Source organism: Choloepus didactylus, chromosome 1 (assembly GCF_015220235.1).
Source record: "Choloepus didactylus isolate mChoDid1 chromosome 1, mChoDid1.pri, whole genome shotgun sequence".
Lineage (NCBI taxonomy): Eukaryota > Metazoa > Chordata > Mammalia > Pilosa > Megalonychidae > Choloepus > Choloepus didactylus.
In genome coordinates, this window is record NC_051307.1 from 166,569,463 (window position 1) to 166,691,358 (window position 121,896).

General features: G+C 40.1%; 1 protein-coding gene and 1 long non-coding RNA gene across 2 annotated transcripts; one reads left to right on the top strand and one right to left on the bottom strand.

The window, feature by feature from the left end:
* Positions 1-4,017: 4,017 nt before the first annotated feature.
* Positions 4,018-121,196, bottom strand: LOC119541310 (collagen alpha-4(VI) chain-like). Its single transcript, XM_037845109.1, has 38 exons — positions 121,137-121,196; positions 109,799-109,887; positions 105,860-106,462; positions 94,973-95,560; positions 91,749-92,354; positions 88,337-88,966; positions 84,411-84,956; positions 83,492-84,046; positions 79,130-79,464; positions 74,625-74,703; positions 72,607-72,752; positions 72,366-72,458; positions 69,543-69,596; positions 63,812-63,883; positions 62,737-62,763; positions 61,290-61,334; positions 59,502-59,555; positions 55,871-55,933; positions 55,450-55,515; positions 49,354-49,407; positions 49,196-49,231; positions 45,864-45,926; positions 43,989-44,051; positions 42,877-42,939; positions 42,256-42,318; positions 39,213-39,263; positions 34,150-34,185; positions 33,984-34,046; positions 32,597-32,659; positions 31,404-31,439; positions 30,396-30,432; positions 27,532-27,543; positions 26,948-27,441; positions 19,100-19,190; positions 16,258-16,941; positions 14,354-14,450; positions 10,087-10,319; positions 4,018-5,440 (listed from the first exon to the last, which is right to left on the bottom strand). Exons 2-38 carry the CDS (start codon positions 109,872-109,874, stop codon positions 5,268-5,270), a joined length of 7,050 nt encoding a protein of 2,349 aa, XP_037701037.1. The 5' UTR covers positions 109,875-109,887; positions 121,137-121,196; the 3' UTR covers positions 4,018-5,267.
* On the top strand, positions 16,883-29,819 carry LOC119541316. The gene is made up of 3 exons (XR_005218227.1): positions 16,883-16,945; positions 18,338-18,417; positions 29,703-29,819. It is a non-coding gene; the product is annotated as an uncharacterized LOC119541316 (long non-coding RNA).
* Positions 121,197-121,896: the final 700 nt, after the last annotated feature.

The following is a 121,896-nucleotide window of genomic DNA, read 5'->3' on the forward strand; positions in this document are numbered from 1 at the left end:
TACTAGTAATTGGTTTGTTAAGATCTTCTATTTCTTCTTGAGTCAACATAAGCAGTTTGTGTGTTTCTAAGAATTTGTCCACTGCTTTTCTCTTGTAGCCTTCTCGTCTTTTGCATTTGATAGCGTAATTAATATACTACAGGGTGTTTTTTCCTTCATGTTTATCCCGTTTGGTGTTCTCTGAGCTTCTTGGATGTGCACATTCATGTTTTTTTCTAAGTTTGGGAAGTTCTCTGTCATTATTTCTATGAATATTCCTTCTGCCCTTTTCTGTCTTTTCCTTCTAGGACATCAATAAAGCATATATTGGTGCACTTGATGGTGTCCCATAGCTGTCTTAGGCTATTTTCACTTTTACTATTTCTTTTTTCTCTCTGAAACTCAGCCTGCCTCATTTCAAGTGTCTTTTGTTCAAGTGCACTGATTCTTTCTTCTGCCAGCTCCAATCTGCTCCTGAAACCCTCCTGGGCATTTTTTCATTTCAGTTATTGTGGTCTGCAACTCCATTGGTTCTTGGTTCCTTTTTAAAATTTCTATCTCTTTACTTAGAATTGCATGTTGTTGATTCATTGTTTAAAAAGATCATTTTTTAAAGGCTTTGGTATGTTCACATTCTTGTCTTCTTCATTGGGTTTTTTTTTTTTTTTTTTGTATTTTTCTCCTCTTCCTTTGGATAGGCCATCATTTCATGTATCTTTGTTTGTCTTGTACTCTTGTTGCACACTGTACATTTTAATATTTTAAAATGTTAACTCTGGGATTTACTCCCTGGGATGTGTTTCTTTGTTGTGTAACCAGCTGGTGATAAGACAGAGATTTTCTTGAGCTTCAGCCCTCCTGTCAGGAAAGTCCGCCCAAGGTGCACAGGGTTTTCACTGTCTTTCTGGGCCTCTGTCTTGTCCTGGGCTTTTGTTTGCTGGTTGTTTTGGAGTCCCCTTATTTGCAGGAGTTTGGTTGTCCCATCTGTTTCCCAGGAGACACAACTCCCTGTCCCAGGTATTTGATGCTGGCAGGCCTTTGACCCAGATATCCACCTCTATAGTTCTTTACACTTCTTTTGTTGTCTCATGCTGCTTTGCCTGGAGAGCAAATTCTGGGAGTAGGTTCACCCCAGAGAAGACTTCCCAAGTCAATCTTTCCCAGCCAAAACAGGGCCAGGGACCCATAAAGGGGGCACAGTTTGGCTCCAATGTGCCCTGGGACAGGATCAGGAAGGGCTCAAAAGCTTCTCCAATGGCTCTCCAGAGCTGAGCTTTCCTGGCCTGCCCAGCAAATGTAGCTGCTCAGCTAATCATCCTCCACAGCCCTAAGGAAGCACTGCATCTTTAAATCTTCACTGCCTCCACCCCTGTCCGGGGAGGGTTGAAACAATAGCTACCCTTAGAGCTGGGAACCAGCAATCCAAATTCACTAATTGAAAGTCATGATCAGTCATTCCCAGGCCTGTTCTCAGGGAAGAGGATTTTTATATCCCTTTCTGTCAGCAGCAGCTAACCAGGGACTGGACCCTGTGGCAGCCTGCCATGAGAGTGGGGGATTGGCACCAGTAACGAAAGCATGGAGAAAGTTATTTATTGTTCTTTGCTGTAATTTATCTGCCTCTTCCTCTGCTCTTCCCTGGATACTGTACAGTGTTCTTCTGGCCTCTGGAGTTTCAAAATTGTTGTTTCAGATGGTTCCTGACTGTTTAATATTTGTTTTGGTGGGAGGCTTGAATCCTGGAGCTCCCTAATCTGCCATCTTCCCCAGAACTCGGTAGTGATTATTTTTAAATAGAAAATATTATCCAAAAAAAATGTTTTAAACTTTTTATCTCCTTTCAATTGACCAGGGAAAGAGGTATAAGCAATATTTAAAGGCCATATACTATGATAAGAAATGCATTAAGGGTCAGGAGACCACCTTGATTCTATTTCCAGTTAGTCTGACATTAACTAGCTTTGCACAAGTCATCTAACCCCCTCTACCCACCTCCCCACCCTCCGGTGTCATTTCTTCTTCTATAAAGAGGGTCTGATGTTAACATTGTAATATTCTTTCATTAATTGTAACAAAGGCATTATACTACAGCTAAATGTCAATAATAAGGGGATATAAGGGAGGGATATGGGATTTTTTTTCTTTATTTTTGTCAGAAATGGGAATGTTCTCATCTAGATTGTGTTGGCAAATTATACCAGGAACCACTGCTTGTATACTTAGGATGGATTGTATGGTGTGTGAATAAAACTGTTTAAAAAAAAAAAAGCAATAAGTTAAAAAAATAAAAAAAGGAGACTGAGTTGTAAGTGGGACAAGAGCAGTGATTTCTAAACTATGCTCAGTGGCACACTAGGTCCTGAGCAGGGGCCTCAAGGGCCACCAAGAGAATAGTAAGGGGCAGGCAAACTGGGAATCTTCATTTAATGGATTCTGATGTTCAAACAGGTTTAGGAGCTACTGGGCAAAATGTCCTCTAAACAGTGAATATCTGTTGATTTTTCCTCCACAGCATCTACTCCCCAATTTGATAACAACTTCTTCATTTCCCACTCCAATCCCAGCCTCAATCTCCATGGTTTGAGTGAGACTGGCCCCACCTACACTGCAGAGTGGACACTTGCCCCAAGTTTGGCCCATCTGAGCTCTTCCATCATGTGGAAAAAGTCTGTGGAAGAATGTACCACTCTAGAGGAAATCAAAGCTAAAAATAAAGAGCAGATTTCAGAGGACATTGATCAGCTGGTTCCAGCCTGAATCTGGAGCTATCCCTGGATTTTTCAGTTGTTGAACCAATAAATTCCCTTCTGAATTGAATTTCTCTCAAGACCAACTAAAGGAACTTAGATATTAAATGTCGCTTGGGGCCACCAAAATTCCTTTTACAGTCCAAATCCTTGAATCCAGAGCAGGAATGTGGAGCTGAGCTTGCTTGGCTAAGCCACCAACAGGTTCTAACACAACCCTTGGCAGGGCAGAAGGAGACACTTATTGGCCCATTCTGGGCATGCCAGGCAGGGTCAGTGATCCTCTCCATAGGGCAAATGAGGAGAGAGTGTTTACAGTCAAATAGATTCCTAGGATAGCCCCAAAATCTAGCCTCAGACCCTTGAGCCAAACCAGATGTTTCAGGATCCTCTTTAAAGTACCCAAACCTAGAGCCAGGCCTGAACCACAGGGTGCATCTGAGGCAGACAGCAAGGTCAGGATCCTTTATGTCAAGCAGGAAGTTTCTTTCTTCTGCCTCAGTCCATTCTCCTTCCCCTGTATCTCTGACCTTCAGTATTCTCTGACAGCAGCTAAACAAAGTATAGAACGAATGGAGTAGAGCAAAAGCAGCTCTGTCTTGGGGCCTGAGGACCTGAGTTCAAGGGCCAGTTTCTGGTTTGTCTGAGTCAAGCCTCTTCACTACTCTGAGACAGTTTTCTCAGACCCCAAATAGGAAAAACAAAGTCAACATCCCAGATATAGTGGCGGGAGTGGGAAAAGATAATGTGGGAAAGCACTTTATAACTGTGAATACACAAGTGGGGATTAACATTAACTAAAACAATCTTTCTGCTCCATGGTTACATAGTCTCTGTACCTTGGTGTTTAAGTAAACTTGCTGGCAGAGGTTTGAGTTGCTCCATGGAAGGGAAATACTGCCGCCTTACAAATGAGAGAAGAACTGCAGTTGGACCTCATAAGCTTTCCAAGGATGGGAACAAACAACACACACGAATGGCCCTCCCCTTGCCCCGCCCCAGTCCTCTCATTATTGAATCTTGCCTTTGTGTTCCCATTCCTAGACACAGGAGGGGTAAGGTAAGGATAAGAAGTGGAAAACAGATAGATCACAATTCAAATGACACACCTTTCTCAGGACAGATAAGTTTGGCACCTTTATGCCCAGGAAGCTGCGGTTATACCCAAAAGAGAGAAATGCATACAAGCTCCCCCACTGATCAGCTTTGCCAAGCTAGAAGGAACATCTGCCCTTTCATTGCAATAATGAAAATGCTTTATTCAAAATCCATTACAATGTAGTGTGTTAAGGAGGAAAAACAAAAAAGAAGCATGCCTAGGCATAGGAAAATCTTAGGTACACTAAAGTCGTTACCTTTGGAAGAATGGATTGTGGGAGATCTTTATTTCTACATGTGTGTATCTAAATTTTGCACATTGTCTACAATGAAGAGAGGCATCCTTTTTGCAACTAGATAAAAATACTTGTCACAAAAATAGAATAAAAAAATTAATGTTTCTATGAACATTTTGTATCAAGTGGTTCCCATCCCATTGGCAGTCACTGGGATTTTAGAATCAGAGCTTTTGTTACGGAACCAGGAACTTGTGAGAGAGCAAGCTACACTCTGTGTCCCTGGGAGCAACCAGTGGCAGCTTTGTGCTCTTAGAGAGCCCCCATCCTGGTAGTCTCAATACCCAGAAGCTCCCCCTCCATGCAAGGCCCAATTCTCCCCCAAAGGTGGGCCCAACTCCAGAGGCCTGGAGAATCGAGCAGTGAGGCAGAGGAAGATCTCGGGGAAAAAAAAAAAACCACAATTCTCCTCCCTGTATTTGCAAAAATTTTCATTTAGGTTGAACCTAGACCCTTTGTCTCATATGTGTATCATCAACATTAGTCTTAATTGTTGCATCCCCAAGTTTCAAAGAACAGGAGTCACTATACTTGATTACAAACGATTGGTTTCATGGAAAAGTCATGGTTGTTTCCTCTCCATCAACTGCTATGCCACAAACTATAACACTGATCCAGTGAAGAGATATCACATATGGTCTTTCACCAAAGGATGTTATAAAGAATGTCTTTATTTTTACACCAGATAGTAAGGATAAAGTTTCATATTCGATGTCTGTTTTTCCAAACCCTCTCTTTGACTATTTCCCCGCACTCTAGTGGTAAAAAACAGACCAACTCTCCAATTTATTTCCATATCAGGTTTGTTCTCTGAATGCATTGATTTCTCTTTTGCTACATAGTTCAAAAAACTTTTAAAGTAATGTTATAGGTCAAGTTCAAGTTTCTTTTCCACTCGCTACTTATCCGCTTAAATAACTTTCAGAAAGGTTTCAGTTACTTTTTTTAACTATTAGAATTCAGTCAAGTCACAAATCATCTGGCCCAAGCCCTCACATACAGGAAAAAATTCAAGGGTTAGCAGTCGACATCTGAGGTTGTGGAGGTTTTGTCACTTATGAGCAATGTGACCCTGCCCCGGTATGGGTAATCTCAGTTTCATCAGCTATATGGCAAGGCTACAGGAATAAGCCTCTGCCTAACTCTATCAGGGTGTGAGCACACACCGAGCCTCACATTCTTCCTTGGTTTCAAACCGGTTGGCATTGCCCCCACAGCTGCCATACCAGAACTGTTGGCAAGCCCGCTCCACCTTGTTATAGTACCATTTCAGGATGTAATCCTGGCACTCGCCTTCCACTGGCTCCATGGAACAAGGACCTGCAACAAAACAAATGCAGAGAGCTGAATTCCCTGCATGAGCATGCGAGGCAGGGTGGCATGGAGGAAAACAGTGATGGTTTAGGATTGCAGACCTAGTTTTGAATCCCAGTCTCAGCACCAACTGGCTGTGTGATCATGGGCAAGTAATTTAACCTCTCTGAGCCTCAATTTCTTCAGACAGATAAACAATATGTTTTTTTAAAAAAGCCCACATCACAAGTTTGTTGTAAGGCATCCTACAACAAAAGTAAAAAATGATATGCAATTATGAATACTATTTTGTACAGTGTGTAGCATATCATAGATATACCATAGACATTGTATGAATGAATGAATGAAGCTTTCTGATGTGAAGAACTTGCTTATTATGCTTCTTTCTCTTTCTTCAAAACATTTCAATTCCTAGCCTAATACAAAACCTGTCCAGCCTTCAATGACCTAAGCAAATCCAGTTTATTTGTTATTAACTAAGAAATTAAGACATCTATTAAAAGAAATAGATGTTTCTATTTAAGGAAATAGATGTCTGGCTCATGCCCAAGAAGTTAAGGCATCTATTAAAAGATAATCCATTATCATAATCAGCACAGACTAGTTTTCTAGGAGGAATGACCAATGTGCTAAACTCAAGGAGACAAAAAAATACACTATTAGTGGGGCAAGGAATTGATAATGGGAATTGTCCTAGGTTTTGAGCAGACATATTTGAATTATTTGTTTCCTGCATAATCCTGACCCTCGAGGGCCTAAGACTGCAAGCAGCAAAAGCCCAGGAGAAGGAATCTGAGCAAAGGCATTTCCAAAATCCTGTCAAAATCAACAGAAAAGCATTCTGAACTCCCTAGACTTGACAAATACACCCATGGGGGCTCAGCAATCAGCAGGCACCAACCTCTGTCATAACTAATGGATTCCAAACTGACAAGAAAAGGGCTTGTTTAAACAGATCAACTGTTTTTCCCAGTGACACTGCGGCTTTTGCCTTTAGAGCCCCATCCTTGCCTTTTGGTCTGGGAGGCAGTCAAATGGGCTGCTTTTCCTAGATAACACTTCTAGAATAGCACTGTCCAGCAAAACTCTCTGCAGTGATGTAAATGCTTTATATCTGTACTGTCCAATACAGTAGCCACTATCTCACCTGGCTATTGATATTTGGAATGTGGCTAGAACAACCTAGAAAATGAAATTTTAATTTTATTCCATTTCAAATTATTTCATTTCAATTTAGCCTCATTTGGCTAGCAGTTATCCTTATTGTGCAGCACAGCTAAAGTGAGTTAAATCCTCAATGCTGTAAATGAATTATGTCTAAGTTATTCTTTGCAGCTTAACACTCAGTATGCCTCAGAGTCTTAACTTTCGTTTTCTCAGTATGGTATAAAACAGGGCATTAGGGACCAACAATTTTTCACCCAAGCAATTATTGCCAGCCTTCGACTTTGCATTTGGCGTTATTTTTACCATGAGTATTAACTTTTGCCTTCTTGACAAAATCCTGCAGCAGCAGCCACACTTTTACTCAAACGAGTCCATGGAATCCAGGGACACAGGATGGAAAGGGGGTAGGGAAAGCAGAGAGTTGGTCAGGTTAAGAAGAGCAGCTAGGATGAAATTACAGTTTTGCCTCAGCTGGTTCTGTATCACGGTATGTGTGTTTTATAATGTCCCTCTACTTGGAGGAGAAAACCAAAAAATAGATGTATGTGCTCTGGAGACACAACACTGAAATTTTAAAATATACTGAGACCAGCGTGGATTCTGTGAAGAGAGCTGGCACTCATTTAATTCTTCACAAGTAGGTGTAACAGAAGATTGCAGGTGCTATGGCAGAACTCAGCTTAAGATGTAGGGGAAGGAAGGAAGCCAGGAAAATGTAATTCTACCTGGAGGCCCAGAAAAGACTCAGGAGAGATGGAGCTTGAGCTGAGCAGTAAAAGATGAGTAGCTGTGGACCAAGTGGACCCTGTGGAGGGAATGTAGGTGGGTAGGTGAGGGGAAGCCATGCATTGAGCCCGGGAACAGCAGGCCAGAGGGGCAACTGCAAATAGTGCAATGTGTCTGTGGTAAAAGGGGTATGTAGGGAAGTGGCAGCCAGTAAGGCCACAGAGGCCTAATGCAGGGGTCTAACCACAGGGTTTATGTGTCTCACCCAGGCACCTGAACTTTACCTTATGAACAAAAAGGACATGAACAGATTTGCATTTTAGAAAAATTAATCTGGCATCAAGAGCAAATTGGAGAAAGGACAAAATTGGAAGAAATGAGACCAGGTGGCAATCACATCAGTTACACTCTGGATGAAACTTCCGGCATTAAGAATGAAGATGTGGGATTTCAGAATTGCTAACGAGGAAGCCACGCCAAGATTTGGTCACCAATTAGAAGTGGGATGTGAGGGAGAGGAGGGCAGTGCAGTGATGTCTGGTTCTGGCTCCCCATTCCAGGCCAATGGTGGGTCATTCCATTAAAGATGGTTGAGAAAGGAAGAGGAAAAGGTTTGAATGAGAAAGACAATGAGTTGTTTGTTTAATTGAGTCTGTTTGAGATGACTGTGGCCAGTTGGAGGGCAGTTGGATTTACTGGTCTGAAACTCAGGAGAGTTCAAGGTGGGAAACCCGGATTTGGGATTCATTAGTACAGAGGGGATAGTTGAAGTCATAGTTGAAAAGCTTGCCAAAGGAGGGTGTGTGGCGTGCTTAAAGGACTAAACAAAGGACCTTGGGGAAGGATGTGGCAGATTTTCCATGAAATTAATGAAGCCTAAGTTTCAGGGCCCCTCATTTGCACAAGCACCTTCTAAATAAATATCACCTTCAGTACTTCATTTCAATAGTTTCATATTTTTTTTTAAAGAGGGCCTCCCAGAATGCATAAACTTCAGGTCCCATAAAACCTGGATCCACCAGTGAGGGCGGACCCAGGAAGAGGAGCCCACAGAGATGGACAGGTCAGAAGTAGAAGGACAAGATGAGAATGTTGTCTCTGGAGCCAAGAGAGGAGAGAGTTTGAAGAGGAAGGTAGTAGTCACCTGTGGCCAGGTCCCAAGGAGTTCAGGTCAGTGAGGTCTGAAAGAACCCTTTGGTCTTCCTTGACAGTTCAGAACAAGCTTGCAGACAAGGGTCAGCTCTTTTCTCCAACTGGAGAACAGGAAGCGAGGGTGTGCAGACATGCAGAAGGTTGCATCTTAGCTATCTTTACTTCTTTGGGGAAGAAAAAAAAAAAGCATCCAACAGAGGAAGAGGAGTGGAGGAATGGAGGAAGCATGCAGTGGGAAAGGGAACTGGCCCCAGCCAAATAGTAATAGTGCAGCTGGGCAGTAGGGGGCTCAGTTCCTTGAGCCCTTCAAGCCTCAATTTTTGTCTGAAAATGGGATTGGATGAGATGACCTATAAACTCTCCTCTATCTCCTTCACCTAGAGTTTGTGGGAAAGGATGCCTTAGGGCAGTGGTTCTCACTTGTGGTTGCTCAGGTGGAATCACTGCGTCAATCCCACATCTAGAGATTCTGAGTGAATTGGTTTGGTATGAGGCCTGGGCATTGGCAATTTTTAGATCCCTGGGTGATTCTGATGTACAGCCAAGACTGAAAAATCACTGCCTGAGTAAGATTACCCAAGGATATTCTATACCAAAAAAGTAATAATCAACAAGGTAAACTATTCTATGCTTAATTTTTAACCCAAAGAGGTGAAATATTACTGTCCCTACTAGAAGGGCCTACTCCTTTATCTACTGGTTTTGTTATTTCCTTTGCATATGTTTTGCTTTGGAATCTAAGAGGCAACAATGTCATCAGCATCTTAACAGTTAACTTGTATCATATGTGTATATGTGGCAAACATGAATTATCAGGTGTTATTCTGAAAATAAGCCTATGAGGTAGGTACTCATATAATTCTCATTTTACAGATCAGCAAACTGAGCCACAGAGACATTGAATAATCTTCCCATGGTCAACTAGCTACCAACCCAAGATGGAGAACCATTTGGGCACCTTCAAAACCTCTGGACAATTATCTCAAACTGATTCTAAGTAGGAATGACCACACCACTTACTAGAAACTCACAGCTACCTTTCCCCTGACTTTAAAAAACTTGAGTCAAGTTCTCACATCTCTCTCTTTCTAACTAATTCACTGTTTTGCTTAATTTGTTGATCACATGTAAGGAGTAACTCAGCAGTTGAATTACTACATGCCAGAATCGGAGCTTACTGCCACAGTTATTCTAACAGATCCCAAATGTTCCTTAAGCTTGGTCAGAATGCACGTAGCACTCACAGATGAAGGAGCCTGTCTACAAGCCTGTGCATTTCCCTCAAGGTCAGTAATACATTCACCGCTTCTGCAGGAGACTGTTGCCTCTCCACAATGAAGTACAGACACTCCAAAGGGCCTGTCTCCATAACACTCCCTGAAATAGCTTCCCTTAGTTCCAATTTGACAGCCAGATAGAAGTTAGCCTTTGTATTTTTTCTTAAACTAATTTATTTAGCTGCATACATGAATTTGTACATTTGGAAGGAAGGTGTAAAAAAAAAAAGCCAAAATTTGCTAACACTCCATGCATGGGAATTTTTTTAAAAGATAAAGATGAAAAAGGTGAATCTAACTTAAGGAGCAAGGGATAGTTTGGGTTTTTACCATAGGCAGAGCCTGAGTTTGTTTCTTTTCTAGTTTCTTCTTGTTTTGCCTGTGTTTCTTCTTCATTTTCTCCAGTGTCATATTCATTGTTTTCATGATGATTTTTAAGTGTTTCTTGCTGAGTTACAGATGTCATCATGGCTGTGCTTTCTTCCTCTAGGAAAAAATCTGTTGCTTCAAGTGCTTCCAAATCATCACCAAAGCCAGACATGCTATGCTGGGGTTTGGGCAACCTGTATAGAAACAATCCATGTCCAATAGAATAACCAAACCACAAGAGCTAAGACTTATATATATAACAACTGATATTTCTGTGTCATGGGTGCAATGAGCTTTAGGTTTGGGAATATCTTGATGACTTACTGCATTAGCCATTTCCTTAGGTTTTCAGAGGTTTTCAGACAAATATCAGAAGAATATGTTTAACATTACCAAATTTTGTTTAAAAAAAGAAAGCTATGTATTTGTGTGTATATGTGTGTCTACATATTTGTGTTTGCATATATTTATATACATATAAATTATATATATTATACACAAAATTTAAAGTTTGAAAGGGTGAAATAATGTCCCCAGTGGTTACCACTGGGACATGGTATTAGAGGACAGAGTGATGCTGTGAAATAGAAATATTTCATTTTATCCTTTTATATGCTTATGTATTCTTTGAAATGTTTATAATGGTCCTGAATTACTTTTTTTTGAAATAAATTCAAACTTACAGGAACAGTTGCAAAAACAATACAAAACCCATACACAGAACTCCAGCATACCCCAACCCCCCTCCCCCAATACCCCGATCCACCTTTAACATCCTGCCACACCACCATTTCTTTCCCTCCCTCCCTCCCTAGTATCCATCATCTATTGCTCTGTCTTCTGAACATATGAGAGCAAGCTGCACTCACATGTTGAACAAACACTATAATTCACATATACAATTCCCATGAACAAGAACATTCTTTTATGCAATCCCATTAAGCAAAGCTAAGAAGTTCAAGAAATTCAGCATTGATACAAAGCTTACATTCTATATTTCCTTTTTTTTTTTTTCTTATGTCCCCACTGTGTCCCTTTGAGCCTCCTCTCCTCCATCCTCAGATCCCATCCAGGATCATCCTTGGCATTTACCTGTCATTGCCTATTTAGACTTTTTCTTTTTTTTTTTTTTTTTCAATTGTGGAAACATATATACAGCCTAAATCTTCCCATTTCAACCCCTCCCTAGCATTCCATTAGTGGGATTAATCACATTTAGAATGTTGTAATGCTATCACCTTCCCATAATCCATTACTAGAAATTTCCCTTCACCCCAAACAGCAACCCTACACTCATTTCTTAACTCCCCATTGCCCCTTCCCCCACTTCTCGTATCCCATACTCTACTTTTCATCTCTATGGTCATAGTCTCTGATAATTTCTTTGTGTTTACTGTGGGGCTTAAATTTAACCTCTTAAATCTATAACAATCTTGTTTTTCTTTGATACCAACTTAGCTTCAATAGGACACGTAAACTATGTTCCTATACTCCTCCATTCCCCCACCTTTATGTAGTTCTTGTCAAAAATTACATATTTTACATTGAGTCCAAAACCACTGATTTGTCATTAGAGTTTATGTATTTTATATCCTGTAGGAAATAAATAGTGGAGTTACAAATCAAAAATTATTGACTTCTATTTGTATTCCATTGTGGTCAGAGAATGTGCTTTGAATATATTCAATTGTTTGTTTGTTTTTTTTTAATTTATTGAGGCTTGTTTTATGTCCCAGCATATGGTCTATTCTGAATAAAAGACCCGTGATCACTAGAGAAAAATGTGTGTCCTGGTGATCTGGGATGTAATGTTCTATATATATCTGTTAAATTTTTCTATATCTCTCCCTCCTTTCTTTGTTTCTCTGTCGGTAGGGTTTCCTTTAGTATCTGAAGTAGTGCAGGTCTTTTATTAGCAAAATCTCTCAGCATTTGTTTGTCTGTGAAAAATTTAAGCTCTCCCTCAAATTTGAAGGAGAGTTTTGCTGGATGAAGTATTCTTGGTTGGAAAGTTTTCTCTCTCAGAATTTTAAATATGTCATGCCACTGCCTTCTCACCTCCATGGTGGCCGCTTAGTCACTACTTAGTCTTATGTTGTTTCCTTTGTATGTGGTGAATTGCTGTTCTCTTCCTGCTTTCAGAACTTGCTCCTTCTCTTCAGTATTTGACAGTCTGATCAGAATATGTCTTGGAGTGGGTTTATTTGGATTTATTCTATTTGGAGTTCTCTGGGCATTTATGCTTTGTGTGTTTATATTGTGTAGAAGGTTTGGGAAGTTTTCCCCAACAATTTCCTTGAATACTCTTTCTAGACCTTTATCCTTCTCTTCCCCTTCTGGGACACCAATGAGTCTTAAATTTGGATGTTTTATTTTATCTATTGTATCCCTGAGATCCATTTCGATTTTTTCGATTTTTTCCCCATTCTTACTTTTGTTCTTTCATTTTTTGTTCTGCGGTCCTCGAGGATGCTGAGTCATTGTTCAACTTCCTCTAATCTTGTATCATGAGTATCCAGAGTCTTTTTAATTTGGCCAACAGTTCCTTTTATTTCCATAAGATCTTCTATTTTTTTATTTACTCTTGCAATTTCTTCTTTATGCTCTTCGAGGGTCTTCTTTATGTCCTTTATATCCTGTGCCATGCTCTTCTTCATGTCCTTTATGTCCTGTGCCATCCTCTTGTTGCTTGCCTGTAGTTCTTTGATTAATTGCCTGTAGTTCTTTGATTAATTGCACCAAGTACTGTGTCTCTTCTGATCTTTTGATTTGGTGTTTGGGTTTGGGTTCTCCATATTGTCTGGTTTTATCATATGTTTTAAGATTTTCTGTTGTTTTTGGCCTCTAGGCATTTGCTTTACTTGATAGGGTTCTTTCTGGATATAAAAAATACCTATCTCTAATTTGTCAGATCTACAACTTGGTGGTGTACATTTTCTCTAACTAGCCAGCAGATGGCATCCGCAAGTCACGTATTCCCCTCAAGCCAGTTCTCCCCAACTTTGTCTTTGTGGTGTGTGGGGATCTGATTCTTGTGGGGTTCAATTGGTGCACTAAGTTTGGGTGTGTTGTTGGTGCTGTCCGCCCTGAATGTGGGGCATGTGTCTGGGTGGTTAGGGAGGCAGGGCAGCTTTAATAATCAAACCTCCCAGGTGTTCCCAGAGATTTAAGACTGTTACAAGAGTCTAAGCCTTCATTTCAGTCTTGCCACAGAATGTTTCTGCCGCTGACCCACAAGTCCTTGGTATTGGCGTAGGGTCCCTAGGATTTCCGAGCAGGACCCCCTTCCCAGCTGTGCTCTTCCAGAACCTCTGCTGAGGGAAGGCTGTGCCACAACACAAGTGCGTGCCGGCCCTCCAGGGAAGCCCTGGGCCGCTGGGCCGTGCAGAAGCGTTCCTAGCCTGCTTTAAAGATAGTTGAATGGGGCGTGTTAATTTCCCCCTTTTCACACAGCTCCACCTTCCCAGCTCCAGGACAATTAGCTGTGGGTGCACAAAGCTCTGGGCTATGGCTCTATCCCCAGGCAGGAGTGTCTCCAGCCCACCGGGGAGATGTCTGTAAGGGGCGCTGTTTCTTTCTCCTTTTGGCTCCCCTCTGTCCCTCTGGCCCCAAGACAATCAGCAGCAGGTGTGGGAGGACTATCCTCCACACCAGACACCGAGGCGTTGGCTACAGCCCGCTCCTGCAGTGCTTCACTGCGCGGTTCTCACTGCCGTATCTGCAGCTGCTCCCGGGGTTTTTTTTGTTTGTTTGTTTCTTTGTTTTTAAAAAGAACTAGTCCATCTCCAAACACCAACCCCTGGTTTCCCTGCACCGCAGCACGGCCGCAGGACTTTCAGCTGGCTCACTCACTCGTTTCAGAATGCAGATTCCCGGTTTCACCAAATGCAAGGTCCCTGTGGCTTTAGCAGACCTTGTCCGGCTGGTGCATCACTGGAACTGGTGTTCTGGGTCACTTTCTGGCTTTTATCTAGTATTTTTCACGGAGGTGTTTTTTTTGCCCCGTCTCACCTAGCCGCCATCTTAGGTTCTTCTGCACTACTTTTATAATAAATAATTTCGAAAAGAAAAACCAGACCATATTAGAGTTGGCAAACCTGTGAGTGTCCTAGTCTCAATGATTTGGGTCAAGTCAAGGACTGACATGGCCCTTACCCCTTCATTAGGGAGACAATCTCCTGTCCGGGGACAAAACAGTGGGACAACCCCCACTCCCTCTTGAACCTACCTCTTGAAAGGCATGACTGAGTGCAGGAGAGTATCCCCATGGTTTGGGCCCCCACATTCTTCAGTGAGCTCTGGGGGTGGATACTGGTTTATATCACCTAAAGAGTAAATAAAATAAGAAATCAAATCAAATATAAAATAATATAAAACTTTAAAATAAAACCAAATAAGCATAAAATAAAATAAAACAAAAACAATCTTATCCATTAAGACATAAAATTTAAAAGACATAAAATGAAATCAAATAAAGCATAGAAATAAAATATTAAATAAAGAAAAACAAACCAAAATAAAAGTTAAATTAAAAATTCATTAAGGTATAAACTCAAAAAGATATAAAATAAAATCAAATAAAGCATAAAAGTAAAATATAAAATAAAAAACAGGTAAGACAACAGAAAAAAAATAAAATAAAAACATAAAATGCATATCTTACATATAGAATATAAGATAAAAATCACAACATAATAGAATATAAAACATAAAATAAAATATAACATAATTTAATAAAACATAAAATATTTTTAAAAAAATTAAAACAGACTAGAAAAGCAATTTCTGCTCTTCCCTCAAAGAATCACTAAGGCATCAGTCATCTGTTTCAATTCTTTCCACCACCCCCCCCCCCCCCCCCCCCGCAAAGATAAGGAAACTAAGGTTCAGAGAGGTTCACTCATTTCCTTCAGATCACACAGCGTGCTAGTGGCAGAGCTGGGTCTAGGATCAATTCACTCTTCTTTCTAACTCTCAAGTTGGAGAGCACAAATGCTATGTCAGCATTTTTCTTCTAAGATGTGCACCAGCCTCCCTTCATTCTTTCAAAGATGAAAGAGCATATGACTCTCAAGGTCCACTATGGGAAGTTGTACCCACTTATAAACTGAGAAATTAACGTCTCCCAGTGAGGAGGGGAAGGAGCCTCGCATGCTACAATGAGGCAGACGGCTTGTGAGACGTTCTGGATTATGCACTGTGGATGCAGCCCTGGAAACATGACCAGGACAATACCCCACTCTCACTCCAAGTCTAACAATCTCCATCATCAAGCTAGGGATACAGACTTGGTACTGCCTCCCTGTGAATTGGGTTTGACTAGCTCTGATAGAAGTGAGGGTGCTGGGTCAGAGAGGCGAGGAAGTATACTGGCCACGACTTAGGGTCACAGCCCTTGCCCCTTAATTTTGACTGTTGGCTTCAACCCCCCAACCTGAGGTGGGAGACCCTAGATGCCTGATCTCACTCCCTTACTTCCTGGCAAAGCCCTAAAGATCTCTGACCTCCATCAGGCCATGGAAACCTCTACTTTAAAATAAATATGCCACATGCCCTTGTTATTCAAAGTGTGGTCAAAGGACTGGTAGGACTGGTAGTATCACTATCACTTGAGAGCTTGTGAAAAATGCAGAATTTCAAGCCCCAGCCCAGACCTACTGAATCAGAATCTGCATTTTAACATAATCCCCATGAGATTAGTGTGCACATTAAAGTCTGAGAAGCACTGTCATATACTACTGGAAAGTAATAGTAATAAATACTGATATCAATAACTATGCCATATGTTTATACAGCATTGGTGTTTTCAAAGCCCCTCCATGCACGTATCTGAATGTACGTTTCACAGATAGGGAGGTGGCTGTAATTCTCACTCGGGTAAGTGAGAAAATGGAGAAATTACATGGAAGCCCAGGGCCTCCCAACCACCAGATGGGAGGTTCAAGCCCGGAAACCAGGTTTAAACCTGGCACCGTGTCAGGGTAATGGCAGGACAAGGTTAACAGGAAACGCGGGTGCACCCTGGGGCTCCCTAGAGCTTGTGGGGTTTGTGCACCACCGCAGCAAGGATGAAGGTGTAATGGGGACCTGCCCAAATGCCCGCCCCTCCCAGGGCACCCCGAGACTGCTCACTTTTTAGGAGATTCAGGAAGGCCCGCATGAACCCCCGGGCATAAGCCACCTCCAGGTCTGAGATCCCCGCTAGGCGCAGTAGATGCTGCTCCGAGGGGGTGCTGGCCACGCGCGCCAGCTCGCCCAGCTCGTGGACCCCCACGCCCGTACCCAACGCCAGCACAAACAGGGTGACGCCCCTGCACTTAGCCTCCAGGGCTAGAGTCTTCAACTTATCCCGGTCCCAGCTACTGGTCTCGCTGGCCACGACGGCGAAGAGGACCCGCGCCCTCCGCGGCAGCGGGGCTGCCAGGAGCACGTTCTCCAGCGTCCACTCCAGGGCGTGGCCTAAAGCGGGGACTCCCTGCGGCGGGAGGCCCGCGACCTCGCGGACGTGTCTCTGCATCTCCGTCCGGCGGCCGTAGGAGGTCAGGCGGAAGCCCTCGAGCACCGGTGGTCGCCCCCCACCCGGCCAGAAACCGGGCGTCGTGTGAATCACCAGAGCCACGCGCGCCCCGTGGTGAGATGCACCGGGCTGCGCTGCCACTTCCAAGTCGTCCAGCGCTGCGCCCACTAGGGTCAAGGCCGCGCGGTACACGTCTGCGCCGACGCTGTAGGAACCGTCCACCACGAACGCCAGGTCCACGTCCACCGCCAGGGGCCCGGGAGCGCCCCTCCCGCACTCAGGGGCTGGTCTGCACTCGTCTAGGTAGGAAGCGCAGGGAGAGGGGGGTTAACCCATGCATCCTTTCTATGCAAAACGCATTTCCACACCCTCACTCAATAAGGGATGCTGCTGCGAAACGCCAACTGTCTGTCAAGCATTGTGCTGGCACTGCAAACCAATGGGCACTGTAAGTAAATGTGTCCATTTTTCAGAACGAAAGAAATGAGACTGATTCCACGTTTAATGTTATTAACCACTAGGCCATATGCCTACCTAATCTCTGGGTCCACAGACATCAACTCTCCCCCCACCCCACCCCCAAAAGAAAAGACTTAGGGAATGTTTGGGAAAGCATGTAACTGACTGCTAGAACTGGAAGTGATCTTAAAGAACCATATGAAATTGTCATTTTTGTAGATCAAAAAATGAGAAATATTGGCCATTTTTAAACAGCCTAATAATATGGTCTGAGAGTTCTGCATCAGAATGGTAGGTGGAACTTTTTATTTTTTTAAGCAGATTCCCAGGCTCTAACCGCACCAAGACTTTGCTATACCACAGGTATTCGGATGAACAATCTTGTTAAGGCCAAACCCGTAGATTTAGAATGGGTGGGCAGGAGTTCTTAAGCTGGGGCTACAGCCCCCAAAGGATCTATGGATATAATTCCACGGGTCTGTAAAGTTGGATGGGAGAACATTACACCTTTATTTTCACTAACTTCTATCGAAATGAAATTTAGCATTTCCATTCATTTTGCATATGGGCAACAAATCACTATAGCTTTAGCAGTATTTGTGACTCAGTCACCAATAGAAATCACTGATATTTCCATACAACAGTTGTTACAGATAGCTCAATACTATGTATGGTCCTCACTGTTTCAAAATAATAGTTATTAGACTCTTCTAGATCTTGTTATTTAATATGTTAATGAAGAAGTCAGTTTATTATTATATCAAAGACTTAAATATTTTGATAATGTATTTTCAGTGTAATTTTCCTTTGTAATCCTCTATTTTCTTTTATGCATTTAAAAACATTATTCTGAGCAGGCTGTAGTTCTAAGCAGATGCCAAAGGGGTCTATGGTTCAAAAAAATGTTAAAAACTCCTAATTTATATCAATAGCACAACAAAGAGCTTGAAGTCAAGAGTTCTGCAGCCAGACTGCCTGGTTCAAATCCGGACTCTGCTCTTACTCAGAGTAGTATACTTAATTGGCAAAGAAGAGGAGGAAAATGCCTTTTGCAAATTACTTAGCCTCCCTAGGGCCTAGTTTCCTCATCTGTCAGGTGGAGATGATGATAACCTCCCTTATGAGGTTGTTTGTGAAGTTTAAATGAAAAATGAGTTAATGCATGCAGGTGCTTAGTAAAATGCCTGGTTCCTAGTAAGAGCTCAGTAAACATTAGCTAATGTTTTCCTTCTATAGGAGAGGAAACCAAGGCCTAAAGAGGTGGTGTCATGAGATGATGGATGTGAAAACAGATCATGATACTCTACAAATCGCAGGTACTGTATTTGACTTGACCAAGTTCTCAGAGCCGAATCTCCCACAGCAATGTTAGGGCTTAGTGTGGTTCAAGTAAAGGGAGCAATTCAATCCTCTCTGTTCACTTGCAGGCCTCACTCTGGTCCTGGGTGAAGTGGGTATGCATAGGAGCTCTTCACTCATGGGCATGCATGGGTTTTGGCAGCAAGCTCTCACTGGCATAGGATAGTGTAAGCATGTGGGACTAAGAGACATTGAGTGATTTGTCAATATCCTACTGCCAATCAGTGGTCGTTCCAGGCCTAGAACCCAGGACTCTTAGTTTAGTGCTTGGGCATCACACTAAGGTGCCACTAATGCAGGAACAAGAACCTCCGCCATCTACAGGAGCCTGGCAGGAAAGGTAAATGAGCAGAGCAGGGCAGGAGTAAGACGATAGGGAGAGGTACGGACTGTGGGGCACTAGTGGACACTTGCCCCATCAAAAGGGGTCAGCCACAACTCAGCTCTGGCTGACTGTGGCCACATGGGAATGCAGTGTCTGTGATTTCAAGGCAATTCTGACTCGATTTAAATTCCAAGATTTTAAAACCTCGCGTATATCAAGTAAATTCATACCTGTAGATCAGATTTGGCCTGCGGCAGCCAGTTTATTCACTCTGTTCTAATAGCAGCAATCTGATCAGAAATGCTCAGGCTTACCATAGCAGAGAGTACATCGGGCCATGTGCTGCACATCCTGCTGCTGCTCAGTCTCCCAGACAAATAAGTGAGATCTGAAGGTTCCATCCATCTAATTGAAACACACACATAAAAGTTTCTGATTAGGTGGATTACATTTTTCAATCATATTTTTTATGGTTTTTTTTTCCAATTCAGATGAGAAAAATATAAATATGGTGATTAAAAAAGAATGTGTATGAGAGTGTATAAAGTTTGGCATTAGATAATACAGTTACCTGGAGGTTGGACTATCATTGGTGTGGATCCATGAGCTGTGGGTCCTTAAGACTCCCAGTGTGTGTAAAACTCAGCCAGTGACATGTCATGTGGGGATGGGGCCACGGGGGAGAAGGCAGGGTTCGTTTAATTATAAATTCCATATATGCTTATTTATTTTCCACAGTATGAAATGTGCATATAAAATGGGAATTATAAACACGAACAGGCAGACCCTTCAAGGAGGTAGTCAAATAGGCCATGTACTATTAGAGTAGAAAGAGGTAGAAACCATAAAGGAGGCCCCTCTAGAGCATCCCTGGTGATAAGAACTGGGACATACCATCCCTGGTGTTCAGAGCTGGGACATACCACAACCAGAAGGCAAGAGGGAGAAAGAATCAGGGAAAGCACTGTAGAGATGGCAAATCTGTTTATCTCCTTCCCTTAAATTGTCCATTTGTAATTAATTTAATAGTGAACATCAAGGCTTAAAAAGAAAACACTGAGTAATAATACATCCATCAGGGACCATGTGACATACTGGTTAGATGATCAACAAACCCATTCCCTCATCTTCCTAGGGATGCAGCTGGACCACATTTCCCAGCCTCCCTTGCAGTTAGGTGGGACATGACTGGGGTCTAGCCAGTGGCATGTAGGTGGAAGTGATGTATGCCATTTCCAGTGCATGCATTGTACCCCATTGCTCCTTCTGCTTTCACCTGTCTGCCACATGGAGAGGATCCAGAAAAAGGTTTTGAAGCCCTAGGGCACAATGGAGCCAATGATAGAAGGAGCCTGGAACCTGAAATGGCTGCATGTAGCAAAACATTCTATTCCCTACACACATATACGAGGACTCACATTCACTGTGACAGATGGCAGAAATCATCTGTTATTGTGTTAAGCCACTGAGATTTGAGGATGAATGATTTCAAATTAGCTTTCCCTAACACAGACTATTTGCAGGATTTCCACCTCATGCTGAACTAGAAATGCTTTCAGATGGTTTCTCCCATGATTGGAGGTGCAGTTTGCAAAGGGGTGGCTGTTTAAGCTTAGTTGTGTCCATCTATTTTTCTACTGTCTGTCAAAGCACATAGGACAGGGCCCACTGAGGGTAAGCTCCTCTTCTTTTATTATCTGTGTAGCAGAAACAAACAGACTCTGGAGGTCCTGGGGATATGAAGATATCAAGCTAGCTCTAATGGAGCTAAATAGTCAAGGGTTAATTTGAAAAAGATTCTCTATAACATATACTCCTTACAGAGCTAGCACTCTTACTATTTGGGGCTGAAGCTTATCCCAAACTTGAAGGAAAAACCCTTGTGGGGCAATAAATATAAAGAGTGGAATGTTTGCTTATTTTTATATAATATTAAAAAAAAAAAAAAAAAAACATGAAAACATTCCTAAGTCTCCCGAGAAGAAAACCAAAATGCATCCTCTTTTGTTCTTCTTATGCCAAAAGCAGCCTTAAATTATGCTCCTTCTTTACTTAGAAATTCAAATCAACAAAGATTAAGTAGCTATCATAGAAAAGTCATAGCAAGCCCCGTGGAGATAAAACAATGATGTGGCCACACTTTCAAAGAGTTTAAAACCTAAGTGGAAGGATAGACAGACAATGTTCAAGTAAGAAAGTGCTCTTAAAACACAGAGTAGATTCATTTCAGGGGAAGAGATAGAGGGAACCTGACGAAGACAATAGCATCTGATCAGGCACTTTTGAGAGAATGACTAGGATACTTGGCTGGCAAAGAAGAAGGGAAAAGGCATTCCAAGGTGCAGGAACGAACATGTACAAAGGCCCAGAAGTACAATGATTATCTTTAGAATTCTGCTCAATCCCTCAGCTCCCTGCAGATCAGAGAACACCCACTTCCAACGTGCAGCCTCGCAGCACATCTGAAATCCTGGAACTCCTTGCCAGATGGAGGATGCTAACAGTGAGGGCAGAGTTGCCAACATTCTGCATCTAAATCTACTCCACATGATCATCAGATCTGGGTATTGGCCAAACCAAATGGACTGAATTAATCACTGAGGATTAGAGAAAACAGCGTAGGTTGGGATGTGACACTTCACTATTTTTACTGGAAATCACACACAGCAATTTGGAAGCTTCTGAAGTCAGGATCTGCAGTAGTGTGCCAGGAGATATAAGGCAACTGGGATAAGCCTAGAAGCATCAATTTTACCGCAAGAGTTGTGAAGAACTGCTAAGTAATATACATTATTTTTAAATCACAAGGAAAAGGGCAGAGTATGTTATAAAATGCAGAGTTTGCATGAATGTTTAAGGTAATAAAAGACTTCAAACAAATTCAAATATCTGCCCAAAGTTTGTACAAATTTATACTCCTCTGTCTGAGGGATGGTTCAAGGAGAAAGTTCCATGCAGCACTGACTGATTAGGCATCAGGCACCCTGGTTCTGGTCCTTGGTCTCCCATAATGGACCGTGTGACCTTGGGCAAGTCACTTACCCTCTCCAGGGCTCAGTTTCCTCAGCGATGGAGTCTTAGGGTAGGCAGCAATGCTTCCTATTCCAACACAGCCTGATCCTCATTATTGTTTTCTGTATTTACCTCTTGTTCATGACATTGTGTTACCTTTTCTACTCTGAGCAGCTCAGAGCATATAACTCTTCTATCTATTATTCTGCCTGTTGAAAACTTACCAAATTCAACTGACTTTGAAGATATACAAAACTTGCTCCTTTTTTAAAACTTTTCTTAGGACCAATAATTTTATGATCATGATTAAGACTTTCTACTCTTGCAAAAAATAGTGGGAACAAGTACACAAAAACACAAAGGAAGTCCACATGGAAACTGTTCAGTATAGATTCGTCTGTATTGAGTTGTTATTAATTAACATAAACTTTTTTTGGCTTTGGACTTGCCAGTATGGTCCTTGTCACTGATAAGGCTGACAAGATGATTCCTGAGAAAGCTCAGGGAGATAAGGCAGCAGGGAGTTCCAGTGTGATGAGAGGAGAAATCTGACTCTAGGATTCCTACTGCAAGCTCCTGTCAGCACAAGCGAAGAAGAAAATCTCAAAAAAAAAAAAGAGTACCTTAAACACTAACCAAGTGATGCACCTGAAGCTAAAAGCATTAAAATTGTTTTAATCAGTACTTTTGGCGATTCCCCTAACCAACTTTGTTCTTGAATATCCAGTTGTATTTTATTTGGACTTGTGTACGGAAGACAGGAATGTGTTTGGGGAAAGGGGCACAGGGCTGGGGTTTGCATGACATTCTCTTTTGTTTACTAGACAAAAAGATTTTCTCAAGAGGTACAGGGACAACCCTCAAACTTCAGCCTCCAATATTAAACAACTCCCCAAGAGAGACCCACAGGGTTAAATTAAATGCTTCGCTGGCCGGACTAAGCTGCCAGGGGCTGTGGAGCTGCTTTGGTGCCTGGGTCTGAGTTGGGGGAAGTTCTTGGCTTGGACAGAGGGGAGTAGAGGGGAAGCAAGCAAGTGCTAAGGAAGGAAGCCTGGTCTTGGAGGGAGGAAGAGCTAACTGGACCCAGAGGAGAGAGACTTAGAAATGGCCTGGTATCTAAATGAGGTTAAGTGCTTGGGGAACAAGGAATGAAAACTGGAAAAAGCAGGGGAAAGGAGACCGAGTAGTGATGTAACCTGTGACTGACCCCAGAAACCTAAATTCGGTTTCAGCTCCTACAAGTTGGCACGGGCCCAATGAAGACTGTCATAAAGCAGTCATCTCTTCCTGAACTCCCCAGTGAACATTAGGAGCCAGCACTGGGTTGAGAGAAGCAATTGGCACAGTGAGTCTTAGGAATCAGCAATATCAGAATGCAAATTCCAGGGCCATGTAGCTTAGAACAAGTCACTTCACGTCTAACCTTCAGGACAAAGTGTAGATTATCATTATTCATTTGCAGGATAATTATGAGGATCAGGGTAACACTTCTCAGACTTTAAGGTATGGGCACATCATCTGGGGATCTCGTTTAGAATGCAGATTCTGATTAATGAGATGTGGGGCACAGCTTGAGATTCAGCATTTCTCACAAACTCCTAAGTGATACTGAGGCTGCTGGTTTCTGGACCACATTTCAAGTAGTGTGGAGTTAAAATATTAAGGCATGAAAAGTATATAGCATGATAGCTAGAACTTCATAAGTGCTCCTAATGGAAGCTATTTGATTTAATAAATAGTTAATGGACAAAAGGTACTCTTAAGGACTTCAAGAAGATGTGAATGATACTGGCCAACATTAACTATGCACACAGAAAGTGTCAGATGTTCCTGCAGGCACTATCTCTTATAATTCTCACAAACCTGTGAGTTGAACTCCAATTTATAGGTGGAAAAATTGAAGCCCAGACACCAAATAACATGCCCAGATTAAGTAAAGGACGAAGCCAGGGTTTGAAGCCTCATCTGCCTATTTCCTTCACCCATTGCTGGCCTGACTTTAGGGAATTAACAAGCTGAGGGAGAAAAGAGCAGCCCACAGGCCTCAGCAGTGGGTCATCACAGCTTTTGAAAGGGACTCTCTGGATAACCCAACACTTCTTTTTTCCAAAAACAAATGTCCTCTTGCAACCTTTCTGAATTATGAAATTTTACCAAAATTAAAAGTTACCACAAAAAAATGTCCTTGGCCTTCCTCCTAATGTTTTCATCTTCTAAAAGTTTGACTGTCAAGATAGCTAGCGTTCCATTCTTAGATTTTTTTTTTTTTTTTTTTTTTTTTTTTTTTTGAGAAATACACAGGAGTAGAAATTGGGCCAGCTCACAGACCTGTCTCATAGTGTTGTTGTAAAGATTAAGTGCTATAATACATGGAAAGTGCTTAGAACTTCTGAAATTTCTTTTATTTCTGCTTTTGACTTTTGAATTCCAATTCCCACTGCTAATAGGAGTTCCAGACCTGGGGTAAAGTAACATAACTTTCCTGTGTCTTGGTTTCATCATTTGTAAAATGGGGCTTTTTGAGTTGTTGTGAAGATTAAATGAATCAGTAAGTGGGAAGGTCTTAGAACAGTGCCTGGATTAATAAACATGAGCTATTTTCCAAGGTACCATTTCAAGGGAACATATGTTAGATTTTTTATTAAGAAATGGCATACAAATTGCATACTCCTTCTAAACCTCTGCTTCATTACTTTAAAAAATGGGGCTAATGAAGGCTTACTTTTTAAGACAGAAGGTAGTTAGACAGTTCTTAACAATGGGTTTTGGCACAGATAATACAAATACTGTAAAACAGTTTTATTTAGGGCTGAGATGACTCAATAGATGGCTTATAAAATCTTTTCAACATCCATCAGAGCCTCCATGCCTGTTTAAATGGACTGAGAAGTTAAAGCATCTGTTTATATAATCAATTCAAATTGAACAATCATCATTTTCCCAGAAGAAGCATGTAGGCATTGTTCTGAAAAATAAAATTACAATAACATAGAGATGAAAGATAAAAGCACCACAGATAGTCAAAGGGAGCCTTCAGGCAGAGAATTCAGAATAAAAATCTCAGGCTTTCCCACTCTCCTAAGAGGATTCCCCTGAGGATAAATCTCAGAGAAAGGTTGGTTAAGGGTGATAATATGCCCAGCTGTGAGGAAAGGATTTTCTGAAAGGCCCTGAGATTGGGTTTGTCATTTTATGATTTTTCTCCTTAGCAATGAGAAATGAGGTCATTCATTATTTTTGAGCTGGCAAGTGCCGTTTAACATCCTTTCTAAACTGTTAAATTTAAAGAACACAGAGTAGTCTGTTAGCATCCTGGGGTGAGAATATGTCCCAGAAATGGAAAGAAGAGCAGTAAGAATGACAGGACTAAGGTCCGAGTATAATCAAGCTGACAAGCTCTTTTCACATACCATTACATCCTTTTATGTGGAACCTAAAGCAACATAAAGAGGGTTAGAACATTGTGACATCTCTATGTTAAATCTAAGCACTTGCCCAGGATCCCCTGTCAGAGTCTGGCACTAAGGAGCAAATGGGGAGAGTTTAATTGTAACTGGATATCACTCTCCAAATGTTAGGAAAATGAGTTCCTCAGAAATAGATGCCTTCATAATTACACCTGGGGTGGGGGCAGGGGGGGGGGCTGGATAACATCTAGTTGCAACCCTCACTCCATTTTAGAACTGAGCAAAATGGGATCCATAAAGGTAAAGAGACTTTTTCAAAGGCGACATGTTTTGATGAAAGAGCCAATGTCCAAAGCCACATTGCTAGTGTAAATTATTGTTTGTTCATACCCTGCCTTGATCAATCCATTCAAGAAGTTGTTGAGAGTTGTTCCCGTCCCAGTCCCTGTCCAGACATCTTACTAGGCAAGGGAAATATAACGGTGAAGAAGGAATCACCCTCTGCATTTTAACTTTGTTTCTCAAAACCCAAGATATTTTGTTCAGCCTTCCCAAAAGCTTGCAAGCTGTCATGATTCTACCTATTGATTCTTAGGAGCATATTCACAGCTGTGTCAACAAAATCTCTCATCTATCACTTCTGCACACTCAGCTTTCAGAGAAAATTAAATGGTATGGCACAGCTGAATTCATTAGCTATTAGGTTGAACCATATGACATTTCCATTTTTGCAGGCTGAAAGTGATTGACTATTGGCAATGCCGCATGATTCCACTTAACATTAATAAGCAGTCTGGAATGTCTTAAGAAAGTTGCCCTTCATTTTGATAAATTATTCCAGATGTTCCACGGATTTCAATTATAAAAGTAAAGTCTAGAGGATATATAAATTGTGTTGTATACATACAATGGAATACTGCACAATAATTAAAGAACTGCTGATACAGATGTATGAACATGTGCACAACATGATAAAAAATGTATGAACAAGGAAAGCAGACATCATGTTGGGTGAAAGAAGCCAGATGCAAAAAGAGTACATGTTGTGTGTTTCCTTTTATATGAAGATCCACAACAGGCAAAACTACTGATTGTGACAGAAGTCAGAAGATTGGTTACCCTGCAGAGTGTATGGTTTGGGTAGGGACAAGAGAAAAACTTACGGGATGCTAGAAGTGTTCTATATCTTGAACCATGTCCTGGTCACAAGGGGTTATACCTACATAAAAATCCATCCAGCTCTACACATAAGACCAGTGTACTTTACCCACTTTGTTAGGTGGGTATGTATGTTGTACTCTGATACAAAAAAGAAAGAAAATGACAGTCTCTGGACCTCAGTGAAACAGTTTAGTAGAAGTTAAGCACAGAGTCCGAAGACAGTCTGGGTACAGTATCAGTCTGCCACTAACTAGATATTTGACGTTCAGCGGTATACTTAACCTTTGTAAGCTTCAGTTTCCTTATCCCTAAAACAGAGATAAACAATACCACCTACTTTATAGGGTTGTTGTGAGAATTAAATAAGACAATGTTTAGAAGACACATAGCACGGAATAAAATGCTCAAGCACTGCCTGTCAGTAGCAATAGTAGTAGCAGGAGCCACACAGAGGGCCCTGAACATACATATCAATTTCTGGGGCATTCTTCCTCTGAACAGCTATCACTCCTTATGTGCTCCTTGAGGGGTAGAAACCAGGTACTAACCTCCCGTCCCTTATCCACCAGCTCCCCAGCTTACCAGTAGGGCACCTGGGAGGTTGTGCTCTTCCGAGAAGGTGACTACCACAGGGATGATGCCCAGCGCGGTGAGCTCCAGTATGGCTGTGCTGATGGAAGTCACATCCTGGGTCCTGCCTGCCCCAAAGAATACAGCCACCTTCCTCATGAGAAGGCCTGAGCGCACACGTTTGAATACATGTCTCGCCACAAACCTCATAGCGGCCCCAAGGTTCCGCAGCTCAGATGACCGTCCCAGGGGGATTTTCCTGACAGCCTGCAGGAGTGCAGGCTTCCCCTTGTAGTCTGAGAAGCGAACCAGGTAATCCGTGTTGGCATTGTATGAAACGATGGCCACTCGGGCACCCGTTGGGCAGTTACTCTCATTTATTTCCATCTCCATCAACAGAGATAATAAAATCTCTCTCATCCTTTCAAAATCCAACTGGGAGACGCCATTTGACATGTCCAAGGCAAAGACCACTTCAGTTGGGAATACTGGGCATTTGGAAATACCTTGACAGAATGGATACATGAGATTTAAGATTTTCTGTAATGCCTCTAAACAGGTGAGGATTTAAGTGAATAAAAAGGAATATTATTTACCTTTTGAGCAAACTGGAGGAGAAATTATTTTGGAGAGAAAAAAAAGAGGTATTGTTAGTTTATTTAGGTAGTGGCATCTTTTCCACGTAGAGTACTTTGTTAAGTAAAATAAAAGGGCCTCCTGCATTGGGCATTGCCAGGAGGGACTCCTTTCAGAGAAAGGATTTTTCATTAGACAAAAACAATTGACCTGCAGGGGCTTTCTGAGAAAATCGAATAATGGGATGCACCTACAGAACTGCAGATAAACAACACCTGGTGATAAACCAGTTTTGGTCCAGTAGAGACAGTTTATCGGAATGGACAAGCATACTATACTAACCATTGTATAGCTGCTTCCCCCTTTGTAAGAACCCCTATGTAAAATGGAAACTTGACACCAACCAATCAGAATATTTTCTCACTTCTGCTTTTGACCTATATAAGCTCCCGTTTCCACCCCTTGGGTGGAGCTCCTTTCCATGTGCAGTTTGGATGCTGCCTGATCATGAATTGTAAACTGCTCAAGTAAACTCCCATAAATGACACCTTGACAATATTTTTTAACACTTTCAATATGAAAAACTATCTCCTCTGAGAAATTCAAGCAGTGGCCTTCTCAGACTCCCGCCTGAGTATAGCAGAGACCTCTAGTTTTCTCCAATATCCATTGTCCCTTTTATCTTTAGTAACAGAATCCCCAATTTCTTCCTGGGCATATGGCTGCCTGGAATAAAGACTACATTTCCCAGGGAAAGGGAAGGGAGTCATTTTACTTAGTTCTGCCCAATGGAATAAGGAAAAATGGTAGGTGCAACTTCCAAAAAGTGCCCTTCTCCTTTCCTTCCCTTTTCCTGCTGATGAAATGTAGACATGATGAGCAGCCATCTTGGACCATCTTGGACCATCTTGGACCATCTTGAGGTGATCTGGGGAATGGAGCATGCCCCCCCCTCCATGGTAGAGCAAGAAAATATAAGGGGTATATACTTATATAAATAATATATTATAAATAATTTGATTATATTTACATAATATATTTATATAACTAAATAGAAAGTGTCCCTGAACAATGGAGCTCCAGAGCCACCCTGGATAGCTACCAGGCTTTGATTTGAAAAATACATTTGCATCATTGTTATTCGGAGGTTACAGCACTTTCAACTGAACTTGAATTGAGCTAATACACTGAGCTATTCTGAAAATATATATACACACACACATATTGTAAATACATGTCTGAAACTATATATATTAACTATAAACCATATATATACATTGTATATTATATATGTGTGTTTATATACAAATAATACATTTTCATGGAAAATATTAGAGAAACAAAAAAATTTTGAATTGGTCTTAATTCCATATCCACAAATATATACATACATATATGTGTATTTGCATTGTTTTACAAAGTTGGAAGCTTAGGATACGTTCTATTCCAAAATGTTTTCCACTAAGTACATGATAAACATCTATTTTTTCTTATCAATAAATTTAAAGCAGTATCATCTCTCACAATGTCTACTTATTATTCTACTATAAAGCTGTTCCATGATTTTTTTAGCCAATATCCCATTGTCATGAGCATTCTTGCACATGTATCTATGCATACATGTCCAATTATATCCCTAAGATAAATCTCTATAATTATACATTTGATACACATTATTCAATTGCTCATCAGAAAGACTGTACCAATTCACATTCTCACCAGCAATATGTACTTCTATATATTTATCAAATGTGGGTAGGGATTTTTTTTTTTTTTTTGCCATTTCAAAAATAATTCCAATTTGAGAAACAAGAAAGTATCTCATTATTTTAATTTGTATTCTTTGACTTCTTGAGAGGTTGAACATTTTCATAGGTTTATTGTTTACTTGTATTTTTTCTGAGTCATCTAAAGAGATTTTTATATTTCTATTGAACTATTAAGAAATATCTGTGTTTGTATAAGAAAATGATTGAATAGCATCTATTTTTTTATAGTTCAAAATGATATAGTAAGCAAATTAGGCCCTTTGCTTGGTTCATTTCTCATATTGCATTTATTTTCCCATTTTTCTATTTACTTTTGACTTCATGGTGCTCCTCAGCAAAAAGGGGTTTTAACTTTTTATATGGTCGATTCTGACACTCTTCCTTTATGGTCACCTGATGGTATTATTCTTCATTATTTCTAGGAAAACGAGTCCAGAATTTCCCTGTGCAACAACTGGAAGGGAAGGGAGAGAGCATGGGAGGGTTCGAGTAGGAAGAGCAAGATGACTATGAAGAAAATCCAAGCTTCCAAACCATGCTCTAATGTCCTCTCCCTATTGCCAGGAGGTGAAGAAATGTATGGATTGTAGGATGCAAATATCCCATCATACACTGAAGATAGTAAATACATTACAATCTGGAAATGTGACAAAACATTACTTAAGATTTGATGACTCATATTCCATCTTTAAAACATAAAATGTAAATATGACACATTTCTTATTGAAGGGCCACCACTGATCTCTCTTGTTTAATTGGATGAGACAAAAAGAATACTGCCTCTCTTTGCCTATCTTGTGATAAGAAGCACCAAGATGCAGACATGGAGGTTGTGCAACTGTCACTGCTTTTCACAGGGCACAATATCAGAGAGTGGAATTTTTCTTCATTGTTGATTTGGTTCACTTCCCAAACCCTTCACTTCTGAGACCACTTTGGGAAAGATCATTTCCCCAGGGAGGGGGAAAAAGCCCAACACATTAATTCATAAGGACCTTTCACAATGGACAACAGCACCCCTCAAACCTAACAGTCAAATTCACAGGAGACTTACGCCCCAATACATGATTCATCCCCACCTCACACTCCTTTTGAGCCTTTCCCAAACAACTTACGGCAGTTTTCTCGTGTGAAACTGACAATTTCGCAAGGCTGTCATAAAGATGGAGAAATACAGGGAAAAGGGGAAGGAAAAAGTATTTAATTTGAAGCACATTAAATTTCTCTTCGCCCTCATGACTTAGAAATGTCATATGGATCTTATCAGTGCCTAGCTGAAGCTTTTTAATCTAAAACAGATAACACACACTTGTTAAAGCAGACAAAACTATCCAACAGTTATATTTCTAGATCCAATGAATACTGTAAAACACTTTAAAGATTTTATGTACAATTTAGTGCCCATGTTATTGGAGACAGGTGGCTAGGCACACTTCCTTTTGGGGGTGGGGGGTGGTCCTGCCTCGCAAAACAACCATTTGCACAGATCTCCGCACAGAAGGCAGGGAAATGCCTTCAATCATTGGATCTCTATATTAGCAAACTCCTGTCACATTTCTTCAGAGTGACTGCCAAGGCAGGTATCCCTAACACCTCCCCTAGTAATTCTGCTTCTTTCCTTTGAGCCCTTCTTCTCTGCTCTGTTCTTCCCTCAGCCCTACCACTTCCTGCTCCTTGGTTGCCCCACCATCCACGAAGCCCATCCTGCAGTATCTTTGGACTTGGAAGATAGAATATCATCATAACTTATGAGGTTATCTTCAGGATGTGCCATGAGACACAAAAGCCTGTACTATACCATGTCTTGGTTTATAAATATTTTACAGGCAATTTTTGAGCTTTACAAAAAGGTATATTGCAAAAAGGTAGCCTCCAAGTCTTTCATTTCATGCCAATTAATATTTCTCTACAGCATACAGATTCCCTGCTGGATTTAAAACATTCTACTTATTTTTATTTGATTATTATAATATTTCAGAGGAAAGTCTATGAACTTATAGTAACTAAGAATTTATAAGAGGAGAAGCTAAAGAATCTTTTGAAATTAACAGATTTCTATTTTTTGAAAGTGAAAACCTCTGTGTTCTGAAAGAATAAAGTTTAGGATTAAAATCTGCACTTACCGTCATATCTACCAAACCTTTGAGGCCCTTGATGCCCTGGAAAGAACAGAATCACAGGTTTAAAAAATGTAAGATTCTGAGACCCTGCAAAGAGGTGGCAAGAGATTCTGAGAAAGGTCACCACAGTATATAGGCCACCTTTTGCCTTCACTTCCAGCCCTGGAGTTCTGTCGGACCCCTTAACGAAGGAGGCCAGTGTACCTAGGAGATTATGTCCCAGGCTTTGGAGTCCAGGAGACCCAGGTTACACATAAGGCTCTGAGAAGACCAGGTCACTTTGAGACCAAGCCACAACTCAGGAAAGGACCTCTCAAGATGCCAGGACCATTCTTAGGCAGTTTTAAAGTAGACCTGGATCCCTCCTCCAAACCTTCTCCCTAGGCTGCCCACTAACACCCCACTCCCTGTCTCTGCCTTAGCACTGAACAAGGCTTCTATAGAATCCTTCAGATTAGGGAGTCTGATTTCATCCCCTGTGAATCTGGAGGCCTTTGTTCTTACTTAGAGCCTGCCAGGTAGCAGTCTGTGACTTTGGGCAGGTCACTATAATCTTCTCAGCCTTTGTTTCTGCATCTATAAAATGGGCACAAGTGGTCCTTCTACCTCTAACATTTTTTGTTTCTATGACTTTTTTTGAGCCTCCCTAGTAAACCCCAGAATGCAGTGAAACCACCAGACACAACCCATGGCTGATCTATCATGTCATCCCTCAGGGAATGATAGTCTAGCCTACTAGGACCAGCATGGACAGAACAACAGTAGCCTCAAAGTCTTTCCCATCATACCAAATGACCTCCCAGGACATTTAAAAATTATCTGTGGGCTCACAACATTGTTGTTTCAGTCAAGATTTTATATATGTCATATTTTCTTAGGATTTCCTTCTGGTTTTTGCAAAAATGTCATTGCTTATCTTGTATACACTGATAAACCTATTCTTCAGTAATTTTTATGTATTGTTTTATGTATCCAGAAAGATTCATAAATCTCCAGCCACTCCTTCCCCCATGTTCAAGTAAAACAATACATACTAAATAACTATCCTGGGTAAGGACTTGAGGTAAATTTCCTCAAAAGTCAATTTAGCCCATTCCCTATACAGATCCTCTTGCATGTCAGAGATATCTCTTATCGAATCCTTATTCATTTTTGCACAAAGGTTGAAAATAAAAGAATGGAGAAGGTACATTTACCCTTGGTCCTGGTGAGCCTTGGTCGCCTGGAGTACCAGCAAATCCAGGAAATCCAGAATTACCCTAAATATGACCAAACCAAAGACATGAGCTTCCTGCTTGATTACAACTTGATTTCAGAACACCTGCCCAAGATAAGGAAACTATCAGACCCATTGTGAGATACCAAATTGTCATTGTATCTAAGGTCTAGTGAGCCTGCTGGTGAATCATGGTTCAGTTAATGGAACATGCATCAGTGGAGTGAGACATGGAGAACAGAAAGAGAGGGTGCCTTTTTATGGGACACATCCAAATTCCCCTCTACATACCTAACCCCAGCCATGCATACACATGCACATACACACAAAGCCACACTTTCAAGCAGAGCCTTGAAAGATGATTCAATACCTAGGTGAGCCTCAAGATTATATAATAAAAAGAATACAGGAAGTCTACACTGAGTGTCTGGCATCAGAAGACAGATGAGGACCACCATCTTTTGGTCTTAAGAGTCTCATAAAAGTCATATGCAAGCTATGAATTCGCTGATCATCTTACCAGTATTTGTAATGGCACAACATTATCTCGGTATAATTGATGCTTTATCTTTTTATAATTCAAAACCAGAGAGAGAAGATTAGCTGAGCAGGGTTATATTAGCCATCAGCAAGCCAAGTTTGGAAGTAGATCAAATTTTCTTTATGTCCTTGCCAATGTATGAAAATGCCAATTTTTGAGTGTCTGGAAAATATATATTCTCTTACCTTTCCTCTTTTTTTCACTTAACACTAGTTCATATTCTTTTCTATCTACTAAACAACACCAAGGAGTTAGAAACCCACAGGGTAACTCTTCCAAAACCAGCTGCCAGTGATTGTGGCTCTTCAAGACTGAGCACTCAGGACCTGAAGCTATGGGTGTTCAATGGTGGATTCTGTAAAGCACGGTGAAGGCATGACTCAAAATCCACCAAGATGCAGCCACATTCTTGAGGGTCCAGTCCTAAAATAGCTAAGAGGAAGTTAAGGCTTGGAAGAAATTCAAAGAAACAGCAATGTTTGCTCTGCAGTTAAAACAATACCCTTCCAAATGAGATCTAGACTTACTAAAGACAGGTGGCCCCTCAAACTTGCTTTTAAAAGGTTGATATTCCATAACTGAATTTCCAACTTGGGTTTCTGTTGTTATGGTTTAGTGAGCTGTATTTGTATTCAAAAGATAAAGAAAAGTGGGGTTAAGGGGACAAGAGGCATTAGTGGATAGGGCGGGGAATTTGCACTGACTAAGGAGCACATGGGCTTCCTGCTAAGAAGTCCATTAACTCAGTGGAAATATGCTGCTGTGAGTAAAGGGACAGGATGTCACAAAACATCCACAGATCTTGGGAAATTCCTTTGGACCTTACCCTTTTCCCTCTGATTCCCTTTGCCCCCTTGTTTCCTTGGTGTCCCGGGTCACCATCTTCTCCCTTAATAGAACGAAAAGCAGAACTTGAATATAAAGAAAAACAAGTACGAACAAATAACAAATACTGCATACCGGTTTGCGGGCCCCAAATGATATCTTCTTACTTGTGCACCAGGATATCCAGGAAATCCAGATTCACCCTAATGTCAGAAATGAGATAAGGTCTGATTTAATGTCATATGAGTAAAGTCTTTCTTGGCATTTCTCAGGGAAAAGAAAGAAGCTGTAATTTTGAGGAAATAGACTCAAAACAGGTGCCAGGAAAAATAACTACAAAAACAATTGTTATCTTGAGCTGCTCCCCAAGGGCCACATTTCATTTCTCTAATACAACATGAAACAATTTGCAAATTATTTTTATAAACTATCTCTTCTCCCTGATATGTTATCTAATGAAACATCCTTCCTACTTAGGCATTTTTATCTATCAGTTTAAATAACCCAAGGTCTGATCCAATAGGTCACCAAATTGACTGTTAGGAAGTAGATGCTCATTGTCAGAACTAAAACAATTATTCATTCAACAGTATTCACTGAGCTCCTATCATGGGGCAGGCACTTGAAATTCAGCAGTGAACAGAGCAGACAAAGCCTCTGCTATTATGGAACTTACATGCTAGTGAGGAAGTTTGATAGGGAACAAAGAAATATATATATCATGTCAGGGAGAATTCAATGTTATTTCAGAAAAGGGTTAAAGGATTAGAAAATGACACAAGGGGGAGGAAGTATTTATATAAAGTGATTAGGTAAGGCATTTTTAAAAAGATGACATTTGGACAAAAAGCAGCATTGAGGAAGCAAGTCAAGCAGATAACTGGGAAAACAGTGTTCCAGGCAAAGGAAAGAGTATGTGCAAAAACCCTGCAGTAAGAGAATGAATGAGTGTCACATCTGAAAAACACTGAAGCAGAATGGGGGTAAGAGGGGGACAGAAGGCGATGAAGACAGAGGGTAAACAGAGAGGTCAGATTTTATTGGGTCTTGTAGGCCAGGTGAACTGTGGGTTTTATTTGGAGTGACATGGGAGCCACAGCAGGGCTTTGAGTAAAGGACTGACATCATCTGACTATGCTTATAAAAGATGACGCTGGCTGCTGCATGGAAAATTAACCACATGGGGCAAGAGCAGAAGCAGGGAGACCAGTTAGGTGACTAGTGCAGTAATCCCAGGAAAAACTCATGTTGGCTTGGCCCAGAGGGCAGCAGTGGCAGTGGTGAGAAGTGATGAAATGCTGGATATATTCTGAACCTATAATCATCAGCATTTGCTGATGGAATAAATGTGGGGGATGAGAGAAAGAGAGGAACCAAAGAGGGCTGTAGGTGTTTATCCTGAACCACCAGAAAGATGAAGTCTCCAGTGCCTGGGATGAGGAAGGCTGGAGAAGGGGCAGGTTGTCAGAGATATTTGATGATATTAAGGCATTATTGTGGTTATATTTTTAAAGAGCCTCCTTTGACATACAATCTGAAATATTTATGGAGGAGATGATATATCTGGGATTTGTTTCAAAATAAACTGTGTGTGTGTGTGCGTGTGTGTGTGTGTGTCTCTGTGTGTCTGTGTGTGGGTGGGTGGGTGAATGAGAGCATAAATGAAGCAAAATTGGCCAAGGGTTTTTCATTGTTGGAGCTAGGTGATCAGTAGATGGAGGCATTCATTATACTTTGTCTTTCCACTTTTATATACATTTGAATTTTTCCATAATAAAATATTAACAAACAAAAGAAGAAGAAAGTTGGTTTGGGACATGCTAATTTTAAGATGCCTAGTAGATAACCAAGCGGAAACATATTTGGATTTTTAGGGGATGGGTCTAAGCTGGAGAAATGCACTGGAGATCACAGAGTGGATGTTGTTGGATGCAATGGGACTGGATGAGGTCACCTAACAAGTGAGTAAAGAGAGAGAGAAGTATGAGGATAGAACCCTGAAGTCTTCCAATATTTAGAAGATCCAGCAAAGGAGACTGAGAAAAAACAGCCAGTAAAAACCAGGAAAGCAGGGTATGCTGGAAGTTGAGTAAGGAAAAGTTTCAAAATGAAGGCCATGCTCATCTTTGTAAAATACTATTAAGAGATGGAACAAAATGAGCTTACAAAACTGACCACTGGATTTAGCAACAGGGGGTCATCAGGAACCTCGACTAAAGCAGATATACTTCAGTGGGGCAGGGGGCAGGGGGTGGAGCGGAAATGGGGATGAAGGCTCAATTGATAAAGAGAGAAACAAAGGGAAAAGAGTGGAGTTTCTCAACCTCAGCACTATTGACATTTTGGACTTGGTAGTTCTCTTTTGTGGGGTCTGGCCTGTGCATTGTAGAATGTTAAGTAGCATGTGTGGTCTCTATCCACTAGATGTCAGTAGCAATCCCACCTCTAGCAGTGACAATCAAAAGATCCCCTGGGGTGGGGGAGATGGACAAGCTCACCCCTGGTTGAGAACCACTGGTATAGACTACTCCTCCAAGGAGTTTTGCCAGAGATATGTCGATAAATGGGGCAATGTCTAGAGGGAAGTAAGTAGACAAGTGAGGGTGTGGTGTTTTTATAAAATGATAAATATCTCCCCACTTCAGTGTATGGTGATGGGAATGATCTATGGAGAGGGAAGAAAATGTGTTAATGCAGAAGAGAAAGATGATACCTTCAGGAGCCAGTGTTGAAGAAACAAAAGGAAACAGAATCCAGTGCATGAGAGGACATTGGTCTTAGATAGGAACATAATACTTATCTACAGTGGTAGAAGGGAAAGAAAAGCACATGGGTACCAAGGCAAGTAGGCTAGCCTGCTTGGTGGTGGATATCTGTAAAGGTTCTCTTCTCATTTCTTCTATTTTCTTAATGAACTACAAAGCATGGTCATCTGCTGACAGCATGGAAGAGAAACCTCGGAGGTTTAAGGAGAGAGGAAAGGGTATGAAATGGTCAACTCAGAGAGTGGGAGAGTGAACCCATGAGGAAAATGTAGTCAGCAGGCCAAACAGCAATAAGAAGCCATTTGAAGTGAGACCCTTATGTCTTGCCAGGAAAAAATCACACAAATATGGACTGAATCTATGTGTTTCACAATGTTAATTGTATCACAGTAAACACAGACTAGTCTTGTGCTTAGTTCAGAGCTATTAGGTGGCTCAAAACTTGCACTTTTGAATTCTACCCAGAATTCTCCTGTTATGCTAACTGTTCTAAAGAGTCAGTCAGAGAAAAGTTACTTTGTTTGCCAGGATGGTGCTCCAGCAGGTTAGCGTCTACACTTGGCTCGGACTCTAACTAGCTGTGTGACCTGGGCAAGTTACTTCACTTGTCTGAGCTTCAATTTTCTCATCTGTAAATTGACAAGGCTGGACTAGCGTGGGAAAATAGCCTGAGCTGGGAATGCGTCCTTGACTTTCCTAGCACCCGCATTGTTAATATAAGAAGCATGCAAGTCTTGGATGGTCTGTCCTTGACTTCCCTGTTTTGCTAACTTCCCTATCTTGCTTTCTCTAGCCTGTTAGTAACTCCCCTATTTTCTGTGAGAAAGTGAAGCTAATAAATATGCTGTGGAGCAAGCAGAGGTGCTCTTTGCTTTCAAGGCTCCGAGTCCCCTGCTCCCAGAACTTTATATTTTGTGTCAGTGTTTCATTCCTTCACCGCCCTGTCAGCAATAGACTAGATGATCACTAAGGGCCCCCATAGCTCCATCTTTCCACAGATATTTACTAAGACCTTACTATGTTTCAGGCATTTTCCTGCTTGACAAAATGGCAGTGGTGACGTCTTGTAACCACAAGGGAAAAGATAAGAGAATTGCAGAGAATCCAGTCCCGAGTCCTGACATCGTTAAGTGGCTGAAGTAAACATCCCACTGATTTATTTTGTGAAGCAATAAATGTAACACATGGACTGAAACATCCAGAATAATGGTGACTAATGATATTTGATTTGTACAAGTTTCCTGACTTCAATGCTTCAAAACCTCCATCAGTGAACCATTAACTACATGTTAAAATACTAATTTCCTTGAAATAAGCTTCAGTGGCAGAGAGATTCCAAAAGGAGCCGAGAGGTCACTCTGGTGGGCACTCTTATGCACACTTTAGACAACCCTTTTTAGGTTCTAAAGAATTGGGGTAGCTGGTGGTGGATACCTGAAACTATCAAACTACAACCCAGAACCCATGAATCTCGAAGACAGTTGTATAAAAATGTAGCTTATGAGGGGTGACAATGGGATTGGGAAAGCCATAAGGACCAAACACCACTTTGTCTAGTTTATGGATGGATGTGTAGAAAAGTAGGGGAAGGAAACAAACAGACAAAGGTACCCAGTGTTCTTTTTTACTTCAATTGCTCTTTTTCACTCTAATTATTATTCTTGTTATTTTTGTGTGTGTGCTAATGAAGGTGTCAGGGATTGATTTAGGTGATGAATGTACAACTATGTAATGGTACTGTAAACAATCGAAAGTACAATTTGTTTTGTATGTCTGCGTGGTATGTGAATATATCTCAATAAAATGATGATTTAAAAAAAAAAAAAAAAAAAAAAATACTAATTTCCTATGGGAGTGGCAGTCATTCATTCAAATACACTTACTGAACACATACTACATGTCGTACTCTGTTACAGCGATATAAAATGGATAAGATGCAATCCTGCTGTCAAGAGGTTCACAGACTGTGGGGTAGACATATATACAGGGATTAATTACAGCACAACCTAGCAGGAAAGGGCTGTTGTAGAAATATGAACAATATACTTTAGGAACACAGAGTATGAGACAACCAATTCTATCTGGGAAAGTTCACAAGGGAGTCTTCAAGGAAAAGATGAGTGTGAGTTGGTCTCAGAAAATGATTAAAAATTGCCTAAGGAAGAGATGGAGAAGGGCATTCCAGATAGAAACAAGAGTGTTTGCAAAGGCAAGGAGTTGGGAAATGGCCTGGCATGGCCAGAGCTGGGGTGGGAATATCTAATGTAATAGAAGATGAGGAAAGGAGTTTGATTTTAAATAAGGGAGTGACAAGAGAAGATTTGTCTTTTAGGGAGAGAGCTCTGGCTACACATCATAAACAGCATGTAGGAACCATTCATTGGGTAATAACTATGTTGTAGTAAATGAAAATAAAAACTATAGCCCTTGGTTAAAACTGCCCTTGAGGGACCATTTGGCCTCACCTTTGTTCCTTTTCTTCCTGGATGTCCATATCCATCTGGACCAAGACGACCCTAAGGAAATGACACAAAGTGAATTGTAGAGTCACCCAGGTCAACACTTGGGTTGACACTGTATCTAAGCCCTTGGATAAATCAGTCATGCTAGGAGGTGGGGAAGGCAGAAGGGGTTTGGGAGAGATTTGGAGACTGCCTTCATAGGAAATATGCTTGGATTAGAAAGGGAAAAGGGTTTAAAAGTTTAAGAGACCATGATAGAAGTAAGTAATTTCTTTTTGGATTTTTATTATTTTATTCCCTCTGCAGTGAGGTTCTGTATATCAGCAAGATGATGCCACAGCCATAGAAGATGCACCAGTGTATAAAGTTCCCCTTGGGCTAAATTTCTTTAGCCTGTAGGACAAAGTAATAATGAAAGAAACTCTAGAAATGTAATATCTCCAGGAATTAAGACAGACTTTGGAGAAAGGATTGAGATAGAGGCAATGAAGTACCATGGTTAAGTGCACCAGATAGAAGCCCAGACAGTCCTGAGTTTTTATCCCAGTTCCAAAACTGGTTGTATGAGTGACTTAGGGCAAGTTAATCAACCCCTTTAAGCTTCAGTGTCCTCACCCGTAAAATGGGGATAATAATAGCATCTATATGGTAAGATTGTCGGGAATATTCAGTGAGATTGTGCATGGAAAGTGCTAAGCACAACGTGGGCACAGAGTACTTAATAAATGATAATGTATTAATTACCACTATTAATTACTCAGCTGCTGCTGATGGTGGCAGTAGTAGTGATGTTGGTGGTGGAGGGGAGGAGGGATCGTGACAGTGGTGGGGGGGTGATGTGATCCTGGTGGAGGTGGTAGAGGTGGTGGCGGAACAGTGGTGCTGGTGGTGGTGGTGGTGGTGGTGATGATGCTGGTGGTGGTGATGCCGGTGGCAGTGGAGGTGATGATGGGGTGGGTAGTGGCAGTGGAGGTGATGATGATGATGATAATTATGAAAACGTTGGTAATACTACTGGGAACCTTAGCAATTGAACATTCAGAAATGAGCTTCCTGTCATAAAGAGTAAATTCAGAATATTCTAACTGCTTTTTGCTGGACGGACCAAGACTGTACCTAAATCAAATGGATCAACTGAGAAGAATTATTAGAAATTTAAGCCACAAAGAACATTTCCATAGCCTGAGAAGGAAAGCCTGAAAGACTGAAAAGAAAAATAAAATAAAGAAAAGAGGATTGGCTAATCTAGGACAACTCTGTTTTGCTTTTGGCTAAAAGAGCCAAAAATGAGTTCTTTGGAAAACGGATGTAGATGTGATTCATCTGCTGTTACTCAGTCTTCACCCTGCTGAAGGATGTGCAGAGCCTCCAGCACCTCAGAGACTCAAACTGTGTATTTTGGAGAGGTCTCCCTCTGACACTCCTGTAGTGACAGCTGCTTAAGAAAGGCATCCCCAGCCCCAACTCCAGCGTCCTCTGACCCAGGGAGAGGGCAGTAAGAACAAGCTTTGCATTGTTTTAAATAAGAAAATTTTAATAATTTCAAAACAATTAACTACACCACCTGAATTTTCAGAATGTAGATGCAAAACATTGACACATATTCCATTTGATAATAATGTCATTCTGCTCATTCCCTTTCCATGGTAAGTTTTAAGCTTCTCAGGCCTGCTTTTGTTTTCCATCCTTGCTAATAAATGCAATTTCAGAGCTGATTGCAAAAAACAATAAGCCTCTCCTTGGTGAAAGAACTCTCTGAACTATGAGCTACAGGAAAGACAACATTATTTAGTATCATAAAGCTAATTCCACTCAAGTGGTGAATTGAAAATATTCATAAAATAAGTAACTTGCTCTCATGTTCAAAGTGAAGACTCTTATAAAAATGCATGGCCTTGTCTTTGGAAGTGTTATTTATTAAAGTGAATCTTTTATGATCCTTGATCTTCAGAAATTATTTCTATGTTCTGGGTAATGAAGCCCATACCCTTAAAAGTCTAAACTGATTGGCTGCTTATTTGTTGCCCTGAAAAAAAATATTTCACTGAACATCTCCAAATTCCTAAAAGACACAAGGGCTTATAAAATATGTTTGTTAAACAGACAAGACTCATTGGCACTTCCCTTTTCAATAATATATGAAAAGGGTAAGTTAATCCTGAGACATCACAGGCATTAATTATAGAATTGTATAAATTCTATATTTATAAAAGGAGTTTAAGAATCTTTGCCTCATTTAAATTTATAACATTGTGCTGGTTTGAATGTATTGTGTCCCCCAAATGCCATTGTCTTTGTAGTCTTGTGGGGCAGACATTTTGGTGCTGGTTAGATTTGCTTGGAATGTGCCCCACCCAGCTGTGGGTGATGATTCTGATGAGATGTTCCCATGGAGGCGTGGCCCCACCCATTCAGGGTGGGCCTTGATCAGTGGAGCTATATAAACGAGCTGACTCAAAGAGAGGGAACTGAGTGCAGCTGTGAGTGATGTTTTGAGGAGGAGCAAGCTTGCTGGAGAGGAACGTCCTGGGAGAAAGCCATTTTGAGGCCAGAGCTTTGGAGCAGACGCCAGCTGCCTTCCGAGCTAGCAGAGGTTTTCCGGACGCCATTAGCCATCCTCCGGTGAAGGTACCCAATTGCTGATGTGTTACCTTGGATGCTTTGTGGCCTTAAGACTGTAACTGCGTAGCAAAATAAACCCCCGTTTTATAAAAGCCTATTCATCTCTGGTGTTTTGCATTCTGCGGCATTAGCAAACTAGAACAAACATCTTTAGCGATTATATAATATTTGTAACCCCAAGTTTAATTCATCAAGAATATTAGAATTTTTGTAAAGCTACTTTATTGAGATATATTCACACACCATGTAATCCATCCAAGGAATACAATTAAAGGCTCACAGTACCACTACATAGCTGATGGAACTTTATTTTGTTCCATTTCTTTCCCTCCTTTTGGTCAAGAAGGCAAGAGAATATTAGAGTTTAACATGAAAAAGAAACAATAAATTCAATCAAGAGTCCAAAACATTACAGAAGACTTACAGGCTGTCCTCTTGGTCCTGGATGTCCCCGTGGGCCTCTTTCTCCTACATCACCAAGCTCTCCCTTTTATCATAAAGAGTAAAGATGAAGTTAATTTCCTCCTATGAGTCAATGCAATTTTATGTCATTTTATTTAGAGATTGTACAGTCACTCTTTTCATTCTAGTAGCATCATCATACAGTCTCAGATTAAATATCTTTCCCTAGGTTTTGTTAAATACAGATAACTAACAAATACAGTAAAGATTCTGACACTTAAAATGAGCAAAACCAAGTATGCAGAATTTGTTATAGAACTGTATATTACTATGGCTTTTTCTAGGTCCGGGTGTATGTGTATATGTTGAATCTATATGTGTACCTATCTATTGATTGTTGTCTACGTATATATGTGACAATATATGGATCTAACTGTCCATTTTTCCATATGTTTGTTTGTTTATGTGTCTTTTCTTCTTTGTATCCAGCCATCCAACTATAAGGTAATGGACAGTCAATATAATCACCAACCACATCGGAAACTCATGCTGGAAATGGTCATACAAGGAGAAATTCTGATAAAGAAATCCAAGAGGCTCCCTCAAGTTGCAATCAAGGAAGAGTATGTTCTCTGATGTTTACCTTCACTCCTCTTGGCCCAGCTTTTCCTTTAGAACCATTTGGGCCTGGAAACCCTGGATTCCCCTGCAACAAGACCATGGCCAAAATTACCACAAGGGTCACAAAATTAACTGTCTGGGGCTCTTGTTATTATTAAAATGGTCTGGAACTGGTAATATTCTCATGAATCACCTTGGAGATAAAAGCTTAGCCTTGAATGTCTTATACAATTAATTTTATACCCCCACATACCAAATGGATACTATACACATTTGAACTCTGGGTTGGGGGTTCGGGGTTAGGGGTGGAAGAGTAAGATGTTCTCTGCAAGAGGCCACAACTATCACATACCGAGAACTGGAGGAATTATCTGGCTATTAGAGAGAGAAGTACCCTTTGGTTGGGAGATCAGGAAGACAAGGGCTTGGACTTTTACCTGCTCCAAATAGAAAATGTATTAAAATGAGAATAAAGAGAACATGATCACTTATAGGGCTAGATTTTTCCTGACCATTCTGGGTTATTTTGAATCCCATGGAGACTCTTATTCCTGACTCAAATTATCCTACTGAGGTTTCTAAACTATCTCAAATGCTCCCTTCTCCAGGAAGTTCTTCCTGAACACCTGTCTCAATCTGGTGTGACCTTCTATGAACCCCAGGATATTGGGTGGTTGAACAGAACAGGCACTGGAACGACCCGAGTTGGAGGCCAGTTCAGCCACTTATTATCTGGATGACGAGTCATTTAATCCCTCCGAGCCTCAGTTTCCTTATCTATTAAACCGGGATAATAATACCTCCTTATATATTTGTGAGGGATAAATGAGTTATTTATATGCCCTTTGTGGTGCTAACATTTTGTCTTTCACTACAGGCAATTACGAGTTTGTGTTACACACCCTTGAGGCTCAAAACCCATATCTCACTGATCACTATAACCCTGCAAAATACCTAGAGGAGAAGGGTGTACATAGCTGGTGATCGGTGTTTACTGCATTGAGTTAGCTATTTGGTAGTAATTCCAGATACTCACAAGTCCCAGTATAAGCAGTGTGGCTTTATACTTTTTGTCCAGGAACGCTCAGAGATATGAATCAGCAATTGTCAATATGCAACATTTTTCACACCTACCTGAGTGCCCTGTAAGCCTTTTGGTCCAAAAATTCCGGGAATTCCTCGTCTTCCTCTTGGTCCCTAATACAAAGATGAAATTAAAATTCAACAAATTTTTATAAAGCTATTTATATTCCACACTACCATAAAACCATCTTGGATGCTGACAGAAGCACAAATTAAGGTGCCCCACTCCATCCTCATCTCATTTATAAACTTTCATCAAGAAGCATCTGTGCCCTGAAGCACCCCCAGCACACTCACTCCAAACTTACTAAATCACAGGGTGTGATTCCTCAACATGTACATTTTTAACAATCTCTCCAGATGAATCTGATGAACACTAAGATTTGCTTTTAAATTTTAATTCACCCAACCAATTTTAAATCCTAAAGGGAGGATGGGGAGCAGCTGCTAGGATATCAACCTCCTTTGAAAAACCAACTCCTTCCTTACACATTCAAGGGCTGAGAAAAGTGATCATGTATGTAATTTTATCAAGAACCAAAGGTATATTTACATTGTCTCATTTCACTGGGTACATTGTTGCTCATTTTCTCCCAACCCCTTTTGCTTTACTGATTTTTGACACTTGAATTTTTCTCCAGATTTTCTGTGAAATGCTTTTCTATTAGAAGCAATGATGAAGCTTCTATTCTCCTGGGAGAGATATGACAATCAACTATTTAAATAGACCGTTACACCAGCATCCCAGTGGGAAGGTGAGAATTAAGGAAAGGTTTTATCCATTCTCTTGCTCATGGTTCCCAACGTGACTTGCTCCCCATGCACCCAACACTGTAATCAAGTGAATATAGTGGGGAAGGCAGGGACATAACTGCTGTGGGTTTCCAAATTTGAATTAAGCTAATAACAAAAAAGAAGGGGGGGTGCAGAATATATATCTTTCAGTTGCTTCCTCCTGAGCTCAGATATGATTCTCCATCATGAAGTAAATACAATCTCTAATTACACCTTGATTACTCATTTCTCTCCCTGATACTTTTGTCAAGTTTAAAAACAGCAGGGACTTCCACAAATCATCATCTGACACTCATGGGATTTTTTAAGTTATAAAGAATGATTCAGTGTGTTAGTAAAATGTACAGTTTTAAAGTTCTTTCATTTGAGGATACTTGCAAACAGTTTGGCTTTTAAAAGAAAGATGTATAAAGTGTTCCAGAAGGGCTTACAGAATGACAGATTTAGATTATGTTTACAGGTTTCCAAAAGAACTGGTTGTAAATTTAAATTTCAGTTATCACTGGATAGTTTTCAACACTCCGTTAGACTGAACCCCTTTAGGGTAAGACCCTTGCCTTAATGATTGAATGTCCCAGGTTTAAAAGAGTGTGCCATGCATAATAGATACTCAATAAACACTTGGCTGGGTTTTCCTGACAAACTGAACACAACTTTAATAAATTAAACACTATTTGAGCAATTTGAATATACAGCTTCAGAGGCAGTAATTAAGAAGCCATAGATTTTATAAGATTTTATAAGCATGAGTTTGAATCCCAACTTTATCACTTACTAGCTGTGTGATCTTGACCAATTTACTGAACTTCTCTATCCCTCCATTTCTCCACTGCAAAAGGAGGATAACAAAATCCCCTGCCTCATAGAGTTATGCAAGGATTAAATAAGTTAATACAAGGAAAGGGCTTAGGGCCATATCTAGGGCAGAGTCGGAGCCAAATAAATATTAGCCATTGTGGTTTATACCTGCCCAGGCAAGGGGATATACATTTTGCTTTGGGAGGCCCTGAGAGAGAGACAGCCAAGGCCATTTTGATTTACATTAAGTCCCTATCAAATTGTGGACTGTAAGAATCTAAGTTAAAATAGCAACCAAAACTTTTTAGCTAAAACCAAGTTCACTTATACAACCTGTGAGCCTGTATGTCCAAGCTCTCCTTGGTAACCCAGTTCACCGGCTATTCCAAGCACACCCTGTCAAAATGAATAAAACTCAATTAGTTCACCAGGCATCTTGAGTGTTCCTATTGAAGGCATCCATCCCTGTAAGATGTCACTTGAAAGCCACAAGAGGAAGACTTAAAGAAGATTTGGCTAGCTCTGCTCAGTCCTCTCAGGGGAGGGAGTTGGAGAGATATGATGAGTTTCCTTTTTATGTTGGGAAAATATTAGACCAGATTCTTATTGAATTTCCCAGTCTTTGCTCATCTCCTTCCAATGTGATAGAAGCAAAAAAAAAAACTTTGTTTAGATAACCCTAACCCCATTGCCTGATTTTTAAAAATGTCTGGTTTCTAAAATCCCATATAAATATTTAAAACTTTTTTTCCAGAAATAAAGGATAAGAGTTTTCAGTCAGCACAATGAATAATAAAAGAACACCACTCAGGCACACAACCATGAAATTCCAGAACATCAGGGGTAAAGAGAAGTGTCCAGAAGCTTCATGGAGAATGAGGTAACATATAAAGGGTCTGGAATCACAATGGCACTAAATTCCTCAGGAGTATCACTAGAAATGAGAAGACATTAGTGTTAGGCCTTGCAAATTACAAGGGAAAATGTACTCCAATCATAATTCTATAACCAGACAAATTATCAATTAAGTGTTAGTGGAAAATAAAGACATTTTCAGATACGCAAGTACTTGAATAAAGAGGCCTCCTGTGAACTACTTCTGAGGGAATTACTGGAGGATGTGCTCCACCAAAACAAGGGAGTAAACCAAGAATGAGGATGACAGAAGAACCAAGAAGCAAAGAGCCAACCCATGATGGAGACGAAGAGCATCTCAGGACGAGGGGCTGTTGTTCCAAAATATGTCCCAATAAGACAACAGTTCAGAGGCCCAGAGAACCATCAATCTGTGTTGGAGCAAGGGGACAGAAGGCCCAGGAGAGATAAATCCAAGAAAAAATAAACCTTATCTGTTTGAATATATTGGGAGGTTATCAGTTCTTTCAAAGAGCTTTTGATGAATTAGTAATAGGCACAAAGATCACAAAGAAAATGGGGGAAAAGGTGATTCAAGGAAAATAAAAGCGATACAGTTGGGAATAATAATTACCAAGTCGTCATGTGAACAATGAAACTAATTTGACCAAAAGAGGATAAAACAAGATTATTGTGAGGATAGGTTAGAGGGAAGTATGTGAAGAAGGAGGTAGACAGGTTAAGAAAGTTATATCTTCATCCCCCATAGTAAGAAATTAATTGAAAATATCCAAAACTGAAAATTAAGAAACAGCAGCTTAAGCATAGTGGTTAGAAATATGACAATAGTACCAGAAGGACTAGCCCAAAGAGATGAAAGTAAGTGTTTCTGAAGAGCTGGGAATAAGGAGCAGGGGAAAAGAATGGGCAAAGAAGTATTAACACTCTTTTCCATTACAAAGTTGCTAGTACCATTTGAATTTTAAACTTATGCACAGGCATAGTTCTGATGAAAATTAAAAAGAAAGACACAGGGAACTGAATGACAGATGGAGCCTAAAATAACCAAGACCCAACTAAACAGAAAACCCACTGTAATGGATATGTGAATTATACTGCACATAGCATCACAAAAGAATTAAATAATTCAAGAGGAGGAAATCCTCTCCAATGCCTACAGCCACTTTATTTCTCCAAAGTTTAGACTGGTGAACTTGCAATCTATTTCCTTTCTGCTTTTTTTTTTCTTTCGGACAAAAACAATAAGATAAAATGATTGTTAAAGATCATATTTCACAAGTAAAATTGTATTATTGGCACAAGAAATTGTCTATTTAGCTAAGAATTGATTTCGAATCCTAACTTTTTATTAGAAATATTGTTTTATTTGGTGTTAACCAACAAAACTTCTTTGGAAATTTCTCAACATGTATGTCTTTCTAACACAGTTAGTTCAAAGACATAGGCGACCCGTCTTCTTCTGTGCCCAGGAGGTCATCCACCCCTGCCCTGATGCCACACACACACATTGACTCATTTCCAGGCTTAGATGTATGTCAATCTCTGACTTCTCCATCCCCAAATCATGAGAATGCTAGAAAAAATAATACCAGCAGAGCATGATCAGACTATGTCAGAGAAGTTAAGAACTTAACTCTTACTGTGTACAAAACTTCTGAAAGAGCATCATAATTACAGGGATCAGATATTGGATTTGAATCCTGTCTCCACCAATTATTACTACGTGGCCTCTGTCAAGTTATTTCACTTATATAAGCCTGTATGTTCTCTCTTATCCATAAAAAGTGACCAATGATACTCAAAACTTTTGGGGTTATAGAAGGCTTACATGAGGTGATATAAACAAATGTCTATGTGGCTGAGAGATTTCAAATGGAGTCGAGAGGTCACTCTGGTGGACATTCTTATGCACTATATAGATAACACCTCTTAGGTTTCAATGTATTGGAATAGCTAGAAGTAAATACCTGAAACTACCAAACTCCAACCCAGCAGTCTGGACTCCTGAAGACAATTATATAATAATGTAGATTACAAGTGGTAACTGTGATTGTGAAGACCTTGTGGATCACACCCCCTTTATCTAGTGTATGGATAAGTAGAAAAATGGGGATAAAAACTAAAGGACAAATGGGGTGGGATGGGGGGATGATTTGGGTGTTCTTTTTTCACTTTTATTTTTTATTCTTGTTCTGGTTCTTTCTGATGTAAGGAAAATGTTCAGAGATAGATTGTGGTGATGAACACATAACTGTTATCATACTGTGGACAGTGGATTGTATACCATGGATGATTGTATGGTGTGTGGATGCATTTCAATAAAACTGAATTTAATTAAAAAAAAAAAACTTCTAAGGCAGTGCCTGGTGCTCGGTAAAATATGATTCCTCTTGCAGAAATATCCTTACATCCCACCCTCAAGACACATCAACCCTCCTTGGGAAATGACACGAACTCAATTTTTTACCTTCATAAAGTGACTATGAGTTTCCCTTGTGCACCTGTAGGAAGTACTACTCTTTAAATGGAAAAAAATTTATTATTCCAGAGGTAAAAAGGTATTAGCTGTTTTCTGAAGTATTAGCTTCTTTTCAGTAAACAAAATAATACAGCCAAGTGGTATGGGAGCAAGGTACAGAGTAGAACCACATATAATTTTCCTGCTTCACAAGAAAGGTCTCCATGGAAATGTTCCAGTGATCCTCAATCTCTCTGAGCCCAACCAGCAATCCCGTCACCTCAGAGAGATGCATTCTTTAAAGTAGCAACACCTTCCAGAAAGCACTGACCTTCAACCCCGGCAGACCTTGTCTTCCTCTTGGCCCCTAAGAATAGAAGGGAAGCAGAGACCTTAGAGAAGGAAATAAAATAATCCTCCCCCTCCACAGCCTACCACCCTCTTCCACAAAGGCAGGGAGGAAACACCACACCAGCAGTTGTTACCCACATTAGGGCCGATGTTTCCAGTTTCTCCCTGTGGTCCTTCGAAACCAGAACTTCCCTGAAAGGTAAGAGGATAAAGGGACGGTCAGCTTAGATGTCTACACACTTCTGGGTTTATTCTCTAGACCTGTGATATCCAATCCAGAAGCCACAAAATACAGTGGCTATTAAATTTTAATTAATTAAAATTAAATAATTGAAAATTCAGTTCCTCTTGGGGATTAAATCATGTCCCCACACAAAAGACATGTTCAAATCTTAACCTGTGTTCCTGAGCCCATTAGTAAGTAGGACCTTTTGAAGATGTTATTAGTTAAGGTGTGGCCAAATTGAATCTGTATGAGTGGAGGCCTCATAAAGAGAGGAAATTCAGACAAAGTCAGAAAGAAGAAGCTGGAAGTCAGAAGAAGCCAGAGAGGAGAGAGAAATCACCATGTAACAAAGGACTGTCATCACCAGAAGGCTACCGACTCCAGATGAAAGCATGGCCTTACTGAAATCTTGATCTCAGACTTCTAGCCTTCAAAACTTGAGACAATAAATGTTTATTGTTGAAGCCAACCCATTGTGCGGTATTTGTCATAGCAGCTCTGACAAACTAGGAAAGCTCCTCAGTTGCAATAGCCACATTTCAAGTGCTCAATAACTATATGTGGCTAGTGGCTACTATATTGGACAGCACAGATATAGAATGTTTCCATAATCTCAGAAATTGCCATTGGTCAGTGCTGATCTAGGTGCGAATGGCAGTAAATTTGGGTATTTCAAAATATCAGTGTTGTAAGCATCTTTCCCAAAGGTTTTCCTTTTACATCCTCTCAGGATTCACCATGCTAGGGCAGCAGTCATAAATCCTCTCCAATAAGCCATACTTCATATTTGAAAATATTGGCACTTCCCTTTCTGCCTGAACTATGTATGGTTCAGAGTGGCTGATGGAAAAGGAAAATAGAAGCATGTATGTCTGTCAACATGAGTGGTTAATAAACACAGATGATGATGGAGAGAAAGGTTATACATAGCCATGAGGAGAGTCTCTAGTGCTTTCACCTTTTTAAGGTCAGAAGTGGGAAAATAAGTGGTGTCCTGATAGAAAATGAGTCAATCCTTCAGGAGAAATGGAAATCACACTGAATCCCAAGTAGGAATATTTTAGATAATTACATAGTGAAGCCCTACACTAACTCAATAAAAAAGAAAACAAATTGAGAGATAATTTGCAATAAGAACAAAAACTACTTTATGTGCAAAGCTATTCATCCAAATGTTATTTACAATACATTAAATTCTGAAGCTATTTAAATATCCCACAATATGTAGGTAGTGTTAATTAAATCAGACTAGAAACACTTGCTGGAATAATTCAAAATTATAATGCAACAATTCAAAATTATATTTATGAAAAGTTTCTAAAGTGGAAAAGGTCTGTGATATAATGTCATTCTTTTAAAGTATGCTAAGTTGTGGAAAAGAATACTTTATCCGAAACATGGAAAAAGGCAACATGACGGTTTTTCTTTTTTTTTTTTTTCTATTGTACTAGAACATTTTTTAATAAACCCATGGGCCCCTCATCTGATTTTCTCAGGAAAAATAACTTTACCAAAACATGTTTGGAAAGTTCAGGAAACTGGTGGTTTTCTTCATCACTGGAATTACTGATGATTTTTTCTCTCTACATTTTATTTTCCTGTATTCCCAAATTTCTGTAGTTTACTTTTATAATGGAAATTTTTAAACTTGAATATATGTAGGATAAGGCCATAGATAAAGTATTTTCACAAGCGGTCTGGATGTAATTAAGATTCTTTCTTAAAATATTTATTTTTTTCTCATTTCAAAACTAAATAGCATTTTGCATCCAGCATAGTAAATAAATTACTTGGCAGATGCTGAAACCAATTAAAAAGTTATTGGAAAACAAGAAATTTTCAGTTTCAGGGTATCATTTCCCAGATTACCTATGCATTAGAAAGAGGGATAAAGAACATCCACAATACAGCAACCTGGTAAACTCTACCATAAGGATAGGGGTTCACCTACCCCTACTTATTGGTGACTTAATGTCACCAATAATGAGCAGACTGACAGAGTGTGCCTCCTGCTGACTGAGCAGGACACAGCATTATTTAATCTCCTGCCAAAATTATTTAGCCTGAATCCAATCATGAGGAAGCACTCAAACAAATGCTAACAGAAGGATTTAGCAAAACAACTGATTGGCAATGTCAGTGTCATTGAAATAAACAAACAAATAATTGGGGAACTTGTCTCTAAAGAGACAAGAACACCAAATGCAATGCATAATCCTTGACTGAATCCTGAAACAACAAAAATAGCCATAAAGGACATTATCGGGCCAGGTAGGAGAAATTTGAATATGGACTGCACATTAGGTAGTAAGGTTGTATCACTATTAAATTTGAGTGCTATGATTACATTGTGCTTATATAGGAGAATGTCCTATTCTTATATGATATTTCTTGAAGTATTTAGAGGCCAAGTGTCATGATGTCTTCAACTGATCCTCAAGCGATTCAGCAAAACATATAAATATATGTATATACCTACGTATATTTAAAAAGCAAATGTGACTAAATGATAACAATCGATGTTTACTATACTATTCTTGCAATTGCAACTTTTTTCTGTAGATCTGAATGTTTCCAAAATGAAAAGTTGGGGTAAAAAGTAATATAAGCTAACCATGAAATATTTCAACAACTGAGAGAATACAGTTAAAAGAAAAGAAATGCATAATTTCTGGGCAGAGATAGCCACACTTAACATTTTAGTACATATAAATAAGGATAGATGATAGATATAGATTTAGACATATTCTACAAATTTGGACTCATGTTCAATACAGTGTTTTGTAACCCGCTTTTTTCACTTAACTTTACATCATGGATGTTTTCTATGTCTTGAAATAGTTTTCTACACTATTTTTCATGACCTAATACTACTCTACTGTGTGGATATTCTATTGTTTATACAAAAATATCATTTATCACTGGACATTTAAGCATTTTCAATTTTTTACCATTTTAAAAATCACTGCAATGACTATCTTTGGAGATAAACCATGTTCATTCATGACTAGCTTCTAGATAAATTTCTAGAATTGAAAAGGCCAGATCAAAGGATACACACATCTTAAACTGCAGCAAACACAGTTGATAGCCTACACAAAAGCTCTTCCCCATTCGCCCTTGCTAAGAAAACCTCAGTTTTGTTTAAAGCAGCAACATGCCCAGCTCTAAGGGATAAATTACAACAGGTCTAAGCCAGCCGTGATTCTCTTTCCTTTTGTCAGAAACTTGCTTTCTCTGGCCCACCTGAAATGAAGCAAGGGCCGGTGAGGATCACAGGCCCCAGTTTTGGCCAATGAGCTGCAAAGAGGATATAGCTGACAGTGACCTGATGACAGAAAAGCTCCTTTCCTTCTGGCATTTATGTAAGAATAAAGAGAAAATGCTCTGCACTGCAAAGCCTAAGGACTAAAAGCCAACACACTGAGGATGGCAAAGTAGAAGAAAAAGGGCTGGGTCCTTGGTAATGCACTGAGTCTCGGTATCACTGAGCTGGTGTACCAAACCTGGGACCACCCATCCCACATTATCAAACTCCACTTGCATATTTATAACAGCAGGCCTCACTGATACATCTTGCCTGACTATCTTCCAAAACAATTACATTGTGAAAAGCATGACAAGTTTACCACTTCTTCCTCAATACTAGTTATATAGTCAAGCTTCTTGGCTTTGTTGGAGAGACTACTTCATCAGGGCAACATCTTCATCCAAATTGCAACGCTAAATCTGGTCTTGGTTCAACTCAGAATACCAAGAAAAGATTTCCCCCTAGAGGGCTCTCTTCTAATAACACTGAATAGGATAGAATTTCTGCATCATCCAACTGCAGACCTACACAACTCATAGGAGTAAATTCTGTTCTCCAAGGCTGTTCAACAGATATTTAGTTAGCACCCTTCTTTGAGCCCAGCATGGGAGTAGAAACTATAGAGAACACAAATACAATAAGACACAGCACTGCCCTAGAGGGATACAATTTTTATTTGCACACACAATTCAGGGATCCGATGTTCAAGGTAACCCTTAGCTAAAGTCAGTGGTGGAGACCTCTAAAGCTGTGAGCTTGAGGCTCTCCCTGTGGCTGTGGTGCTGCGGTGCACACAGCTCTGGACAGTTTGTTTAGAGTCCTGGGTGCATTCTTGGCTCTGACCCTTCCCAGCAATAAAACCTTGAGCACACCATGGAACCAAAGCTCAGTTAATACATGGAGCATGACCTTTATTCCCATAACAGGCATTAACTCATGGGAACTTAGAAATGTTTTGCCTGATTGTTCCATTTTCAAGCTGAGGAAACTGGGGCCCAAATGGGTTGAGGGTTGCTGCCCTGTTGTTCCTTTAGCTCAGTGCAGAAGCTGATTGACTGACTATTCACAAGGCTCTCCGATCATAGCTCATCAAAGGAAACCCTCTCAATGGGGTTTGCCTGAAACAACTGTAATTAACAATAGGATAAGAAATTCTTGCAGCAAGTCATGATGGTTTTCTCCCATTACTGTCTGTGCCGGTTTGAATGTATTATGTCCCCCAAAACACCATTATCTTTGATGTAATCTTGTGTGGGCAGACATATTAGTATTGATTAGACTGGAATCCTTTGAGTGTTTCCATGGAGATGCGACCCACCCAACTGTAGGTGATAAGTCTTCTTGGATAATTTCCATGGAGGCGTGGCCCCATGCATCCAGCGTGGGCCTTGATTAGTTTACTCTAGAGCACTATATATGCTCAGACAGAAGGAGCAAGCTTGCTACAGCCAAGAGGGACACTTTGAAGAATGCACAGGAGCTGAGAGAGGAGATGCAGCTTACAGAGCAACATTTTGGAGATGGCCTCTGAAAGCAAATATTTGCTCTAGAGAAACTAAGAGAGAACAAATGCCTCAAGAGCAACTGAGAGTGACATTTTTGAGGGAAGCTGAAGCCTAGAGAGGAAGGTCCTGGGTGAAAGCTATTTTGAAACCAGAACTTGGAGCAGATGCCAGCCACGTGCCTTCCCAGCTAACAGAGGTTTTCCAGATGCCATTGGCCATCCTCCAGTGAAGGTACCCGATTGTTGATGCGTTACCTTGGACACTTTATGCCCTTACGACTGTAACTGCGTAACCAAATAAACCCCCTTTTATAAAAGGCGATCTATTTCTGGTATATTGCAAAAAGGCAGCGTTAGCAAACCGGAACACTGCCTAATGGTGGTCTTGTTACAAACTGGATTTTACTCAGGACCTGGACACCTAAAATGGATGCTGACTAGCCACAATCTAGGGAGGAAAACCAATATCCTAAAGTTTTGTCAAAGGAATCCAAATTGGAGCTCAAAGCTCCAAAAAAAAAAAAAAAAGTTAGAAAAAAGTGTAAACATTTCGCTTTGGAAATTAGGAATAGTGAGATGTGAGGACTGAGGCACGCAGAATATTTTGGTCAAAATTTTTCAGGATCATGCATTTTAATGTCCAGAGCATAAAAATCTAAAAAACAACTTCCAATGAGTTAGCATCTGTCAAGTTAACAAGTCATTTTCCTTCTATGATGCATTTTTTGTCATGATGCTTCTGATCTTCAGAACAGACAAGAATCTCATCTTTCAAACTGGCTGTACCAGATTCACCTCAATCAGCATGGCTGTGATGGAAAAGCAAGCCAGCAATGTAATGACCCTGAGTATCTTTTAAGCAATATGTCAATATAAAATAGAATATTTTAAAACTGGAAAAGACTTAAGGCATCACTGAGTCTGATGCTTTCATTTTGGAGCAGAGGAAACCAAGAAAAAAGAGATACTAGCATTACTAGTATTATGGGAGATAAGATTTGTACAGAAAAAAAAAACTCAGACCAGGAGAACATCAAAAGGATACAAATGAGGATGAGCATTCAGATTTCCTGACTCCATGGGCAATGGCATCCCACAGGTTTCCTTTCTGGTTTTCTATGCTGATCCAACCAGGAAGCACCAGTTAGCATCTGTGTACTATGTGTACCCTACAGCAATTGGAGACCCTCTTACCTGATGCCCACGCCTTCCTTTCTCTCCCTTAGGGCCTTGGGTATAACTATCAGTTCCAGGATCCCCCTGAAGAAATAAAAGAATAGTTACCTCAAATGGATGGCAAAGAAAGGAAAAGAAATTACAAGAAAAATTATTTTTTTAAAAGGAAAAAAAAAGAAAGGACTGCCAAAGGGGAACTTTCTATTGTCTGGGCCTGCTTAGTATTTCCAAACACACAATGCAATTAAAATTCCAACCTCTTTAAGAACTCAGATTTTCTATAAGAGTTTTCCTCTTAACTCTCTTATTTGTTGCAATATTAAGAAAGGCTGACCAGTTGCCTCATTAATAAATAATCGTTCCTTGCCTTTAGTGCCACAAGCAAAGAGACCACAAGTCCCCAGAATTAAACAGCAGAAATCCCCCAACCATCACTCACAGGATCTCCCCTCAAGCCAGGTGCTCCATGCTCTCCAGGTTGTCCTGGGGGGCCTGGCAAGCCCTTAAATCAGAAAGAAAAAAAATGTGTCAATTTTTTTAATCACCTGTTGCATAAAAGAAAGAGAACATTAAGAGGGAAAATGGGAATCAATTTAAAAGAGCACCTTATTACTTGAACTTCAAAGCATTCACTGCCAAAGAGGTGAGCTTGAGACACAGAAAATACTTTTATTGGAAATTTGCCACACGCTTGGCCCCAGATGTATCTGACCTCTTTTAACCTTCACACCTCAGTAATGAACCCCAGTTGCTTGTGAGGGACTTGGAGCTGGGGAAGTTAGACCCCAGTCTCACTACCATCAAATCCCCTGATTTTTCCACTCCTCCTGCTCCCACACAGAAACATACGTAAGGAAAAGGAGGGGTTCTCCACCATGGACAGAGAGAGCATTAGTTGAAGTAGTGAGCAAGATCTCACGAAAAAGAGGGAAAAGAAAAGAAAAATGCTTCCAGAGCTCCCAGTTGTCACAGACAGGGAACCTGAGAGATGAAGCAAATTGTTTATAGGAATATAACATAAGCAAATGGTTGTTTCTCTTAAAATCTGACATAAAATGCTGCAACCTTTGTGTATTGGCTCCTATGGAGCCATGGAATGGGGGAAGGTCCCCAATTGCACAGCCCTTCCTCAGGAGATGTCATGTGCCTGGCTCTGGTGGGGATGACACCACAGTCTGAGAACAGTGAAGTGGGGCCCCTCTCTGGGATGTGGCTCTCAGACACACAGGAATGTTCTCTAGGCTCCAAAAGAATCCACCTCAAAACCTTACTTGAGACTCCACCTTACCTCTTTCTTGGCCCAATATAATGGTGAAAGGGAGCAAGATAATTCAAAGTTCAAATCCTGGTGTTCTAATTTACTAGCTAGGCAAGCTTCTTTGACTTCTTTAACATTCAATTTTCTAATTTGTGAAATGGATGTACCAACCTCCTAAGGTGATTGTGAAGATTAAATGGAATAATAAATTAAAAGCACTTAGCACAGAACCTGGCATATGGTGCCCATTATGATTTGCCCTACTTCTGGACCTTCCCTCTTCCAACCCAGACACTTGGCTTCCAGAGAAGTCTTACAAAACCTGTAGCTAGCTTTGCCTAGGAACCTTCAATAGCCCCTAATTGCCCTGTAGTAAAAAAAAAACCACACATACAAAACTCCCAAATATTGCATAAATTGACTCCAACTTGCCCTTTCTTCTCATTCTTTATGCTTTTTATTTTACTCTCCCTTCTGGTAAACTGGAATCTCCAAACCTATCCTGAGTTCTTCTAACTCTAAGCCTTTCCTTGTGCCTTTTCCTTAAGCTGGAATGCCCTTATCTCCCTCCTGTAGCCTCTCATAGAGGTCTCAGTGAAAAACGTCTTGATCTCCTGAATGCCTGAGTGCTCTCCACTCTTTGGGACCTTGCTCAAATGCCACAGGGACTTAGAATGGAAGGGTGTTCTCTTGCCCCCTTCCCTCCTCCCTCATCACCTGGTTAACTGTTACTTATCCTTTAAATCTCAGCCCCATCTCAACTTCCTCAATGAAGCCATCATGCAGGCTGGATCAGATCCACCCGTCATTTACCTCTCCATCATGCACCTATCTCAGTAGTAATCTTACATCTATTTCCATGATTATTTCATTACTGTCTGTGTCTCTCCATAGAGGCCAGTTCTGAGATACAGAACCCACAGCTGTTTTGTTCCCCTTTCTAGAATCATGCTTGGATTAAAGTAGATGCTCAATAAGTGTTTGATGATTGATCAGAAGAAGAAAAGCCACTCTCATTTATTTTAGTTCCCTCTTCAAGTCACTGTGCTCTATTGATTCTTTATTTGCACCATTCTTACAGCCTTTATCCTATTCTAGCCTGTATTACAGTTTTCCCTGTACAAATCTTAGCTACTTCACCAAATAAGCTACTTGTTGGTCATAGCCATGTCTAATTTACCACTGAACCCTCCTTTGTGTCCAGCAAAAGGCCTCACAAGTAGGAGATCCACGACAGGTATTTATTGTATCTTACTAAACTCAACTGAAACTGAAGGATTCCAGTCTTAAAGGAGATGTGGTGTCCTCTATGTTCCCCAAAATCTGGTCCACAAACTGCAAGTTGGAAATTAAACCTCATTAAAGACCCATGTCTTCTGACACTTCCTATTTCATTTATCAGAAAGTCAATCCACACCACTAATTGTGGTGAAAAATATTACTCTTATTCTAAGAGGGCTGCTGTGCTGGTTTGAATCTGTTACATACCTCTTAAAAGACTATGTTCTGTCAACCCACTCTCGTGCGGGCAGACTATTGTGGTTGGGATCTTTTGATTAGGTTGTTTCCATGAAGATGTGACCCACCCAATTGTGGGTGGACCTTTTGATTAGATTATTTCTATGGAGACATGACCCCACCCATTCAAGGTGGGTCCTAAGTAGTTTACTGGAGTCCTTAAGAGGGCTCAGAGCTGACACAGACCCAGAAGCTTGGAGATGCTAAGCTAAGAGATGAAGCTCAGAGTTTGCCCCAGAGAAGCTAAGTGAGAACCCACAGATGCTTAAAGAGAAAGCCACTGGAATCAGAAGCAGAAACAACACAACCCAGGAGCAAAGGACCAGCAGACACCAACCACGTGCCTTCCCAGCTAACAGAGGTGTCCTGGACACCATTGGCCTTTCTTCAGTGAAGGTATCCTCTTGTTAATGCCTTAGTTTGGAAACCTTTATAGCTTTAGAACTGTAAATCTAAAACCTAATAAATCCCATTTATAAAAGCCAATCCATTTCTGGTATATTGTATTCCAGCAGCTCCAGCAAACTGAAACAAGTACAAAGAAGCATAAGTAAATAAATTTCATCTCCTATATCTAATCCAATCAATAACAGAAGCTGATTGTAGTACTGTGTTAAGAAGAATCCTCCCTGGTCATGCTTGGATTTAGTGGTAAAAAGGACTGTCTATACTCAGTAATGTCTGCCATAGGCACAGAAAGGGGAAGTCTTAGAACATATGTCAGGATTCTGCCTCCCCTCACAAAGAAATGTAATTATCAGCATGAGACAGTGTGGAGTCATGTCAAACAGATAGTACAAATAATGTTAGTTGTAAGGATGCAGAGAAGGGAGAGACCACTGCATACTGACTTGTCAAGGAAGACATAAACAGGAAAAAGAGGAGCTATAAGAAAAGGGGATATTCAAATGAACATGGAAGATGGAGGTAAGGGAAAGAGTTTCCAGTATGGGGCACCAGGCATGAGCAAAGACAAGAGGGGGGCATGTACAAGGAATGTTCTTGACTGATACCAGTAAAGTGTCCTTCCCAATCACAGTGTACTGCTCATTGTCTCCTGAACATTCCTTGTACATGCCCCCCTCTTGTCTTTGCTCATGCCTGGTGCCCCATACTGGAAACTCTTTCCCTGGCAGAGTCAGGCTTTAAGTAAAGGTTCCAAATAATCATCTAATATTTATTGCCCTTTAATTGCCAATCTAGTACTAGATGGTTTTTCTCGGAGCTTAAAAATAAACTGTCAACATCAGTTTATGTCATAGAAATATGAGAGAAGAGTATTCTCATACTTTACCTGATTTCCTCTACTTCCTTTTTCTCCAGATGGCCCTGGGACTCCACGCTTACCCTATAAAAGGAAAAAAGAAAAACAAATATACAAAGAATCTTTAGTATTTTAGTCACATCATAAACTTTTTTCATGTAATTTCGCATTATAACCAAGAGTAGAAAATTTCTTTATCATTCTGACAGTATGATGACCAGATGCCCTGAACAACCCTCCACTGATAGTTAAGAATTGCATATAACAAATCAAAATATATTTTCCATACATTAATGAACTGACAAGGAAGAAGAGAAGTCCTTTGAGTCCAGAAGGAAGAGAAAGCAGGAATCCAGACAGGCACTAGCCATCAGCTGTCCTAAGGGTTTCTTCTGATACCTGTGTGTCTGAGATGTGAGAAACCTCAAGCCGACAGATTATTTTAAAGTAGTCTCAGAAGGCAGTGCCACTAGGTACCTGGCAAAATTTAAAAGAAAACCCTCAGGCCTTAAGAAGGTCTTAATGACTTCTCACAGATAAAGCACCACCAAAAATGAGTTTAAAGCAAACATCACAACAGACATGAGGAAATAAGACACCCAGAGGAAGAACTATCAAAAACAACAACACTGTAGAATTATACCTGCAAGGACTATAGATATAAAAATTAACATTTTCAGAGCATAAAATTAGTATACTTAATATGTTTAAATTAAAAAGAATGAGCAAAAAACAAGCAACTTATAAAAATAGTGCAGATTTGAAAAAGAATCAAACAGAACTCAAAGTGAAAAGTATTAAATAATTGAAATTAAAAATTCAATTGACAGGTTAAATGGTATATTTAACACAAAGTGAGATGAGAATTAGTGAACCAGAAAATAGGAAATGAAGAAATATCCAGAATGCAGTGAAGAAAGACAAATAATTTTTTTAATATGAAAGAGAGGTTAAGCGACATGGAAAATAGATCGAGACTATCTAACAAATTTCTAATTAGACTTCCAAGAAGAGACAATAGAGAAAATGGGAAAGATTTTAAAATTTCAAAATAATTTGCTGAGTATTTTCTAAAATTTATGAAACACACAAATACTCAGATTCAAAAATCCAACAAGTCCCAAACTGGATAAATAAATAGAAATCTACAGCTGGACACATCACACTGAAACTGTAGAAAACTAAAACAGAGGAAAAAATTTAAAGAAGCCTGAAATTTATTTTTAAGATTGCTTACAAAGAAATAGCAATTACTTTTGCAGATGACTTCTAACAGGAATAATGGAAGCTAGAACCAGAAGAGCAAGAAATTACATTTTCAAAGAAAATAACTATAACCCTGTATTGTTAACTCAATGAACCATCTTTCAAGAAAGAGGGTAAAATAAAAAAAATTTCGGAGAAACAAAAGCCAGGGGAATTTACAGTGAACTAACCTGCATTAAAGGAAATTCTAAAAGTTGTACCATAGGCAATAGAAACTTGATTCCAAAGGAAGGCAACAATGATACTAGTAAATATGAGTATAAATCTAAACAAGCACTGACTATATAAAATGACAGTAACAGCAATGTCTAATTGGTGGGATTTAACCAAAAAACAGGAAGATGGAAATAAAATACTGGGCACTAATATACAATATGGGAGGGGGTTGATCGTGATTAAGTTTCTAAGATATTTTTAGGACAAGAGCAAAGACATAGATTAATTTTATACATTGCTGAGTAATCATGTTAAAATTTCTAGACTAAACATGAAAAATAGAGAGTATAACAACAAAAACTAGGAGAGGGGAATACAATGAGAAACTTTCTTTACCTGTTCTCCATCCAATCCATCAACACCTGCCTCACCAGAGTCACCCTGCGGAAGCAAGAGGAGCAGGTACACATGGTTATTTCTTTGATGTTAATTAATACTTGCAATTTTTTTCAGTTGACAGATGAATACTGAAACAGCATTTATATATGGCATACAATTATTTAAAAGCAGTGATTGTTTTCTTCCTGAATAAGTCATTAAGGTTACAGAATGTTTTTCCTGACAGTTTCGGGTAATGAAGAATAATATAAGAAAAAAATCCTCAATTTCTGAATGGCTAGAAAGACTTCTTTTAAATTTTTGCACTGGCAACAAGTTACTCTTTCACAAGACTGCACGAAACATTTCCCACTAGTGGACTGCATGCTAAAGATGGCCCTTTTTTCATTGACTTCCTTTAATTTAAAAAGACTGACAAATACATCTGAATTAATCTTTACAATGGGTTCTTGGAAAATCACAGATTAAAGAGGAATTAAAAGTACGAGTGTATGTGCGTGCACTTTGGGAGACATTAAAAAAAATCTCATTAAGGAAAGATGTGAAAAAATGAGGCTAACTAGGAGATATAGCAAAAACAGGCAGCTGCGTAGTGACATCTCATCAAATATTCCATCATTTTGCTAACTATCTCAAAATGATAGTTAATACCTTCATCACTAGAAAGTATCTTTTGAAGGAGAAATCCAGAGTCTTGAAAGCAGAATAAAATGTATTTTGCATGTGTGGCATAGTAGATTTACTTTTACTATCCACATAGTAAAGTCCCATTTCAGGCAATTTTTTTTTAACCAAATACATCTGGTACATAAAACCAAGCAAACCAAATTGTTGGACCAGAATTACATGATACATATGCCATATGCCACAGGGGTAAATCAGTGGTACCAGAAAACATGGATAAGGAAATTCCATGAGCCCTTTTCTGTCACGTTGATTGCTTTGTAAATACTCCCTAGGATAATGTGGGGGGGCAGAGTGGGTGCCTAACAAATACTTGTTGAATGAATTAATGAATAAATAAATGGATAGTGATTCTGAATCTTAGTATAAGGTCATTTCCTTATTGCACCAATCCCTTTTCCATCAACCTTATCCTAGCACCCCTCTCTCATTTAACACCCAACTTGTCCAGACCCTCCCTAACACACGCTGGATTCAGGATCAAGTCTTAGAGACCATCAGGTGATAAGTTTGGTGACTCAATGACTATAGAGTTAACAAGGCTGGAAATGCTAATACAGATCACCTCCTTAAACCTGGAAATATGTCTTACAAATAGTCATTCAATAGCATGGCAGCTGGGCTAAGACACTATCACCTGACATTTTCACTTGTCTAAAAGTTTTTGCCTCATGCAAGCAAAGGAAAGCAACTGGACCCAGTGTTTTATATCCCAAAGAAACTGCTATCCAGTTTAAGAAGAGTGAAGGAGGTCACCTACCTTCTCTCCTGAATATCCTCTTGCTCCCTAAAGTAAAAGAATTGATCTTGAGTGAGATTTTCAAAATTGTTTCATTTAAGAAAATGCGATTGTTTCATTTCAAGAAAATGCAATTATTAGATCAAAATGAAAATGTACTCTCCAGTGAATATAATGGGCGTCACAAGACTCTATCACCACCTCCACGCCCCACCCACCACCACCACCCTTTGCCTATGGCTTCCAAAAAAATGTTCCTTGCAACTCCTCACTCAGTAGGGGTGAGCAGGGAACAGCAGTGATATAACACCTTTTATTATAATGATAATATTTTCAGACAAAAATAAGAATACACTGGCTAATAAGCATGAAAGGGCCTCCAGGAACAACAGGACCAATTAATTGAAATAGTCACTTGCTAGAATATACTGAAAGTGGTCATTGTGGTCAAAAAAACTCTCTTTTCAGGACATAGGTTGTAGAAAGTTTTTCTTCACCTTAATTCAATAACTTTTCAATTCAATGCAATCACTCACAAAGGGTGCCAACCCTATCTCTTCAACCTCTAAATTTCAGTGTTCTTAAACCCAACTTCCAACCACCAGCACCGACCATTCTTCTCCTGCATGTTTTCTCTGGGACCAGAGCCCGCCCTACCCACATGCAGGGCAGGCCAGAGTGATGAGTAATTAATGCCCCCGGGAGCATCCCATGACTAATGTCCAAAAGGATTAGTATATAAACGCCCCAGTTCCCTCACCCCTCAAGTGGAATAATTTGAGATGCACGTTAATATTGGCTCCCAGGATACCCCAAAAGGATTACGCTCCATCTACCCACAGTGTAACCTGATTAATCAAGCACCCTTTTAAGTCCCCTTCCCTCCCTACTCTCCTACTGGTGATTCCTGGGACCACTTCCCAGTAAACTACTTGCACTTGAGACCTTTTCTCAGGCTCTGCTTCTGAAGAGTGCAAACTAAGATACCTCGGTCTGAAGAGGATCCAAGACTCCAAGCCAGGTTGAAGAATTAAGATTTTCCCAGACCCAAGGGATGAGAGAGAAAAAGAATCTCACAGCTCAATGTCCCACTTACCTTAGATCCCCTTATTCCAGGGCATCCGTCCTCACCTCGGAGTCCAGGAAGACCCCGAGGGCCTCTTTCTCCCTGTGAAATAGAGACAGGCATGAAGACAGTCAAGCAACTGGCTCTATCACCACCAGGTGAATTCAAACCAATAATAATGACCATCAGAATTACTAAACTGTGACATGGTCCTTATGGCTACTTCTACATCCTCAAAAACCTAATCAGATCACTGGGAAAAGCAATCAGATTGTTCATCCATCAACTGCTCAAATCGACAACCCAAAATTGGTCTACTCAATCAAGTCGCATGGGCAAAATTTCAGATTTCAAATGAAAATATAAGGTGTGTTTGAACATTTCCTTAAGGCACCAGAAATTAATTAGAGGTTTGCTGATGATACCACACAGTATAAACCACTTATTTAACTCATATCTTCTAAATAAAATCCTTCCTATTCCTAAAGCATAGAGAAACTTTTTCTGTTGACCCCACCCAATTGCTCCTTCAGTTTCCTTGCAGTATTTAGGAGATACCACTGTTTCAGCACTTAGCACATATCAGAGTGGGATTTATTTTTTTTTTATTTTATTTTGTTTACATATCAGAATCTCCCACTATATCGGGAGCTTCTTGGAGGCAAGGATAATTTATTTGTCTCTGGTCTCCAACTCCAAAATCAGGATTTGGAGAATGACTTAACTGAGTAAGTGAACATAACCATTTGATCTAAGTATTGGATAAGGAGGGGAATAGTAGAGATCACATCTTTTGCCGAATTGATTTAATATGAATTAGGAAGTACTGAACATGATTTTTCATCAAGAGGGTTTACAAATGTAACATCTAACTTTAACTTAATGAGGCTGGATAACTGTCTTACCCACAGCTGCCCAGAAAAGCAAAAGGGCACATGATAGGGTTAGAAACATTCTGGGTCTAGAATGAAAGGACCTGGATTCGTGCCCGAATTCTGCTTCCAACTCGTTTTGTGATGTTCAAGCTTCAGCTGCAAAAGTTAATCTTAACATACGTCCTGTACCATACTGCACGATACAGTGTTACCAATCCTGAATAACTGGTTGTCTTTATTAAAAAATAGTTGATATACACAAAACAGATGTCCCCTATAAAGCAGGGACACCAAGGTAAAAATCTTAGTTTTATTTTTAACAAAACATAAAAATAAACCCACTCTCTAGACTTCTATTCCCAGTTTTTGAAGATTCAGTTGCTACCCATACATGCTAAATATTAAGTTACGTATTCTCCAAAAATTATCCCATAAATAAGAGAGTAGTCTTAAATTTGAGTCCTGCCAAAGTCCTCACAGAATTTCTCATATTTCAGAGTACACTCTCCATTACTTAACTTTGAAGAGCAAAGTACTGACACCCAATCAGTGTTAACTTGAGATATTTACAGGATACACATTGAGGTCACCTGCCAGAATCGGTTAAAATATAAAGGAGGTAAAGAAATCTAACAGGGATTTGTTAATAATATTTGAGGGTGAGACCTCACAATTGCAAATGTTGGGTGCCATGCAAACAAAACTTTTAAAAATCATCTTTATAAGCAATAGATTGCATGTTTACATTGAAAAAACCATGAAAATATTCCTATCAGAAAAATCAAGCAATGGGTTTTGGGAGCTGGAAATAAAATTTTCAGTGGCAGACATCATAGAGTTTACTTAAGAAATTTAGGCTGAAGTGAACACAATATGCTCTAGAAAGCCAAGTGAAATGTTTGTAAAAAGTGGCTCCAATAAGGATGAAGAAAGGGACACTGATCTAAACAGAATGAATTTTTATTGAAATAGTTTTATAAAGTATCACAGAGAGAAAAGCATTATTTCTAATTTAATATATTATTTTACACAATGAAAGACTAAATGTTTATTTGCAATTAAATAAATTGAAGTAAATAAAAGTAAAGTAAAATGAAGTAAAAATTGTCTATTTCAGCTACATCTCTAAAAGTTCATATATTCTAATTGGGAAAAACTTTCCTTTAGGATGGTCTCATGAGGAAATGGGAATTGCCTTATATATGGGCACAAATGGTAAATTGTTTTGAGAATAAAACTGGGGCTTATTCAACTTGAAAGGTGAAATGACTGCCCTCCCCCCTACGTGGGATCAGACACCCAGGGGAGTGAATCTCCCTGGCAACGTGGAATATGACTCCCGGGGAGGAATGTAGACCCGGCATCGTGGGACGGAGAACATCTTCTTGACCAAAAGAGGGATGTGAAAGGAAATGAAATAAGCTTCAGTGGCAGAGAGATTCCAAAACGAGCCGAGAGGTCACTCTGGTGGGCACTCTTACACACACTTTAGACAACCCTTTTTAGGTTCTAAAGAATTGGGGTAGCTGGTGGTGGATACCTGAAACTATCAAACTACAACCCAGAACCCATGAATCTCGAAGACAGTTGTATAAAAATGTAGCTTATGAGGGGTGACAATGGGATTGGGAAAGCCATAAGGACCACACTCCACTTTGTCTAGTTTATGGATGGATGAGTAGAAAAATAGGGGAAGGAAACAAACAGACAAAGGTACCCAGTGTTCTTTTTTACTTCAATTGCTCTTTTTCACTCTAATTATTATTCTTGTTATTTTTGTGTGGGTGCTAATGAAGGTGTCAGGGATTGATTTTGGTGATGAATGTACAACTATGTAATGGTACTGTAAACAATCGAAAGTACGATTTGTTTTGTATGACTGTGTGATATGTGAATATATCTCAATAAAATGAAGATTAAAAAAATGCAAAAAAAAAAAATTGGGGCTTATTGTTTTCTCATTCAGATATAAGCTCTATCAGGTTTAACAATTGGTCTCTCATTTGCTCAAGAGTTGCTCAAAGCTACATGTTATCACCATAACTTAATAGAAAGAATATATCACCACAAGCTTTTTAAATGCTAGGCTAGTTCAAGTTATCTTACGAAAAATGGGAATAAGAAGAATAATATCCTAATATGCAGATTAAATGAGGAAACACATACAAAACTTGGCTATATGTCTGGCGTATATGAAGCTCTCAATAAATGTTAGCTGTTGTTACAATGAAGTTACATAATCATTTTTTTGTGACCTTAAATAAACTGACTAATTAGATACATAACTAAGATGTGCTGTGTAATGTGTGTAACCAATGCATAAGGTATTATTTAAACCACCAACTTGTAACAGATGTTTTAAATGCAGTTAAGTCACGAATCTGGCAGATGGTATTTTCCAAAGAGAGCCACAACATCTCCCAGCCCACAATGTCTTCTGCTCTGTGGCCTTGTCACCCACTCTCAGGATAGAGCCTGCTTCTTGAGAGGCTCCCTCTCAGACCCAGCCACTGTTTAGTTCCAGCTCAGCCTCCCCTTCAGCCAGCCCAGCTCAGACACCAGGCATGTGAGAGGAGATGCCATCTTGGCAGTGCAGTCTCCAGCCCGGGCTTTTACAGCCCCAGCAATGGAGCCCCCTCAGCTGACACCCCAGACATTGTGAAACAGAGAAGAGCCACCCCTCTGTGTGCTTTTCAGTATCCTCACCCACAGAGTCCCCAAACATAATAAAATGATTGCTTTAAACTACCAAGGTTTTTTCTGAGTGCAGGTAGGGTAGGAAGGGAAGTCATATGGTGATAAATAACTGGTTTATTTATAATTTGTCCTTAAATGCTTTTAACTTAAACCTACAAATTATGGGACACATTCTAGAACCATTTCTCTGCAGAGAAGTGTGTCTGCCTTTGAGCAGTCCAACCTGAACTGCTTTGTAGGGAGATGACATAAGATGCAGTTCAGAGGATAATGCATTTTGAAGTCATCTGCTCTAGTGAGAAACATAATAAAAAGAAAATGAAACCTACTAATGCTCATTGTCCACTACAGTAGCCACTAGCCACAAGGAGACTACAGAGTACTTTAATGTACCTAGTCCAAATCGAGAGTTGCTCTAAATGTAGAATATATACCATATTTTGAATACGGTGTTTTTAATACAATAAAATGTCTCATTAATAAATTTTATATTAATTACAAATCAAAATGATGTTATTTTTGATATACTGGGTTAAATAAACTATATTGATAAAATTAATTTCACTTTTAAAACTTTTTTTAGATAGCTACTATAAAATTTAAAATTGTACATATTGATCATGTTATATTGCAAGCTCCACAACAAAGGGTCTGATAAAATATCTTGGTTTTAGGATATTAGGACAGCAGAGAAGGGGGACAAAATCATCTCCCACTCCAGACACACAAGTATTTGTTTATTCCACTTGTCTGAAATTGGAGTCAATGATCCTGATGGGTTAGATGGACCTTAAATTATTCTTCTAATTTTGGGCAGGCTCAGTGAACCATGGGCCAATCTCTGCCAAACAGAAAAAATGAAATAGCACTTAACGGACATTTTAAAACATCATAAAAAATCATAGTAAAAATATGCAATTCATATTTCCGAAAATATTCCCTAACATCTAACAAATTATATTTACTAACCGAGGCAAAATAAAAAGAAAAGTTGAGCAATTCTCCTATAAACAGAGAAATGGGTCAGCTTAACACACATATCAGTACCTGAGTTTTTCTCTAATTTCTGCTTATTTTCTACAATTGGACAGCCTAGATGTTCAGAATAATAAAACAACATGCTACTCCAACTGTAGCAATGAGAACACTAATGCTTGTTTATGCCAGCAAATCACTAGTGTCGTCTGATCCCTGGTGTCTCCAACACCCTCTCAGGGAGTTCTCAAGAATAAAACTATTTGCCCGATAACACTAAAATCTTATTTTCTTCTTGCACTCTTATTCTCTTACATGTGTACAGAAGGATTTTCAAGAAGCCACAGAGCATATAATATCACAACAGTCTTAATACAAAAGCAATTATGAGATTTTTGCTTTGGAAAACATAGTTATTTTTCATAAAGATTAATGCCATTTCTGTTACATGTAATGGGTTTATTTTTGCTATTTTTAAATTAAATAATAAATAATTTAACATTTTTTCAGTTTTAATTTCTAATACAGTAAATATTGATAGATATAAATCACAATAATCTTTAAGAGTATAAAGGTATCCTGAGACCAAGAAGTTTGAGAATCAGTGGAATATACAAATCAACTTTAAAATAGACACCTGTGACAAAATGGTTTTCCATAACTCAAACGTCACTGAAAATTATGCTTCTGAGATTTTTTTTTAATCCTTTAGATATTTATATGATGGTATACCCAGGATTATATGCAAACCATCGGTGGGCAAATATAACTCCACCCCCTTCTAAGGAAACTTAGGAAGGCATCTGAGAGACCTTGTTATAAGAATGGTCTTGGATCCTCTTCAATTTATTAAATTTGTTACAGGCATGAATTATTTATTAATAGTAACAAATTTCCTGCAATTCAGCGCATAATTAACTACTACTCTTACATGCATGCACACTAAACAGACCACATTTCACCAATTTAAAAAAAAATGACCATACTTCATCATCAAACACTTTCTAGGAACTCTAAAAGTTTGTTCACCTGAAATTTGTTATAATAAATACAGTAGCTCGTGAGTGTGTGTGTGTGTGTATGTATTGTAAAACCATCTTAAATGACATGGATGTGAAAAACTTTCACAACTTAAGTGCAATTAAGTATTGCTAATATTTGACTCATTTTACCAAAGTCCTTCAAAGAAAAACAAATCAAGATTCAGTACTTACAGGCCCACCATCATCACCAGGATAACCAGGTAATCCATCAGGACCCTTTTCTCCCTAAGAAGAAAAGCAATTTGAATAAATAATCTGGACTCTAAAGTCTCCATTTCTCAGATCTAGAAGAACTAAAAATTGTTAATAATAAATACCCTTTCCTCACTGAGGCAACATTTTACTGAGATTTTTTAATGAGAATCATGATGCTAGGTGCTCAGGCTGCAATGATATATAGAAACAAATATTCTTTGGTGTGTTAAAGAAAAAACTTGAATACCTGTTTGTCTTCACAGTCAGTAAACTGACCTATTTTAATTTTCCCCAAAAAGTTTGCTAACAGTAAAACTCCAAACAAGACTAGTTTCTAGTTAAAAATTTAAGAAAACTCTCACTCTTGACTTTGACTTTGTTTTAAAAAACATCAGTAAACAAAGGTGCTATCTCCCACATTACTTATGAAAAACGATTGCTTATTTCTGTATGACTCAGCTATTTAGTCTCTTTTTTAACTTCCTCTAACATACCTAAACCCACAAACCATTTCCTCTGAAGTCAGACTAGCCGAATATTTTTATTTGGTCTGACACATTCTATTTGTGATCAACGAAGATAGGAAAATCAACGCCAGCAACTGCTGAATTATAACAGAGAGCAGAGCATTCAAAAATTCAAAATACCCCGATCTTTGACCTTTGAGGCACTCTCCCTGAGTTGCAAAAAAATTACGTAAATTTGCAAGGAAATTTGCAAAGAAATAAGTGCCCCACAAGCTTGATTTTCTAATTCTCCAATCTTATATCAAAGAACAACATGGGGAGAAAAATCTAAAGCGAAGGCAGAGATGATACAATTTATTTTTCAAAAAGTAATTATGCACTTTCTACAGCCCTAAATTTTAAAGATTGAGCTTCAAAGGTATTAAGGGCTCATTTCAACAACTTCATGGAAAACCTTCCAAAAAGAGCACGTAAAAAGATAGTGCAAATACACTTCAGCAGGTGGCACGGTGACGGGCGGCCATACTTGCCGCTGCGGCCAGAGCCGGCAACAACATAAAATGCGCGGGAACCCCGCTGGCGCACGGACCCGCGCAGGCGCGCAGGCGCCGCGGTCCCGGCCCCGCGCACCCCGCCTTCCGCAGTCCTCGCGGATCTCTTACAAACCGAACTAAAACGTAGAGAGGCCCTTTGCCTCTGTGACGCGGCTGAAAGTGTGTATTTTCCTCCTATCAGCCTGGCAGCGTCCTCAAGTACCGCCAGCAGCTGTGACTATGGCCGCCATCCTTTGGCTACACACAGAGAACTGAGAACAGCCAGGTTCCCCAAAGCGAATATGCTGGGCTGCTAAAGCCAATATGCAGAGCTGCTGGGAATCATCAAAGAGTTGGGAAAAGAGATCAGACCCGCCTAAGCGGGGAGCGAACTTGCAACAAAGAGACTACAAGGAGGGATCATTCAGGCTAGAGGACTGTGTTCCTAAGTGCTTGGCTGAAACAGAACGGAATGGAATGCCGCATCCTCGCCGCCTTGTTAGCGTTGAAGGCTTGCCATCTTTTTACAAGATGAAGTTACAATTCATCTCCCCTGTTCAGATGAAACTCTTGTTTTCAAACTGTTAACAGTTTTTTTTTTCTCCCCGTTTTGTTCCCATGGTTCATTAGGCTCTCAACCTGAAAACTTTAAGATTGAGAAAAGATTTTGCTGTTGATTAGGATTTGTGTTTTAAGTAATTAGGAAGTACCCCGGGTTTTTTTCCCTTAAGCATTAAGTTTGCCTCTGAGACGCCAGCATTTCACTTTAATCTTCTCTTTTGAATGCATTTATCTTACCTAAATTGTTCTTTGTTCCTTTCATAAGCTAATACAACTCTAAGGATTCTGTTTTTAGTAAATACTGACAGCATGCTTTACTTAGTAGCAGGCCTCAGTTTGGCATACAGTGTAGTTTCTGCTTACTATAAGTTCTTTTTTGCTTAAATATTCGCATGACTATTAATGCTTTGAAGTCAGTTTAACAATGCACAGGTTATAAATACAGAAGAGCAACCCCTCATACCTAACAAGGAAACCCCCCCCCCAATTTTCATACTGAGACTGTATGTAGATTTCAGTTGTGTTTTCTGTAAATTGATCAAATGTCTAGAAAAAAATGACTAAAACTGTTTACATCTTTGTATGTATTTACTGCTTGATGTAATAAAGCTTATTGTCATTAACAGAAAAAAAAAAAAAGGTGATGCAAACCCAATGCATTTTGACTTAACCTTACATTTTGGTTTGTGAGAATAGAATCATGCCAGCTTCTGGACATCTAAGGATCATCTCTAATAAGAAACTCTCCTTCAAAAGTGTTAAGTAGTAATTTTCCAATCAATAAACCCTGATTCACCACCACATGAAACCAGTGATAGTGTCTTCTCCCAGAGTTTAATGCTATAGAAAACAATATTAGATAGGTGGGAAAGAGGTATTTGTTACTGTAAAGGAAGCAGATGTGGGACAAGTGAAAATTTTGTACACAAGTGAAAACATTTGTGCAGTGGTGGGACATGTAAAATTATTTGTCAAATACACATTAGTAGCAAGCTAAATATAATGAAAAGAATGTGAGATGTAGAGTCAAGTCTCTTCAAAACTGTGCAAATTTGGGAAATTGATGTCCCCTTTCTAAGTCACAATTCTGCACTTGTAAAATAATGTCCACCTCAAAGGTTTGTTAGGAGGGCAATATGGGAAAAGGCTTTTAAATATGCAACACAGAGCCTGGTGTGCAGTAGATGCTGACATGTCATCTCTCTCTGTCCCCTAATTCATACCCAACAAATTCTCACCTTCCTGCCTGGGCCCCCATCATCACCTTTGTACCCATCTTCTCCAAAACATATCCCGCACCTATTGCAGCATGTTCGTTCTACAATTGTGTCCTGAAAAATAGAATACACATCACATAATGTTTTTCATCTGGGTTAGCCTACATCACATGACACCCTAAGATAGAATTCTCTTGCAGTTTTTAAAATTATTATAATTAGTAAGACCTAGTGAGGGTTGATGATTAAAAAAAATACTTACAAGTTGCTTCAGTAAGATGCTTGGGAGGGATGGCAGTGTGATGCTCAGAGGTTGCTTATATGCAAATCCTCTGCCAAATTCTAGCTCCTGGAGCTCTTCTAATTTATGCACACCTTCCAGACCAATGATTAGGAGTCCGGAGAATCCTTCAAAATATCAACAGGCAGTTGAACTACTAGCATATCTTTTGAATGGCCTGTCTTTGTCTCAGCCGTAGCTATTCATCGATCATCCCACCATTCCCATATCCTTCACTTCTCTTGTCTCGAAGCTGCATTTTTTATTAAAATCAAAACTAGTTCATGATATACATTCTTTAAGAATTGATCTGATGCCTTTAAATTCCGCCAGCAGAAAGTGAAACAGTTAAGTGGAACCACAAGGGACTCTCATAGCTCTCTTGTAGCCTCCATCTTTATCTCATAGAGGATTTTCAGCCCTTGTTGTATCAAGCTACATCCTTCTGAGCCCATTCCTGAAATGGACTATTGTGGTTTACGCTTAGAAACTGTAGTCATTAATGGAGCTGTTCACAAATATTCTGGATTGTCTTCTTAAGGGGGCATGATGGGATTGCGCTTCTTTGGGAACGTTACATAGCCTCATTGAGCCACAATTCCTTACCTGTAAAACATTATCTACCTCATGAAAGAAGTGGTCATACAGTTTGCTCTGGCCAATGAAATGTGAGCAGAAGTGGCCTGTGTCACTCCCTGGGGGAAACTTTAAGAGCTAGGGTATAATTTACCCCATTTCCTTTCTCTTGGCACAGCCATAGCAAAAGAACCTGTTGGGATGGACCCTCCTTCAGCCTGGGTCCCTGGGTGATGGGTATGAGGCCCGAGAGATGAATACATCTTTACTATTTTAAATCACTGAGATTTGGAGGTTACCTGTTAATTGAAGTGTAACTTAGCCTGTCCCACTGATGTAGGCACTAAAGGATCATTTGGATTTGTCCACATAACAGAGATCAAATGGACAAGGATACTTTGAAATTCTGTATTTGTGGAAAATTGAGAACAAATGCGACTATTAATACTTCAAAAAATATATTCTCAGCACACATAGACAGGCAAAGAAGCCTTTTGCTGTTGTGAACAAGCTGCATGATGATCTTGTGGTTAAAAATTGTGTGTATACTGTTAATTAATTCTTAAAAATAAGTTCCTGGAAATGGAATTGATGGCCCAGAACATAGGCAAAGTTTTACAGTGATTTGTCACATAGTAATTGAAACTTCCAGTGGTGCTCTGTATAGAAAATTCAGTTGGGAGCAACTTGTCATAAAAAATATCCCAGGCCTTCGTTAACCAATGGAAAAATATCATCCCCAAGAAGGGAGAAGGATGAAGGAACTGGAATAAATAAGTTGCTGGTTGCTTTAGGACTTTTAGTGGGAATGGCTGTAGCCATCATGCGGTTGGACAAGTTGCACTTCCCAGGAACTCCCTGCGGAAGGAGCTGGTGTGAGCGGAGATCCAGCCAGCAGGCCACTCGCCAAGCCATGTGCCCACACACCAGATGGCATCCGCCCAGAGGATGGGGTGCCTTATTCTAACTTTCCCAAAGATGCCACACACACACACACTAGCAGCAGCCCTTGGAGCTGGAGAGGAGGAAGAATTAGAGACAATGGGAAGAGGAGGGGCAGTGGGGAAAGCAAGACTGACTCCCGGAGTCCAGAGAAAAGAAACATATGGCCCCCTAAGTAGCCTGAAAGAACAAACAGCACCCACTCACCATGAAGTGGAGGTGTTTCAACAGTGCAGGTGCCAGGATGGTAATTGGCCAGTCCCATCTCAGTCAGAGACCCCCGGTCGGTGTCAGGAATTGGGGGATGGGGAGACTCTGGGCTCTGAATGAACCCCGGACTCATACAAAGGAGGCTGGGCATTGTTTTGTGGGTGCTGAGCTCCAGCTACGAGGGTTAGCACACGGAAGGCTTCTGGAAGTCTGACCCTGTGACAAAAACACGCTCCCCTGCCCCCCGAACCAGGACAACTCTGTGCACTTACCTTTGCTGTGGAGAAGCTCAGATATTTCCTTCAGTCTCTCTAAATCGTCGTCCAGTCCATCTGTAAACACTAAAAGGACCTGTTATTTAAAAGAGAGAGAGCCAGAGACAAAGAGAGAAAGAGAATGAGCAGAGGAAGGCAGAAAGGAAAAAAGGAAGAAAAAAAGGGCAGAGGAGAAAGGGAATGGAGAAGAAGGATATTATTGATTGAACATTTCTTACAAATGCAAGGATGAGTTTTTCTGATTAATGACAGCTTTTCACTCTGTTCCTTTTTACCTATTCATTTCTTTGTTTTATTATTCATTCACTTGTAGTTCAACCTCTCTGAACCCCGCCCCACCCCCCACTTATAGCCATCTTAATCTAGTCACTTAAAAATACCTTCCAAAAATTGTCTGAAAATATACATTTTTATCAATGCCAAACATTAGAATATTAACAGGGGTTTTCAAGTGTAGAGGTGGGGTGGAGTGGGGGTGGGTATGTGGAGAGAGAGAGAGAGAGGGATATGGGCAGTTATTTTTTTCTGTTATATGTTTTTAATAAATTTTCTACAATTAAAGAGTGTTACTTTTACTCCTAGAAATATTTAATTTAAAAAGTGAGTTAGGAGAGAAAAAGATGGCGGCATAGAGAGACATGGAAGACTGTTAGTCCCCCCAGGAACAATTCATAAATGACCAAAAAACTAGTAAATAACCAGGAATAACTGTGGGGAGACAAACATGGCTGTCCACTTATCAACCACCAACCTGAATTGGGAGGAATGCCCGAGATCACAGCATAAAATCTGTAAGTAAAACTGCCGACCCGTGCTGAGAGCCGAGAGCCAAGAGCCAAGAGCCCCTGCCTCACAGAAGCCGCGCGGTGCTAGAGAACAGCACTCTCCGAACAAGCTAGTGTACCACAGCCCAGCTCCATCTGGAATTTTAATGTTAACTGCTAAATACAGACAGTGAATCCTCAATGAGCAGGCAGAGGCTTTTGAGGACAACTGACCTCGGGAGAGTCAGGGGACATATCTGCCTCAGGACAAAAAGCCCAGAGGCTGACGGGTGAACCTGGGAGCTTTTCTGTCCCTTTTGCTCTCTGTGGAGAAAACTGCAGCCGCTTTCAGCCTGCAGCACTTTGCAGTAAAGACAGACTCAGCTATTTTAAAATCAAAACACTTTGATCAGCAGAGTCAGAGAAACAAAGAACTACCTGATAGGCAGTGACCTCTTTGGAGGGGGCATAGCTTCCCAAAGGAAAGGGAGGGTCCCAGCTTTACAGCCCGCCTTTCCGGAACCAGACCCCAAAGCTTGGGGGAGGAGAGCCACAGGCCACACCCCCTTACACAGGCAGTGATAGACTGCACCTGCCAAACAGAAAAGCACAGGTGTATTAATCCTCTATAAGAAAAACCATCAGGGGAACCAGATACTGAATATTTCCTCCTTCTGTGACCTGAACCTGTTCTTGCCTGGGAAAACCTGATTGGGGTGGCCTAGGAGGTCAGATGCCTAGAAAACAGAAAACTATAACCTACACTATCAAAAACGAACCTATGACCCAGTCAAAGGAACAAACATACACTTCAACTGAGACACAGGAATTTAAACAACTAATGTTAAATCAATTCAAAAACTTTAGAGAATATTTCACAAAAGAGATAGAGGCTGTAAAGAAAACACTGGGCATATATACGGCAGAAATTGAAAAGTTCAAAAAAACAACTAGTAGAATCTATGGAAATGAAAGGCACAGCACAAGAGATGAAAGACACAATGGAAACATACAACAGCAGACATCAAGAGGCAGAAGAAAACACTCAAGAACTGGAGAACAAAACACCTGAAAGTCTACACGCAAAGGAGCAGATGGAGAAAAGAATGAAAAAATATGAGCAACATCTCCGGGAACTTAAAGAGGAAACAAAGTACAAGAATCTACTTATCATTGGTGTCCCAGAAGGAGGAGAGAAGGGAAAAGGGGCAGAGGCAATAATAGAGGAAATAATCAATGAAAATTTCCCATCTCTTATGAAAGACATAAAATTACAGATTCAAGAAGCGCAGCGTACTCCAAATAGAATGGATATGAATAGGCCTATGCCAAGACACTTAATAATCAGATTATCAAATGTCAAAGACAAAAAGAGAATCCTGAAAGCAGCAAGAGAAAAGCAATCCATCACATACAAAGGAAGCTTAATAAGACTATGTGCAGATCTCTCAGCAGAAACCATGGAGGCAAGAAGGAAGTGGTGTGATATATTTAAGACACTGAAAGAGAAAAACCTCCAACCAAGAACCCTATATCCAGCAAAGCTGTCCTTCAAATATGAGGGAGAGCTCAAAATATTTTCTGACAAACAGACAATGAGAGACTTTGTGAACAAAACACCTGCCCTACAGGAATTACTAAAGGGAGCACTGCAGAGTTATAGGAGAAGATGGGAGTGTGTGGTTCAGAATACAATTTTTGGGGAGATGGTAGCATAGCAATGTAAGTACACTGAACAAAGATAGCTATGTATACGGTTGAGAGAGGAAGGTGGGGAGCATGTGAGACACCAGAAGAAAGGAGGAAAGATAAAGAATGGGACTGTGTAACTTGGTGAAATCTAGAGTGTTCAACAATTGTGATAAAATGTACAGATATGTTCTTTTACGAGGGAGAACAAGCAAATGTCAACCTTGCAAGGTGTTAAAAATGGGGAGGCATTGGGGGAGGGATGCAATCAGCATAAACTAGAGACTGTAACTAACAGAATCATTGTATTATGCTTCCTTTAATGTAACAAAGGTGATATACCAAGGTAAATGCAGATAAGAGGGGGGGATAGGGGAGGCATGATAGACACTTGACATTGGTGGTGTTGTCTGACTCTTACCCTACTTTGATTTAAGATTACTTTTCCTTTTGCTACTTCCTAGCTGTCAGTTTTTCCTTTCTTTTCCCTCTCTACCTTCTTTGACTCTCCCTCCTGCCTTGTGGAAGAAATGTAGATGCCCTTATACAGATGGTGGTAAAGATGGTGAACACATAAATATGTGACCATACAGAGAACCATCAATTGTCTACTTAGGATGGAATGTATGGGGTGTGAACAAAACCATCTTAAAAAAAATGGGTTGATGTCAAAACCTCAAGGGAAATACACTGAGTGAAATAAGCCAGACACATATGAACAAATATTGCAGGGTCTCACTGGTAAGAACTAACTATAATATGTAAACTCATAGACATGAAATATAAGGTACCAAGATATAGGACGAGGCTTAAGAATGGGGAGTGGTTGCTTAGTATGAGCAGAATGTTCAACTAGGATGAACTTAAATGTTTGGGAATAAACAGAGGTGTAGGTAGCAAGATGTGCGAATAACTAACACTGCCGAAGGGCATGTGAATGAGGTGGAAACGGGAAGCTCAGAGTCATATATGTAACCAGAAGGAAAGTTGGAGGTCGAAAGATGAGAATGTATAAAACTGAATCCTATGGTGGGCAATGTCCATGATTAACTGTACAAATATTAGAAAACTCTTCCATGAACTAGAACAAATGTATGACAATACAACTAGAAGTTAACAATAGAGGGACATATAGGGAAGAAATATATACTTATTGCAAACTATATACTACAGTCTGTAGTATTTCAACATTCTTTCATAAACAGTAACAAATGTACTATACCAACACTACGAGTCAGTAATTGAGGGGGGTTGGTTAGGGATATGGGAGGATTCAAGTTTCCTTTTCTTTTCCTTTTTTTTTTTTTTTTTCTTTCTTGCCCCATCTTTCACTTTATTACTTGCCTGGAGAAATGAAAAGGTTCTAAAAATTGAACAAAAATTAAGTGTGGTGATGGATGCACAGCTGTAAGAGGGTAGCAGGGGCAACTGATTGTACACTTTGGATCTTTGGATAATTGTATGGTATCTGAACAATCCCAATAAAAATTAAAAAAAAAAAAGTGAATTAGTCAAGAAATAAATTGGATGATGATTGAAAGAAAAACTAACTGTAACGTCCAAAGTTATCATAAATGTAACATGAGATATTTTCATCTCATGGACTTTTGTTGGTATAAAGTTCATGGGCAGCAGGTGGAAACATGGGGGTTCGAGGGGTGGGCTGCACTGGCCAGTCATTAGCTGTCACTAAAGACAGTGCAAGGTGCTGGCTGGAAAAATAACTCTAGATGGAGATGAGTAGCAGTAAGTCACTAAAGAACTTTCAAACATCTCCCAGGTTGTCTTTGGAATGAATTTATGTCATGGAAGAATGTAGATCACTGTGCAACTTGAGGGCAGGAAATTACTGGTATCATTCCACACAGAGCCTCTAGTGCTTAATAAATATTGTTAATTGAATGAAAACATATCTTTTGTTGGTTGTTACCAACTATGGCTTTCCACTCTGTAAGATCCCCATAAAGAAGAGTTTAGTTGGTCTCAGTAACAAAAGAGTGAATGATGGCTGCCTGATGGCTCCTTGCAAGGGTTCTCATCGGGTGTTACCTTCACTGTAGCAGAAGCCAGATGGATAGCATTCTCTCCCAGGGACTGCAGAAAAACCACATCCATACGGTTGTTCCTGGCAGCCTGATGAACCAAGAACTTCTGGATGACCTCATGACTGTACTTATCAAAGCCAGAGTCAAAGATAAGCTGGCCGTTTGGGCCAGGAACCAAGTAGCGGAACCTCGTGTTGATCTGGCCAGGACCACTACAACTGATGTTGGAAAGTAAGGTCAACTGTTGCATCAGCTGTGGCAGTAACCCTTGAAGCTTCTGCTGAACTTGCCCAGTGGCGGTTGAGATATCAATTCCTACAGACAAATCCACGTTGCATCCTTTAAGGTGGAAGAGGAGAAAATCAAATTAGTCATTCATAGATATATGACCAAGCCCAGAAGAGATCAGCCCTGATGGCTCTGACATAAGAACTCCCAGGCAACCCACAGAAGTGTGAGCTAAATAACAGTGGTGCTTTAAGTTTTGAGATGGTTTCTTGCACGGCAAAATCTGATACAATAAATACTGTTTCATACCTCTACTCCTCTGCAGGTTCTATTCCCTCTGCCTGAAGTGTCCTTTCCCATCCCCCTACACCAATCTGGTTAACTCATTCATGTCCTTCAAGTAGCAATTCAAATACCACCCCTCTCTGAAGTCCTCTCTGACACATGTCCCCACCTCCTCCAGTTGAGTTAGATTCCTCTGCATGCCCATTGTTACTTTACTTGACCTTCTTCCCTCCTAGGCAAGGTCTCCTTGATAGTAGGGGCCGTGACATCTTATTTTCCCAGTGCCTAATACAGTGCCTAGAATATAGTAGATGTAGTAAATGTTTGATAAATGAATGAAGAAGGGCACATAAATGAGCCTAGAGTTTCTTTCAGCACTAGCTGCATTATTTACTTCACCCCTGGAAGTCTTCTCCCTGATTCATCAACTGTGCATATACCTTGTTTCAAGAGTGAGACAGCATATAAGGAAAGGTCAGGTCTGGCAATCACTGCCAATATCTTTTCCCTCTGCCTGAATTTTTTAAGCCGTCTTGAGAAGAGTGTATCCAGAATTTGAAGAGCCATTGATCTTTCGACTATACCCACACACTGAAAGGCAAACAATAAGACCACCCACAAAATTCCAGCTTGCAGAAGTTAATGATCACAGACACACCTGGACTAGAACCTGGGTGAAGGAAATTTATAAATAAACTTATAAAACAAAAGGGGGCACTTTTATTAATTACTTCTGGACAACAAGGGTAAATCTACACTGCCCAAGGCAAACCAGGACATGTGGGCATCTTTCCTTTAGATTATCACATACTAAAGCATTTGGCTCAGAATCAGTAAAGGCAAAACTGCAGATAACAATTTTGGGGAAAACAAATATGTACCAGTGAAAAAGGTCATAGACAGTGGCTTAAAGATACTCAGGAACCTGAAATCCATGGCTGAGCCATGAGTTTTCAATCCCTTACATGTCATCCTTCTAGAATTGCCAAAACAGAAAAAGTCTTCCTCCCCTTCCTTCATATAAAACAGCTTGTTTTAGTTGTTTTTTTAAATCTCTAATTCAAATCACCAAAGGAGCTTTTACAGATGTAAATCCCATTTCTATGTTATATCTAATTTCAGAGAAGAGGAATTTTATTTTTGTAGTATGGTATATTGCTCCAACATTTCTAATTTACATTTTCCCTAGGAACATTTTCAGGTGGCTTTATTCTATAACTGGTGCTTTGTTATTGTGGCATGGAAAATTTTCTCTCCCTGCTAATGGATAGGGTTGAACTTTGCCAGATAACTTCTAAGGACCTTTTCAGCTTTATGATTCTAGAATTCTAAAATTAATTAGGTTCCAGGAAATATTAGAGCATCTAGCTAATTACATCTAAAAAGTTACAATACAAAGTTGAAAATAAACATAAATCTAATTTACTACATCGATACAAAATGAACTGAAAAGAAAAGATAGAATCACATATCTCTTACCCTCCCCAGGATAATGCCCAGCTGCATATAAATAATAATTTAAAAATAGGCCTTTGCTGCCTGAAGAACCTAAACTGCTCAATCGATGCAAGACAATCCAGAATCCATGCTTCTTTTTTTAAAATTGTAAGCATGGATTCTTTTCAAATGATTTTCATATTCACGTAGACTACTGCAAAGTAGTGATATTCTTTAGACAGTATCAGCAAAAGATAATGATAACTAATGAGTAAATTAAATGCTTCAGAAAAGCTGACTCTAAAGGTCTGATGGGATGCAGGGATCTCATCCTAGTCCTCCAAAATTCAGCCTCTGCCTTCAAAATAAAGTGTGGCCCAAATTGGGCCCCAGATTCTCATGAAGAGACTCTGTATGTATAACAGTGAGTGCTCAGGCTTTGACAGCAAACTGCCGAGGAGTTTGATCCCCTCTTCCAATATTTCCCATCTATGTTTCTTCACCTCTCTCTGCCTTATTCTTCCCATCTAGAAATTGGATGTCATAATAATAGCTTGTACTTCACATGGGGTTGGTGTGAATATTAGATGAGCATATACCATCTAAAGCATTAGGATCAGTGTTACATATGTGATCAAAAACCCAAGTAGGAATCTTGATGGAGCCTTTAGAGTTCCAGTTACATGCAATAACACGGGTCCTTCTTGCTTGAGTTGAGTTTTCTGTTACTTGTAGGCAAAAATATCCTAACTGATATGGGGATTTTTTAAAAATATTGCTTATTTCTCAGACTTGTTGCAAGAAATCAAGACGTTAAAGGCTGGAAAGGTGCTTTATAAACGTCAAAAGCCCATGCTTTGCCTCCCAGCAGGTCCAACTGAAAGTAGCAAGACCTTGTCAAGAGGCACATAGTTAAATATGCACAGAGGTGAGTAGCATTCTTTCCCATGTTTTTCAGCATAAAACTGCAAAAAGCTTCTAAATCCATTTTAATTTATCTATATTTAAGGCTATAATAACAAAATGATTATTGTGTATATGTGTATATGTATATGTGGCTCTCTTGTAGGAATGTTGAGCTTTATGAGTTCCCTTGTAAGCCATTTTACATTCTACTATACTTTATCATACTACACTATACTACACCGTACTACACAGCACTATACCACATTATATCATCCTATGAAATTCCATGCTATTCCATACAATACCATACCATACTACATTTTACTATTCAATACTACACTACACTACTCTATGCCATGCTATGTGTCACTATGCTTCTCGATGCTATATTATACTCCCCTCCACCTTGAAGTGTAGTCTGAGGACCAGCAGGATCAACTGTACTTGGGAGATTACCAGAAATGCCAAATCCCACCCATGACCTACTGAATCATAATCTGCATTTTAACAAGATCCCCTGGTGATTTAAAAGCTTGTTAAAGTTTGAGAGGTACTGTTCTGCTCTACTCTACTCTACCAAGAGGCAGTAGAGTGCAATATTTAGTACATAGCATCTGGAACCTGACTACCTCAGGTTCAAATTTCATCTCTGCCATTTACTTGACCCAAATAGGCTAATCTCCTGTGCCTTGGTTTCCTCATCTGTAAAATGTGCCTACTATCATGAGTATTAAATGTGTTACTGTACAGGAAGCTCTTAGAACAGCTCTGGCACAAAATAAGCACCACATGAAGGTTATCTATTCTGATTATAATGTGGTAGTGCAGTAGAATCTCAGGAGATTAGCTCACAGAAGGTGGAGTCTTCTCCAAAGACTGGGTTAATCGCCCCCTGAAAGGTAAATCTTGGGGAAAGAAAGATGAACTCAGAAGAACAGACTCAGGCTGTCAAGAGAAGAAGCCCCCTTCCCTGGGTCTTGCTGTTTGGGATAAAAACTTAGGGAGACAAAACAGGATTGAGGGTGCTCCTGGGGTAGATGAAAAATGGTCTGGGCCATATGGAAGTAGATTAGAAACAAAGTAGAGACAACCCTGTACAGAGTCTCACAGACAAGACACTATGTTCTATTTCATAGGAGAGATGAGGAAAGACTGTCCAACTGATAATAGTCTCTGCTTCTATTTCCTTTTTGATATGCCTGAACCTTCAGTAAAGTTTTGTTTAGACATTCCAGCCTGATTTTGTGTATGCTGCAAGGAATGACAGAGTTCCAAACAGGGTCAGGCCTCTCTGGAGGCCAGAATGACAGACGGCAGTCACAGGAATGATTAAAAGGGGAAGGTGACTCACAGTGCCAAAGTTGAGTCCAGTTATGCTCCCGCAGAGCGATCTCCCCCCAGCTCCTCCTGCCCAGCTAGAGGATCCAAGTTTTATTTTATTGAGAACCAACAGGGTCCCTGATACCTACAAAGGGCTTGTGAATCAAAAACCAAATCCTCTGTCACTCACCTTGCGGGCTGCAGACCTTATAAAGAATTTTCTTCTCCATGTTCTGAAGGGATTCAAATTGTTCTTCATAGTACACATTGTCCTGGTTACCAGTAATCTCCAAAAGCTGAGAGTTTTTGGCTTCCCCCACCCCAATGGCAAAAATAATGATGTTTCTGTCCCTGAGGGCCTTGGCTGGTATTGCTACGTTATCCTGGGCAACCCCATCGGTGATCACAATCAAATACTGATGGACACTGGGTCTCCCTCCTCTCGAACTGTCAAAATACGGCAGAGTGAAACGCAGGGCTTGCCCAGTCATGGTGCCAGCATACATTTGCCGAACCGCCGAGACGGCCCTGCGAATGTCCTCCTTGGAGGAGTACTGGTTGAGCCTGAATTCCTCCTGGGGAGTTGAGCTGAACTGCAAAAGGCCAATCTGAACCTCATCAGCACCAATGTTAGAGATGTTCACCATTCTCTCTATGAAGCCCTTCATCTTTTCAAAGTCATTTGAGGAGATGCTTTCTGAACCATCAATCAGGAAGATAATGTCAGCTTTCCTACTCTTACAGGCTGGGGGGGGGGGGGGGGGGAGAAGAACAGAACATTCATTTAGAGTCTGAATCCAATTAATTACAAGTCCCCAAAGACCAACTGGGATGGCATATTCGCAACATGAAAATATTTTTAAAAGGGGGTGGAAAAGGAGATCAGTTAGATAAATTTTCTGTGTCCCATCACAGACCAGAGACAAAACAAGACACAGCTACATGACATGCATATAAAGTCTGACCAGTTCAGTGCATTCTAGGTCATGGTCACTCTGAGTGTGTCCAATACTAAGTTGCTGATAAGTGAATCCACCATTCAAATATATAACACATACATACGAGAGAGATAGAGAGAGAGAGAGAATTGTTGAAGAAAAAATTCTTACTCTCTGAAGAGCAGATGTCCTGAACCACTTCTTGTTGGATGGCCTTCAAGGAATCAAAATCATACACAAAAAATATCTTCTCTTTAGCTATTTCATTAAGCTCATTAATGTTAGCATTTCCTACTCCAATAGCATAAATGACGACTCCATCTCCCCTCAATCCGTCTGCAGCCTCAGCCACGGGGTCATTGGATTCACCATCAGTGATGACTATGAGAAATCGAGGCACGTTGCTGCGGGCAGTGTCTGCAAAGACCTGCTTCATGCTCTTCAAGGCATGACCTGTCATGGTGCCACCTCCCAACTGCCAGATGCCGTCAATGGCCTCCTTCAGCTCTGCCACACTGGGATACTGGCTGAGAATAAATTGACTCTCAATTTCTTGTGAATACTGAACAACTCCAAATTGTACTCTGTTGGGTCCAACCTGGAACATCTTTATCACCTCATTCATGAACGTCTTCATTTCAAGAAAACCCTCTGGGTTGATGCTGCCAGACCCATCAATAAGGAAGTAAATATCTGCCTTCTCGATATGCACACAGCCTAGGCAAGAAGAGGAGGCAACAACCGAGAGCCAGGATTAGAACAGTCTGAGATGGGGTGTAGCCCATTGATCCCAACCTCCACCCATATCCCCTCAGTGCTTTCTACTGAAGGGTGTTCTTTGGCCAGGAGCATGATCAGCCCACACACTGGGCAGGCCAGTGGGAGCAGCCTCCAACCAATGACTGACAGGAGCCAGAGGATAAATATGCCATCTCCCTTGTTCTTTGGGGGAAGACAGCTCTGAAGTGAGTTCTGCACAGCTTCCCAAGTGTCCTAGCAGGATTGAGCCCCAGTGCTAGCTAGTGGCAATAACCTGCTCATGAGCTCACCCTCTATGGGCTTCCTTCCCTATCCCACCTCACATCCTTGCGCCCCTACCAGGGCTTCCTGGGGTCACCACCCAAATAAATCATTTGCATCCAAATCCTAATGTCTGAGTCTTTTTCTGAGGACTCCCACTTAAGGCATAAGGTAATAATGCTCAATATATCTGACATGGGAAAGTTAGGAACAAGCTGAAAGTAAAAATCAGAATGTATTTGAAGCTTTCAATTGCCTTGATATCCATCATTTTTGCCTCTCAGTCATGTCATATTTTTTAAGTATGTGGGTAAAAGAGTACACTTTCTGAGATTTAAAGCTTTCTGTTTTAAATGAGGCTTACTTAAAATGAATCATTTCATTAAATGAAATAAATTTGTAAGTGAATATGTGAAACAATTTGGTCTCCAAAGGGCAAAATGGTTCTATGTTTAGATCCCATCTCCCCACTTAGTAGATGCACGACCTCAGGCACATGACTTGACCTCAGGGACATGGCTTGACCTCCTTGCATCTCAATTTTCTCATCTGTCAAGTGAGGATTTTAACACCTGCTCAGTAAGTTTATTGTGAGGATTAAATAAGATCATGTAAAAGCAGCAATGTTAAAAATATAAAGTTACAATTACCCAGCATTTTATTTTTGTCACTAGCAGACATTAAACAGAATGAAATATACTTTTCTCTTTGTCCCTTTCAGTAAAGGCAATTCAGTCTCATGTTTCCAATCTCTGGATTCCCTTGACCCAGGGAAGATTTAAGAACCTTTTTGTGTTTCCTGCCAGGAAGGAAGTGATCTGCTCAGGACCTTAAGGTGGGGGGGAGGGGTGCTTAGGTCCATGCAATATTTGGGACAGATTTATACTAAAAAAAAAGAAAGAAAGAAAAAGAAAAAAAAGCATTTTTTGTTTGTCTGAATGAAATTCAATTTAATTGGAAGCCCTGTATTTATCTGGTGACTCTGCCTTAAAAGGGCAGGCATCAGAAGGGGGTGCAGCTTGGAGGGTACAGGGAGGAGTGAACCACCCCTCTGTTATGTGTTTGTTGAATCCTTTGGGACTGGAGAGAAAAATTTTGGAAACAGAAGACAGCAATGCAGACCTTGCTGGAGCCCAGCTCCCTGCAGCGATAGAGCTGGGAGGTAAACGGATGCCTGGTATCTAAGTGGTAGGGGTATCGTGGCCCAGGAGGCCCCCCTGCAGCCCAGGACTCTGCACTGCCCAGGGGAGCCTCGGGTCCTGAACACTGCCTGGCACTGTACATTCTTGCCAATTCTAGCAAATGGAGTTGGGGGGGGGAGGGGAGAGAGAGATGTGTAATATTTCTTACAGTCTGGATGCTGCCAAGCATCCACATCTGTTACTTACATAAAGTGTTTAACAGAGTATCTGACACATAGAAAAGGACCACTAAATGGTAGCTATTAGGACCTGTATGATCATTCAGAACAAAATTCTGGTAAGACTTTACAGCTTCAATTTATCTCTAAACCGTCTCCACCCAATCCCTCTGGACCTTAGGCTGATTTTCCTCATTCGGGTTCCTATGCAATTGGAAAAGGAATCAACTCTAAACTCGTTACGCTGTTGGTAAATTAGAGGGGCTCCTTTTCTTTCCTTCTTCTGTACAGAATATAGGCAGGGGTGTACAAGGAAATGATACTGAAATTCAACTGTTCCTTGTTCCCAAAACAGAGAAATGGACTAAAAGTGCAGGCCAAAGAGAGAGATGGGAATTTATTTAGATATTTCAAATCTGTAGACCTCACAAATAACCAAGAGCTTACAAGATCATTTAGTGCTTGTTAGCGACACATATATTCAGTGATTTTCCCCTCAAGATATAATCACAGCCTTGAATTTTTAAGTTAATCATCTATATTTCAAGTTGTCATCTTTCTGTGATTCTAATTTGAATATAAGAAACACTAGCATTGGTAGACAAAAATAGGCAAATAAACAGACAGACACAAAAATATTCATAACAGCCAACAAGTGGCAAATTTGAAACTTAAAATTCAGGCAGTTTCACTTCAAACTGCATATACTTAATCACTATTTTGGGGGTTGCATTTTTTTTTAACTACATGCAGCAGGAGCTCTCCCAATTGACCTTCACTTACCTGACTCACCATATACTGATGTTCTCACCAGCTAAATTGGTGTTCTCCCTTCTCTCTGAAAACATATTGAGTGATGCCACTGTGCTACACTGAGTGCCCTCCCTCCTGGAGTCTCCTTAGTTGAACACCGCTCAGCTCTGCTTCACTCAGTGAAATAATACACTCAGTAGGTTCAACTCATCTACCAAGAGGGAGTTGTTTGTTCCCATCCTGTTTGTGGCAGTCTTGTTATAATAATACAATTAATCAAATATTGTGCAGATTAATATAAAATATGAATGTGAAGAAAAGAAGCTTGTTGTGTCTATGAAAACTAGGTTAACTGCTTAGAAAAGATTCAGTAAAGGTGAGTTGTTAAAAAAAAATTGCTGGTGTACTAGATGGTAATACAAAAGATTGAATTTTTGAGATCATAAAATTCAATAAGGATTTATGCACTCAGATTGTTTAAAATTGGCTAAGTTCTCTTCCCATTTTAAAGAAACTGAAACTGAATATTATAGACAATACACTACTGGATGGTTCATGAAGAAAATGCCCACAACACCAAACAGCAGGGCTCATACCCAAGAAAGCACTGGCCCTGCACCAAAAACTTGGCAAATTAATGTTTATTTATGTTTTAAGTTAAAATTCTAAATTTCAAGTATGTTTGTATTTTAAAAATAATTTCCTGCTTTAAGTAACTTAAGATCAGATCAACCCACTCTCAGTACTCATGGCTTCTAGGGGTGAGAAGGAGGAGAGAGGAACTCTCAATTTTTACTTCACATTCTTCTGCATTATTTGGAATTGAGACTGGGTTTTGTTTCTTAATGAACTGATTTTAAAATTTTTTGTGGGGAGGGGGAATGAGGAGGTGAGTGGATGAAGAAAGCAAAGACAAGACTTAAACAAATAAAAAAGGTCAAATATTTGGAAAAGTCCCTCCTACCTTCCTCTAAGGCATAGCTCATCCCAGAAACGGAAATTCTTTTGCCCCCAATCTCAGGACAGAGCTGGTTCTTAATCTTGCTCCCTACGACGGAGAGTTGCAGGAAGGATTCCAGGGAGATAGCATGCTTCCAAGGAGGGTGTGAGGCCATTTTCTCCAAGACCTTACTCTGGGAGGCCAGTTGGGTGCCTGCTGCATAGATGGTAACCCCCGCCCTGCGGAGCAGAGAAGCCGGTCTGGACACGTTGTCGTGGGAGAAGCCTTCCATGAGGACCACGGCTATCTGCTGCACGCCGTGTTTGGAACGGCTGCCCTTCTCTTCAATGAAAACACTGTTCCTTAGGAAATCCAGAGCAGCGCCCATCTCAGTCCTTCCTCCTCTTCCCCGGTAGGTTAATTTGTCCAAATGCTCCAAGATTTGGGCTGGATTCTGGAACGTATCCAGAGAAAACTCAAGTCGTGGTTCCTCACCATAGAAGACCAAGCCAATTCTCACAACATCAGGATGAATGGCTAAAGAGTTGACAGTGGTCTTTAGGAAATTGACCACCTGTTGGAAATTTGATTGCCCAACCCTGCTAAATTCCTCAACGAGGAATACTAAGTCAGCCGGAATAGTGTTTGGACATGCTATAAACAAACAAAAACAGAAAGATGGGCTTTAGCAGGAGAACAGAGTAATAAAGACAATTCTCATTTTATACATAAAATTATCACGATATATTTATATATATAACAAAAACTTATTTAGTATTATAAATAACAATATATTATACCATCTTATAATCATACATTTCAGAATTTAGCAGAAACCTTTATTTGGCATGATGCTGAAGGAATATTAGAGTCCATACCAGTCTCAAAATTTTTCAGGCAGAAGAGTATACATATCACAGGAAAACACCTTAAGATCACCTGTCAGTTTATCTGAGTCCATTAGAAGCTTCTGAGTCTTACTTAACTACTGGATCAAATTATCATTTATAGACTGAAACCTCCTTATATTCACCATTGATTTAATCATTTTCCTCTCTCTCAGTAAAAGATGGAAATAACAAATTGTAACTATTAACTCATGCACCTTTCTCTGACAAATTTCATGTCATTTCATAAACACATTTTCAGGTGTCTATGAAAAATCTTTGTCCAAAAATTGGGCTAGCTAGGTATCTCATTTTGCTATAAAAGAACCTTCCCTTTCACCTGCTTCAAATGGGGTAATGGAGTTACAACTGCATAAATTCCCTGCCAAGAGAAAACCCCTCCGAAGCAGTAACAATTGTAGGAAAACCCACAGTGTCCACAAACCAAAGAAAAACTTTGGGCTTGCTGTATCATATGAAAAAATATCCCAAGCAGAGAGCCAAAACCACATATGCAGAGGGCTGAAATAGTGTGTAGACAGCTGAATATCATGAAACAAGCTTCAGAGAAGGGAATACAGAGGCAGATTCAACTGATCTCTAAGTCTCTTGAGGTCCTGAAATTTCCCCCTTGTTCCTTTTATATAAAGAACCAAAAATTAATCCTAGATTTAAAAACAGTGTGTTGCCCCTGACTTCAGCAAGGCTAAAACACCTTCTCTAGACACGCCAAGCGTCTTTGAGTTCTTCCTTCATCTGCCAGCACCAAGTGCTGTTATACTTTCAACCCTGTTGTCTGCAGGATTTATCCCCTTTCCTCACTGTCAGAGCCGCCAAAGGGCTGAGCCCAGGCATCCTACCCACAGGGCCAGATAACAGTTCAGTTTGAAAGTCCTTCTGAGCCTGAGGTACCATCTGGAATCCATCCTGCCCACTAAAGGCTTCCTTAAAGAATGCTTTGGTCGTGCTATGTTTGCTACTCAAGAGCCCACAGTTACTTTCCAGAGCCTACAAGGCTCATCCTACCTAGTCCCTCTCATCCCTCACTACTTCCAAACACTGCCCCTGCCCCCCCCATCTCAATTGCCTCAGTTTTCATGTTTCTCCATATTTATCCAGTTATTCCCACCTCCTTCCCTTGATCAGGCCATTCCTTGCCAAGAAGATCCTCTTCCCTTCCCCCTAAATGTTAAAGCACACACAGTATTAAAGGACCAGCACAACTCCTCTCAGGTCACCTTCTCCAATGTGCCCTCCTACTGTCCTATTTCTACTTAATGTCCTGTCTATAAAGCACTGCTTATTATCTCTCTCAGATTTACTTCCTTATTACCTCTCAGAGATTTTCCCTTTCTTGTCTCTTTTGTGCTTGAAAAATTGCAAAACCCACTCCCCAAACTCGAGATGGTGAGAGATCTGGACAGAGCTGTGACAATTCAGAGAAAGGAGAAATTGTTCACTTCTAGTTGTGGAGGGATCAGGAAAGGCTCCACCAAAAAGGTAACTTTAAGAACTGAAAGATAGGGTTTGACTGTGGGCATTCCAAGCTGATGGAATAGTGTGTTAAACGTAGAGATTCAGAAGTAGACAGTATGACATGTATACAGTGAACAATAGTGGGAGGCAAGGCTCAGTGGTTCTCAATCAACAGTGATACCCATCCACAGAAACATTTGGAAATACATGCGGTATCTTGGATTGCCACAATGATTGGGAGATGCTACTGGCAAGGTCCAGGAGATGCTAAAGCACCTACAATGTACAGGACAATCCTACACTATGAATTGTCCCACCCAAAATGCCAGGAGCAATCTCCATTGAGTATCTTGAATGCCAACCTAAGGACAGACTATCAAGTTTCTGGAGAGAAGCACAGATGTTCCTCCTTCACATCAAAAAGGTATATGGTAGCTTGAACTATTGTTCAGACTTAGAAATATACTCCCTACCCCCTCACTTCCATGAGAGGAGTATACTTTCCTACTCCACTGATGTCGATTTAGCCAGATGACTTGCTTTGGCCAATGGGTTATTGGCAGACAAGATATAAAAGATGCCTGAAAAGTGCTAGTACAATGTGGCTTACTTTCTTGCACCCCTTCCATTACCATGTGAAGAAGATGCTAGTCTAATGGTCCCAGGAGGAAGATGAGAGTTATTATGGAGCAGAGGCAAAACCTAGATCAGCCAACCCTCAACCAAACCCCAAACCTGTAAGTCCAGCCAAGATCAGCAAAGCCAAAGGCAATTGAGCCAGGGAAAGATCAGAGGACCCTCAGCAGATTTGTGAGAATAATTGAGTCTTTTCATCCATTGAATTTTGGATAGTTAATTGAGCAACATCATTATGGCCATAGTAATACAAGGTGTGTGCATGACGCAGCCCCATGCTTCCCCCTCTTCCCCATCCACTTACATCAGTGCCCCAGTACTGAAGTACTGCGGAATTCAAAATGCTCTCCTCTGCTCTTCCTCCAGGCTTTCTTCTTATGCTGAACCACCTCCCCAGCCCCCATCATTGCTCACACATCCCAGTGACCAAGCCTTACCTACTACAGCCTCCTCCTTGGCCTCAGTTCTGAACTCCGGCTGTTGAGTTCCTTGCACCACCCCACTCACACCCTGCAGCATCTGTATGACTCCATCTTCTCCTTGCATCTCATATACAAGGGATGGGGTCCCCATGCCATTCAGTTCTCTTCTGTCAAAGTCTTGCACACCCACAGACATGACTTTCACGCCTTTCTCCCTCAGTGTCTGTGCGGCCTCCCAAACCTCATCCTCAGACTTGCCCGTGGTAATGATCACTCCATACTGGGGAATGCCCTGGAGAAACCGGCTTCCTGTTGCCTCCTGGAAGAAGGTCTGATGAAGGTACCGCAGAGCCTCTCCTGTTCTCCTAGAGCCACCCCTGAGCACAAAGTGCTTGTGGATGTGAGCAATCATCTCATCCTGGGTCTTGTAGGTATTGAGCAAAAATTCAGTGTGACCCTGATCGCCATACTGAGCCAGCCCAATCTGGTATTTATCCCTTCCAACCTCTAGCATGCCAACCACTCTGGAGATGAAACTCTGCATCCTTTGGAAACTGGTCTGTGATGTGCCCTGAGAGGTGTCGACAAGAAACACCACATCTGCATAGGCCTTTGTGGATTCTGGAATTGAAGAGAGAAGGGGGGAGGAAAGGAAGCAGAAAAGAAAATAAATCAAGTTCTCATGAAAATTGAGTACAACGATTCTTTTGTGTGGGGAATGTGGGAGGGAGGGGTTATATATACAATATTGCACATACTGCATTTCTACTTCCTCCATGTCTGTCTCAGTCACAAGGCTCCCTCCGTATACATAAACCATTGCCTCTGTGCTCTGCTTTACTAGACTGAAACGCCTTTCAGTTCTTCTCCTTCAATTGAGGGAGGAGGAAAGGGAAGTTAACATTTACTGAATTTTTTTGTGCTAGAGCTTCTTACACACTTTATCTAATTTAATCCTCATAAACTACTAGATAAATACCTATGATGTGAGACGAGAAAATTGAGGTCTGAAAAAGTGAAGCTTCTTGTCCAATGATGACATAACCAGAAAGTGGCAAAAGAAGGATTAAAAATCAGGTCTACTGGACTCCAAAACCCATGCTATTTCTTCTGAACCACACTCTGGGATTTCCTTCTTTTCTTTCCTCCCCATGAGAACTCCACCCATCCTTCAATCCCCAGCTCAGAGGTCCCTTCCTCTGGGAAGTCTCCCAGATTCCCCAGCAATGGTGGGTGGCTCCATCTCCTGCCCTCCCACTATACCCAGTTTATTCCAGCTCACATAGTACTTAGATGGAGTGTGTCTGTGTCCTATCATTTGTGAGCTCTTCCTGGACAGGGGCTATAGTGTATTCACCTTGGATCCTCTGCTCCATCTCAGATGACATCTTGCACATAAGTGTTTATTGAATTCAAATACTGAGTCCTGAGCAGACATTATTAAAAAATGAAATAAAGACCCTGACTACAGAATAAGGTATATACTCAAATGATAATGTCAGAATACTGCCTCCAGTAATCATCACTGGGATCCAGCTGAGTTGACTTATTGGACAAAAAGTAATTTTCAAGAACTACGTAATTACTATCATATAAATCAGTTAGTTCTCATGGAGTGGCTTAACTTGAGCTACTTCAAACCATATAAAAGACTTCCCATTCCACACTGGTAAGCTGAGGACTGAACAGCTGGTTTATAGCTAGGCATCTGATATCCTGGCACCAGGCTTTCATCTAATTTTCAAACATGTTGTTCATTCAGCAGAACCCAAAGCACATACAATTAAGGCTAGTCAGTGAAAATTTTCAACACATAGTTATATACCGCAACAGAGAGATTTTTATAGCTTGCAAAATGAAGCAGCATTTTACTTACTTGGCTTGTTTATGAAAATCACCACATGCTGCTTATTGCACTAAGTCTATGGAGGGAAAAAAACTAGGGTCCCCAGAAAAGTCTGGAATTTTTTAGCATCTAGTGATTCTCTAACTCACAGTGTGTTTCATGTTACACACTGAGAAAGTCTTGTCATCTGTCTCCCTTGCTCCAGAGTTATCTGTTGCTTGTGCTCGTAGCCCCAGGAACTCACTCAAGGCCTAGTAAGCATTAAGTGTGCAATAAATGTCTGAGGAACTCAACTGATGGCTACCAGAACATGGGTAGGCAGCCAGGAAAAAAACAAGTATCTAGTCAAGTCCTAAATAGCACACATGCCTGCTCACACTATTTGTACACATACATAATTGTCATAAAATTATCTTATTAAAGAAACCAAAGACAGACAACCTTAGCAAAAGTCAGTTTTTCCCAAAGTTCTAGTCACTGGAAGTACAGGAGATGGTTTTACGTGGTATGAAACAAAATAACATTCATAAGAAATACATCAAAGGAAAATTGTTACCTTTTCAATTCTCTTTTCATCCCTTCAAATTACATTCAGAAGAAAGACTTGGTTTGGTTTTAGAATGCCTTTTATACATCGCTAACCATTTTTCAATCTCTCTTTTAAACAAAAAGGGCAAGGCTCATGTTTAGATGCTTCTTCAGAACAGAGTATCTAGATGGAATTTTTTAAATTTACTCTTTCACTTTATTAAATTTTGTGGTTTGTAAAGCAGAGTCTAACCAGGAAAATATAAACTATTCTGAATACTTAAAACAAAGAGGATTTAATACAGGAAATTGGTTATACCAACATTGGAAGAAGCAAGAAGTTAAACAGGGAAGACAACCCAAGGATTAATGAAAATAAAAATTTTATCTAATTCAGGCCAGAGGGACTAAAGGAGGAGGTGGAGTAACTGGAACACAGGGGCCAGCAGAAGACAGAAACACGCTGGACACACCTGGCAGAAGCTGGAACCACCAAAGAGCCATAGCCTCTGCCAGAGACCACCAGAGGCAGAAGTGGGGAAGAAATACCCCGATCCTCCCTCCTCTCCACCCTCCTACCCATGACTCCCATTGGCTAAATCCAGTGGCTACAGGAACCTGGATGACACAGCTTACAAAGGGTATCACCCTGCAATATAGAGCCTAGTGGAAGAAGGGCAAAGAACATCTCTTAGGGTAACCAAACTTAGTTCTGGCAGTTACCATCTAAAGATGCCAGCTTTTCCTTTATGGTGATGCACACATTTAAGTAAAATAAGAGAGTCAGTGTAAAGGAAAGTATTAAATGAATAGATGTATGCAACATGACCTTGCTGGAATGTTGGGTTTCGGCACAGCCTCTTACCCTGTATCTTACCCTCCACTGCCAAGCACAGCGTCTGAAGGATGCTCCCTGAGAGATCCTGTAGGATGCTGAAATTTTCAGTATTGAAGAGAAACTTCTCAAATGGCTCACTGGCTATTTTTTGCAACTCCTGAACATCCTGGACATTGACTCCTACCACGTACACAACAACGCCATCTTCTTTCAACTTGTCAGCTACCTCCTGGACTTCATCGCTTGACTCCCCATCTGTCACCAGAATAACTATCTGAGGAACCCCGTCCTTGGCCCGGCTGCCAGCTGCCTCCATCAAGAAGTTGGTCCTGATAAACTCCAGAGCATTCCCTGTGTTTGTGCCTCCCGTGCGGTAGGGCAGATTCTGGATCTGCTCCAGGACCACACTCCTCAGAGGGTACTGGTTCAGATGAAAGGCTGGGTAGATATTGTCATTATATTGGGCAAGTCCCACTCGGACATGGTCACTGCTGATATCGAGCCCCAAGACAACAGACTGAAGGAAGTTCTTCACTTTCTGGAAGTTCTGGGGTCCAATGCTGGTTGAGCTGTCCACTAGGAATACAATGTCTGCCAGAGCTGCTTCTCCACAAGCTGCAAGAGAGAGGGCAAAAGAGATGGCATCAGTGGGTCTTTGCTCAAAATGCTTAAAATCAATGGAGCTAAATGGTGTATAGAAAGGGTGAGCAATGCCAGGCAGTCTATACTCAGTGGTTCTCAGATTCTACCCTTATCACATAAGCCATGTGCTCAGAGAAGGAACACCCCCCTTGTCTTGCTTTCCCTCAAGTCCATCATCTTCTGAGGCTTCTGTCTTGTTCTACTAATGCCTTTAACCTTGAAGTCTACTTGGGCAATCCCTTCAATTACATTGAAAAGGAAAACACTTCTGTAAATGTAGCAACATGCTACAAAAGGGGCTGTCCTTTACTATGAGAGTAAGGCATCAGCCTCCTACCTTTTGAAAGAGAAACCTCATCTCTAGGAGTGTGCTGCCACCAACAGGTTAGAATTTTAGAGTATATCCCCTATGCCATGATAACATCTCATTGAAGCTCTACCACTTCAAGTTGTGTGACCTATTTATCATTCGCTTCTTTGAGACTCAATTTTCTTCTCTGCAGCACTGAAATCTTTATGTCAGCCCTCATACTGTCACACGGTTGTTATGAGGATCAAATAAGATAATCTACTGTAGCAGAGAGCCACAGTGCTCTTGCATTCCTTTTTACCATTTCTGTACACCATACTTTGGAGCACTGCCCTATGGCTACTGGAGCTGTTCACCTGCAATACATGAAAGCCCAGTTCCTTTCCTTGGGTCGAGGCTCTGAAATGTAACTCATACTCCTGAATTCTCCTTCAGGGTCAGGTTGAAGCCACCCTCTTGTAGGACTTTTGCCTGAGATCATACCCTTCCTTACATTCCCCTAACTTCTCTGTCCTGCATTCCCCAGATCCATACAGACCTCATCTGGGAGCTCTTCCTTAATAAATCATGTATATCCAAATCGTTGTCACAGGCTATGCTTCTGGGGAACACAACCTAAGACACCTGCTCTAGTGTAATGGGTCTCCTCTAAAAAACCAAGGAGGAGGCGGGGCAAGATGGCAGACTGGTGAGCTGTATGTTTTAGTTACTCCTCCAGGAAAGTAGGTAAAAAGCCAGGAACTGCGTGGACTGGACACCACAGAGCAATCTGTCTTTGGGCATACTTCATACAACACTCATGAAAACGTGGAACTGCTGAGATCAGCGAAATCTGTAAGTTTTTGCGGCCAGGGGACCCGCGCCCCTCCCTGCCAGGCTCAGTCCCGGGGGAGGAGGGGCTGTCAGCTCCAGGAAGGAGAAGGGAGAATTGCAGTGGCTGCTCTTACCGGAAACTCATTCTACTGATTCAAACTCCAACCATAGATAGACTGAGGCCAGACACCAGAGACTCTGAGAGCAGCCAGCCCAGCAGAGAGGAGACAGGCATAGAACAAAAACAACACGAAAAACTCCAAAATAAAAGCAGAGGATTTTTGGAGTTCTGGTGAACACAGAAAGGGGAAGGGCGGAGATCAGGCCTTGAGGCGCATATGCAAATCCCGAAGCAAGGCGCATATGCAAATCCCGAAGCAAGGCTGATCTCTCTGCCCTGGGCACCTTTCCTTAATGGCCCTGGTTGCTTTGTCTATTAGCATTTCAATAACCCATTAAATCTCTGAGGAGGACCGTTTTTTTTTTTTTTTTTTTTTTTTTTTTTTTAAATCCTTTTTGCTTTTTCTAAAACAATTACTCTAAGAAGCTCAATACAGAAAGCTTCAAAGAATTGAAATTTGGGCACGTCAAGTCAAGAGCAGAACTAAGAGAGCTCTGAGACAAAAGGCAATAATCCAGTGGCTGAGAAAATTCACTAAACAACACAACTTCCCAAGAAAAGGGGGGTGTCCGCTCACAGCCACCATCCTGGTGGACAGGAAACACTCCTGCCCATCGCCAGCCCCATAGCCCAGAGCTGTCCCAGACAACCCAGTGTGACGGAAGTGCTTCAAATAACAGGCACACACCACAAAACTGGGCGTGGACATTAGCCTTCCCTGCAACCTCAGCTGAATGTCCCAGAGCTGGGAAGGGGGAGCAGTGTGAATTAACAGAGCCCCATTCAGCCATCATTTGAGCAGACTGGGAGCCTCCCAACACAGCCCAGCAGCCCAGAACTGCCCTGGGGGGACGGCACTCACCTGTGACATAGCACAGTCATCCCTCAACAGAGGACCCGGGGTGCACAGCCTGGAAGAGGGGCCCACTTGCAAGTCTCAGGAGCCATACGCCAATACCAAAGACTTGTGGGTCAGTGGCAGAGACAAACTGTGGCAGGACTGAACTGAAGGATTAGACTATTGCAGTAGCTTTAAAACTCTAGGATCATCAGGGAGATTTGATTGTTAGGGCCACCCCCCCTCCCCGACTGCCCAGAAACACGCCCCACATACAGGGCAGGCAACACCAACTACACACGCAAGCTTGGGACACCAATTGGGCCCCACAAGACTCACTCCCCCACTCACCAAAAAGGCTAAGCAGGGGAGATCTGGCTTGTGGAGAACAGGTGGCTCGTGGACGCCACCTGCTGGTTAGTTAGAGAAAGTGTACTCCACGAAGCTGTAGATCTGATAAATTAGAGATAAGGACTTCAACTGGTCTACAAACCCTAAAAGAACCCTATCAAGGTCAGCAAATGCCACGAGGCCAAAAACAACAGAAAATTATAAAGCATATGAAAAAACCAGACGATATGGATAACCCAAGCCCAAGCACCCAAATCAAAAGACCAGAAGAGACACACCTAGAGCAGCTACTCAAAGAACTAAAGATGAACAATGAGACCCTAGTACGGGATATGAAGGAAATCAAGAAGACCCTAGAAGAGCATAAAGAAGACATTGCAAGACTAAATAAAAAAATGGATGATCTTATGGAAATTAAAGAAACTGTTGACCAAATTAAAACGATTCTGGACACTCATAGTACAAGACTAGAGGAAGTTGAACAACGAATCAGTGACCTGGAAGATGACAGAATGGAAAATGAAAACATAAAAGAAAGAATGGGGAAAAAAATTGAAAAACTCGAAATGGACCTCAGGGATATGATAGATAATATGAAACGTCCGAATATAAGACTCATTGGTGTCCCAGAAGGGGAAGAAAAGGGTAAAGGTCTAGGAAGAGTATTCAAAGAAATTGTTGGGGAAAACTTCCCAAATCTTCTAAACAACATAAATACACAAATCATAAATGCTCAGCGAACTCCAAATAGAATAAATCCAAAAAAACCCACTCCGAGACATATACTGATCACACTGTCAAACATAGAAGAGAAGGAGCAAGTTCTGAAAGCAGCAAGAGAAAAGCAATTCACCACATACAAAGGTAACAGCATAAGACTAAGTAGTGACTACTCAGCAGCCACCATGGAGGCGAGAAGGCAGTGGCACGATATATTTAAAATTCTGAGTGAGAGGAATTTCCAGCCAAGAATACTCTATCCAGCAAAGCTCTCCTTCAAATTTGAGGGAGAGCTTAAATTTTTCACAGACAAAGAAATGCTGAGAGAATTTGCTAACAAGAGACCTGCCCTACTGGAGATACTAAAGGGAGCCCTACAGACAGAGAAACAAAGACAGGACAGAGAGACTTGGAGAAAGGTTCAGTACTAAAGAGATTCGGTATGGGTACAATAAAGGATATTAATAGAGAGAGGGAAAAATATGGCAAACATAATCCAAAGGATAAGATGGCCGATTCAAGAAATGCCTTCACGGTTTTAACGTTGAATGTAAATGGATTAAACTCCCCAATTAAAAGATATAGATTCGCAGAATGGATCAAAAAAAATGAACCATCAATATGTTGCATACAAGAGACTCATCTTAGACACAGGGACACAAAGAAACTGAAAGTGAAAGGATGGAAAAAAATATTTCATGCAAGCTACAGCCAAAAGAAAGCAGGTGTAGCAATATTAATCTCAGATAAAATAGACTTCAAATGCAGGGATGTTTTGAGAGACAAAGAAGACCACTACATACTAATAAAAGGGGCAATTCAGCAAGAAGAAATAACAATCGTAAATGTCTATGCACCCAATCAAGGTGCCACAAAATACATGAGAGAAACATTGGCAAAACTAAAGGAAGCAATTGATGTTTCCACAATAATTGTGGGAGACTTCAACACATCATTCTCTCCTATAGATAGATCAACCAGACAGAAGACCAATAAGGAAATTGAAAACCTAAACAATCTGATAAATGAATTAGATTTAACAGACATCTACAGGACATTACATCCCAAATCAACAGGATACACATACTTTTCTAGTGCTCACGGAACTTTCTCCAGAATAGATCATATGCTGGGACATAAAACAAGCCTCAATAAATTTAAAAAGATTGAAATTATTCAAAGCACATTCTCTGACCACAATGGAATACAATTAGAAGCCAATAACCATCAGAGACTTAGAAAATTCACAAATACCTGGAGGTTAAACAACACACTCCTAAACAATCAGTGGGTTAAAGAAGAAATAGCAAGAGAAATTGCTAAATATATAGAGACGAATGAAAATGAGAACACAACATACCAAAACCTATGGGATGCAGCAAAAGCAGTGCTAAGGGGGAAATTTATAGCACTAAACGCATATATTAAAAAGGAAGAAAGAGCCAAAATCAAAGAACTAATGGATCAACTGAAGAAGCTAGAAAATGAACAGCAAACCAATCCTAAACCAAGTAGAAGAAAAGAAATAACAAGGATTAAAGCAGAAATAAATGACATAGAGAACAAAAAAACAATAGAAAGGATAAATATCACCAAAAGTTGGTTCTTTGAGAAGATCAACAAGATTGACAAGCCCCTAGCTAGACTGACAAAATCAAAAAGAGAGAAGACCCATATAAACAAAATAATGAATGAAAAAGGTGACATAACTGCAGATCCTGAAGAAATTAAAAAAATTATAAGAGGATATTATGAACAACTGTATGGCAACAAACTGGATAATGTAGAAGAAATGGACAATTTCCTGGAAACATATGAACAACCTAGACTGACCAGAGAAGAAATAGAAGACCTCAACCAACCCATCACAAGCAAAGAGATCCAATCAGTCATCAAAAATCTTCCCACAAATAAAGGCCCAGGGCCAGATGGCTTCACAGGGGAATTCTACCAAACTTTCCAGAAAGAACTGACACCAATCTTACTCAAACTCTTTCAAAACATTGAAAAAAAATGGAACACTACCTAACTCATTTTATGAAGCTAACATCAATCTAATACCAAAACCAGGCAAAGATGCTACAAAAAAGGAAAACTACCGGCCAATCTCCCTAATGAATATAGATGCAAAAATCCTCAACAAAATACTTGCAAATCGAATCCAAAGACACATCAAAAAAATCATACACCATGACCAAGTGGGGTTCATTCCAGGCATGCAAGGATGGTTCAACATAAGAAAAACAATCAATGTATTACAACACATTAAAAACTCGAAAGGGAAAAATCAATTGATCATCTCAATAGATGCTGAAAAAGCATTTGACAAAATCCAACATCCGTTTTTGATAAAAACACTTCAAAAGGTAGGAATTGAAGGAAACTTCCTCAACATGATAAAGAGCATATATGAAAAACCCACAGCCAGCATAGTACTCAATGGTGAGAGACTGAAAGCCTTCCCTCTAAGATCAGGAACAAGACAAGGATGCCCGCTGTCACCACTGTTATTCAACATTGTGCTGGAAGTGCTAGCCAGGGCAATCCGGCAAGACAAAGAAATAAAAGGCATCCAAATTGGAAAAGAAGAAGTAAAACTGTCATTGTTTGCAGATGATATGATCTTATATCTAGAAAACCCTGAGAAATCAACGATACACCTACTAGAGCTAATAAACAAATTTAGCAAAGTAGCGGGATACAAGATTAATGCACATAAGTCAGTAATGTTTCTATATGCTAGAAATGAACAAACTGAAGAGACACTCAAGAAAAAGATACCATTTTCAATAGCAACTAAAAAAATCAAGTACCTAGGAATAAACTTAACCAAAGATGTAAAAGACCTATACAAAGAAAACTACATAACTCTACTAAAAGAAATAGAAGGGGACCTTAAAAGATGGAAAAATATTCCATGTTCATGGATAGGAAGGCTAAATGTCATTAAGATGTCAATTCTACCCAAACTCATCTACAGATTCAATGCAATCCCAATCAAAATTCCAACAACCTACTTTGCAGACTTGGAAAAGCTAGTTATCAAATTTATTTGGAAAGGGAAGATGCCTCGAATTGCTAAAGACACTTTAAAAAGGAAAAACGAAGTGGGAGGACTTACACTCCCTGACTTTGAAGCTTATTATAAAGCCACAGTTGCCAAAACAGCATGGTACTGGCACAAAGATAGACATATAGATCAATGGAATCGAATTGAGAATTCAGAGATAGACCCTCAGATCTATGGCCGACTGATCTTTCATAAGGCCCCCAAAGTCACCGAACTGAGCCATAATGGTCTTTTCAACAAATGGGGCTGGGAGAGTTGGATATCCATATCCAAAAGAATGAAAGAGGACCCCTACCTCACCCCCTACACAAAAATTAACTCAAAATGGACCAAAGATCTCAATATAAAAGAAAGTACCATTAAACTCCTAGAAGATAATGTAGGAAAACATCTTCAAGACCTTGTATTAGGAGGCCACTTCCTAGACTTTACACCCAAAGCACAAGCAACAAAAGAGAAAATAGATAAATGGGAACTCCTCAAGCTTAGAAGTTTCTGCACCTCAAAGGAATTTCTCAAAAAGGTAAAGAGGCAGCCAACTCAATGGGAAAAAATTTTTGGAAACCATGTATCTGACAAAAGACTGATATCTTGCATATACAAGGAAATCCTACAACTCAATGACAATAGTACAGACAGCCCAATTATAAAATGGGCAAAAGATATGAAAAGACAGTTCTCTGAAGAGGAAATACAAATGGCCAAGAAACACATGAAAAAATGTTCAGCTTCACTAGCTATTAGAGAGATGCAAATTAAGACCACAATGAGATACCATCTAACACCGGTTAGAATGGCTGCCATTAAACAAACAGGAAACTACAAATGCTGGAGGGGATGTGGAGAAATTGGAACTCTTATTCATTGTTGGTGGGACTGTATAATGGTTCAGCCACTCTGGAAGTCAGTCTGGCAGTTCCTTAGAAAACTAGAGATAGAGCTACCATTCGATCCAGCGATTGCACTTCTCGGGATATACCCGGAAGATCGGAAAGCAGTGACACGAACAGATATCTGCACGCCAATGTTCATAGCAGCATTATTCACAATTGCCAAGAGATGGAAACAACCCAAATGTCCATCAACAGATGAGTGGATAAATAAAATGTGGTATATACACACGATGGAATACTACGCGGCAGTAAGAAGGAACGATCTGGTGAAACATATGACAACATGGATGAACCTGGAAGACATAATGCTGAGCGAAATAAGCCAGGCACAAAAAGAGAAATATTATATGCTACCACTAATGTGAACTTTGAAAAATGTAAAACAAATGGTTTATAATGTAGAATGTAGGGGAACTAGCAGTAGAGAGCAATTAAGGAAGGGGGAACAATAATCCAAGAAGAACAGATAAGCTATTTAACGTTCTGGGGATGCCCAGAAATGACTATGGTCTGTTAATTTCTGATGGATGTAGTAGGAACAAGTTCACTGAAATGTTGCTATAGTATGTAACTTTCTTGGGGTAAAGTAGGAACATGTTGGAAGTTAAGCAGTTATCTTAGGTTAGTTGTCTTTTTCTTACTCCCTTGCTATGGTCTCTTTGAAATGTTCTTTTATTGTATGTTTGTTTTCTTTTTAACTTTTTTTTTCATACAGTTGATTTCAAAAAAGAAGGGAAAGTTAAAAAAAAAAAAAAAAAAAAAGAAAAAAGACAAACAAGGAAAAAAAAAAAAAAAAAAAAAGATGTAGTGCCCCCTTGAGGAGCCTGTGGAGAATGCAGGGGTATTCGCCTACCCCACCTCCATGGTTGCTAACATGACCACAGACATAGGGGACTGGTGGTTTGATGGGTTGAGCCCTCTACCATAAGTTTTACCCTTGGGAAGACGGTTGCTGCAAAGGAGAGGCTAGGCCTCCCTGTATTTGTGCCTAAGAGTCTCCTCCTGAATGCCTCTTTGTTGCTCAGATGTGGCCCTCTCTCTCTGGCTAAGCCAACTTGAAAGGTGAAATCACTGCCCTCCCCCCTACGTGGGATCAGACACCCAGGGAAGTGAATCTCCCTGGCAACGTGGAATATGACTCCCGGGGAGGAATGTAGACCCGGCATCGTGGGATGGAGAACATCTTCTTGACCAAAAGGGGGATGTGAAAGGAAATGAAATAAGCTTCAGTGGCAGAGAGATTCCAAAACGAGCCGAGAGATCACTCTGGTGGGCACTCTTACGCACACTTTAGACAACCTTTTTTGGGTTCTAAAGAATTGGGGTAGCTGGTGGTGGATACCTGAAACTATTAAACTACAACCCAGAACCCATGAATCTCGAAGACAGTTGTATAAAAATGTAGCTTATGAGGGGTGACAGTGGGATTGGGAATGCCATAAGGACCAAACTCCACTTTGTCTAGTTTATGGATCGATGTGTAGAAAAGTAGGGGAAGCAAACAAACAGACAAAGGTACCTAGTGTTCTTTTTTACTTCAATTGCTCTTTTTCACTCTAATTATTATTCTTGTTATTTTTGTGTGTGTGCTAATGAAGGTGTCAGGGATTGATTTAGGTGATGAATGTACAACTATGTAATGGTACTGTAAACAATCGAAAGTACAATTTGTTTTGTATGACTGCGTGGTATGTGAATATATCTCAATAAAATGATGATTAAAAAAAAAAAAAAAAAACAGAAGCTAACCCACCAAAAGTTTACTTTACTTTGTACATGCTATCGGTTGACATCTTTTTCAGATTTCCAGGGAAAAAAATAAACTATTTGAACTGAAACCACCTCTATTATGCAGAACATATTTTCCTAATACTCTACTTTGTTTTCTATAGGTATCAATATTCTTTTGTAGATTTTGTGACATTTTAACAATGCTTTACAATATTTATTCTGATGATAGCTTGAGTTCATTTGAACTGAAAAATGTACCAACTTTTCTTAATCTCATCACCAACAGATTTCTTAACCTTCTCATTATGCCAGGACATGTGTGCTATTATTTTAGAAATGAGGTATGTGGGGCACTTCTCCATCATTCTTTAAAATTTAGCCCAGCTATTATAGAATGAAGATGCTCTTTGTGTAGCAAAACAGTCTTGTAACATGCTATTTTGTTGCATAAATTCACTACAGATTCTCTTGTTCTATATCTGAGTCCTTCTTTACCAGTAATACAAGTATTCATTCATTCTAAAACTACTGATGGCGACAAGAAATCTGGAGGAGGCATCCAAAACATAATCTGTTGTATCTAATATAAAGTGAGCAGGGGTTACATCATTTCTACTTCTTGATTTCATTTGCCTAAATGCCTTTAGACTATCTATCAAGATTGCAATACATTACTGAAAGTTGTCATGTTATTGTTAAATATTCAGTTTCTTAAAATAAAGTATATTTTCTACAAAATAACTGAAAAAAAAAAAAAACCAAGGAGCAATTCCTAGCTCAATCATTCACTTGTGTTACCTTTAGCCTGCGTTTCCTCACTTGAAATATGGAAATATCAATACTAATTGCTCTATGTATCTAGCAAAGCTGAATTAATGGATCAATTAGATGAGCAATGTAAACAAACTTTGAAAACTATATAGCACCAAGAAAATGGTAGTTATTACTATATACATAAAACTTATTTGTAAACTTAGAAGCATTACGCAGAAGTAAGGCAAATAATATTTATTTGAGTGTACAAATGTAACATTCCCACTATTCATATGCCAATCACACAACTGCTGCATCAAATGGGTCAAAAGTTCTATTATCTCTTCCAGTTCACCTACTCTTCACAGAAATAAAAAAATTATGAAAGCTCTACCCTCTTATGGGTTTTTGATTGAGTCCATAAGCAATCATCTCTTTCCTTGGACAAAGTTCTATGTTTTATTATAGAGTTTAGTAATTAATTTATAAGGAATTGTCACCAGTTGATGCCTCATCACCACCAACAGAAGCACAAAGTTGATGACAGGTATATCATCACAGGTAATGAAAGGTAATAATAGGTAATAAGGACAGTAAGAGGGATGAATTAGGTTGACAACACTTTGGATTCTGTGACTTCCAGATTAGAAATAAGGGGAAGAGACTTTGTACCTGGAGAGACACGTTCAACAGGTTGACCAGCCTTTGCCAAAGTGTCACAAAGCTCCTGCCGCAGCCTCTGGGCGAGATTGCCCAGACCAGAGAAGCTGGGAACAAAGGAAGCAAATTTCTCCTTAGGACTACTTGCCATCTCCCTGAGCTCTGTCCAAACAGCATCTTTGACTCCAACAGCATAAAGCAGGATGCCTGCCCTCCTAATTGCCTCAGCAGGTTCATGGATGTGGTCCTCAGCTGGGCCATTGCTGATCACCATGGCAATCTGAGGCACCCCTTGACTTCCCCGGCTCCCCGCTGTTTCCTGGAAGTGGTGATCTAGGATGAACCTCAAGGCCAGGCCTGTCTTCATGGCCCCAGGCTTAAACTGAAGCCTCTGAATGTGTCTCAGCACATCACCTTTGCGGTGGTAGGTGGAAAGTAGGAACTCTGAATGGGGTACATCACTGTACTGGGCCAGGCCCACGCGGATGGTCTTTTTGCTGACATTGAAGCCATTTACCAGGATGCTCAAAAAGTTCCGCACACTGCGGGCATGTTGGGGGTTGATGCTGGTGTCCACCAGAAACACAACATCTCCCACAGAGGCCTCCCTGCAGACTGGAGAGGAGAGACACTTTAAGGTAAGACATTACAAATTCGACATCTCCTATCTGGGGATCCATCTGTCTCCATTCATTGCCTTTACACTACACAGATCTGCCTGCGTAGCTCTCTGATGGTAACCAACATAAAAGAGGCCCAGGAAAACTGGCATCTTCCTTTACTTCCTCACTCCCAGCATCTACCCTTGCACACCTGTCACCTTCTACTCTGTTCAGTTGGGTCCCTGACCTTGGTCCTCCACTCACCCCTTCCTTAATACAAGAAACCAGCTTTCCACCAGTAGTGGATGTTGTTGGTATCCTACCTAGATACTCTTTACCCTCTGGCACACTCATCCTTCACCTGCTTCAAATTCTAAGCTAACTGCTCACTTCTGTGATTTTCTCCAGAGACCTACCCTTGGCTGAAGGGAATGGCCTCATCTGGAGGCACCTGGGAAATTATACCACCACCACCCTAGGTGGCCAATGGCTGATTGATACAGGGATATGAACACCTGGCCCCTTTGCCTTAAGTGAGAAGACTCTGTGGTGCTATTTATGCTCCAGTACCCTTCATGGATCAGACCAATGCTTGATTTTACATGAGGCCACCTCCTTGCTTGGCTTCTTCTCTATCCCATCTCCCTCATCCCCTTATATGTTGCCCTAAAGAACACTCCTTCAAATAACACATGCACCAAAGTCCCTGCTTCTAAAGAACCTGACCTAAGACATCAGCTTTCCAGCTTTGACCTCAGGCTCTCCCTGGCTACCACCAGCCCCTTTCAGTATGATGCTTGGCATTCCTTAAAGTATGGCTCACATTTCTACTCTGGCTCCCTGAATTCAAGGCAGCACTGTGTAATTACTTCCCAGATCCAGCTCTAATCCCAGGAATAACCATCCCAACAGTGGACAAACTGGTACCCCGGCTGGGCCCACCAAGGCCTCCGGCATGGAAGAGATAAGACACCAGCTGGCTGTAGGACTTGGGCAAATATCATAATCCCTCTGGCTCTCACAGTGTGCCTCATTAGAGTGAGGGGTTGACCAGATACCCTAGTCTCTTCCAAATCAAATTTTGCTTTCCTGTGATAAGAAGTAGTATGTAGATTAAACACAGTGCTTGTGTGATCAAAAAGAAGAAAAGGTAATTATGATTTATCTGTTTTCTCAGAACCCAATATGATTTTTCTCCCCATAGCTTCCAGATTGATTATCTGTGATGGTGGGAGAAGAATATAAATTAGTGATGGGAGAAGAAACCAAAGCAGAAACCAAATGATGATGGTTTTAGAGAGGCTGAAAAAGACACTGGTTTTGTGTTAGGAGGGGTTAAAATACCGGCATGGATTGGCTCTGTGCTCTCTCTCTCGTCTCATTTTGCTACCCTCTCCATCTTGGTCTCTGTGTTCAGGCTCCTTAGTCCAGTTTCTCAAACTTGCCATGTTCCCACTTTAACCAGAATATCCCCTGCATTGAGATTCTTTTTTTTTCCATTTGTCTTTTTTTTTGGGGGGGGGGGGGGGCAGGAATAATTGCTATGGAGTCATGTTCTTTTATTTTGGTTTGTAATATAGTATTCATTAGTATGTTTATTTGATTAATGGCAATCTCCCCAACTAGACAGTGAGCTCCGTGAGAGCAGACACCCTTTTTCATTTGTTTTTTCACTATGTGAGTCCCTAGTATAGATACCCAAAAAAATCTGAGGAAGGAAGGAAGGAAGATAGGAAAGAAAGAAAAAAAGAAGGAAGGGAGGGAAGGAGAGAGGGAGGAAGGGGACATCACTCACAAAGACAAAAACCTTGAACATGAATGAAAGCCAATAAAAGAACCAGGAAATTTTAGAGCTGGAAATGATCCTAGGGAATGTGCAATACAATATGGCAACTACTAGGTTCATGTGGCTATTAATCACTTGAAATGTGGCCAGTACAACTAAGAAACTACATTTTTAACTTTACTGAATTTTAATTAATTGTAACTTAAATAGCCATATATAGCTAGTGGCTACTATACTGGACAGCATATAGGTATAGATTAAGGAATCCAATTCACTAACTCACAGAGAAGGAAATTAAGACCTAGAAAGGCAAAGTAATTGGTATTATAAATCAGTTCAAAGGGCCAGAATTGGAACCTAGGTCTCTTGACATACAGTCCATAGATTGAACTCCCATAAAGAAGATTATAATAAAAATCCATGTTATTAAAGGCAAAAGATTGAGTTCTCTGAGGAAAGAGAAGAACCAAGTGGGAGTTTAGGCAGAGAAGGGCTGGAGAGAGTTAGTTCAACCCAGGGACACTAAACCTACCCATTATTTCTGGAGTCCTGGATCCCACTTCCCAGAAGTTTGCCTAAACTTGCTATTGGGTCCAAAAGTCAAATGGAGCCATGATCATGGAAAAGACAGACAACAAATGCACTTCATGTTCTTTGAGCTTTATTTCCCTCTGGATCCCCAAAATGCTACCCTATTGGGAGGAGAGAATTCAGTGAGTACTCCAGGGATGGCTGACTTGTTTGTCCCTTAACATCTCTTTCAGGAGAGACCAAACACAAACTACAAAGTGTTTCCCTGATCTTTCCACTCATCAGGAGAAACCTCACCGCTCTAACATGTTTTTCAGGCAAATATGTATTGGTTCCATCATAGGCAACTTGAAAAATGCATTGCATTTTCATGCATTGTTACTTTCTTAGCCCCTCTACTAGCTCTTTGTAATTTTAGAAAGTGTTTGGAACATGAAAAGACTGACTGTCACAGCTTCTTGTTCACAAGTGAGAGGAGTCGGAGCTGAGGGGAAAATTTACAGAGCTTTACGCCCCACCCCAAATAACAGTCTGTGTAATTATATTTGAATATTTAAACTTCAATCTTGTCTCTTTGGGGCTTCAGGCTACTCAAACAAGCTTCTCTTGATTAGGCTTTCATCTTGTGACGTCTCAACAATCTATTAAAATGATTGCAAAAAAATGCAGAGGTGTCACTATCATTTGGTGAAGCTATCCATCTTATGATGACAGTTCCTATTAGAACAGCTCTAGCAAACACAAACCAAAATGCAGAGTCAATAGAACAGGGCTTGTTCTACTGAGAGCTTGGTTAAACATTCAGAAATACAGTAGTTCTAATATACATATTTTGTCATTTGGGGTTAAGCTTTGAAAAAAATCACGCACCAGCCATTCACAAAATGCTTCCAAATTCTGACTAAATTCTCCTTTAAAGAATCATGCCCCTTTTCTTAATTATGCTCTTGTAATATTTTCTCTTGAGGTTGTCACTACCTTTAACTTCCTGGCAAGATAATAATTTTTGGCTTAAAGAGTCCAATGTATTACCAATTCTTTGAGACTTGATGAAGCCAAAACTAGCTGCAAAGATGATGAGTCCCCCCAAAATCTTCCAAATCCCCATTCCAGATGTGTACCTAGAAAGAAAGGAAACATCATAATTAAAAATGTCTTCATCCACTTAAAATGGGTGAATCGTATTGTATGTTAATTATACCTCAATAAAGCTGTTTATAAGAAACAAACTATGTCTTTCCCAAGACTACAGCAGCTTTATAAAAAAATTTTTAAGGAAATATTACCACATTGTTTCAATCTTGCAAATGAAAATGGTCTTGATGACCCAATTCAGAAAAAATTTTGTAAACACCAGAGTGTATACTTTAGACTGTACTGTTTAAAGTTGTCCAGATATGGCTATTAAAAAAGAGAGAGAGAAAGAAAATATACAGGACATGGGATAGAACTTCCATTTCACACACTGAATTCATTTGGTGAAACATAAACATTTCCAGATGATTTTGCTTGTATTTTTATACAAGAGTAAGGTGACCCAATAAACATTTGTGACTGTAGGCAGAAATATTCAAATATCTCAAGAGCACATCTGCCTGATGAAATCAGACTAGCCTGAAAATGTTTTATGTGTTTCCTGGAAGGAGCAGAACATCTGATTTTCCTCTCTTAAACTTGGATCCATGTCCAAAGGCCTCCATGAAAATTTTCCACCCCCAATTCCACTTCTATTTTTTGACTATAAGTTCGTTCATTTAAAATAAGAAAAACAGAGCAATCACATTGAATGAGATGTTCCAAGTAGAACAGGGAATGCCTCGTATTCATTTCCTTAGCCATCATCCTCACAGCTACCCTCAGCAGAGAGTACTGGGATAAAAGTGAGGACTTGCCGATATAGACTGCCTGGGCTTGAATCCCAGATCTACTTAATAGGCAAGTTGCTGCACTTCTCTAAGCCTCAGTTTCCCTATTTGTTAAATAAGGTCAACAACAGCACCTACCTCATTGGGTTGTTGTGAAGATTAAACAAGTTCATTACTGTAAAACACTTTATCTGTGCCTGGCATATAGGAAGCACTATTTCATTGTTTATTAAAGAAAATAAGTCTTCTTAGAACCCCAAAATGTAAAGGTAAAGGAAAAGTCCCTTAATTTGAAACTAGGAATCTGTAGAGGCAGAGGGACACTAACAGTATGCATTTTGTATTAACAGAGCAGTTGTTTTGTTTAATTCAATTTCTATTGTTTGATTTAATTTATTCACTTTAATCTTCACCTTCAATTGATTGTTGCTTTGCAAGTTACTGTGCTAATAATATCCCTGTGTTTCTTACCACACATCTGGGAGACACCAGAAAGACGGGACTTACTCTGCTTATTTTATTGACGGAAATGAAGAAATTGAGTCCCAGAAAGGTTAAGTAGAGTATGGGGGGTTCACAGGTAGGCACTGTTAGAGCGTCCCTGCCCCGAGGTGGCCAGTCTCCAGGTCCAGCCAGGCACTGGACCTCAAACATCTGCTTCAGACTCTCCAATGAAAATCTTCAAATCACACTGTCATTCCACAACCCAAGGTCCACTTTACGTAAAATGAAGGCCTGTGAGAAATTTATCCTGGGGGAAAAATGTGAGTGCATGCCCTAAATTCATTTATCCACCGATTTGGTCTTCAAAGAACACCATTTTATGCCCCAAACACTGTTAGGTGCTGTGGAGAACGGAATTACAAACATTGCTTTCACACTTAGAGAACTGAACAATCTATTTGGGGAGAGAAATTCTACATATAAGAAATGATAAGAAAGTGAGTAAACTTTAAATCGCAATCTTTAAACTTATCAAAGAATGTAAGCAAGAATCTTGACAGTGTCTAACTCACTTCCCAGGCTTGGGCCCTTTAAGTGGAATATTGTGTGGAAATGATCATCGCTATACCCCACAAATAGACACCTAACAGTTGAGTCCCTCTTTCCAGAAAGTGTGGGTGTAGCCACGATACTTCCCTAAGGAAATATCTCCTTACTGTGCATGCTTAATTTACTCCTTCAGAGGGTCTTCAGAGGCTGTGAGATAACCACATCTATTTTATTATTTATACCAACATAAAATGCTGGGGAAAGTCTTGACTTCAAAGGAAGCCCTTTGGCCTTGATTCTGGCTTAAGCTTGGACACTTGTACTGTGGACTTGAGCAAGAGTGGTGCTGATTTGAGACACCTTCTTATTACTCACTGTTAGGTCTGGGCCCTGTGCCCTGCCCCCATCTCCCTCTTTTGTAAAGCCAGGCTGCATTGCCACCTCCTCCATTCCCCCATTTCGCGCCCATCACTGCCTCCTCTCTTCCCCCCATTTCGAGCCCTTTCTCCTGTTCTTGCCTCACCACTGCTCCCCCTTCCCCACTTCTGCTTGAATCTACAAACCAGGCATTGCTAAGCTACAAGATAAACTATGTATAATCCCCTATTGGCCAAAGCTCACATACCTTACATTTCCAAGACCCCGTGTAATCCCCTGAATGGCAGAAAGCCCTATAAAATCCCCACCACCGGACTATGCAGTTTTCCCTCGAAGCAGACCCTTTCTGCTGGTTGGGGCCACCCTGAGGCTTCTCTTAATAAACTTTATTGTTGCCTGCCATTTGGCTTCATTGCCCATCTTTTTTTTTTTTTTTTTTTTTTTTATCTTCATTTTATTGCGATACATTCACATACCACGCAGTCATACAAAACAAATCGTACTTTCGATTGTTTACAGTACCATTACATAGTTGTACATTCATCACCTAAATCAATCCATGACACCTTCATTAGCACACACACAAAAATAACAAGAATAATAATTAGAGTGAAAAAGAGCAATTGAAGTAAAAAAGAACACTGGGTACCTTTGTCTGTTTGTTTCCTTCCCCTATTTTTCTACTCATCCATCCATAAACTAGACAAAGTGGAGTGTGGTCCTTATGGCTTTCCCAATCCCATTGTCACCCCTCATAAGCTACATTTTTATACAACTGTCTTCGAGATTCATGGGTTCTGGGTTGTAGTTTGATAGTTTCAGGTATCCACCACCAGTTACCCCAATTCTTTAGAACCTAAAAAGGGTTGTCTAAAGTGTGCGTAAGAGTGCCCACCAGAGTGACCTCTCGGCTCCTTTTGGAATCTCTCTGCCACTGAAGCTTATTTCATTTCCTTTCACATCCCACTTTTAGTCAAGAAGATGTTCTCCGTCCCACGATGCCGGGTCTACATTCCTCCCCGGGAGTCATATTCCACGTTGCCAGGGAGATTCACTACCCTGGGTGTCTGATCCCACGTAGGGGGGAGCATTGCCCATCTTTTGAACCAAACTACCTTACACTCACTATATTAGAAACATTCCCCAGGATATTGGTCCAGTGTTTTTCCAATAAGTAGATATTATAGAGTTGGATTTTTCTATCCCTCAATTTTTACCTTAGCCTCCCCTTAATGCCTCCTCAAGGAAGTATATAAATAGTTTGAGGGGAGATGCTTTAAGGCTATAAATGTGATATTCCCCAACAAACTTTTACCTAATGTTAAATAAATGAATCAATAATTGTTAAAGAATAGACCATTTTTGTAGATTAAGAACAATACGAAGGTAAAGAGCATGAGAATTTGAAAGTACCAGGAAGAATGATCCAAAATAAATTCATACATTTATTATGATTATGATAATAAAAGATTTCACTTCAATTTTTTAAATTCTTGGGTTAATAAAATTGATGAAAAATAAAATCTTCAAGTAAGGTATCTATGTTTTCATATTCCATTATATCTTAAATATTGCTATTAATGTGATTAGTCATGAAAAATGAGAAGTATTTTTAGTTAATTGTAAATAAAACACTAAACCTGTTTATCAAAATCTGTTATGGCAAAGTCAAAAGTTTATAAACATTTTGCAGCTGTGCATGTGTGTGTGTTATGTCAATGAAGAGAAAAAATGTCTTTAGATTAAGGACTTAATATTCTATACAGTATATACTATTTCATGAAAATATTTATATCTGAATTAAGCTGCTGAAGAGTTTTGCATTTGAACATGTAGGGCTCCCCATGGAAGCAAAAAATGAAGCCATTAAATGAAGTTTGATTAGCAGGGATAGAATAGGACACCGATTTTTTCTGGAAATAACTCTAATAAATTTGGATTAGAGAAAGACTCCACTTAAAGTATGTTGCTCAAATAGTTAACTCACTAGAACAATCTATTCTTTAAGATTCATTCATCCAATTATAAAAATTACTTTGCAATGGTAATTTTTACACCATGGTAATATTACACCGTGGTAATAATTGATACAGATAAGTCATCAAGGGATGCTAAAACCACTGGGTTGGGGAACAGGATATTGACAAAGTCTCAATATATCTCCTGACAAATTACATATAAGTTACAAAGGGCAAAAATTACCTTTACAATAGAGAAACTTGGTGGACACCATGTAACCAAGTGATCAAAATTAACATCAGCAATAATGGGATAAACTAACATCATGTGCCTCCTAATGTTATGCATGAGAAAACTCAACAACACTTATATGGCATGCCTCCTAAAAATCCATGGCCTAAATCTAACAATGAGAAAATAATAATAGTCAAAACATGAGGATAGTCAACAAAACAAATGGCCTGTACTCCTCAAAAATATTAGTGACATGAGACAAAAGCTGAGGAACTGATTCCAAATAAAGGAGCCTAAAGATACATGAAAATTAAATGCAATGCATGATCCTGGATTAGGGGGAAAAGCATTGCTAAAAAGGACATTAAATGAGACAATTGGTAAAATCTGAATATGGAATATATATTGTATTGCACCAACATTAAATTTCCTGATTTTGATCATTGCACTGGGGTCATGTAAGAGAATGTCCTTATTATTAAGAAATACACACTGTTGTATTTGGGGTTGAAGGGTCTTGATGTCAGCAACTTACTTTCAAATGTTCAGCAAAATTATAACTCAGAGAGAGAGAGAGAGAAAAAGAGAGAGAAACAAAGCATCATAAAACTCTTGCAACTTTTTTATTGAGTTTAATGTTCGCCAGATAATATGTCAGGCACTAGAAACAAAAAAGCAAAAGAAACTATTCCTTTCTTCCAAGAACTTGGAGTCTAGTGGAAAGAGAGATGTATAAATTGCAATATCATAGGATGAACAAAATAACACAGAAATCTATACAAGGTAATGAGCTCCTCCCTTCACCAGGGTGAGGGCACCACAGAGAAAATGCTGCTAGACTGGAGACTGGAAGGCTAAGTAGAAACTTGCAGGTGAGCAAATGAAGAAAGGAAGTTCCAGGCAGAAGGGCAGTATGTGCAAAGGCACAGGAGAGCCATTAAGGAGGGATAAGATACCCCCAAAACAGCTCATACAAGGCCTTGGAAACTAAGGTTTTAGAATTCTGGAGACTCCATTAGGCATTCACTGATGCTTATAGACATGTGGAGTATAAACTGTTAAGCCACGATGAGTCTAGAGAGACCTTTGATTTTCTGAAATGCCTGAACTGGGAGGATGGAAAGAACACGGGGTCTAGGCAGTGTTTCTCAGCTTGAACCTTAAACCATCTTCACCTCAGTTAATTAAACCAGCAATGCTTTATACTTCAGGCTCCCTTGAGGCTGCTGTTCTGCCTCCGTGCACCCCTCAACAATAAAATAAAAAATATTCCATCTCTAGTGTTCTAGGCCAGTGGTTCTCAAACTTGAGGATGCATCAGAATCACCCCGAGGGCTTCATAAAACTCAGCTTCCCATGTCCCACCTCCAGGATTTCTGATTCAGTACATATGTGCTGGAGTCAAAATTTTTGCATACTGGGCTGGTCCAAGGAACTATACACTCTTCTATGCATTTAGAAGGCAATTTGATCCTGCTGAGGCAGATATCTGCTCCATTTGCCTTACACAGCAATTCTAGCTCTACATGGAGAAAACCAGGTGTCTATTATCGAATGAGGAGGGAAAGAGATAATCAATTAATAAATGTTTTCTTAATATGTACATAACATAAGCAAAAATGTCAACATATTTTGGGGATGAAAGACCCAATGTAAATTAATCTACCAAAGTTTTTCAACTTTCTTTTGATTTATACTTTGTTCTCCAGACCTGAAATCCAGTGCCATGTATCAATTTTTTTTTCCTGGTCACTTTAAATTAGGGTTATTTTGCACACTGGGTTTTTTCCTTTCTTACCAGACAGTTGTGTAACGTACCACATCTGGGTAACAGGAAACTCCAGAATGCAAACAATTGTAGGATATGAACAGACTCTTCTGTATATATCACAGCATGTTTGATGGTAAAAAGCTAAGGCTTGGCCTTAACCAAATACATAAACATGAACATTTGCTTTCTATGGCCCATCCACAAATCTTACTTATGCTGGCTTAGATATACATAAAACTTTGCTGGCAAAATATTTGAGGGAGACTGTGTCAAACATTTCAATGATAATTAATAAATCTTCAGGCTTAGGAAAAAAACAGAACAAGATACAGAATCTCAGACATCTATCCAGCGAGGAATACGAATCACAACGCCAAAGCTTAGCCGATCACTGTGCAAAGAAAGAACTCGGTGCTGATGGCCAAGTTCCTCCCAACAGCGGTGGTAATCACAGTACTGCACACAATTAATTTCCCAGGTGTTTAAAAGTTTGTAACGAAACAAGCATTTCAGATGCTAGGCAGTTTTTAACTATCTTAGGTCCTCTGAATAGCGTGACTCATCTGGTTTCCCATACTACCTAGTTCAGACGTCAATTGGGCCGTTTACCATATTACACTGTAAGTATCTGTTTACATATTTGTCTCCCTCACTGGACTGGGAACACACAGAGCATGGAGCCTCTATCTTAGATATCTTTGTAGTTCTGGACACAGTAAGTCAACTAAGAAATACTTTCCTTTTCTGATGAATATATAAATAACTGAATAAACTGCTGAATGATTTAATCTAAGGGAAAAAGAATATTTTTTATTCAATCTCTTTCAATGTTTGTGTGGCTTTTAAACTCCATCACCACAGCATTTCATGAGCTTGGTCACACCAGAGAAACAGGAATAAATGGTCCATGTTTCTGAGGCGTTTTTATTCAGGAAGGATGCCTACGGTCCCCTAAGCAGACCTGGCCGCTCCAAGGCCCTGGGTAGGTTAGGGACCTCCAGCAACCCCTACTTCACGTCACCTGAAAACCTGGGGAATGCAAGTCATGACAGTCAATAAGGCAAATACGACAGCCCCCTGCAACGGTCTAGTCTGGAGTCACATACACCATCCTTTGTTTCTTTTATGTCCTTTAAGAAGTTTGCTCCAGAAACGGGAGAAAATTGTAGTGGGGGGCAGTAAAGCTTGCATCGAAATTGACTTTGAATTTTCTGGTTCAAGTGCCAGCCCTGCCATATTCTTATTATGTGGCTTTGTGAAAGTCTCTTGACTCTAAGCCTCCCTTTGTCAGCCACTGTATAGAGGCGATAATAACTTGTCACAGCCACATGGCGGCGCTACTGTGAGGACTGCCTGAGTTAATGGGAAAGGAAGGACTTTGTAAAATGCTGTTAAATTTGATAGGTCAGCATCAATTTTGTCAAGCAACAATCTACAGTACAAAATTCCCCAAGTTTAGGACTTTCACATTGACAGACGCAAACCTTAGCCTTTTTCATTCCAAGAGAAATGCTGTGCTTGAATCAAAGCACTGTGACTACATTTTCTAGAAAATAACCATGCCATGATGAAAGGGAGATTTCAGACTGTAGAAGACTTTTTACAGCAGTGAGAGACAGCCACTCTGAATCTATGGAGCCAGGTGCCCCGCGTGGAGTGCAGTCACATAGATGAGACAAACTCTTTAAAACTAGCTATGTTCTTTCTGTTGAATCTTTCACTTTTCTCTCCAGGACCTCCACTTAAAATAACTAAGTGCAGTTGAACCATTCTTTGTATCTTTTTTTAATATCTTAAATAGTGTGTAAAAAAATTTTTTAAGACAAATTGAAAAAAAAAGTTCACTAAATGCAGCAACCAACCCTATCTGGTCCTCAGAAAAATAAAGATATTTCTTTACAGATGGCAATGTATTGATCAGGCAACAAAACTTTCTGAAGGTCACCTATAATTATGAGACAACGGGTTTTGCCAAGTCTGTTCCAACCTTGCAGATTCAGAATATTTCTCTTGCATCCTTCTGCCTGGAAGGCTGCACACCACTCCTTGACCCCAGTACATGTGCACATGGACACACACACACACACACACACACACACACTCACACACACCTGGTGGGCTCTTCATCTTTCAAAGATGAGCTAAGATATCATCTACCCAACCGCAGCCTGATGGCAAATCACTCCCTGTTCCATTCTTCCTCTGAATCTCATACATATTTCAATGAATAACTAGACTTTGTTAAGATTGGGTCTTCATCAATTATATATCCTCAGCACCGAGAACAGTTCCTTCCTTTGCTCCTTCCCTTTTATCCTCTCTCCCTCTTGCCCTCACTCCCTCCCTTTATTGGTCTCTGATCAAGGCAACTCCAGCCTTCCAGTTGCTCAGACAAAAACCATGGAGTTATCTTTGACTCTTCTCTCATACCCACAGCCTACATCCACCTTGTCAGGAAATCCTGTTGGCTCTCCCTTCAAAGCTGTATATCCAGAAACCAACTATCTCTCACCATTTCTTCTGCAAATAGCCTGGTGAAAGCCACCATCATCTCTTATCTGTTTTATGCCAACAACCTCCTAACAGGTCTCCCTGCTTCTAACCTTCCTCCCTGATGTATATCCTCAACACACACCCCAGCAAATCCTTTTAAAATCTAAGTCACCTCTGCTCAGAATCCTCCAATCTTGTTTCATTCAGAGTAAAAAGACAAAATATGCTTGTTATAAGGTCCCATGTGATCTGGGCCCCATTTTCTCTCTGATTCATCTTCTACTGGCAACTTCATTCATTATACTCTGATCATTGTGGCCAACCTGCTGTTCTTCCAATAAGCCAGATGTGCTCTGTTTAGGGTCTGTGCACTTGCTCTTGCTCCCACCTGGAATTCTCTTTCCCAATTATCCACATATATCCACGTGGCTAATTCCTTTGCCTCCTTCAAGTCTTCACCCAAATGTCACTTCTCAGTGAGGCCCACCCTGCCCATTCTATTTAAAATTGTTGTTGTCACTCTCCCATCGCACCTGGTTCCCCTTACCCTGCTCTGCCTTTCCTTTTTCCAACCTTTTTTATCACCTTCAAACATGCTATAAAATATTCATCATGTTTATTATTGATTATCTGTTGTCACACTCTCACCTCCAGCTAGAAGGTAAGCCCTACAAGCAAACTTTTTGTTCTCCATGATAGATACCCAGTTCCTGGCACATAGTGGGTGCTCAACAAATATTGTTGCACAAATGTACTCATTCAGAAAAAAAAGGCTCCCTGTTCTTAAGACAGTCGTTTTAAATCTACAAAGATTTAGAGAGACTCGGGCACTCAGGTGCCCCCAAGGCCATTATTTTGGTAAGTGGGGGGCACAAAGCCATTGGGTTTTCTTTTAATTACAATTGTATTTTTAATTCATTTGTATTAAAATTATAATCAGAACAAACAATATGAAACTAAACATTTGGCAAATTTGTGTAACTGGGAAAATTGGATCACGGGCCCAGTATTTGAAGAGGATCTCCGCAAAATCTAACATGGATCCTGTCTGTGATGCAACACACACTCAAGGAATCTGGGGAGAGATGCAGGCAGAACGACAACCCCTCTAAAACTCACAGCTGCAAAAATTCATTTAGACAGTGAGTTGCTCAAACATAAGACTCAGGAGTAGGCTGGCATGTCTGGAGAAAACGATTCCCTGCCTGAGCGTTTTACGAGTTACTGTGTTTTTTGGTTCAGAACATTTCAAGGACGAAATATCAAGCCGGTATTACTCATCATTTCACTTGCTAGTGACTGCAATGCACCATATAGGGTGTCTCTGCAAAATGTGGAAGGGGCTCCATAACTCTTGGCCACTGGCAAAAGAAGTGCATCCACAGACTTTTCAAAGATCATGCCCAAGAGTCAGAAACTGCCAGACAGAGTTCTGTGGTGGTAGACTATTCTCAAACGCCCATGGGCTATGCGTTCCAGGGCTGAAATAAAAAGAGCTCTGAAGTATTTTTCATTCCCTGGGCTATTTCTTCCCCTCTGAAAATCCATACAAAAGAGAACCAAAAGGTGATGGCTTTTTCTCCTGTGGACCCTGTGGAATCATTTTCAGCCAATCTTTGATTCTTTCATCCTCCCAAAGCCATCCTTAGTAGTCTCTATCATCCCTATGTTTGTTCAGTGAATTAAAATGTAAGAATATCAGTCCCAGTTATCTAAAATTTGTACATAAAATCTAATTTTGATCATTTTCATATTAACTTATCTTGAAGCACTTTATGAAAACAATTATTTTCTTGAACTCTGAGTGATATGCACGCTATTGTATTTAGAACGAAGTATACTGATGGCTGTAATTTAATTTGAAATGCATCAAAAATAAGATGGATTGATGGATAGAGGAATGGATATATGAGAAAAAAACAGTTAAATGTTAATGGTAGAATATAGATGGTAAGTATATTACATGTTCTCTGTAAAGTTCTTTAAATTTTGCTGTATATTTGAAATTTTTCATAAAAAAAGAAAATAATCATTTTATTTATCCATTAAAAATTGTGTATTTTGAAAGCTGCTATGATTTGGTAGTCAAATCATACGAATCCTGGCAAACTAGGCAGAGGAATTTGGCTCCTAATTTGAAATTGCCTCCATTGCCCCTCTAAATGAGTGTTATTTTTTATATGAGTTTTATACCTCCACTATTTACATCTTTGGTGTAGACCTTACAGTTCTAACACTAGCCTCCATTTTTCTCCCAGTGAAATAATTCATGAAACATGGATGAGTCCCCATAATACAAGTCAGGCGCCCCTTTCCACACAGATGGTATATTCTGGGTTCATCTCAATATATTTCACATCTCCCTATGCAAAAGAAGATTCAGAGATTGCCAGATCCCTTTTATCATATTTTTCATTTAAGGAGTTATTCTTAAGTTCAATTAATACATAGATAGTTCTTTGGGGGTTTTCTCTCTCTCTATCCCTGTTTGATCTTCTCTCCGTCTCTTCGCTATTTGAGGTCTTTATTTCAGACTCTCTTTCTCATCTGTCTATGTGCCTCTGTCTGTCTCAGCCTCTGAATGAAAGAGAAGAAAAGTATTTGCAAAAATAAGAAGAAACAAACTAAAAGTCACTCACCTATAAAACTATTCCTGGGAAAAGGAATTTCCTCTTACCTGGCAAAATCTTTCCAGCTGATCCTTTTCAATTTCTCCCTCTTCTCTTCATCACTTAGGCTTTCTGAGCCTCTGGAATTCCCCCAGAGTACAGGAAGTCTCAAGGGCATAATGACACATCAGTTTTTACAGTGTTTAATACACTCCTGGGGCAAGGGGTGGAGCAAAGGCTGTCTTTTGGGTGACTGACACATTGCTTGTGCTCACGAATGTCTTATAGCCATCAAACACAAATGGCTATTCATTCTATAAATACTGGTCTCAAAATGAATACAGAAACTTACCAGGCAGAGCATTCTTAAATAATAATAATAGTAATAGTAATAAAGCAATATAAATGAAACTGGTCTTTTCCAATTTTAACTAAAATTCCCTAGAATAAAAATTCATCATCATTATCCAGATTTCAATATTTTACTCTCCATCTCAAGTCTCCAGAAGTTCCTAGAGAGCAGAGATTTTGTGTCAACTCATATACCCTGGATCCTCTATAAAGGAGCCTTGCACTTATTAGGTCTCAACATCAGCATGTATAATGGATGGATGAATGGAAGGTGGATGAATGGATGGATGAGTGGGTGAGGTAATAATGGAATGAACAGAATAATGACAAACACTCCCTGCATTCATAATCTTCACTGAGGCAGGGTAAAGCTCAAGTGTCTTCACTCATCTTGGATGTCTAAACTAGCTCACCACAACCCCTTCCTCTAGTGTCCTTTATATTTTCCCAGGGCCATCTGGAAATAACTTACATTCC

What these genes read in the sequence shown, in the direction of transcription:
- LOC119541310 (XM_037845109.1), bottom strand. Translation starts at nt 109,874, where the DNA reads ATGGGGATTTGGAAGATTTTGGGGGGACTCATCATCTTTGCAGCTAGT. An exon ending in AAGGTCTGCCGGGGTTGAAG is followed by an intron (nt 45,927 to 49,195) that starts GTCAGTGCTTTC and finishes TCATTTTGACAG; the next exon opens with GGTGTGCTTGGAATAGCCGG. An exon ending in AAACTCAGGCTCTGCCTATG is followed by an intron (nt 5,441 to 10,086) that starts GTAAAAACCCAA and finishes GTTTTGTTGCAG; the next exon opens with GTCCTTGTTCCATGGAGCCA.